The 144,179-nt window shown below is 41.3% G+C and overlaps 4 protein-coding genes across 4 annotated transcripts; 1 reads left to right on the top strand and 3 right to left on the bottom strand.

Annotated features, from left to right (window-relative positions):
* Window positions 1-31,070: 31,070 nt before the first annotated feature.
* SEC23IP (SEC23 interacting protein) lies at window positions 31,071-51,490 on the bottom strand. The gene is made up of 19 exons (XM_056494287.1): window positions 51,307-51,490; window positions 47,908-48,431; window positions 46,326-46,515; window positions 45,682-45,875; window positions 45,304-45,393; window positions 44,040-44,160; window positions 43,617-43,706; window positions 42,844-42,985; window positions 41,391-41,599; window positions 40,681-40,799; window positions 39,947-40,117; window positions 39,474-39,569; window positions 39,091-39,297; window positions 38,782-38,937; window positions 38,142-38,244; window positions 37,043-37,228; window positions 36,445-36,607; window positions 34,421-34,521; window positions 31,071-32,232 (listed from the first exon to the last, which is right to left on the bottom strand). The coding sequence occupies exons 1-18, from the start codon at window positions 51,440-51,442 to the stop codon at window positions 34,440-34,442; spliced, it is 2,979 nt and encodes a 992-aa protein (XP_056350262.1). The 5' UTR covers window positions 51,443-51,490; the 3' UTR covers window positions 31,071-32,232; window positions 34,421-34,439.
* An 83-nt stretch (window positions 51,491-51,573) lies between these two features.
* MCMBP (minichromosome maintenance complex binding protein) lies at window positions 51,574-65,816 on the top strand. The gene is made up of 16 exons (XM_056494288.1): window positions 51,574-51,717; window positions 52,255-52,340; window positions 53,910-54,050; window positions 54,340-54,381; window positions 54,842-54,943; window positions 55,418-55,547; window positions 56,123-56,274; window positions 56,981-57,081; window positions 58,886-59,055; window positions 59,850-59,973; window positions 61,084-61,201; window positions 61,880-62,045; window positions 63,777-63,910; window positions 64,456-64,620; window positions 65,024-65,112; window positions 65,439-65,816. The coding sequence occupies exons 1-16, from the start codon at window positions 51,660-51,662 to the stop codon at window positions 65,563-65,565; spliced, it is 1,905 nt and encodes a 634-aa protein (XP_056350263.1). The 5' UTR covers window positions 51,574-51,659; the 3' UTR covers window positions 65,566-65,816.
* A 1,491-nt stretch (window positions 65,817-67,307) lies between these two features.
* INPP5F (inositol polyphosphate-5-phosphatase F) lies at window positions 67,308-104,972 on the bottom strand. The gene is made up of 20 exons (XM_056494285.1): window positions 104,635-104,972; window positions 92,201-92,281; window positions 85,874-86,010; window positions 85,076-85,204; window positions 84,311-84,478; window positions 83,966-84,022; window positions 82,546-82,744; window positions 80,631-80,810; window positions 80,187-80,254; window positions 79,643-79,767; window positions 78,591-78,668; window positions 77,758-77,878; window positions 75,742-75,870; window positions 74,158-74,275; window positions 73,469-73,667; window positions 72,522-72,593; window positions 72,357-72,430; window positions 71,035-71,163; window positions 70,226-70,313; window positions 67,308-69,772 (listed from the first exon to the last, which is right to left on the bottom strand). Exons 1-20 carry the CDS (start codon window positions 104,729-104,731, stop codon window positions 68,674-68,676), a joined length of 3,348 nt encoding a protein of 1,115 aa, XP_056350260.1. The 5' UTR covers window positions 104,732-104,972; the 3' UTR covers window positions 67,308-68,673.
* Window positions 104,973-123,481: 18,509 nt separating this feature from the next.
* On the bottom strand, window positions 123,482-139,969 carry BAG3 (BAG cochaperone 3). Its single transcript, XM_056494633.1, has 4 exons — window positions 139,419-139,969; window positions 128,328-128,669; window positions 126,380-126,760; window positions 123,482-124,787 (listed from the first exon to the last, which is right to left on the bottom strand). Exons 1-4 carry the CDS (start codon window positions 139,584-139,586, stop codon window positions 124,014-124,016), a joined length of 1,665 nt encoding a protein of 554 aa, XP_056350608.1. The 5' UTR covers window positions 139,587-139,969; the 3' UTR covers window positions 123,482-124,013.
* Window positions 139,970-144,179: the final 4,210 nt, after the last annotated feature.

Raw genomic sequence — 144,179 nt, 5'->3', positions numbered from 1 at the left:
TGAATTTATTCTCCTCTGAGCCCAGGGGTGGCTGCAGATCCCAGGAAGCACAGCCTGTGCTCCACTCCAGTCAATCCATGCACAACTGCTTCTGTTTCAGACATAAATTGTGTATTCAGCCTTTTTCCACACTGACAAAGGTATCCCAGTGGCAACCATGACTTTCCTTGGGTGCCCAAGCCAAGGCAATCAAATCAGAGGATCACATTTCATCACCAAAACCCAACAGCAGGCACAGCTAATTGATCACTACAAACACATTTTCTTTGTCTGGCTGCTGAATTCTCTCATCCAACCTCAATGCCCATGCACAGCCCTTCCAAGACTGATTGCCTTCCAGCTCTTGTGACATATGAGGTGTCCTTCCTTCAGCAGGAACTCTCCACTGCCCCAAGACTGGCATTAAAAAACTGATAAATGGCTTTTCACCAGGTGGGAAAGAATAATGAGGGCTCATGGGGAAAAAAATTAAAGCATTAAAAAAAAAAAAAAAATTAAAAATTGTTTTAAAATTTTAATTTAGATTATCCAAAAAATTAAAGCTCACAGAAGCCCTAGATCCCCCTGCTTCCTGGAGAAGACATTGAACTGCAGTACACACTTTTCTATATCTGTGACTTACCTAGAGTACACTGCTAACATTGAGTTATCAGCAAGTAACTACTCTGCATGTCTCTGCATGGGGGTGCCTTAAATAATTCTGGAAACTAGCTTGTGCCAAACCCCCCTCATTTTAAATATACAGGTGAGCCCTTTGCAGCCAGGCTGTAACTTGGCTTTAAGTCAGCTTTGAAGTCTTGAAGGTCACATTGACACTGCCTGCTGGATTTTCCTCAGCAAGAGAAGGACAAAAGAAGGAGAAAAATAGTGTGAACAAAACCATGCTACAGTGATCCCTGGAGATCAGAATCAGGTTTTTGGGGGATTCCCTTCTCTTTTACAGGTGTTTCTGGGTCAGAGTCCTGAATTACAGCTTGCTTTGCTCCCAGATGAGAGCAGCATTTCAGAACAGCCCCAAGGAGAAACTGGACCACTCTGTTCTCTTGCTGCCTCCCAAAAGGAGAGAGGGATGTGCTGGAGCACAGAATTTAAACCTCTGCCATTAGTTGGTTATTCAGGACCTGGCTGTGCAATGCAGGGTCTCTCACCAGAGCTGCACTCAAAGAGAACCTTTGGAAAAACCCTACTGCCAGCCAAACACCTGTGCAGACAAAGGGAGCTTGGAGTCACTGGAGGGAAATTGTACATAAATGCCATGGAGATGGGAGCAATATGTTTCTATTTGCATGTGTGTATCTCTATTTTTTGAAACAAGAATCTACAGGGCAGAACAAATGTATTGTGCACCAAAGCCAGCTCAAAAACTATCCACAATTAGTTTCCTTCAATAGACATTTTGCTTTTTCTGTGACAACAAAGCCCTGTGACTACTCTGCCTCCCAGCAGATCACAGTACAGCTCATCTGTAAATTCCCCAAAGCAGCAGGATGCATGGCTGTGCGTGGTATTGCAATTAGGATGTGGAATGTTCTGAATGCCTGAACCTACCTTCAGCCATCTGGAGTCCCTCCTTTATTAAATTATTTCTAGTTTTAATGCAGTGTCCTGCTAATTAATTTAAGAGATAAAGCAAATTTTTCCCACGTTCTTCAATTTAGTGGCAACTTGAAAGACCACAAAGTAATAATTATATTGAGTATATTGATATAAAAATGCAAGGCTGTTAACTTAAACACCAAACAGACACCACCCACTGGGCAAGAGCTTAAATTTGCTGTGGAGAAAGGAGATGACAGAGCTTTGTCCACATTAGGAGGGAGCTCTAATGCAGAGCTGAGCACAAAGCAGGGTCCAGAAAAGAGCAAAACTGCCACCCCATCATCCCTTCTCACACAGGGTCTGCAGACACAGAGGACACAGAGCCCTGGAGGAGGCATGAACCAGCTGCTCCCATTTCCAGATTGGGATCACAAAGCTGCAGAGGCCTTGAAACCCATGGAATACCTGAGGGTTTGATGCTGCAGTTACCAGTACCCCAAATAAAACATGGAGATATTGGATATTTGGGGCTGCTGTTTGCCCCAGAGGTCTGTAGGATTGTGGTTGGAGCAGTTGATAAACCAGAAACAGGTGTAGGGGTTTTAGGGAGTTTTGCAATTGTCCTATGATTTTTTTTTTCTTTATTTCTTTTTAACAGAAGCTTGAATTGCATTTAATCAGAGAAAGGGTGAAGCACATAATTATACCACAGCATGGATGTGCCATTATGGGCTTGGTTTTTTTTTTTTTCCTTTTAATTTCAGGCAGTGATTTGAAGCATTAATAACCTTCCTAATTTTTTCTAACTAGTGTAAGCACAGATGCTAATCTCACTTACATAAGCAGCTCCTCACATTGCTGTTTTCCAGGGACTAAATCAAGTTCAGCAAATTCATCAGGCTCTGCAAGAGAATTTATGACTCTGTCTGGGGACATTGGATCATTTCAGACTGCACCCCAGCTTCTACAGCTAAGCCCTGCCTGCACCAGTGTCCAAACTGGACTGTTGGCTCCTTCTTGGACAGCTGGCACTCCCATGGAGGATGATATTCCTCTGAAGAGTTTAGTTTCAAACCTCCAGAAATCTGTTTACCACGAACTATCCAATCCTAAACTACAATTAATTGTGGACAAATAATTATCCATCAGTTGCCGTAAAACCTAGGACTAGCTGGACTAGATCTGGTCAAGTTGCCTGCACAGAAGTGCATCACTACACTCTCAAGAATTTAGGTCATGGATTCTGCCATTAAATTTTTATTTCCTCTTAATGAAGCCAAACTTGTTTATTACAGCAAACACCCCAAGACTAGTCTCTTATTAAATTCTTTTCATATTGATACAGCTTGAGAAGAACAGAATTTTATTGGGAACTGCCTCATATTCTTTCCTGGTAAGCCATAAGAATTTAGATAACATTACTAAAAGGATTTCAAAAGCATTTAATAAAAAGTAATTTAATGGTGGATAGCTGTGAGAATTAAAACAATCTACTAATTGCACAATTTATCTTGCAGTACCTCCCATAAGGAGGAAGAACATCTGTAAGTAAAAATAATTAGATCTGGTTTTCAATATAAGAGACCACAGTGAGATGTTTGGATACTCTCCTAGAGAGCTCCAGGCTTAATTCTCCCCAAAACCACAAGCTCATTACCTTGCAAAGGCAGAAAAGCCATTTGGATGGCAAAAAGGATCCTTGCAGGCTATTGTTTGTTTTTCCAGATTGAATTAAATGAAAAAAAAACCTCCAACCCTTTATAGAGCTACCTAAAAAAATTACTTCTAATCTAAAATATTTCTGTCCTCAAGTCTAATTTATAGTTTGAACTTACTCATGGATTTTTATGGGCTTTTTGGAGGAAATACACTGAGACCTAAATATTAGTTTTATTTTAACTTAACACTATGAAATACACCTAAATACACACAGGTGATTGGAACAGAAAAAATAAAAACATGGCTCACTATTCAGGCTTTTGTACAAAACCAGAGCAACCTAAAGAACAGCCCTGAAAGCCACAGTCTTAAGGAAGGCAATATTTCCAGGAATTCCAGAAGAACAAGATTAAACCTGTGGTGATTCTAATAAATTAATTTTACCTTTTACTTCCTACAGATACAATCTCACAACGTTATAGTCACAGACACTTAAACATGGTGATTACAGAGAAATCACTCTTCACCATCCATTCATAAGCAATTTAGGTTCCAGAAATCACAAATGTAGTCTTTGTTGGGGTTGGTTGGGGGTCTGTTGGGATATTTTTTAGGCAAAACTAAGGAAAGGTAAGCAGAGATGGAAGAAATTCTTCAGAAACAGAAAAAAAAAAAATCAATTCAGAAGTGCCATGTGTTGTATTTTGGTACAATTCCAGTTGTACCAGACCAGGCAGATTTGTCTTGCAGTGCTCCAGGGTGCAGAGCTGCCAATTTTTGTTAAAGCTGCCACTGCAGAGCACAGAATCCTTCCCAGTTCCCTCAGAGCCACCCCATTCCCACCACAGACATGGAATAGATCAGGGAGCCACAGCCAAAGCACACCCAGCAACACTGCTTGCATTATATTGACTGATCTCATCAGCATTAGAGATCCTTTTCCTCTTCACTCGTTTTTTTATCCTTATTCATGGTGTCAAATGTCAGACCTCATTCACTCATTTCCAAGCTTGTCTCAGCCACCCTCTGCATCCCCAGGAGCCCCAAGAGCTCTGATCTCACTTTGATCTGTGCTGTGAGCACAGCCAGGGCTGAGCCAGCTGCACTCGTGAGCACACAGGCTGCAGAGATTGGTATTGATCCCACTGCCCCTGGAGCAGCACCTCTCACTGTGCCACACAGGAAACACTGCAAAAACACAGCAAACAGCTTCTCAGAAGCTCAAACAGAAGTGCACCCAAGGTATATTAGCTTCATCTTCTCACCCACTACCATGATGTGTTATACAATTATCTTATTTCTATGCACAATGTAAAAATCACAGGGAAATTTTCTCCTGGCTTGCTGGTGCTGAGTACTGTGGAAAGCTGCACTGGCATGAGCAATATGCTTCAAACCATGAGCACACCAAATTTAAAAAGTGCAATCTAAGGATGAACAGCTCATTGAAAGACCATTGCCACACCCAAAAATAAGGGCTTAGGATGAGATTTTTCTTATCAACCACATGGCACCGAGCCAGAACTACGTGATCTTTAAGGTCCCTTCCAACACAAACCATTCTGTGATTCTGTGATGGGCAGGAATGGCAGCAATGGGAGGGAAGAGATGGTTTCTAAACCAGTTTTGTGACAGTGGCTGCACAGCCCCAGTGCCACCCACATGTGACATCACCTTGCCCTTACACATCTGTGCATTATTTTCATTTGAACAAGGCATAGCCAGATAAGACACAATCATGGTGTTCTCTTGAGGGCTGAGACACATAAAGGATGTTGTAAAGCACCAGCAGAGCTTCAGATGAGAGGTTTCATTGTCAGGAGAAGTGCTGGTGGCAGGAATCTGGAGGAGATGTGCTCCAAAGCAGCCCTGGTGTGTGTGACAGCCCCTCAGGGAAACCATTAGAGAGCCCCACAATTAAAGAAATTCATCTCCCTCCCATCTCATGCCACCTTTGCACCTCAATGCAATGCATAAGGGAGACCAGGGAAAGTAGAGAACACCAGGAATCACTCTGACAAAGGTTTTCTTTCCAGCCCTGTCAGCCTGGGGGTGCAGGTGGTATTTCTCCTGCCTGTGCAGCTTGCCAAACACCCAACATTGAACTGCAGGCTCTGCCCAGGTGCAGAGAGAGCAGCTGCTGGGGATGCCTGTGCTGGGAGCAGAGACTGGAGCAGCTGGAATCCACCAGCCCTTCACAGGAGCCCAGCCAGGGCAGCACAAACACCTGGTAAAGAACAGGACAAAGGGCACAAAAACCAGGGGCTCAGAGGTTTCTACAAAGCCAAACATCTCCTGCAGGGCAGTTCTCTCCCTCCCAGTCCTGGGGCTGGACTGGGACCCAGTCACTCCACCTGCTTTGTTGCCCTGGCCACAAACACAGAATCAGCTTTGTACTTCAGTTTTTAATTCGTTTATTGCTTCTCAAAACCCTCACAAAGGGAAGCAAGCTGTGAACCCATGGTGAGAGGAAAGCAGAGAAATAGCACAGCAAAATCCATGGAAATCTAAACTACACCTGAACTTCAGCTGCAGACCCATCCCTGCCTGCTCTCACCATCAAGAAAGAGCCCAGGGTTTGTAACTGCAGAGTCATTCCCATTTTCCTAAGACAGCAGAAAAGTCAAGTGTAAAATATTTACACACAATTCATTGTGCAGAGCCACAAGCCCAAGTGCAGCCCTGGGGTAGCCAGGCCACCACCCTGCACACAGCCTGGCCCAGGGGCTGGCCAGCAGCAGCCCAACAAATCTCTGACAACACAAACAAAGCAGAATATTCCCCACCAACTTCCTCAAAGCACTTCAAAGCTAATTATTTTTTATAAAATTGAAAAGATTAACAGGCAAGATCAACACTGACCTCTTCTGAGCTGAGCCATTCAACCTTCTCCTCCTTCCAAGCATGCAGCCAGCCCTCTGCTTGCCTAAAAGACTTAAAAAAGTCTAAAAGACTTTTATATCAGCTGTGAGGGTCAGGGTAGCTACTGATTTCTAATTTTCACCTGGCCAGCAGATCAGGCACACCAGAGAAGCACCAGCTGGGATGGGGAGTGTCTTCTGTCTCAGAGTTTGCATGTTTTTTGTATTACTGTGATTTGGCTTCTGTTTTCAGGGTTGGAAGGTCCTCTTGTGTCACATGCCTCAGTTCTTATAATTACAGGTTCTGTATGCTTGAATCAAGTTTATTAAATTTACTGTGCCCTCTCCTCTCAGAAATGCTGGCCTTTACTGTGGAAAAGAAACTCCTAAACTCTGATGCCACAAACTAAAGGGTGACTGCACTGCACTGATGCAGCAGCATCACTTTTTCACTTCATCAGATTCTAATGTTTTTCTCTATTTTGACCAATAAATAGGAGAACTATTGCTTAAAATAATAACTATTCACACAGTTGTTGCTAACACACATCACTGCATTCTAAAACAGCCATTTCCTAAAAAAGAAAAGAATAGCATCATTACTGGAAAAGCAAGTTTTGAAAGAATTACTGTGTTTGGCATGGCAGACACACTGTGCCTTTAATTTGGTCTTGACAACCACACAAACGAGTTGAAAAATGAAGTAGGGATAAAATGGATGGTGCTCTCTTGAATCAAAACTTGTAACAAAGGTGGCATTTAGGTTTCAATTTCTTCTGTCACACTATCAGCTGTGAGCCTTTCCAAGAGTCAATCGCTGGGAACTGGAACCATTGGAAACAATTTCACTGCAAGCCCAGAACACACTCAGCAAGTGCAGGAGAGGGCAGAGCCTGTCCCGAAGCAAACAGCACTTTGGTGAAATTATTTAGAGTTAAAAGGTTCATTATGGCTTTTGAAGCACTTCTGCAGTAATGGAGAAAACAATAAAAAGCTGAAGTCTTCCAGTAGGCTCTGCCTTTTTATTCAGAGAATCAAAGTGGATTCAATTTCCTGATTCTTGGTACAGAAAATTACTTCTTGAGCTGAACTTTTTGGCCCTAAACAGCTTTATAATTTTTTTTCTTGTTTAGAAATAACTTTTAGCAATTTTGTTGAACAATAGGAGAAAAATAATTAAAATTACTTTATGTGAGATAAGCATTGAAAATAATTTTTCTGTATAAAATTCATTAGAATAACACATTAAAAAAATATAATCCACAAAACTGTCAGCCTTGCCATCCAGAAAGTTTGTATGAATTTTTTTTCACTTTTTTGGGTTTGAAGTCCAAGCTTACAAGACCATCACTGTAACCCTGTAACACTGTGACCCTGTTCATATAATGTAAGGCACACAAGGGCTTTTTCTAGAATTTACATGTAACAATTACTTAATTTCTTGACATTACTGAAAAGAAAATTCAGTCAGTTTTGTGTTTCAATTATTTGGTGATACATTTGGCACACACATTTCCCTGTGTAAAACTATGACACTTTCAGACAAGGATATGTTGAGTGTTTTCTTGGCTGGGCACAGTGCCTGGCAAAATCCAAGTAAGTATTAAAGACAAGTTTCCCAACTCATTTTGAATGCTTATATTTGTCATTGAGATCCCTTTGCTTCAAGTATTGGAATTAAAATATCAAAAAGTGCAAGGTGCAAAAGTGTCCAAGAATCTCCTACAACAATTCCTGTATCCTGTGCTGTAATAAATAAATAAAAGAAAACCAAATAAACATTGTGAAAAAAAATTCCTAAAAGTGATTCATATCTCATTTTGCATGTGAACAAATGGATGATGATGGAAAGCACAGCTTGCTTTGTGCTTGAATACTGATGGTTATAGCTGAAGTTCTTTTTCTGAATAAAATATTTTTTGTCTATTTTAAGCAAGCAGTTCCATTTATGTTAGATATTTTAAGTGATTACCTTAAAAGACCATATACCTTATTCCAACGTTTGCCTTGATTGCATAAATCAGCAGTTATTTTAATTTAAGTGGAAAATATTCCAACTTGAGACACAAACAGGGCAAAATTTCTGTCTGCTGAAGCATCTATGTAACTTCTAAAGCTGCATGTTATTCAGCCTGTCATTTCTGTTTCCTTCAGTGGGGAAAGCTGTCTTTAATCCCATTATCCCTGCTGACAGAGCAGCCTGGAGCCTGCCCAGTGAGGATCCAGGCAGAGCCAAGGGAGCAGCTCCTCTGGTGATGCTCAGCTGGGCTGGACCAGTTTCATCTCTGACACACAAAGTGGCTCCCAGGGCCTCTCCCCCATCTGAACACCCTGCTCTCAGGAGCAGCAGCTGAAATAAAAATGTTTTCCCAGCATGTGTTGGTCACCAGCACCTGGAAGCAGCAGGAGTGCTGGGAATGGTGCCCTGGGGAGGGGGGCAGGAAGGATTTGGGGCTTTGAAAATAATTTTTTCTTGCTGTTGCCTATTTTTTCTTCCAAGCTACAAATGAATCTTCCAAACTGGTGCTGAAAAAGAAGCAGGAGCATGGAGGAAGGGCTGGTGCTATGTCCAGAGTCTGCATTTGGCTTTTCCTCTGCCCAGTGCATGAGGAACCTTCCCAGAGCTGTGATATGGATATTCAAATGTTACATTCAATGCCATGACCCAACACTCTCCAGTTTTCCCATTCCAATGCAGCAGGTTCCTCACCCTGTCAGGGTGATTTAGGTTTCCAACTGCTTTACTTTTTTTCCAACCAGCTTGAATTAGCCACCAAACCTGATATGGTACCCAGCAATATTAATTAGTCTGTCTAGTAAGCCTAATAACGAGTAAAGATTTTTATTTCTTTATTCAATTTCCTAATTAATTCACTGTATGCACTTCACAAAGTGTTTTATAAGGAAACAAGTACAGGCTGCCAAGTCTTCCCCTGTAAAATCCAGGCTCTGCTGCTTGTATTAGAAATAATTTTAGCATACTGAAAAAAACCAGAGTAAGGCATGGGATAGAAATAAGCATTCAGGTTGAGAGATTAAATATATTCCAGTTCAGCCTGAACATTTCATTTCCATCAGTGTCTCATTTTATGAGCATGTAGGTAATTTTGCCATGGCATGTGACAGAATTGATTTCATTGCTGCATTGTCTCAGAACCACCTAAATTCCCAAGTAAGGAAAAGTGAACTGTGGACAAGGGGATTTCCCTTCCCCCTTTCCTGTCCCATCCACAATCCCCAAGAAGTCCCTGCTTTGCTGTCAGCCACCATCATATGCTGGAACAATTTTTAGAAGTGAGGAAAAACATTGAAGTTGTTTGGTTTTGACACCCCTGAGGGAATGGGTGATGCTCTACTGACATTCCCTTGGGGATGGGTGGAAGGATTTATTTCAGTTTTCCATGGTTTAATTTTGCTTCCCTGAACTTATGTATGACATTTTTCCTCAGCAGATATCAACCTTAATGCTAATAAAAGGTTAATGTAAATGTGATCTAGTTTGGGGAATTTATCCCTTTTTGGGTGAGGGGCTAAACATTTTAGGTGTGTTTTAGTGGTTTTGGGGGTTTTTTTAAAAGCTTTTATTTCAAGTAAGGCATTTGATGTGAACAACAAAACAGAAGCAAGGGAATTCTCTCTTTTCAAGCAGTAAGATTATTTTTATTTAGCACAAATGATTCTTAAATATATATATTTTTTTATTGGTTGACTCCACACCTCCTGTCCAGACTCCAGATTTTATCCCATAACTTCAGTCAGTCTGCCTTAAATAAGCTTTCACAGAGTAAAGAAAGAGTTGGGCAAAAAGTAAATTTGAAGCAATTTTGATCTATGTGATTACACATTGCTGACAAAAGAGACAATGGCACAAAACTAATAAAAGGGGGGGAAAAGCTGGAGAATGGGAGAGGAAACAAAGGTAAAAATGGGTTTAATGCACTAAGATCTATCATGCAGAGTTGAAAAGCCAGACTGTGAAAAGCCAATTAGTGCACCAAATATGAAAAGCACCCGAATTAAGCAGAGAGAACATCATCAAAGAGAGCTGGGATAGGGATGTTCCCAGCATGCAGGCATTAAGACATTTCAGATGAGTATATAAGAAAATGTTTTTAAAAAGAAATGAAATGCAGTGGGAATTCACTAAAAACAAGCCTGTAATGGGCAAATGATGGGCTGTGAAATAAAGTATAAAAGCAAAATCTTTGTAGTGTCTAACACTGACAAAACACTTTAAGGCTGAGTTTATGAGGTTCTGTGCCATAAACATCAAAATTTAGAGAGCACATTTGTTGCTTGATGCATGTTTTTATTTACTCTCTTGGAGTGTTAATGAGCAGAAAGATGGATTCTAGTATAATACTCATGTTACCAGAATAAAAAATGAGGACCAACATTAGCATTGATGTTTTAAATGATTAAAAAATGTCTTGAAAATTGTATCTCCTATCAAGCAACTTGGATGCTCCTTGTGGTCTGAACACACTGAGAATTGCTTTGATATAAAAAACAAATTTGTAAGTAATTTTTCTGCATTTGGAGTGGTCACCTGCTGGCTTTTATTCAAAAGAGATCAAAGAGAAATGTTTTTTCTGATCCTCTTTCATTTGGATAAAGAAAACTCTTTAGACAATATAATAACAAATAAATAAAAATAAAAATAAAAATAAAAATAAAAATAAAAATAAAAATAAAAATTTCCTTGAGTTTCTAGCAATTACTGACAAAAATGGATTTAAAACCCCAAATACAATGAGAAAATAATTTGGCAAAGTATTTCCACTGAGATATGGGAACTCTGAATTAAGGAATGTGGGTGCTTCCTGCAGGCTAAATGAATCCTGTCTCTGCATCCTTGAGTATTTTATATTTCTGGAGCAGTCAGTACCTCAAGCTATCATCAAGTCAACACCCAGGATTCTCATTGAGCTCAAGTTAATATTTTAGCTCAGTCACCACACCAAGATGATTTGCAGTGCATGTGGAAATTGTGCTATGTCTGCTCTTCACGTGAGGAGTTTTTCTTCCAAATAATAAATTCCCTGCAGTCAGAGGTTAGCTTTGCAATCAGGACAGTAAATACTGAATTGCTATGAAACCTGAGCACTGCCTTCATCTTTGGGACGGGGTTGTTTGGTTTTTTTTGGTTTGTTTTTTTTTTTAAATGCTTCACCTTGGTAGATGTGACTGCTGCCAGAGGTTTTGCTGAAGCTTTGAGGATCAGACTGACCTGTGTCCAGTGTCCACAGCAGGGGCTGGGAATGAGAGGATCCTTAAGGTCCTTTCCAACTCAAATCATCCCACAATTATGAATGAACTGTCTCACTGATCTATCCCCACTCTGCACACCAGAATCTGTTTCTCAGTCCTGGCTCAAGGATTGCATCATGAAATACCAGAGAGCTGCAGGCCTTGGGTTGTCACCTTACACAACAAACCACAGGATCATATCATGCTGCATATTTCACTTCCCAGCAAAAGCAGCTCCATGAAGATTCCCTAAAGAAGTTAATTCTGGCTTTGAGCTGAAATGACACAGCTGCAGGTTAGTGGAGACCCCAACAAATAAGTATTGCTGAAGGAAGGAACCTCCTGCAGCTCAGATTTCAAAAAAACACGTCCCAAGTTGCAGATGAACCAACTTTGACTGCGTTAGAAATGCCAATTTTGTTACTTCACCATCTCTGAAACACTGAATGTTTGATTTCACAGCTCTTCAAGTGTTATTTTAAAGCTGTTGACTGAATACTGTGTTTAAGCTCCTGCTGATATCTTTCAATTTATTCGGTGTGTAAAATCCAAATTTTCCTATTTTTCTGTGACTATTTCTTTAACCCACTAGAACCCAACAACCTAACCAGGCATAATTTTCTGAAGAATTTACATATATATGTGTGTGTCCCTGTAAAAAAAGATACATATACATACATGCATGTATTTACAGAATCTCCATGCCAACAAATGTTTTTGGGCTGGGAGAAATTCTCTCTGTAAGTCTGTTTTGCTGACTGCATTTTCAGACAGCACAATTTTTTTTTCTAAACTGAGTATTAAATTCACACTCTTTTACAGAGCAGATAAAGCCCCTACCAGATGGCCAGCCAAGGCTATTGCAAGCTGTCATTGCTTCCCACACCCACTTGTCCCTTCAGATTAGGAAATATGGCTCAAGAGTTGCTTTTCCTCATGCACTTTTTCCTATTTCCTCTGCCAGTGAACAGATGATGCCTTGCAGATATCTCCAGCTCTTCCCCAAGCTGCCATTCCAAGGGCTTGCTTTGCTTTCCTGTCTCAGAGAAGGAAAATAGAAGTTTTAAATACACCTGCTCCCTGCAAAAGGGAGTGCAGCATTTACAAATAAAATCGGATGGGGACAGAGCTTGAAGAAAAATCTGATTTATGTCCAAAAAAAGGTGCCATCAGTATAACATGTCCAAATCCAACAGGAACACTTGTGCTGCAGAGTAATCATTCACAAAATAGACACACAGAAATTTCAGAAATTTCTCACAAACCAGGTGTTTGTTTCTTCATTTCCAGCTCCTTCCTTCTGCCCCCTTGCCTTACAGGACACAGGGGCACAGCAGCACTTCCAGCAAGGGACAGAAGCTCTAAGGCTGGGTGGGATGGATCTGACACTTCCAGAAGAGGGAAGTTCTGAGGCTGGGTGGCAATGGATGGGACATTTCCAGCAGTGGGGAGAAGCTCTGAGGCTGGATTGGAAGGGATGGGACATTTCCAGCAGTGGGGAGAAGCTCTGAGGCTGGGTAGGAAGGGATGGGACATTTCCAGCAGTGGGGAGAAGCTCTGAGGCTGGGTAGGAAGGGATGGGACATTTCCAGCAGACAAGGAAAGCTCTGAGGCTGGCTGGGAAGGGATGGGACATTTCCAGCAGTGGGGAGAAGCTCTGAGGCTGAGTGGGAAGGGATGGGACATTTCCAGCAGTGGGGAGAAGCTCTGAGGCTGAGTGGGAAGGGATGGGACATTTCCAGCAGACAAGGAAAGCTCTGAGGCTGGCTGGGAAGGGATGGGACACTCCAACCTTTGCATCCCAGTTTCCTCTCCCCACCTGAGCAGCAAACAGCTGCAGCCCCAGCTCTGGGGGCTGTGGCTGTGCCAGCTCAGTCAATCAGGGTTAAGTGGAGTGTGTGGTGCTGCCTGGAGGCAAAGAGCAGCTGATTTGAGTTTGGGTGTGTTTGTCATCAATCACAGAGATCGATTTCCAATCATGTCAGATATGCCAGGACTGCTCCCAGGTGCTGCAGATTATTTTTATAGGCCTGGCTTCACCTGGATTTTTGTCTTTAAGTGCACAGGTATTTACACACAGCATAATTCAGTCCCTCTTCTGCAAAGTGCCCCAAGTGCTGTTTGTTAATTTGGGCACACACAGCAGGGCTGTGGATCCAGGGGATGTTACAGCTGCTCCAACTCAAGCCTTGCCCCACAGAAAACACAAACATTGCTGTGTGCAAGCAAACATCAGCTGAGCAGGGGAGCTCCTGAGGATGAACCTGGAGGAACAGTGTGGATGTGAGTGGAAAAGGAATTTTTAACACCACAGTGGACAATTATCTATTCTTCTCATTATGAGGATGCACAAACCTCCTGCCACAGGTGGAGTGGGAGCTTCAGACAAAGGTTTTTAGAGTTTAAGTAGCATTGTCCCATGGGATTTAAAGATGGCAAATCAGATATGTTTATATAAAATTATTTATTATGAAAATGATTAGACAAAAGACCTTTATCAGAATTATTTACTACACAGTATAAAAGCTAAAACTACTCCTAGGGGAACACGATGGAGTCAGATCAATATGGGAATTAATCCCTGCTGCTCTGTTTGCTGCCTTGCCCCTGCACCACCCCTCAGTAATTCTGTATTTATTAGTAGGTAAAAGCTGCCAAACTGCCCTCAGGTTCTTTCTCCTCCTTGTATTTACCTTTTCTCATTCAGAAAGCCAGTTCTAAATTCCCAGGTACTGTGGCACTGATGGGTTGGTGGATGAGGGGATCTCTAAATTTTCTAAATGAATGTTTTTAGTGTTGTAATTCCAGCAGCCCTGCAGTGATCCTGAAAACTGTCATGGGGACATGGGGACAGTTTCACCTGGGGGAATGGCAGTGGCAGCTCTCAGCAAAAAAACTAAGCTCTAGAGGGCTCAGATGTGTGATGGATAATTAAAACAATTTTAATGTTTGTTATGTCTTTCTCTACATTGCAACCCTTTATGTGTCCTAAATGGATTAACTACCTTCAATTTGGCCTAAACCTTAGATGCATGCTCTAAAGAACTGTCTTTGATCCAAAGAAAGAAACAGTGCATTTAAGCACAACTCATTTCACAGTAAATAATCCATTTTTCACTCTTCACTGCCTCCCCAGTTTTGTTCTGTATCTGCAGGTTGCAGGAAAAGCACATCCTGAACACCCACACACTCCCTGCATTCTGGTACCCACTCTGGTTTAAATTCTCCATTAACAATTTAATTCCACCACTGCCACTGCTTTGGTCACTGTCCCAGCCACAGCAGAGGCTCTGTGTGGATCCCTAACCCTGCACAGCCCCTGCTGGCTTTGTTTTCATTTCTATTGATTAAAGACCTGCAGGACTCAATGCAAATGCATTTTGGTGACATGTCCTTGCTCCTGGTCGTGCTTTGTGACCTTTTTGTCAGATTTTATCATAATCTCTGAGGCTGAAGCTCAGACAGCCTCCAGGAGCTGGGCCTGAGACACACAAAATGTCAGAATAAAAAGAATTTTTTACAAATTTTATCTTTTCTTTCTTACTTCCCTCCCCCACAACATCAGTTCTACAGCTCAAGTTTACAGTCAGTGGAAAATAAAAAAGTTGGCATGATCAGACTAGAGGGGGCTTCCACTTGCTGACAGTGATTTTTTTTCAGCATGAGGATTAAGTAGATGTATAAACACTTTCAGAATTAGCTTCCAAACACCAGATGGAAAAGTAATTGGAGTCAATGTAGAAATCTGCATTCCAAATCACTGACGTATCCTTAATTCAGGGTTACAACAGGTATCTTCCATTTGCATTTTTTATCTCAGCTCTGATCTCTCTGGGCTTTATCATGCTCAGTGATGATGAATCATAAGCAGTGAAGGACATGGCTGAAACTCCCTTTCAAAATATCAGTTACAGGGCAAGCAAAAGGCAGAAGAAACACTTGGGTTTTTTGCTTATGAAATGAGCAAACTCACCTGGGACAACTAAAGTGTCAAACAAATGTGCCATTTCCCAGTGCCACTCCTAGAGTGACTTTCCAGAACAGAACCATCCTTTAACTTGAAAGTAAAAATTACCTCTGCCAAGTAATACATAGTAAACAATGTGATTTTAATTACATCTCATTAGTTTTTGTTTACTGTGTCAGAAAGTGCCTGGGAGACAACAGTCTGTCCTGATGTTCATCAAACCCTTTGGGTGGATTGCCATTAATTTTAATGGGCTAAAAGTGATCCCTTCAAAGGCCTGTGTTTTAAAAATTTTAAGTATGACTTTTAATTCCTTTAGCATCACAAAGATTTGTTACTTGCATGTTTTTGCAGACCCAAAAGGCTTGAGAACAATCCTAATGGGGCCACTGCTCACTGAGTTTAGGGACAGGTACTGCAGAAGCAAGTAAAACCTTGGAGTCTTGGGTAGCTGAAAGAAAATTCTGACTTTCTTTCTTCTGCAGAAGGTCACTAAAGTGAATTTGAAGCTGGTGTGATAGCACTGGATGGCTTCTAAAATCCTGACACAGAGTTTGAAAGGGTGTGTCAAATAATTTCTGTGGAGCTCAAAACACTCATTTCTGGATTATTTTGGAAGAAAAGTGACACAAGAATATGGAAGTGCTTTTTCAAAGTTAGATAGTGAAATAAACTTTAATAATTTAAGCTCATCCATGCCATAAATACCAAGCATCTTCCACTCTGGAATTTCCAACCCAGAAGAGAAGGCCAACACTAGCTCAGCAGAAGATAAAATGAGTTGAAGAAAATGTTTTTGATCATGGTAGTGGCCTCTAAAGCTCTGAGGATGCTCAAAAAGATAACATCAGCTTTTAGGAGCTGTTTGACTTCAAAGAAATTGCTGTCACAGAGAAGTGAAAATTGATGATCCCATTTCTCTATCTCAGCTGTATCATGCTGTAAAAGGAGCATCACTCCATAAAATCCTAAAGTAATATTCACAGACTCCCAGTAAGAGGAGGAAAAGTGAAATGTTACCATGGCAACAGAAAAAGCTGGAATCTAGAAGACAAATCACTTTTACACCGTCTGCCCCTAATTCTGGGTCACTCCCAGCCATGAAAAGCCAGTGATGCAGAGGCTGCAATGAGCAGGGTTTTTCCTCTCTCAGTCCTCTCCAGCTGACCATTCCTGGGCTCTACCACAGAGCTGGTGCTCCACCTGCCTTCAGGGCTTCTCATAAGTATTCTTGTTTTGCCAGGCTGTGAGTTTTTCCTTTCTTGTTCCTCTTAGCCCAGTAGCAAGGCAAAAGTTAAAGGTAGTGGTATAACCCATAATAGAGAGAAAAAAGGAAAAGAAAAGGAAAAGAAAAGGAAAAGGAAAGGAAAAGGAAAGGAAAAGGAAAGGAAAAGGAAAGGAAAGGAAAGGAAAGGAAAGGAAAGGAAAGGAAAGGAAAGGAAAGGAAAGGAAAGGAAAGGAAAGGAAAGGAAAGGAAAGGAAAGGAAAGGAAAGGAAAGGAAAGGAAAGGAAAGGAAAGGAAAGGAAAGGAAAGGAAAGGAAAGGAAAGGAAAGGAAAGGAAAGGAAAGGAAAGGAAAGGAAAGGAAAGGAAAGGGGTTTCCATTCCAGAAAGAAAATAAAAGAAAAGGGTGGTTTCCATTCCAGAAAGAATTTGTTGAAATTTTACTTTTTGTTATTTATTCAGGGCTGCACTGTTTCTATGATTCGTGCTATATTTAGTATAAATTAGTTCTATGTTTTATCCAGCTAGTGAACTAAAAATTATTTGTATTGCAAGCTGCCAATACAAAAAGGTACAGCATAAAACAGTCAGTGATTAGATTGGAAGGAACTTGATTCTTTTTTCCCCCCTCATTTAGCAGTGCTAAGAGTTTTTTTCACTCAGAAGTATAAAAGATTATCTTACCATTTTCAAAATAACCACTTTAATCAGTGTCTTGAAGGATGTAAGCAAACAGGAAGGGATCAAAAAACAGGAATTACAAAAGCCCAGGCTATTAAAGGGCTTTTTTAAAGGAAACAAAGCCTCTGTGAGCATCACTCTCTTTCAGAACTTTAATTAGGTCTCTGTTTAAAGTCTATCAAAGAACAGATGGTTTTCACAGTTAATAGGCAGCTTGGAACCAATCAATACCAGTTGTTCAGTTCTAACCAGGTCTCCCCAGGGACCTCAAGAGGACACAGTTTAAGGCCAGACCATCCTTCCCAAATGGAAAAGCTGTGTGCTTGTTTCTAACCTGAGGAAAGGGAAGCACCAAGAGCCAAAGCAGTGTTTTTCTGTAATGGGGACTTTCAGCTTTTTCCATGCAAAGGTCATACATGTCCTCCTGTCCCAGTGGTCAAACATTTATAGAGGCCAGTATCAATCAGAAGGACAGAATTCACTCTTGTTTTGAAAGTCAGTGTCAGGTGACTTTGAAGCAAACTCCATCTGAAGCAAAAATCCTTAATTCCAGGATCTTTTATTGAGCCCTGAATCTCATCCATGTGATAGAAGAAATCCCAGAAGAAACAACCAGGTTCAGAAAAAGGAGTTGCAGTTTGATTCTGCTTTTCCTTAATAAATACAAGTTATATTGCTGATATACTAATGATCCTCTGGGTTTAATCCCTGTACTATGTATTCACTTAGCATGAAAGTTCTGCTTAAGTTTAATCACTGTCTGTGCTCCCTCAGGTGAATTTTTACTCTTGAATTCTGTATTGGGCTCTGAATTAAGTGCTATATAATAAAAACTTCTCTCTTCCCTTCAAAATCCTGTAGACCTTAATGAAGCTCTCAATACCAAACAACTTTTCCCAGCACTGACAAGAACTGGATGTGGCCAGAAAGTGAAAAGGTTCAAGTCAAAGAAACAAAGAGAAGGGACCCTAAAGATTATCCAGTGTCACCCCAGCCATGGCAGGGACACCTTCCACTGCTCCAACCCCAATGTCCAGCCTGGCCTTGGGCACTGCCAGGGATCCAGGCGCAGCCACAGCTGCTCTGTGTGTGCCCACCCTCCCAGGGAACAATGCCTTCCCAATATCCCATCTAAACCTACTCTAAAAGCAAATTATTTATTCATTTTCTTTCATTGTCTTGATAGGGAGCAGGTTTTGAAGGAATACTTGGACTTACAGAAAAATGACTGCACTGTGATCAGATCCAGACAGGATGTGGAGCCTCCCAGCTCCTACAGCAACTCTCATATTACAATATGCTCATTTTCTGGCCTTAAAACAGTCTCATATCATAGCAGTGACAGGCAGCAATAATAAAGCTGCAGTTCTTCATGTGCAATTTGAAAATAACAAAAGAAATTGGATTTTTGACTGATTTCCCTAAAAGAAAAAAGTCTTGATTGCTTGGAAACATAACAGTGTACAGCTTTGGAACTCTGTATTTATATAACTGTACAAAATCAGGCTTTTTATCCTTTGGAGGGAAACAGAAAATACTGTGTTTTTCAAGGTGAACTCATTAAAGGCAGTACTTAGGATTTGATCTAACCTTTCTTGTTATATTGATGCCACAGTGATATACATCAATGATTCAAATTGTTCCACTTACTACTGCTGCTTTTGTTTTGGTTTTTTTTTTTTTTTTCCTGTAAGCTATGTGGACCCAGTCTTAGAGACTGGATATTTTATGTATTGATACAGGAAAGTGATTTATACATATTTATATTTTTTGGCCCTTAATCATCTATCCTAGAAAAGCAATGATCAGGAATTCCTATAAACAAAAAGCAACTTCCATTTAAAAATAAACCAAACTGTAGTAGCTGGCTTCAGGTAATAACAATTCCTCCTTTTAATAGCTAAACACTCCAAATGGGCATTTTCCATTGTGAGAACATTATTCCTGGGTAAAGCCCAGCTCCAGCTGGTGAACTCTGATGCTTTGCTGAAGGGGATTCTCTGCTTTTCTGGAGGCTTGCAGGGCAATGCTGATGTTTGGGATGAAAAGCTGCCATCAGACAGCTGAGTGCTGTCCCACATACCTGCTCTGCCTGGAAATGTTCAACTAAAGCTGCATTTGAAGGTCAGTTCTTGCCTGGATAGCCTGTGTGTGTGGTTGGATGAGGGGAGAGCTCCCTGGGGCTCCTGCACTCCTCGGTTCTGCTCTCAGTGCACACAGCCAGCCTTGCTTCCCCCTCTCCTCCCCTCAGCTGCTTGCTGTAGCTCTGTGGATCTGCTCCTGCTGGTGGTGGGAGGGTTTGAGAAATGAAGCTCAACAGGTGGTGGGATTGCTACTGGCAGCCCGTTTGTTATCATTAGTGGGTGCAAGGAAAACAGTGCTCAAGCAAAACTTTTTTTTTTTAAACAAAGCCAGTGATGGGGCTCTGATCCCTGTATTTGGCATTATTTTTAATTTCAACAGAGCCTCACAGGAACGATTCATCGAGTTCTTTTCCTGGAGGAATTTTTCCTCTGTGTACATTCAGAAGACAGAAGTTGCAAAAATTGTACTGATATGGTATCTATTTAGGAAAAAAAAAGGGGAGAGTGATCCTTTTGCTTCATTCCAAAATACATCAAGAGGAAGGCAATCATTCCCACCGAGTTACATCAGACTGAGACCAAAGACACAACAAACACACCAGAATTTAGCACACTGGAGTTCTGCTGATGTTAGCAAAAGACACTGAACCCTGGGAAATATTACATAACAGATTGAGCACTAGATTTTTAAAAAATGTATTAAACCAGTCTTCTAGAATGTATTTTTATCTGAGTCATGCTAAGACTAATTAGACAGATTTTTTGAGTTCATTTTCCTTCTTTTAAGGAAGAGGGGCTCACCTGGTCCCAGCTCCTTGCTCAGGCAGGGCCATCCCAGAGCACAGGGACAGGATTGTGCCCAGAAGGTTCTGGAACATCTCCAGTGAGGGAGACTCCACACATCTCTGGTCTCTATTCCAGTGCTCAGCCACTGCATAGGGAAAATGTTCTTCCTCACATTCAGGTGGAACTTCCTGGGCATCATTTTCTGCCCATTGCCTCTTTGTGGTGACAATAGCAAAGAAAATAATTTTAAAAGATAAAAGGCTGCTGGTAGCAAAGTCATAGTTAATGATTTTGCAAAGACCACCCACAGCAATTTTATTTACTGTCTTCTTTGGCTACTGAGCTCGCAGAAAATTGATCCTATTCTGCACTAGAACAGCTCCAGTTCTAGCAGAGTAATGTCAAGAAAGGGGATGGTGGTTGTTGCCAAATTCCATCCCATTTTGTACAGACACAGGAACTTTTACAGAAAACTCCCTGATCACATCACCAGGAGTAACTGGGTTCATCCTGCCCTTGGCTGGAAGTGCCATGTTGCTGTTTGAAAGCAGAGCTGCTGCTCCTGTAGAACCAGAGAAACTCAAAAATAAGTTTTGGCTGAACTGCTTTTCAGAGCTTTATTTATGAAGGGCCCTGAAGGTGCTGTAAAACAACCTTATTCTTTCTTATGTACAAAGATTGCCTTCAACAGTTTAGGTTGTCAGTTCTGACACACGTATAGATGAGTTTATAGTTTTATGATTCAGCTGGACTGGAGACAAAACATCATCCTGTGCTGACTGGTAACAGAAGCTGTACTTGTCTCATCAGTGTAAATGTATTGGGGCAATATTTTTTTTTCTAAACAGTTTAGGATTTTATTCTGATTATTTTGTTATATTTTAATGAGGCATTTTCAATGAAGTTCAATTTTAATGTATGTTGAGTTTGCTCCGTTAATTAGATCACTTCCATCTATTTTATATAAATATTTTGGATGTAGTTTTATACTTTCTGCAAGAACACATTGCAACCATTACTTCTTATGAGATAATAGAAATGTCATAATTTCATGTTCTGTATTAGATATAAATGGAGCTGCCATGCAATATTCCATTTCTGACAAGAAACCAATAAATCAAGAGAAGAAAGAAGGTAAAAACATTAAGAAAAAAAACCCCAAACGAAGCTGTGATTGATGGGCATACAACCAAGCTAGGATCCCCATGAATAATGTTAGTTACACAACATGCCAAAAGGCAGAGTTTCCAAAGGGAGTGATTTTGTGATTAGCTGTAAATTGTAATCAGGACCAGAATAGTTCCGGGAATTAAATGCTGCTAAGCAAAGAAATGAAGAAAATGGAAAACCATTCTGATGTTAAACAGGGCTTTGTTTTTCTTGGCATCATATTTTGTGGCAGCTGTCCTGCCTATATAGTATTGATTTGGGGGATTTTTTAAATTGACAGCTGAAAAATCTTATTAAAACAAAGCCCAACCTGTGCTGCTGATGGTATTCCATGCTATTAAATCTGAAAGAACTTTTTAAAATCTGATTTTCTCTTCTGTAATTTACCACTCACACATTAGATGTCTTGGGCAATAAAAACATCTGTCATTTTGCTTTCTGGAATGTCATGTTTTAATAGGGGTTTGTAACATATGAAGTGCTCAGAGAGGTTTGTAGGTAAAACCATTCCTTTCATTTCAACAAAATGAAAATAATTTAATCAATATTTCATCCTACAGAATGAATTTTGCCTTCTCACAAAACATAAGTTACCTGACAACATTAATAGATACAGCTGAAGTGCCTGAAAGAAAAAACTTCTGAAATTTGTTATTCAAGTCCAGCATGATTAACAAAGGCCATCCAGATTGGTAGAATTTCAGCCTGTAATTCTTTCCTTACTGCTTAGAGTTCAAACTAAAGGAAGAAAAAAATCATCAGCATTTGGTTTCATGTCTTGCACACAAATTCTCTTACACAAGGTCAACATTGCTTGTATTGTTCTCCCATGGATTGTCTGCACTTGCTGATAATTCACCCATTTTCTGGCTCATCAACTCTTCCTTCCAAGAGATTAAATGGCCCTTGTGTCACCTCAAGAAATATGAGAGAGTTTGATTGCACAGGAATGACAAGAAGGATGAATGGACTGAATTTCAACATGGCTCCTTCCTTTGCTTACCTTATTTCTCTGCTTCTTGGCAAAGAAACAATCTGCTGCCCAGTGAAAAGCAGGATAGATCCATTGGGAAGTTCTGCTTCCCAAAAAACAACTTAGGCCAGGTGAAATTTCCCTGTGAAGGAATCTTTCTGGGCAGGAGGTTGCTGCTAGCTGTGGGGGACTGGCACAAAAAGGAGTCTCTCACACCTCTGGAAAATTCTTTCTGTTCTATTCTATTTCTATTCTATTCTATTCTATTCTATTCTATTCTATTCTATTCTATTCTATTCTATTCTATTCTATTAATTTTCATCTGGAAAAATTTCTGCTACTGGTCTTTTCTTCCCATGTCAAAGAAATTTTTATTAATTTCCATGGCTCAGTTTCCCTGTTCCAGAATAAAAATATGAATGAAGACCTTCCTGTGAAACCTTCTCAGGAAATGTGGAGCATAATCAATTTATGCTACAAATTATTGTCTCAGAGCAAGATAAAGGTATTAACATTTTATTTGACATCCTTTAGTCCTGTATCTGACTATTTAATGCAAATAAACACTTATATTCCCCTTTACATCTTGGATCTTAAAAGGAAAGATCAATCATGGGTATTTTTACATTCAAATAGGACTTTTGCTTTTGCTGCACATTTTTGTAAACTGCCTTTGCAGGGCTGTGGACTGGACAGGCCATGGAGAGAAGGGCAGCAGGTTGTCAGTAGGGCTTGCCCTCCAAAAATATGCCAAGCCAGATCTAAATCTCACTGAAGCACTAACAAACTCCCATTCTCTTTCAACTGATATGATTCTCTTCCATTCCTGATATAATTAATCCTCATTGTATATGGTACTTCCCACATTCAGTACTGGGCATGAAAAACAGCTAATTAATTTCTGCTCAAGCACCCTCAAAAAGATAAAATTAAAATAAGTTCTGCAGGATATAGATATAGATATAGATAGATATAGATATAGATATAGATATAGATATAGATATAGATATAGATAGATATAGATATAGATATAGATATAGATATAGATATAGATATAGATATAGATGATATAGATATAGATATAGATATAGATAGATATAGATATATATAGATATAGATAGATATAGATAGATATAGATAGATAGATTATATAGATAGATATAGATATATAATGGCCAATATTAACAGAGCTCCTAAAAGCCATAATTCTCCTGCAGAGGGAAGTATCAGGCCTTCTCTGCCACAGTGCAGGGCAGAACCTGGTCTGTGTTTGAGCAGAATACACATCAGGCTGTGTTATAACCAGCTGCTATTTCTGTAGGACATGAACACACCATGGACACAGAGTGCCAAGGTTTTGCAGCACAGGTTATCTCATGGGCACCATCCCTGCCTGAGTAAAGGCACTGTCATTATCTCTAAAAAAAGTACTTAGAGTCACTCTCTAGTGTATGTTAATAATGATACACTAATTGAGTCCTGAAGCTCATTGCTCAGAAGCAATGGATTCAGGGCTGATAGTAGTATTTTATAGTTTTGGACAGAATACAAGTGAGAGTGTTGCCAAGATAAACTCAAGGTTTGCTTTTATTGCTGGCAGGCATTGCAGGAGCTCCTTTGTTAGAGCTGGAGTTCTGTAAAATATATCAGCACAAAGCTCAGCCCCAAGTCCCTAAATCACTCTGCTGAAGGTGAAGTCCTCAATAATCTGTGCTGAAATTCCCCTACAAAAGAAAATTTAAGAAATTCCTTTCCCTCCTGAGGGAATTCTTTCTTGAAACTCAGCATGGAAAGATAAAGATTGTGGAGTTCATTGTTATTTTAAACAGCCCTCAAGAGAGCATGAAATGAGACATTTATTACCTTTGCATTGCAGGTTGCCACTGGCACACGTTTACCACTGGATAACGGGCAAGGTTGGACAAGAACACTTTTTATCCATAGCAAGCCCTTGTTAAAATATTGGCAGCATATTTTGGAGCCAGACATGGTCAGACACAGCACCAAAAAGCTGCAGGGGACACAAAAGGAATTGCACTGCTCTTGTTTGTCCTCAGACGTGCTGTGCATGACTTCTGTGGTTTATCAGGCACCTAGAACAGATTCTTTCCCCTCTGAATTCTACTGGAATTTTCTGATCACTCTCTTAGGTACCTAAAAAGACAATTCATCTAGGGAGCTGTGCTCTTCACAGAGACCTTTCCTGTGCAGCTCTGGAATCAAGGGATCGTGGAGCTCTGTAACAAATCTTGGCAAGTGGCACATACTCACTGTATTTGAAAGTTGGTACATTCCTAAGGGAACTGCTTACAAAGATGCAAGCCATCTGTCCCTACTTCTGGTGTTTTCTCTGCTTCCACATCCACAAGTTAAGGTAGAAATAATGTTTTCAACTCAAAAGCCTAATTTGGGCTGTAAATTGTAGGTTTGTAATGATCAAATCTGGTTTAAGCCAGGCAGTGAATATTTTTGCATTGCCCTTTGCTGGTAGAGATTTCTTCTAGCACTGACTTTCTTGCAGGTTACTGCCCTGTTATCTGCATTTAATATGGGATATTACCACATCCCCAAATCCATATTCTGGACTTGTTTCACCCAGATCCAGGATTATTTGCAGTCACCATTCTGCTGCACTGGCTGCTCTCTCTCCATGGATATTCCATTATAATAAATGTGGGCAGTGTAAAAAACAATGTTGCAGAATATTGCTTTGATTAGCAAGGTGCTGCAAGGGTTCCTTGGAGAGTTCCATGCACTGACACCTGGAATGAAGAGCAGTAAAAGGAAAATACCATTTCATTTCTCTGCAGACACATTGTGTGGGCAGAGCTGAGCCCTCCTGCAGCTCTGAGCCCCCACAGCTGACTCTGTGACCAGAAGAAATGAGCTTGGACTCGATGCACCAGGCAAGGAAGGGTTTTTGGAATGAGGCATTTTCCTTGGGCAGGATAAGGAGATATGTAGCCCAGCAGGGCCCAGTCTTGCTCCCATCAGGGCATCCCAGGCACTGTGCCAGGTAAAGAACAGGAGCTGCTCAGCCACAGGAGGGTCCAGCTGCCAGCACAGACAAGTTCTCTGCAAAAGGTTTTTCTACTTTGCTCCCAAAACCATCCTTCACACAGTTTTTCTTAACAATTTCCAGCAATGAATGTTGTACAAACTGCTCCTTTTCTTCCCTGTCCTACCATTAGTTTCAATTTTGAATAAATTTGGTGAACTTCAAAATCCTGACCCCTGGTTGTGAAAGCACAGGATGCCTCAAGCTTCCCTTAGGGCTGTGGCTGATAAAGCACCAGGGTTAAACTCATTGAATTTATGCCTGTTTTGAAAGAGTTTGTCCTTCCTACAAATTTCCAAAGTCTCACTGCTGGCCAAGCCCAAACCCACAATGTTTTTAGCCTTATATTAACTTCTACTGAACTAATCCCTAATTGCTTTACCCTCAGTGCTTTCAGTACAACATCTGATATGATTAGCTAGGCCATTAATTATCTTGTACTTTAACTATGAACCTCCTGCTGAAATTCAAGAAAAGGTCAATGCATATCTGGAGAAAATGATACCTAACAAGGTACATTTATCAGCAAATTAGGCACACTGTGAGTTCAGCACACACAGACTGTCCAAAGGGTTTTTACTCCTGTGCTAATGGTACTTGAGATTTTTTGCTAAGGGTATTTGCTTGTAGTCAACAGGAGACTGCCTGGCTAAAAACCTCCCATGGACATTAGTGAACAAAAATCCTTTATACATTATAAAATTACTCAGATTAAAGAATGCAGAAGAGATTTGTTAAGTGGTCCAGTCTGTACATATACCAAGTAACACCTGAGGAGCTGCTGTTGCAGACAAGTCTGTTATGTTTTCAACTCAAATAAAAAAAATAGTTGTTGCCACATAAACCTCCCAAAGAACAGCTTACAAGAATTTGTTTCCAGCAGTGTTGCTGGCCTAAATTCCACAGCCCCAAGCTGCTGCCTCTGCTGTGGCTGAGAAGTTGTTTGGTTCACCTGAACCAGGAGCTCATCCAGAGGAAAAAGCCTTTTTTTATTTCTGAACTACTTTTAACCTGAGTCTAGGTCCCCAGGCAGCCTCACAGCTGCACAGACACATCCAAGCAGGCAGCTGAGTGGTCAAAAACAGGGAAAGAGGCTTGTAGGGTGATGTTACTACTCCAAGTATGTCAAAACACCACCTGAGTGATTGCAGAATTAATTAGTAAGTTCCCATTAGGGTAAAAGGAGCCTGGCACAAGCCCTTTGAACACAGATGCATTTCCACCCATGCCTTGAATCTGCTGTGCCTGTGGTCTCCTGCAGCTGGCATTTTGAACTTAATGCTATTTAAAAGAAAGGCAACAAGTCAAGGTTATATTAAAAAATATATTGGGGACATGTTTAAATAAATCAAGTGTATTTCAGTTCAATACATCTTTGAGGGTTTACAACTTGTATAATTTCTCTGGTGGAAGGGCTAGGCTTGGGATCTATTATCAAAACAAAGGACAAAAGGCTGAAGAAGCTGCCCTCAGTCTGCACAAGCATTTGGCACTTCTTTATTTCCTCTTCCAGTTTATGAGTAATAAAACACCTGGGTGCACATGGCAGTTTTGCACAGATGGCTGAGCTCAGGAGGGCTTGGGAGCCAAACCCAGTTTATTGCAGCTCCTGCTCAGGCAGCTCTCTGTGCCCAGGCTCTGAGGCTGCAGTGAGCTCCTGCTTCAAGGTTCTCAGCTCCTTTGCAAATCAAGCACTGATGTCATAGGAGAAATCCCTCTTCTGTCCTCAGGACTTTTCAAACAGGTGCCTCATTACATAAACATATAATACATACATATGCATTTATACCTATTGTTAATTCTGTCTCAGTTTGCAGTTTCTGTTAATAGCTTTTTTGATGCTGTTGTCAGGCACCACTGTTTTCTAAATGTGCTATCTCCTGAGAGGATTTCACAAATCATTCAATATGAGATGTCACCACATCTCAATCAATAAACTTGTATCACGACCCTACTAACAAAGGGGTTTCCAGTGGCTGAAACCACAGATATTTGTACAAAGGATTGGGCTGAAAAGCAAAACTAATCTTGTTTATTGACAGAGCTCAGCTCTGAGAAAGAATGGTCCCTTAACAAATCATTTAGCCAAGATATTTTGCAGAAATGCTGACCCCTTCATGAAGGACTTTTGGAGGTGATTTATTTTTGCTCTCCAGCTACAACTCCTGTTTTTCACTGTCCGTATTTTCTCCACATGGAGCTTCCAGCGAGAAGCCAAGGGTAAAAACCAGAAGAAATATTTGCCATGGCAAAGCTGAGCTCCCTTTTGCCTGGCCACTTAACATGGGCAGAAACCTGAAACCTGATTCTGCCTCAGATCCCTTCTCCAGCTCACTTCACACAACTTCAGACCCTCCCTGGTGGCTGCTAGAGCTGGAGCTGATTATTTAGATACTCAGAGCTGTATTTTCTTAGTTCTTTGTGCAGACAGAAAAGTGGGGGCAGAACAATCATACCTGAACATCCTGCAATGCAGAGAACACCATGAATGTGTTCTAAGCTACCAAGAGATGAATAGCCAAATTGGCTTCTTGCTGTACTCAAGTGAGCTCCTGGTTCCTGAATAAACCCTGTCCTACTCATGCACTCAGAGCAGTCTCAAGCATAAACATTGCTTTGGTTGTACTCATGAGGCAATTTTAACAAGATTCCATTAAAAGTTATTTGAACTGTTTTTTGGCAGAAAGTAAGCTACAAGGTCAACTGCTTGATTTGTTCTCCTTTTAGGCTTAGATGCTCTCTATAACCATCTTTTAAATAGACACACTTCACTTTTGATTGTCTGGATTTATATGGATCTGGAGCTGGTTTATAGACTTATAAAAGATGTTTCTTTTACAGCCTCCATATGTAAAGGGAGCCTGAGAGTCCTGTGTTTTAAGAGCCATCAAGCTGAAAGCACCACTCCTCCTGCACTTTGGGGAGCTGCATTTTACCTTTAAGGGGGTGCATTAGGTGGGTTCTCTGCTTTCCAAACTGCTCAGCTGAGCACCAGGAGCAAACCCCTGTACTTGTGGCCACCTCTGCTCAGGTCACTGAAAATTTCCACTGTGGAAAAAAAAGACAAATACTTTGGTCTTTGGGATCTGCAACAGAGGGCAGAGCAGTTTATGTTTTTCTGTCCATAGGTCACTTTGCAGTTAGGAATAAACCCTAAAAGAAGTGCTGGGTGATGGCTGTGCTGGTCAGGCTGGAAAAATGGGGGCTGCTGCAGGAAAGCAGCTCTGCAGGGACAGCCCTGGGTCCTGGTCATTGCAGGCAACACCTACATTCCTCCTTTTCTTCAGCTGTTTGATCACACAGCCAAAGAACACAAGGTTCACATGTTCCCATGTTTGCTGGTCAAACCCCACTTGCAGGGCCCAGGATGCTCCAAGGACCCTGTTTGGATGCACCAGACCCCAGCTCACAGCTCAGCCCCCTCCTGAGACACCCAGGGGCTGTGTGGGACCCAGAGCCCATCCCTTCACCCCATTCCTGTCACCACAGCAAAATGGCAACTCTGTAGAGGACATCCCTGGTGAATCTGCACCTGAAGCAAATAAACACCCCCTCAGTGGCTCTACAAAAATGCCCTGCAGCCTGCCTGGAATCATATTTACACTGCACTGGTTCCATCAGCCTTTGGGAAGTTAATCCTGATTCACAGTTAGGAAAATCAAGTCTAGAGCCAAGCTCAGAGTTCAAGAGTTGCTGTTAGAACAGTGTGAAAAAAACCCTCAGACTGCTCCTATTAAATGTAAGTAGCTGCCAGTGATCCCACCATTTGGATTAAGCCCAGGTTTGCCAAGAGCATTGAAATAGAACAGACATGTGAAATAATATTTCCCATTATTAAACAGAAATTAATGGGATTTACTATTTCAACTCTGGGGAACACACCCCAATTCAAAGGGATGATTAAAAATAATAGTCCATTAATACAGCTCTTACTCCTTGCTCCTGTTTTAAGATCCAGTCTCCACCAGCAGCACCTTGGCACTAATAATTTCGTAGGAAATATGAAATGCTAGATTTTATTATTCATCACATGTTTAAAAAAAAAAAATCACATGCAGGAAAAAATCAGGGAGAATATTATTATGGGAATAGCATTTTAGACAGAGTTTGTAAAAGGTTTGTCATATTGCAGGCACAAAGTTAGAAATCTTAATTTAACATTAATTGGGAAAGGACCAAGGACAACTCCAGCACAGTTACTGGAAATTTTCTGAGCTATGCAAGGCATCTCCCAGCACCAGGAGGAATTCTTTGACTATGCTATTTTTATGAAGAGCTGTGCAAGGAGGTGTTCCCAAAGGACAGGAACATTCCTACTGGCAGAAGCAGGAGTCCTGGAACAGAGGAAGAGAAGCAGGGGATAAAAAGTTTTCTACAAGAAAAAGTTTTCAATGAAAAATTCACTTCTGTCCAAATGAAAATTTTTTGAAAGGTACTGGATTTCTTAGGGAGGCTCTGATTTTTTTGCTTGGAATTAATTAATAAAAATTTCCACCTCCTTTCCTGTCCAACTACACCCTGTTCCATAGTTATTTTGATTTTTAAAAAAAATCTTCTGGACAATCTTTTTTTTTTTTTTTTTCTTTTTTTTTATGCTTACAGTCACTTCAGCACAGATTAAAATGTAGCAGGGAAAACTTTAAATTTATTAAAGTGTATTTAACCTTATCTGTTTAATTATGCATTATAATACATAAAAAATGAATCAAAATTTACTGGATATAGTGGAAGCTGTGCTGTGTATGATGTGTGTTAAAGATTTCTGCTGAGGAAGCAAAGTATTCATTTGTAGCAGATTTAAAATCACTCTATAAACTCTATTTTTCTTTTTTAACCATAGGTTACAGTCATTTTCCTTCCTTTATGTCTATACTTCCATTTGCTTTTAAGATGTAAGAATGGCTTGTTACTGTAGTTGCATCCCATTTTTTGTTTCTGTAACTAGGACTAATTTTTATGCCATATTCCCAAACCAATTCCTGCACTCCAGACGCTCCTCATTGCTGCAGAATCCTCCTGTTCCCTCTTCCATTGCAAAGGCAGCTCCTTGCCAGGGTCCTCTCACACACCCACCAAATCTGACTGTTCTTGGTGCTGCTGTCCCCTCCCAAGGGGATGTGTCAAAGCCCAGCACCTTCTTAAAATGCAATTTAAGCAAACTCATCAGACTGCTCAGTGTGGCACAGAGTTGATAAATACAAGTGTATATAACCCTCCACTCTGATAGTTAACATGAAAATGAGGCCAGTGGTCACGGGGTTTTGTTGTGTATATATTATTTTTAAAAAATCTGTATTCTAACTAACAAAGGACATTGTAAAACTTCAAAAAATTCTGTCTGAGAGGGTAATTTATAAAGATACAAAGACAGTTATCTGTTTAGGATAAAAAGTTTGCTTGGCAAACTTGCTCCCAGAGCAAGAAGGATTTTGGAAAGCCAGTTCAGTGGGAAGCCCCAAGACTCACTAGAGGGTCACAGCCCACAGCAGGCAAGGAGATGCCAAGGGAATTGCTGGGTCCTGAGAAGCCAAACAGGAAAATCTTGTCCTCAACATCAAATGTGAGTACTAGAGAAGACAGAGATGTTATTCTTGAAGATGCAGAGAAAGGACAAAAGGCCACAGATTCGAGCTCCACCTAAAAACTTTCAACTGTGTATTAGGAAAAAAATGGCAATCCTACTAGTCAAACATTACAACAAGGCCAGAGAGGAAAAGGATCTCCAGCCTTGAACAAGGCCCTAAGCAGGGAAGTTGGACGAAGCAACCCTCCAAGCTATTTTTTGTGATTAAATAAAAAACCTTGTTGTAAAGACCCACTGGAAGTAAGGTAATTTTAATTACAGCCATGAGTTTATATACACAATAATGTGTATTTTACATATATCAAGGAAAAAAAAAATCATACTGCATTTCAAAATCTGTTTACTGCAATAACAGAGGCAAATAGTCAGGAAAAAGGTTAAGCCACTAGTATTGAGGAAAGTCACAATGTGTGTGTAAATTGATGCCAGAGGAAAGCTACAACAGCTCAGTATTCAGACATGAATTCCAAGGGTTTCACAATACCTAACTCACCTCAACCTCACTACATGAAAATGGAGTCTGGATTGCAGGGCTGGATCTAGATTATTATCTAGCACCCATAAGCTTCAGGTTCCTATTTACAGTAACTGTTCTGAGATGTTAAACTGCAAGGTCAAGGTAAGTGTTTTAATTCTCACAACTGCAGCCTAATTTCACTAAAATTGCCTTAATTAACTTAGAATAGTCTGTGATTCTATAATTACCAGATCAAAATGTCATTTTAAATCGTTCCTCATTTCAGGATATGTGAACACTGAACTAGCTGTAACTGACTTCTAATATTTTCAAAGTCAAAGGTTCATTTTTACTTAAAAAAAAAGCCACAATAGAACTCTTAACAGAGGCTTAAAAAGGTCTTTATAAAATAATCTCCATCACACTTACAATAGTAAGAAAATTACTCTGGTTGCTAGTTTTTAGTAAATATGAACTTGTTTGTGTAATCTGTATTAAAGATGGTTATAACCACAGTTCATATTTAAAGGTGGACAAACAAATGTGTCAAGAAAAGTAGATTATTGCTGTTTCTCATCAAGTCCTTTCTACTAAGGACATGCTGCCTTGGTAGGCAAAGCATGTCTGGCAGCCAGCTGAGACAGGAGAGCTGAAGGAGAGAAGTTATGATTTGCATGCCAAAAAAACCTTCTTCAATCACCTTTTATTTGGCAATGGGAGAATTGAAGTGATTTAAGATTACAAGTGTGTCATTCCATCCATCTCCTGAATGACAGTGCTGATCATCTCATAACTTAAGTTTGCTTGAAGTGACACAAGAAGGTAGAATCCCAGCAAGTTCTGGACTGGCAGGAAAAAAAACTTCTGATGCTTATCCTGTCATATGCAACTATGAAAATACCAGATGTTCTTCAGAGGGTTTTTCACCAGGTCTGTATGGCTGTGCAGAGAGAACAGAACATGGACATATTGGAAATAGGAAATCTATCAGGTTTTCTATTCCTGCAGCAGTACTATCAAATCAAATATGCCATCACTCAATTCAAGAGGGCTCAAAAATATCTCAAAATCCATACACGTTTTTAATCAAACTTTTCATACAGTAAGCCTCTGAAATGTACTTTCTGTGGACACAAATTGCCAATTACAACTGCAAACAGAGAAAGCTCACAACTGCTAATAGGGTGTCATTCATTAAACATTTTAACCAGCTGTTAAGATTCTTTAGCTTGTGGTAATCAATTATCCTAGTGAGGATGGTGATAGTTTATATGCCCACGGTCTAATCTGCTGGTGCACTTTTTTCCATTGTTTACATGAAACCTTACACTACTGTTTCACAAAGAGCAGCTTCAAGATGGTCTAAAAGGGCTAAATCAAGTCACTCATACAAAATAAAATGGATGGTGCTGTCAGAGGCACTACTGGATAATTAACTTCACACTGCCGCCCTTCAAGTTTGAAGGTTTTAAAAGAATAGATAAAAAAGAGAAAAAAAACACAACTGCTAACAGTGGGGGAGAATTTTCCACTTTAGTACTTCCAGATTCCTTGTGATGTGATAATATTTTGCACAGCTCATGTAAAAGCTCATGTCCTGTAGAAAAGATCCTGGTCTCGTGGTGTGCAGCCTTCCCAAGACATCACTTCAGTGCACTCTGCCTTCCCATCTAAGCCTCTGGTATCTGAATCCCAGTCCCAAACATTGTCCAGTCAAGCCAGTGCTGAGGGACATTCTGAGGAATTCCTGATGGAATTACAGACTTCTCTGTGCTTTGCTGTGTGACATCCTGCTAAGCTGTTCCCCAACTGTGTAGTTCTCAATGAAAAAAAAACAATTATCCCAGTGTCTGCTGCAGCTGAGCAACAAGCTCCTCTGAGCTCTGCACTGATAAATCATCACATCCCATTCCCCCCTGTAATGAGGCTAAAGGCATTTCCTTTGCAATGAGATTCATATGATTTCAACCAGAGCCATCATAAAGACATAGAAGTAGGGAAAAAATTCTGCAACTGTGACTTGAGACTCTGCATAAGCCATTGTGATGACTGATACAGCACTGTCAGAGCTGTGCAGCCAGCTGGTGCCTTTTTCCTTTTACTTCTCCACGCTTTAAAGAAATGCATTTGATCAGCCTTGACATTTTATTTTAAAAAAGCTGCTATCAACTGACCATCAGAAGCATTCTGTTACAAAAGAGTACTCAAACTGTATGGTAGCAATGAAAGATACCTAAAATCTTCCTCTGAAATGTCAAGCATTTCTCTTCATGCTGGGTATTTATGTACCTTGACATTATCAGCTCTTCTGAAAATGGAGAAATACATCAGAAACTATCTTGTATGATTCCAAAAAGGCAAGGTGCATATTATTTCTTCCTTGCCTCTCAAAAGAAAGCACCTTGTTTTCTGTAACATCCAGTCATGCAAATTGGTACAATACAGATCCTCAGTTTGGAAACCTACATCTTAAAATAAGAATACCTGCAAGAATATTTCAGCTCTAAGATACTCAATTATCATGTGTATTTAATTTTGTTTCAAAGCAAACTTGCATGCTGTGTCATTTCACTTGTTCTACTGAAACTCTTAATCTATACAAAGATAATAAAATACTGACCTATGCAAGGGTCTCATTAATTTATCAATAGCAATGTTTAACACCTTCTTAGGAGACAAACAGCTTTTGCTGGTAAATGTGCACCATTGGTCAACCAATCCAAAATGGACATTACAGCAGTGAAACACTGTTGGGGTTCTTTAATCTACTGCACTGCAAATAAGGTTTCATCATATAATTTCACCAAATTTTCCTATTCTTGAACATTCACTGAACAAAAGAACTGAGAGAAGAAGAAAAAGAATAGAGAGATCATACTTTGTTGTATTTGTGGTTGCAATTATTATCCAGTACCAAAAGCACTAACAGCAGATATCTTCAGGGAATGAAATTAAGAATTCAAAGGCTTCCCCTGCATTCAAGTTTAGAAATTGTTTTTGCAATCAAAATGACATTTTATGGCTGTTTGCTCTGTAATTTAAACTTCAGGGGAGAAAGGGAAAATAAAGACATCTAAGGTGCAGCTGAACTTGATATGAGCACACTAGTTACATTAGAGCAAACTTACAAATTCATGTTTTTATACATCAATGCTGTGGCTGCTCAGGATTGATATTCATGGTCCTGTATATCTCTTTGAGAAACAGCAAGGCAGTGTCTTCAGATCCCCTACGAAGCATGAAATTAATTAAACAAAAGGAAAAAAGAGAAGGATAAAAAAAGAAAGAAGTTAGTTCAGTATGGTCCATCTTCTATTTCTCCTAAGTCACATTCCATCCTATTTCAGCTCTCTAAAAACTTTGCACAACCTTTGGCCTAGTATTTATTTTTCATGAAGATGGCCTTACCTCTACCAAGTTCCTTCAAGCTGTAATTCTACACAAGTTTTGAATTAGTTCTGCTATCAACCCTATCCTATGTATTTAGCTTTTTTCCTGTCCTCCCTAACTTCCTATGCTGCAACTCCAAATCCCCTCCTCTATCCACTTCTTTGATGTTACTTCTTTGTCTTAATCTCCTCAAATAACTTATTACTGTCCTGAATACATTCCATGACTCATTCTACTCATTCTGTCCCACTCCATTAATTAGACCAGTTCTAGCAGCAATATTTTAATTCCTCTCTAACTGGCAGGCCCTTAATTGTAAACAGACTATGTTAAATACCCATAGTCTTCCTCCCTTCCTTACTACTAAAATGTTAGATAGCTCTCAAATAATTTATAGATTAATTTCACTCAAGTGCCATGTTCAGAGTGGCTGTTTTTCCTCCTCTTTTCAAAAATCAAAGCTTTGGGCTATCTAAATTTAAAGTTAACATGAACAGACTTAATTTTCTTCTTCATCTATAAAATGCTATTTAAACACACATAAACAATACCAACATAAAAAATAATTACGTTAAACAGGCAAATTTTCACAAAGTTCCAGAGATGAAGGAGTTATTAGATGGGTGCAGTTTCCTGTGGTTTTTAAAATAAACTATATATGGAACCAGTAAAGGAGATTTAGATGGTCAGAACTGTGATCCTCCAAATGTGAGGAACATAACATGCAAGCTAAGGGACTACATATATTTTCCACAATTCAGCACAGACATTACTTGATGGTCTCTGCATTAAATAAGCAGCAAACAAGCAAGAAGAAGGTCCAACACAGAAGCTCTAATCTCTCCAACACTCAGAGCATTTCATTTAAAGCTTTTCCCACTATTCCTTAGGAAAAAAATGCTCTCCTATTTGGGCCATTAATCACTGTGCTTATCTTCCTTACTCGAATGACAAAACCAGCTCAAAGTACCAAGTTTTTAAAGTCCTGGCAGTGATGGGCTGCCACCCTGTGGAAGGAATTGCCATGGCTTCAGCCCTGCCTGTGGATCGGCACTGCCACCAGCGGGTGATACTGACAGAGCTCAGGGCTCACAGTACCAGTAACCCCTCCTCTGGCAGGGGCTGAGCTTCCCCGGGGAAGTGATGATGGCTCTAATGAGACCCTTCAGGAAATGCCTTCAGAGCTATCTGAACCTCTGAAAAAAATGCCTGCTGAAAATTACATACTGAAAATCAAAACCTTCAGAAAGAATGTAGAGCACTCTTTGTCCAGCACCTGCTGAACTCAAAATGAGAGACCAGTCACTCCTCCCTCACCAACATCACTTTGCACAGCTCACAGCTGACACCCAAGGTTGGCTGTTACACAGGTGTGGTGTTAAATATACTTCACACATCCTTTGCTCTGCCAGAAGAAGCAATAAATTTTACCACTTATTGTAATCTAATAAAAATCTAATAAAATTTGAGAACAGTTTTATTTGAAAAACTACAGTAGTGAAAATGCTTTCAGAGCTCTCCTTGTTTTGAAAATGACAGTAGCTGAAAATGTGTTTGGAGTGTCCAAGGTCGAGAGAACAGTGTGGAATGTCTTTATTGTAAACAGATTTGTTCACTGTGCACTAACGCAGGATTTTACTTTGAAACTGGATTATCAACTACTGACATCAAAGCACAACACCCTGAGCCTGACAGTCCTGGACAATCACGTATACAGTGTACTTTAGGCAGTATTTCTGGAACCACAGATGTTTGCCCTTACCAGTAGCACAGGTGGCTCTGCAAAGCAAACAGGTACTCATTGAAGCTTTCTATTGGTTTCTCTTGTAGAACATAATCAATGCGACGCCCTCCATTTAGCATCCCAACCTTCACTGAAACATCTTCATCTTTTGGAGGGTCTGGACTTTCAGTGATCTTCTCAGCTAAAATCAAAGAGTTTCAGATTTAAATTATTTTCAAGCACAGCCTGCTTGACTATATTTAAGAAATATCACCCATTTTTCCTGCTGTAATTTCCACATGTTTGTGATAAGACAATAGTAACAACCCAGCATGGTTCAGAAAGGTTACTGAACTATAGGCTTCCTTCTTTCCTAAAAGTTTAAACAGTTTTCTTAAGAAGGAACTGCTGAGTGATCTCTCCCTGAACTCACTCCAACCCACAAAGCTTTCATTGTAATTCCTCTCCCAAACCCAGCTGAGAAGGAGAGTGACAGAGCAGCTTTGGTGGGAACCTGGCATTTAGGAGAGACCTCCTTAACAGTCAGGAAAAACAAAAGCAAGCAGTCACTGGGATACTCATGTCAATTTATTTGAGACATGTAAGTTACAGAAAAGCCAATAATGTGTCCACATACCTTCCACCACCTGCTTTTCTTCCTCCTCTTTAATTTGGTTAGCTACTTTCTCCAGTTCTGCTTGCAGCTGGGTTGAAGATGTATGAGCACGTGCAAATTCATTAAGGGTCTGCCATGCACTCTTCAAAGAGCTAATAAAGCCCTGCTTCAGATCAGATCCCATACGAGACAGAGAGTCTTTCAGCTCTGAGAAAGAAAAAAAAAACTAATTAAAAATTTAATTCAGGAGGATTTCAAATTACCAACTAAAACCAGAATGATGAAGTTCTATTCAATAAACATCCCAATTACCAGGGGAAACAGGCTTGCTATGTCAAAATTTGTGCTTCTTGCTTCTCTGTTTAATTTTAGAAGATTAGGTGAAATACAATTAATACACAATTGACTTCTTACTGAATGGGTCAATGAATCCACCTACATCAAAGTAAACACAGTAAGGAGCAACAGACCATATTTTCCTCCTATACCATACACACTTTTGGAGCTGTAACCTGAAACAAGTATCGTGTAGTCTAGCAAAGCAGACTCACTCTAATGGACAATCCAAAGGACAGGTGGTGCAGAATTCCTACAAGTGCCTGAAAAAAGGCTTTCAGGAGGGCTCTGTGAATTTGCACAACAGCAAAACTGACTTTCCTTATTAGATGTGCAAAACCTAAATAGAGCACCTTGGTCTGATGTGCACCCATGAGTAACAAAATCAGTCTGCCCTCCAATGGCTACAGAACCTCCTTTTCTCTCAGGGTTTCCAACACTGAACACACTCTGGTTAAACACATCATGGTGGACATTAGGGACACCAATAAATTTAGTTTCTGCTCCACAGCTTCTTAGAAATGAAGGTGATCAAGCAAGGTACAGCAATTTTTTTAACTGAACTTTGGGAATGAGAAGGTTAAAGCTGGAGGAAATATGATTACTATTTTTGAATGAAATTGTGAATGCCCAGCTTAGGGGCTGTGTGGAATCACATCTGATTTAGGAAAAATATGGAGTCAGATATCCAGGGATATTCATTAGTCTCTTAAAATCTTACAACATTCTAATGCATCAGATGAGCAAATGAATAGGATCCATATGAAGTAAGTTTTCTTTTTACCCAGATGAAGTCTTTTTCTGCCTTTATGATGTGGAATGAGAACTGGTTTTAAATCCATGTCTTCAATGATCATTGGTTCTAACCTGTAGGCTACTGGATCAAGCTGTTAAGAGATAACACATTAACATTTAGTTACCTTTAAAATTATTCTAATTATCATATTTCAGTAAAAAAATCCCTATAGACAACCATTTTTGAATTCTGCACTATTTGAATTTACAGAAATTGAGCTCATGACGTATTAAGCAGGTTCATTAACTACTTTGGTCTTTCTCCTACAGAAGGAGATTCTGAGGAAACACAACAGCAAGATTTCCTTGCACTCAATTTCTATCAGCGTTGAACTTTTAAACAAAATGAGACAGCAAACACTGCATGTAAAAATACAAATATTCCACAAAAATCTAAAAGAGTGGCCTCATACTAATGAAAACACTCAAACAACTCCCCCCCAAAAAAACTTCTTTAATTTAGAAAAGAAACAAGGCAAATATTATCAAAACAACCCATGCCTGGAAGTGTTTTGGGAAATGTACATACAGGAACAAGAGGTGTAATGCTCTGAAGGTAAAACTTAATATTCTGCCTTTTTTGTCATCTACATCAACTAAAATCAAATCTCAAAAGCACGGCTACTCACTGGGTGATAGATATTGAAGAACCCCTTGCAGGTAGGGAGCCTGTAGTTTTCATCAATCTTCTCCACACCCCTCACAGTAAGGAACACACCAATAGGGGAACCAAGAGCAAAGAAAATATCTGGTTCAAAGTCCAGTGCGCTGTAAACCACAGAAACCTACCAGACAGAAATCAGACACTTCATCTCTCAGAACTGTCAGCTTCAAAGGAAGTAGCAAAAGGTCATCAGCATAAAAGAAAATATAATGAAAATAGAGGATTGATCAAATCCCTTAAACTGTTCAAATCATTGAGATCTACGTAGTCTCACCTGGCCAGTTCCAACTTCAAAGTACTCATAGTCAATGTTCACAGAAGACACAGATGCACCAACTGGGAGCTTCCTCTTTGAGTTCATCTGACCAGACTCTGAAGGTGAGACAGAAGAAACTGCCTCTTTTGATTTCTGGGTCTCTTCTTGAGTCTGGAGTGTGGCAGCCAGCACAGCTTTCTTTTCTGCTACTGCCTTCTTCTGTTCCTTTTGAGAAAAGTTTTAAAGTTAAGGAGAAAAAAAAGTTAATTTCACAGTTGTCAAAATTCCTTCAATATATCCAGATGTTAACAAGACTGTTCAAGAACAGAAGCTACTCCACAGCAAGGAAGTCGGTTACATTTGCTGAACAACTTTTTATTTCAATCCTGAAGTGTATTTACCTGCTTGGCAGCTCTGTCTTTTACAAAATTAGCTATTTTCTTTCTTGGTCCAAGAGGGATTCCCATCTCCTTCAGGTCATCAACTGTACACATGAGCTAAAGAAACAAACACCAAACACACACATCAAAACATATCTTTCTAGTAGAAAAAGTTCTTACAATTTTTCTAGTAAAATGGGTAATTTCTTACTGGCAATGACTTCTGAATTTGTTAAGTCAACTCATAAAGCTACAGAAAATACAAATTAAAAAGATATGACACGAAGTGCCTTAATATAACTGAGAGGATGCACCACACCAAGAAAAAACAAGAGTTGTAGAACATTCAGTCTTCAAGTCATGCATTGATGATCTTATCGTTGCAACTGCTCTCACGGCCACAGAACTGAAAGGACAAACAAAGCAACAAGAAAACCCAAACATAAACCTCCACACCCTGGCAACCCCGACAAGTCAAGTGCACATTTTTGTACCAGAGACTCCATGTCGATGCGCTCCTTCTCAAAGGTGCTCATGTACTCTGACAAACTGAGCGTTTCCAGAGTCTTCTGCAGAGTGGGAACGTCTTCCTCTGCTTCTGGCTCACAGAGGTCATCAGCAGAAGTAGCAATGGAGGAGCCCAAGGAACTGGTATCTTCAGTCATCTCAACAAAACAGCACAGAAATAGAATCACATCCTCTAACAGTGGAAAACCAGTAAGCAGCAAGCAAAACCACATTTAACTACTTTCTCTTAAAAACATTATTAATATGTATCCATTTTCAGTGAAGCAGGATACAGATTTTCAACTAAAGTAGATCTGCAAAATAAATATTTAACAATTACTATGAGACAAAACACTCAAAAATGGTTCATTTTATTCCTCAAACAACTGGTCAACATTTCTAGTCTAAACACAGATTCTTCTCGTTTTATACATCTCCCCCACCACTTAGATATTGTTAGACCAATTTACATGTTCACAAGGGTCAAAGCTGATGCTCACCATCAAATCTCATTACTGGCCTATTTGGAACTTAAGAGAGATCTAATTAATTTGTCCTGAGAAATGACAATATTTACAAAACAGCACCTATCCATTAACATGTCTAAATGTACTATCAAAACCCACAAACTTTGTTCAGATAATAAATTCTGAAAAGTTAAGAAAAAAAATGACTGAAAATGTCAGATCTATTGGCCTGGAAAGACCAGCATGCAAATTACCTGCTTATCATGAACAGCCACATCCTTCACATTCCCATTAACACCAGAGAATGGTCCAGAATTTACTGATGAAGCCAAGTCTTTCTGGTTAGACAATATGTCAAATAGAATTAAGGAACCTGCAAAGAGAAATTAGAGTTGATTTGGGAAAAATATCAGGTTTTCCTGTCCCTAAATCTTGAGCAAGATTCCTATGTAATAGTAACGTCACAGTATAGTTTGATCAAAAGAGATGGCTGAATTAAAATACCTATATATTAACTTGAACATAATCACTCTTAGCTAAAAGCAACCCCTTTTCTTCCCTGTTCATGCTTTATGTAGTTGCCATGACTAAACTGTTTTTCCTTAAACACCTGAGACTGCTTGATGAACTGGAGGAAAAGTTCCAGTCCAAACTAGCACTCCATCTTCCAAAAAATGACTGTACTTTTACTAGGTGGGGGTTCTCATACAGAGGCATCACCCATCTAACAAGACACCAGATAACCTGTGAACTTACAAGCACAGATTAGAAACTAAGTTTTCATGAAGGGAAGTCCTAACTTTCTCTCAAAGCCTGATAAACTCAGCTGTTGAGAGGAGCTTGTCAGCTCTTTTCTGAAAAACAGCCATGCCCCAGCAGCTAATTTGAGTTCTGTGCATAACAAAGGGGCCATCTCCCTTTAAGGAGGAACTGATTTGGGATAAAAGCAGCATTCCTGAATCACCTAAGCTGTGCCCAGCCACAGAGACGCCCCCTCTGAAGTCGGGGTTGCGGCTCATGAAGAGCGCGTACAGGCGGTTCATTTCCATGCCCACTTTATCCACGATGGTCTGGCAGTAGGTGGGGCTGTTGTAGAACAGGATGTCGAGCAGCGTCTCGTTGGTGAAGTGCCTCAGGCGGCCGATGCTCGGCAAAGTGATTTTCTTTATGTTCCTGGTAACACAGGATCGTTAAAAGCATTAAAGGCTTTATAGAAACACTCGTGAGGACTTTGTCAGCTTTTGAAATGAATGCAATGTAAATGCTACAGAAAGGGTCTCTAAAGGGATTTTAAAAACCCACACAGCCTTCTGGCCTCGTTGCATATTCACACATTAATGTTACCTGCTGATTGTAATATCTGAGAAACATATAGCTCCTTTTTTTTCTCTCCAGGCTGAAAGGATGCCTGAAATAGCCTCTTCTCTATTCCAACACTGCTCTCATAAAGTACCAGGGAAGTCTGGTGAGCAGATTGAAGTGGAAGAGAAAAAGGAACTCACATATAAAATTAGAATCACAGAATGGTAATACTCTCTTTTTGAAGAAAAAGCCTGGCATCACCATCTGCCTGCCTGGAGTCAAGACAGCTGCACTGGAATTGCTATAGACTTGAGGCTGCCTGGTTTGATTAACAGAATAAGGATTCCTCTTCCTGCAGTGGTCAAATGAAACACCAAGGCTGGAGGAAAGCAGTGTGATTTGACTGAGCTAGAACAGTCTGGAGAACATCAGCATCACTTCAAGTGGCATAAGTTGCCATCCTCACAATTTTTACTTCCCCAGCTTTGAGCAAGGGAAACAGTTTGAAATGTGAAGTCACAGCACAGGGGTAGGCACAGGGAAAGGATTTTAAAACAGATTTTTAAGTGCTGTAACACACCTACACAAATATATATTTTGCTTCAAAAAAAAGAACTCCTTAGCTCAAGCACCTAATCAAAATTCAGGCACTCCTCTAGGACTGGACAGAGGGCTCAATGCCTTCCTCAGAAATAACTCCCAGGGTCAAACTCGATCAGACTGCAGGAAAAAAAAGAATAGAAAACTCTCCGCTCTAAATTGTCCACACCTCAGGGACAAAACATCTCCAGGCTCTCCAGCTCATACTTGTGATCACAAGCTCTACACACACTCATCAGCAAGTATCATGCATTGGCTACTCTCATGCAAATCCAGTACTGAAAAGTTGTGTACATGAAAATAAACAAGATAAATATTCCTCACACCTTTCCAGTTTCCAAATACTCCTCATCAAAATGTTAATTAAAAAAACCCTGCAATTCTCTAATCCAGTCATACATTTACTCATCTGGCCTGCAGAGCATAGAACATATGAACTACTTTTTTTCTTCACTTCCCATAACCTGTTAAAAAGCAGCTTTTAAGATGTTTTCAACATTAAACAACACCCTCACCTGTCTACACCTGTTGCATCTCCATGCAGAGAACTGTGCCAATGAACTGGAAGGAATTCCACCCTGCTCACTTTGCCTTCCTCCAAACACTTCTTAAAGTGAGTCTGCAACAACTTCAGAGAAACAGTCCTAAAATCATCAACTGTGAAGAAAAACAATAATGAAAATCTGATAGCTGCAATACTCAAGTAACACATAAACAGTCCCTCCTTCCCCTTAATTTCCCAGTCAGTCAGAATACAAATGATGAAAACTGCAAAAATCTTTTCAAGTATTACTATTTTAACAATAAGAAAGTACAAATTTTTGTTAGAGTGGATTTTCTAGCAAGCTTCTCTTTATCTCACAATGGCTGCCTGTTTACTCCATAACCAGACAGAGCTTTCTTGATTTACTCAGTTGTACCAGAGTGTATTTAAGAAACAAAAAAAAGCAAACACAAAATCACGCCATACAGAGCAAGGACAAGCACATCCACCCACACCACAAGAACAAAAAGAAAAAAAAAAAAATCAACAAAGAAACCCCTTAGCACACATCCTAAAACCCAAATCACCTTGCAAGTGTGATATTGAGTACTAGTAATAACTAAACCTTCAAGAAAGAACACAGATTCTGCCTTTGGAAAATAATAATGAAAAAATTGAACTTAACATTAGAGACTTTTCTTTAAAATCAAATTATAAAGACATACTTATCTGAATATGAGCTAGAGAGAGTAGCTCATTTATACAGCAAGAATACAACTGCTCATTATACAAGCCCAAACTTACCACATTCAACAATGCTTCTGAACCTCAAGTCACATACAGGACCTATGCCATGAACCATAAATACCAGATGGTCAATTTGGGACATTTCTCCTGTAGAAAGAAAAAAAGGAAAACATTCAGAGCACCAATATGTATTGCAGGAGTGAAGTTCAGAGTCTAGCAAGTATAATACACATTTGTTTTATAAAGTCTATTACATAACATGGTTCAGGACATCATAGAGCTCACAGGACTCCTTTGATTAAAACTCCCCAAAACCAGATAACCTCATCAAGCAGCTGAGCTGAAGGAATAACTTTAATCTTTAGACTCCAGGTACAAACAGCACACAGCCACTCCACCCACTATTGTCCAGGCTCTTCACAGATCCAAACTGACTGCTCCCAGTGCAGACCCGAGTGCACCAGGAATCTCATCACCTACCATCAGGAATCTCATCATGGTCGTCATCAATCCCACGTTTCACTACCCTAGGCCTTGCCTGCCCATCTTGAGTGGTGCCCCATTCATCTGGTGTGGCAGAAGGCTGGAACTGAACTATGACCTGCAACAAATACAGCTGTATTTGTATTTCCAACCACAGAAACCCTCATGAATCATACTGTTAGTCTGAAGGCACCACATGGTTGAACATATCTAACATATCTTTGATTGCTTTACCTTGCATCTGAAAATCAAATGTTTTCTTCTACAAAATCCTCATTAGTGTGAAAAGCAAACAGATGACTCAAAGTAACCACTAGGTGAAGCAGCTGAGCCTGCTCGGTGGTTCTGAGCTATTTTAGCTCTTCAGCCAAGCATTATTCAAGCTCCTCCTTCCTAGACTCCAGTATCCACTCTTCCTTAGCAGATTACTGCTAAGTGAGGAAATTAAACGCTACCTGATATACAATAACTCTATCACAAGGAGAAAATGGGAAAAAAAAGGGCAGTGCTTTACTGGACAATAACATCTGAAGTAGTCCAGAAACGCTAAAAAGTGAGGAATTCAGTGATTCAGCTGTTTTATAGGACGAGTCTGAACTTGTATTTATGATGGCAAGTGGTTTAAATGTTCCTTCTCTAGATTTTTACTGGACAGAATTCCCTAACCAGGATTATTAAACACTTAAGTAGGAGCAACCATGATCCTTTCTGGCCCTTAGATAGTTCTATGTATTAATTACTGCATCTGTGATAAGTGAACAGTTAACAGCATTGATCAGTAAGGCTGAAGTCCAAGTTTTAATCACGAGACTGTTCACAGAGTATTTAAAGTAACTTTTAAAGCTTGTCCTGCTCTACTTTCTTACAGTCTGAACACAAGCAGAAACCTTCTCACACCTTAAAGAAACTATTTAGCTAGATTAATGCTCTTCTCCACATGAAAGTCCTTTGTTTTAATGAACTTTCATTTGGTACAGACTGAGGTTAAACTAATTCAAATTTCTTACCATATGCTGCCAGTTATACATAGCCAAAATATTTACTATGCAAACCCTTATTCTCTTTAGGTTTTAGAAAGCATTGTCTTTCAACCACATGACAGAACATTGAAGCAAGTTTAGTGTTCATCTTTCAAGCACACACACCCAGGACAACCAACTGGTAAGACTGCAAGACTAAGACACATTCAATTCATGCTTCCATCCATTTGCTCACTCCCCCTTAATGAATCCTGTGAGATACAATTGCCAAAATCTATTACCTTGGGATTATGCATAACAATTGTCTCCCCATTTGGAAATTCAAGACGCCGATGCCACTGATTTGTAGTTACAGCTCTTTTATATTCTGCCTGAAACAGCAAACAAGTTACACAAAATCAGCATGGCAACCTTCTCATGTAAAAGAGTTAAAATTTACATAACTTTCTTTATATAAAAATGTCACGTGTAGAGCTACACAAGCAGATTTGAGGTCCCAGCAGTGCAGGACTGATGCAGGAGCAATGTGGCAATGTGACACTCCTCTTTCCAGGATTTGCTTACGTTCCAGAAAATCTGAAAATCATCTTCATGAAACAGAAAGAACGAGTCTAAGGTGACTAACACAACCACTGACAAGGTCCCTGTGCCTTACTGACCTCCAGCTTGTCACTGAAGTCCTCGGTGTAGGGGACGAAGCGGCTGTCCTTGTCGCCCTTGTAGAACCAGAGGCAGCGCCTCACCTCCGAGGGCTCCTCGTCCCAGTACACAGCTCTGCGCAGCCGCTCGTACAGGAACACGTCGTAGCGCCCGCCGTCCGTGCTCAGCACCACGCTCTCGGGGTCGGGCTGGACTGGGACACACAGCCACGCCTGCTTACACACTGACACAGCTCTGCGCCCCCAGCCAGCCCCAGCCACTCCTGTCATCTGCATCAGGCCATCAGGAGTGACAGGCAACCATGGCAGAGAAGCTTTGTAACACTCTGATGATTTCTACATGCTCTGCATACAACAAAAAGCTTGGAAAACCTCCTAAATACAAATACTCATTCCATAACTGCAGTTTAACAAAAAGGCAATCCAAGACACAAATAACAAGCTCCATATGAAAATCTGATACCTATTTGGGATGGTACATTTCAACACTTACAGCATCAAGCAGTGATGACATCAGTGGAGTAAATTAAGTGGCACAAAAAACATCTTCAAAACCTTACTTATTACTGCCACATACACGAGTGGCATTACCCCCATATTTTCCTTTAGTCCTTCTGCTCACCTCTGGACAGGACAGGACTTACCAGAATTATAGACCTCCTCTAGTTTTGCAGAATCCAGAATGCTGAATGGCATCCATATTTGCTTGTCCTCCACCTCCTTACAGTAGAACCAGTGGGGCTGAACTGGCTCGTATTGGTTCTGCAGCAGCATAGGAGGGGCTGGGACCAGGGGCCCTGCAGGCCTGGCAGGCTGGAGCTGGGACTGTGGAAACTGAAAAGAGATGGGCTCAGCACCTCAGTCTCACAGGGCTTTTACAGCATTCTTCTATACATTGCTATAGGGAATACTCTGAACCTTTATTTCTGTCATGTTTTCCTCCTCAAGAACTTACACCTTCCATTCTAAAAATATTGTCCACTTTTGTGTTTGAGAACTTACACCTTCTCAAACTGAAAAAGAATGTGAATTTCATTACCACAAACACTGTTAAAAACTGCCATGGTTTAGCATCATGATTACCTAAAATCAGTGAGATTTCAAATATTCTCTTAAATTTTCAAAACTTGAGCTGAACTTGTTTCTTACAACCACAAAATTTGACGTGAAAATAAAAACACATTCTTCTCATTGTTCATTTACACATAATTATGCTTTTGCATAAAGACTCCCAATTTAAATGAGTGACCACTTCAGCAATAGCTCTCTTCCTGCAAAGTGACCAGAACAGGCAGATTTCAAACTCAAATGTAGCATTAGTGGTACAAGAATAGTACTGATTTTGAAAGGTTCTGCAGCCTCCATAAAGCTCATGTCATATAAAGTATAAAAAACTCCTGGTCAGTACAACGAAAAGCAACTGATGTCAACAGTTCCAACTGCCTTGGTTAATGATACATTTAAAGGGGAAAAACAGGGCATCAAAATATTGTACAATATATAAAATCCAACAAACATAAGTTCTGAAATTACATAATCTAAAACTTCAGACTGTTTAGGTTCTACTGCCTTTGCTGTGTTTTGTCATAATATAACCTTCACATTCTTTATTCATGATAACAGAAATATAGCAATAGCTCAGGCAAAAAGAAAAACAGTTTTTGTTGTTTTCAAGGCAAATGTGCCAGGTTTTATTAACCCATTGGCATTACTTTAATAATGCTTTTGTGCAGGTAGGAAAGAATGAAGATTATTGCTTTATATGACACAAAATCCTCAACCAATTTGTTTCAAAGAGTTTGCTGACAATTTTAAGCAACTTAGTTTTAAAAAGTTCTGGTTTCACCAACAAAACCAGCTTGAAAAGAGATTTTTAGCCCATATCTTTGAAATGGCTAAATGACCTGATTTAAAGCTGAGGCACAAAAAATTCAGCAGCACAGCTCAGCAAACTCAGAAACCCACAGAAAAGAGCAACTGGCTTTGTTTCTGATGCCCAGAGGCTCACAGAGCTACAGCCTCAGGGTACACTCACTTCAAAGATCAGGAAGTTTTCCTGGAACAACAGTTCCAAGCTACTTCTACTGAAAAGCTTTTGCTGCTATAAATGCTGCAAGACTTCTTCTGGGGTTTTTTGCAGAGAAGAAAAATCTTCAAAAGATAAAATATGCAGTTGAAAGAGGACAGTGAGTTGTTTTGCTGTGGTAGCCAAAAAGAGTCACATACCTGTGTCAGTGGCCCTGGGGGTGTCTGGTACATCTGCACAGGTGGCACAGGGGACGCTGTGGCAGGGGGGTGGCTCTGCTGCAGCTGGGGTGGGGTGAGGTAGGGGTTGGCCCTGCTGCTCAGGGTGGTGTGCCTGTAGGGGTTGTAGCCTGGCTGCTGTGGGGTCCCCGTGGGCAGGGCAGTGCTGGCAGGTGGGGGACAGCTCTGTTGAGGGGGCTGGTAAGGTGCCATTCCCACCTGGGAAGTGGGTGGTGCACTGTAAGACTGGGATTTGGGAATGTGTGGTGAAAAGGCATTTTGCCCATCCTGGGAGCCAGACACGAGTGGAAGTGAGGTGGGAGTTCTGGAGAAGGCTGGTGGTCCAACAGGTGTAGAAACAGTTGTTAAAGGTGGCTGCCCAATACTCCCAAAGGGATCACTGCTGCTGGGAACTTGAGAGAAGTAGCTGAAAGTCTGTGGTGGGTTGGGGCTGGCTGATGTCTGACCCAAGAAGCTGTCCTCTTCCCCAACATCTGCAGAATCATCTGCAAAAACAAAAGGATCACCAGAGATCTTGTGAGAGCTTCAAATCACTGTATGGGGGAGAGGATTTAAAAACATGCAAGGCCATGAATGCCCTGTTGCATGGAGAAAATAAATAAAAAAGGTCCTGATCAATCACAGTTTTCTACTTTGCAGTGATCTAGGAACAAGTGGGAATAAAGAAGGTTTGTCATGATTTGAGGTCTCACAGTAAGCTCACTTAAGGCTGTGATGGCCTGAGCAGTGCTGCCTCCTGAGGGAACAGCACCTTGCAAGGAGTCAGTGCCACTGCAGAAACCAGCAGTGTTTCACCTGCCTGGCAATAAAACAGTCCCAGGCTGTGGGGAGACAGCACAGAGCACTTCTCCTGCTCAGTCCCCAAGAGTCTCTGCAGCAGTGAGCAGCCAACACAAATGCCTTTATCCACAGCCAACACAGCTGTAATAGGGAGCATCAAGGGAGTACAGGGGAATCCATGGAGTAGTCTCCCTAGGGAAGCTGCTGTTCTAATTAATTAATCATAAATAACAGCTGCCAAGATTAAAAAGAACTATTTTAATCATCTTTTATTTAGTCTATGCAGATGGTGTCAATTTGAGGCATTGCCTGCATTTATCAATTCCTCTTGCTTTCACTTCCAGCACTGATCCCACTTTGAGGAACAAACCCAAAATCTCTGTGTGTGAGCCACTGTGTGGGGAGTGCTGAAACCACTTAGGCTCAAAACCACTGTGAAGTCAGGCCTGGGGATCATCTCCCACCTGCAAGCAGTAGCCATTTATACTAAATAAAAGGTCTCAGTTTCTAAACAATAAAATCCACCTTCCTTTCACATTTCATAAACAGTGTGGGGCAGAGAGCAGCACACTGCAAGCCTCACCGTCAGCTCTCAGCTTTGCCAAACTGGCAGCAGAGCAGGCACTTCACCTCACCATGTCAGGCCATCATACACATGCAGCAGTGTGCTCAAGAGTTCTCAGGGCTTTCAGCAAACAAATGTTCACTAAACACCTACTGTTCTCCTGTTTTAAACAGGTTTTGGAGACTTAGCCTAAGTGCAGCTTTCCTTGCAAAATGAAGTTGCCAAAAAAAACCATTATAGGTATATATGTATGCACATATAGTTTTCCAACACAAAATATTACTGTTCACCTTTACTTTTTCTAGTTTTGCAAGAACTGTGTTGTAAAAACAAGCAGGTCATACAAATGTAAAAAAAGGCGTGTACAGCTCTGACGTGTCCTCTCTCAAATCACAGAACAGTCTTTCTTCACCTGTGCCTGTGTCAACCTCCTGTACATCCCTCCCTACACTCACTGTCACCAGAAAACCACAACTGCCATTAGTCCACATCCTCACTGGGAACACTCCTCCCATCCTACAGTAAATATATTGGTTACATCACCCACACCTGAGCCAGAGAATGCATCTTACTGCAGAGCTCAAACCACTAACTACTCACTCCTGAGTACAGATAAACAAATGAATGACTGCACACAGCTCCCTGATGTTGGCTGTCAGGCATCAAATCCCTGGATTGACTCTTACTACATTTTACACAATTTCAAATTATTATTCCAAATACAAAATATTCTAATCAGCAAGAAGATCCCAACAACAGCTGGCTGGACAGATGGTGAGTAGACCTGAGTATGGAAACAGAACATTTAACAGGACATGGGCCTTTCTTGGACTGACACAGAATGGGGCACAACCTCTGACACTGAAATTCACTCCAGCTGCAAATCCATGAATCCTCACCTGACCAAATTTTAAGTCACATGAGAGTATAAGATCCACCACATTAATCAAATCCCATCAGATTTTATCCCCAGCTGTCTTCAAAATGTTCGGGAAATTGCCAGGACAGTCATTTGTGTAAAGCTACCAACCAGATCAGCATTTAAAATGGTTTTCTTTTCTTAATGAAAAATTAATGTATATTTGCATGAAAGAAAAACTATGAGAATTGCACAATAGAATTAGTAAATAGATACCACAGTAATATTTTATTACTTTTATCCTTCCTATCCAAAAAATGTAGTTGATCTAAAAATTGTTTCAAAGCCATATTTGGCAAACATTTTATTAAATCTACAGAGAAGTAGATTTCCAGCTATATCAATACTTATTTTAGCTAAGATACAACAGTTTTGAAACGAAGTCTTGAAGACTCAGCATAGAATAGTGTGGGTTAAAAGATACATTCAAAGGTCATTAGTCCAATCCCAACATGTACAATACAGTAAAATTTGAAATATCTGGTTCCTAGATGCATTTCTAATGTTTTGAGCTTTAATCCCAGAAAAATCCATTCCTTTATCTGAAACGGCCTGAGCATCAGATTTTAAATTGCACAAGCGTGTGTTGAGAACACCATTAAAGCTTTAGGAGAAAAGGATATTAGAACAAGGATTAAATTAGCAAAGGTATTTAAGGTGGCTGCTTAATGTGCTATTTTCAAACAGGGAAAACAGAAGATAACATGAGAGAGAGGCTTAAAAACACGAGAACATTAAGTACACACTGAATGGAAGCACTGACTTGTCGGTGAGCTGGAAGCAGGACGATCAGCGTTAGACACAGCGTTAAAACCACACTCAGAAGCACTAAGCAGGGGGAAGTAAAAGAAATGAAGTGCCGGAAAGCGGAAAATGTAATCCCGAGCAGTGTCTCTGCTGAGGAACCGTCAGGGACACCGGGCTCGGGGAGCCCCAGCGCCGGGCCGAGCCCACACCCACCGGCCCCCCCAACACCCGCAGCCCCCCTCGGAGCCCCGGCTCGGCTCTGAGGGCTCTGAGGGCTCCCCCGGCCCCGCCGCCCCTTCCCGGTGTGACAGAGCCCCGCACGTCCCTCCCTGCCTCCCTCTGTGCGTACCCGCGGGCAGCAGCGCGGGGCCGGGCGGCGCGGGGATGAAGGGCACGTTGAAGCTGAACTCGGTGGCGGAGGAGGAGAAGAGCAGGTTGGTGCCGCTGCCGCTGCCGGTGCCTCCCCCGGCCTTCCCCGCCGCCATCGCCGCGCCCCGGCCACGTCCCAGCGCCGGCCCCTTCCGCCCTCACCCAAGATGGCGGCGGCGGGCGCGCGCAGCCGTGAGGGGCGGGAGGCGGGCCCGGCCGCCATTCCCGCAGGAAGAGGAGGAGGAGGGCGAGCAGCGGGAGGAGGAGGAGGAGGAAGCGGTGGAGGTCCCCGCGCTGGGCTGGCGAGCGGGACTCGGTTCCGGCAGCCCCGCCATGCCGTGCGTGGGTGACTGGCTGAACAGCCCGCTGAGCATCGTGCAGGGCATCTTCGGTGAGGCGGGCCCGCGTCCCGGAGCCGGACGGCGCTTTCCCTCGCGGGGTGGTGGCGGGAGAGCGGCGAGGCCGGCTCTGGGTCTTATATATCTGCCTTATATCGCATATATCTTGTGTAGAGCGTGTGTTTCGTGTATCTCGCGTATCTCCTGGTTCCTGCATGCTCTGCCGAGCGGCGCTGGTGTTGCCTGTGCCGTCAGCCGCGGCTGTTTCCGTGCTGGGCTCGATCTTAACTAAAAGAATACCGAAATAACCATTTCCTCAGCCGGCACAGCGCGGGAAGCGGTGCCTCGGCTCCTTCCCATTTCCCACTGGGGTGTTGTGGAGCTTTCCCTCCCTTCTGAGAATGGCTCTGTGCTTCTCGGTTGGCCTGCAAGGGTTTGGAATGGGAAGTCAATGAATTGCAAGGGGAATAAATTAATCTAAGATGCACTTATTTCCCCAAGATAGAGGTGAAAGTTGGGTTTGTTTGTTACGCTGGGATAAAAGTCTCTTGTGTGGTGCTAAAAGGCGAATAAATTTGTTGGTTTTTTAGCCCAAAATGTTTCAAACTCCGATTGGGAGAAGAAGGTAACCGAATTCTTCAAGGAGAAATTAAAAGAAAATAATGCTACTAACTGGGTAAGAGTGTTTTATTCTTTTAGAGTTAAGCTTTTTCTTATGCTTCATTGTTTTTTACATTTGTTTGCAGTGGCTTGCTTTTGATAAGTCGTGCCTTTTCATAAGTGTGCAGCTGAATTTCAGGCCCAGGTTTTGGGATGTGAATTTACACCTCGGCTGCTTTAACCTGAGTGCAAAGCCAGGATGAGAAATCCCAGCCCATCCATCCCCTGGCCTTCAGCACCCTCCTTCTCCCAGGCCATCACTGCTGGTGCTGCCACTCTGTAGCACAGTCAGTAGATGGCAGGAGATGACAAATATTCTCATTTTTGGGGAAGTGTGAGTCCTCAGTGTGCACCACGAGATTCTCACCTGCTGGTTATAAACCTCCTTTCTCAGGAGCTTTTATTATGGTGCTGCAAACCTGTGTGAGTTGAATAAACAGTTGCCTGGACCTTCAGGTTTTAGGGGGAAAATGCTTTTCCTACTAAAGCTATGCTTCATTGGGCTGAGTCAGGCCTAGTTTGTTCTGTTTAGTAGGGAAGCTCTGCTTCAGATTTTAAAAATAAAATATACACAGTTGAGTTCGAAAGCTGTTACTTTTCTGAAAGGCTGTAGCAGAAATGGCATAATGGGACTGATAAGGGGATTAGAAATTTTCATATCAAATGTGTTTTATTTATGACTAAAAGTAGGTGAAAATTATTTTTTTCTCTGTCAGTGAAAGTATTCTGTACTTAGTACTAAATGGTAGCTTAAATCCAAGCATAAATGGCAAAATTGAGTAAAATTTACAACATCAGAAGGAATTGAAATCATATTTTCTTACTCAAAAAACCCATGAGGGAGTAGACTTCTGTAAAAATGCCACTTCCTATAGGGCTACTTATGGTTTTTGTTGCATTTTAATGTGGGATGTGGGCTTTTTCAACAAAGACTTTATCTTCAAATTTAGAAAACTATTCATATTGCAAGACTCATTCTTTGAGTCTTATACCACGTGCTTAGGCATTGATTTTTTTCTTTCTATTTTTCCATTGTCATGTAAAACTGTGTGAAAAAGACTTCCCCAATGTGGACTTGGAAATTAACGTACAGGTTTTCCAAGACCTTTTGTTATAAGAAATTGTGCATGCAAATTGCTCTAGTACTGCTGTTACATAGCACATGGTGGAAGTGCTGTTAAGTAAAAATAAGATAAAGGATAAATTCTGTTTAATCCTGAAGCTGCAGTAATTCCAAATTTAAAAGTTGTTTCAGATGTTGTACAATTTTCATACAGTTCCAATGACCTATAACCACTTATTTTACTGTCCAGTATTGGGTCTGGTGATTTTGGGACTGGAAGAATTTGGGAACTGTTAAGTGGCCGATAATTGTAACAATTATCTGTAACAGCTATTGCAGAAAGGTGTTGGGATAGATACACTTTGTTACTGCTTAGATTAGGATGGGAGATGCACTCAGAAAATAATACCTGTGCTACATATATAGGATGGTCCAAGAATTAAGTTTTTGTGCTGGTTTTGGCTTACTTCAGAGCACTGCTCAATATATTCCAGTTGTATAGAACAATCTCTTTTTCCACAGGTTCCATCACTCAATGATGTTCCTGTACATTACCTAAAACCCAACAGCTTGGTGAAATTTCGCTGCATGGTTCAAGATATGTTTGATCCTGAGTTTTACATGGGAGTGTATGAAACAGTTGACTCAAACACAAATGCACGTGTAAGTGTAATACTGATTTATTATTTTAGCAAATGTTTGTCCTTTTCCTCATTCTGGTCCTTGTGTTCCTCTAGTTTATGAGTTAAACCTATGGACACTGATAACAACTCCAGTGGCATCAGTAAAAGATAATCTGTTACATTTCTGTTGAGGAACAGAAAATGCTAAAAGGATGGAAGCTTTGGCAGGATGTCTGTGAGGGACTTCGGCCTGCAGTGAGTTTGGTGTGATTCATGTATAGGATGCTGTCAGGAGCAGAATGATTGCATTGTCTTTTCCCTCTTGACAGGTTTTGCATTTTGGTAAATACAGAGATGTGGCAGAATGTGGGGTAAGTTATATAAATTATATTAACTTAGAGAAGAAATATTGGATGGAAAGTTGCAATTTTATAAGTGTGACAGAGCTTCTTTTGTACTTGGCAATGGATTCCTGAAGATATTGCTCTAAATGCACAATTAATCTTTGGTTTGCAAAGCAGAGTATTCATAACTGCTCACTGGCATTCTGATTTCAGCAGGCTTCCAGCTGTTTCTGTTGTATTTAAAATTTGTTTTGGTTGAGTGGAGTGGGGAGTTTCATGACCTTGAAACTGTCTGCTATGGAAAATAGTTACTTTTGGAAGTGCAGTGCAATTTGAATCAAAACATTTTATATTCTCTTTTTCCTGAGTTATGTAGTCATGCATATTAATTGTAACTTCTGGCTGAGTAACTGAATCTGTGGGATTAATTTAAAAAACGAAAGCAAACTGTAACAGATTTTTAACAAAACTTCTCTTGGGATTCCAGCCTCAGCAGGAAATTGATTTGAACTCTTCACAAACAGTCACCTTAGAGAGACAGACTTTCTACTGTGTTCCAGTGCCTGGTGAATCAGCATGGGTGAAAGAAATATCTTTTTTGACTGAGCCAGTGTTTTGTTATACAATCAGTGGTCACCAACTAATTAATTAGATTTAAGGAGATAAGTTTATTTAAAATTTCTTCCTTTTTTAATTTAGTGAATCAGGAGAGGTAATAGGTGTAGAAAGAGGAAAAACAAGAAAGGTGATGGTGTGTAATAAGCACAAAGATTATGCAAATGAATCTAGCAGCATTTGTTTTGATTTAGAAGACATTTTTGCTTGGGAGAGTCTTGAAAATTTCTGTTAATTTCCAGTTGCAAATGCTTAGGAAAAGAGAAACTTCAGTTGAGCCATTGGCATATTCTGCAGCAGGACACTTACACAGTGAGAGTCTCCTATAAAACACCTGCAGCTGAGCATGTTAAGATCAGGATTTTTTTTTTTAAAAAAGAGACAGCTAAACCTTAGTGTGGCTGAGTTTTCCCTGCTCAGCTGTGGCTTCCTTAACCCACAATCCCAAGCCTACATCAGTGCCAGCCAAGCCCGAGTGAGCCCTTCAACCTCCTACACCCCCAGCCGCCACAAGAGGAGCTACGAGGAGGATGAGGACATGGATCTGCATCCCTCCAAGCAGAAGGAGCAACACATGGGTAAGAGTTGCTGTTCATGAACAGTAGGTACCTTTCCAGATTTTGTCAAAAATTCATTGCTAAAACTGTAATATTTACAGCTGGTTTAGTTATTAGTGTTGTTGCAGCCTTTATGATTTGGAGGCTTGGTTGAAGTCAGTGGTTTGATTTGAAAGAGTGTGGGAGAACCTACTTGAATGACTTGCTGACAATCTAGAGAGATTTTTAATACAAGCTTATGCATATTCTGACCTGTTTTTTAAAATATGAAGTGCAGAAAAATATTACCTTTGCAGTCCTATGGACTGTAGGAAAAAAAATCATTCCCCTGGTTTAAACATTGCTTTTTGAAAATCAGATTTCTAGCCATGTACAACTCTTTGCCAGTACTCTCTCTCACACTTAACTTGATTACATAAAATATGTACCTGTGAGACTTCTCATATTAAGAGTATATTCTGTCAAGTATATTGCATTATTAAATATTCTTGTCTCAGATGTTTTGTTAAATTAGTTTTATTCTGTGTTCTTTCCTGAAGGAATTTGTTCAGTTCTGTATTTCTATTTAAAAAGCCTGCAAATTATGTGTTTTTCAGGCAGTGGAGGTAATATCCATGGATGTGTGGAGCCAAAGAGATTAGAAACAGAAGCTTCTGCAGGTCATCATGTCATTTCTCCCAACTGCTCTCCTCCACTTGACCTAAATTTTCCCTTGCCAGGAGAGAAGGGGCCAGCATGCCTTGTAAAGGTGAGAGAAGTGATGAGCAGGGCTGTGCTCTCAGTGAGGCAGACAGAATCTGCCTTGCAGTGGTTTGTAGGCACAGAAATTGTGATTCAAGTCCACAATTTTGTTTCTAGAGATAGATTCATTAACACAGTGCTTCTCTTCTTGAGTGCTGCATTTGAATTGCTGGAGTCCTTCAGCAGCATTTATTGAAGCTTGCATCTTCTCACCACACTTAATTTGAAAGAAAAGATTCCAGTATTAGATGCAGTTGGTATTGAGCCCTGGTATTTTTCTTTTAGGATATCTTCTCTAATTGAAAAACAGCTGTGAAAAACCAAGCTGTAAAACTAATAAGCCACACATTTGTGCTTTGAATTTGAAATAGTCCTTGATTCACTGCTATGCTGTATTACTATGAAACTTTATCACAAAATTTCTCTGCTGTTGGTGTATTGACTTCTCATTCAGCAAATCTTGATGAATCAGAGCAGAATACAATTGTTTACATTTGTATGGCTAAGAATGCCAGTAGAAAAAGCATGGAATGATAAAACTCCCTTTTCCAGTGTAAGCTTACTGACACTGAGGGTGAGGGGAGACCTCTTCACTCAGACTTTTCTCAGTCCACAGTTGAGAATCCTGACTTTTCCTTTGTGTTTTTTTGCTGTCCTGCATCTGACCCATTTGCCTCTGCCTGTTTTTTTTTTTTCCTTTCTGTTTGGGGCAGGTCTATGAGAACTGGGAGAGCTTCAAAGTCAATGATGTGCTGGAGGTGTTTGGTGTTTTGTCTGTGGACCCAGTGCTGAGCATAGTGAACAGTGAAGAGAGGTAAGGCTGCCCTGACATGCAGGTTTTTACTGCAGTGAGCAGACAAGGAAATTTGTAAGTGCATGATAATTATACTTAAGGAGTGAATTTTGTTGCTTAAAAATAGCTTGATGAGGAAAGTGTTACATCCAGCATCCTGGAAACTGAAGTCCAATGTGCTCTGGTACATCCATATCCTTGGATACCCAGTGCATCTTTTTTTAGATTGTTGTACAGTCTGTAAAGCAGAAAATGCTTCCATAGCTAAATGTTTTGTATTTTTCATGTCAACTAAAGTTTCAGTGAATAAGTGAATAGTGAACAAAGCTTTTAAAGAAGTATTAAAATTATAAAATGTCCTTTTGAACTAATTTCTAAGTACATGAAGGTTGTTACCAGAAACGTAAACATTTCTGAAGAATATTTTTTAAAAAAGTTTGCATGTCTGCATGAAGAGTGATAGTGGTGAAAAGGAGTAAAAAAGGGTTGATTTTTTTATTAATTAAGGTATCTCATCTTGTTAATCCACTGATAGAAACTTTCCATTTCACCTGCTGTTCTGCAATTCCTTGCCTGACAAAATACAAACTGATCCAAGATGTGAGAAATCAATTTTAAAGATAAAACTCTTGACCAAAATCTAACATAAATACTGCTGATGTCTTGGGCTGTTGCACTCTGAAACATTTCTGTTGGTGAGTTTTTTTATCTGTCTGGCAAGTACAATACCCAGAGTGCAATGTGAATCCTTTATAGTGCCAACTTCTTAAAAATTAACTCAGCCTGGTCAGCTGCTTTTTGTTATCATCTGTGTGACAGCTAATCCCAGACTGACAGCTCAATTGCTCTGTCACAGGTGCTTGTGGGTTTTTTCCTGTGTCATTCTGTAACAAGAAGACAAAATGGTGGCATTTGGCAACATTTTGAATGCAAACAAAAGAAATCTCTTTTAATGGAAAGAGTGGATGAACTGCTGAAGTGGCTTTGAAGTTATAAAGCCTGACAGCTTTTAAAACCAGTACAAGAAATTTGTGCTAAACTTTACTGTCATCTGATAGAGTCACTTTAGGGATTTTACTTTCTAAAAATGAAAATGAAAAATTAAAAACTACCTGGAAGAAATTTTGTAAAACATCTTCTGGGAGAGCGAAACTTGTGTATCTGAACTCTTAAATTAAGAGGCAATACCTCCAGGTTCCAGCAGAGGTATTAGGATTTATTTATTCATAGTTCTTTTACTCAGTGATAGAGCTGTGATGTTTGTCTAGAGCTGATATGTGTCTAGAAGATTTTGTCAGGCTCCAGAACCTGGTGGGATATGAAAATCCCATATGTGCATACAGAGACAAATTAAATTTATTACTTTATTTTTTTTTAAAGCATTTGTTTAGACCTCATTCAGTACAGGCTGGACAGAACAGTGTGTAATATTTTACTTGAAGATACAGCCTATGGAATGGTGCAACAGATAATAAATGTGGTTTTGTTTGGTTCTCAGGGTTTGGTTTTATGGGATTTATTGTTTGGTTGTTTGGTTTTCTCTTCAGAAAAATATGACTTGATTATTTTCTGAAAATGATGGAATCCAGATATTTTGGGTCAAGCCTGCTGTGGTGTTAATATGTCATTATACAATTGTGGCTCAGTATTTCTGGTGTTTATAAAGTTCCTAAAGAAGGTAGTTTGGATGTGGGAGGAGTCAGCAGGAGCTGGGAGTGGATGCTGTTTGTGGCTCTGCTCTTGGCCTGGTTCCAGCTGCTCGGGCCAGAGGGAGAGAAATTCCCCTGGAGTGTTTCTAAGTCCAGCTGCTGTGCCCTCTCCCCAGGGACAGCTCAACCCTTGATCCCATGGAGTGCATGGACACGGCCGAGGAGCAGAGAGTGCACAGCCCCCCGGCCTCCTTAGTGCCCAGGATCCACGTCATCTTGGCACAGAAGTTGCAACACATTAACCCCTTGCTGCCCGCCTGCCTGAACGAAGAGGAGAGTAAAACCTGTGAGTGTCTGAACTCTGGGCACTTCCCAGGACATCTGAACAAACACTGCTTTGCTCAGAGGCAAATACCTCAACAGCAGGGTTTGGATTTAAATCTTATTAAATGCAAGAGCCATGCAATACTGCACATGATGCAGATGCTTGTGTTTATGTGATGTTTACATTTTTATCTGGCTGAAATAAATGTGATTTATGTAGAATTTGGTTTGGCATTCTAGTGCCCAAGGATTTTACCAAGTTGTTCAGCCATGAGATTTGATGTGTTTTCGAACCGACTTGGGAATTGCTGGAAAATTAGATTTCCAATTTAGTGTGATACTGGAAATAAGAAACATACTGATAATATAGAGACTCATAATACTGTGCACAAAACAAGGCAATTCTGCTTTCTGCCTTGTTTAACTGTTATGTTTTTCATTGAATTATTGCTTGCAGACCTCTTCCTTGAGTGCCTTGTGTTGCTTGTTCTGAGCAATGTGTAAGAGGTTTTTTTCTGCCTTTTATATTAAAGGGAGCTGCTATGGATTTTAGAAATTTGGCTCTACACTTTATAGCCTGCTGAAAATGCATTTTACAATATCTATTTTTTTAAAAAAATAATTTCCAAGGAAGTGATTGAGTGATGCAGGTTATCCAAAGCCCGTTGGAAAAACCAAGGAATGTTTATTTATTTTTCCTAGACTGCTTTGGAATAAACATTTTTCTTCAAACTGACAGAAAGTCAGGTTTATATAGAGGAAAGAGGGTGAGAAAAAAGAACATTTTCTGACATTTGTCTTCTGCTCTTTTTCCAGTTGTTTCTAATTTCATGTCTGAGCTGTCACCAGTGAGAGCAGAGTTGCTGGGGTTCCTCACCCATGCCCTCTTGGGAGACAGCTTGGCTGCTGAATACCTGATACTGCATCTCATCTCTACAGTGTAAGTATTTACATGTGTGCTGAGAATTTATGTATTAATCATTTAAAAGTAATCTCTTATGGGATTCTTCACCAGTCTCCAAACAAATGACAGAAGTAACTTAAATAATACTTATTTCAGTAGTACTTTGTCCAGGTAGAGTTGTCCTGTCACAATACACAGAAAGGCAGATTTCAGTGTCTGAAATAACAGTAAATATTGACAAAAGACCAGCTTTATGGCAGTGTAGCTGTTCAGTGCTGGTTTAGGAGCTGACAAAACGTTCAAGACACTTTCAAACAGAGGTATGAAAGCATCTCTCCACCTCTGGCTTTTTCTAATGAGTAGGTCATGTCACTGACTTCCCAAAAACAGCATTTCCTGAATGCAGGAATTATTGCTTAGGTAATACAAGGTACTGAAAGGTACATTCTGAGAATTTGGTTAATTAAATGTAAACTTGCTTAATGGTAAGTTCAAGTGACCTGTTTAGCATGTGATAGGAATTTATTCTTATGTTGATTTAAACTGTCTCTGGGTAAAAGACCAGCATCCTTCAACTCATTAAAATTTTAAGTGTGAAACTTGAGATATTATAGTTGTCAGGCCCAAATATAATGTTAGTTATTTTAGTCATCAAAATGAGTAGTTTTCATTCTTTTTAGTGGGACTGTGAATATTCCAACACTTAGACTAGACTGTATTTTCTCTCTTAGTTGATATCACAGAAAGGTTGAGAGTTGTCAAGAATGGGGAGAAGATACACAGTGAGAAGAGGGAGAGGAAAGCTGAGGGCAGGTAAAGGAGATGAACAAGTGTGATAAGGAGGGAAGTTGACATTGGGTGCCAGAAAGGAAAAGAATGAAGTGTGTTCACTGAGTAACAACAGAGTACAAGGAGAACAGAATGTCTGGAAAGCCATTGCAGGATGCCAAGCACTGTAAATTACTGCTTTTGTGTGGTGCTGCACAGCCTTGAGTGGCAGCTTCAGCCTGGCCCAGCTCCTTGGGCACTGTTCCTTCAGAACACTGTGTGCTGGCTGTCAGAGACACCACACAATGCTCAAGCTGAATGACACCTGTATCCAGTGTTAGCCAGCTGTTTGCCTAACCTGTGCTGGTTTTGGTGCAGTTATGCCAGACGGGATGTGCTTCCTCTGGGAAAATTCACCGTCAACCTGAGCGGCTGTCCCCGGAGCAGCGCCTTCACCGAGCACCTGTACCGCCTCATCCAGCAGCTGGTGCCAGCAGTAAGCATTGCTCTGGGGAAAGGGTTCTCACTGCTTCCACCAGCTCAGGGCAGGCTGGGGAAATGCTCTCCTGCAGCAGCAGAGGCAGGCTCTGGGAGAAAGTGTTCTCACTGCTTCTACCAGGTCAAGGCACACTGGTGAAATGCTCTCCTGCTCCCATTTAGAGAGCAGGTAACAATAGAGATGTGGCTGGCCTGTGTGTGAAGTCTGCGTACCTCATCATCTAGGAATGCATTCATTACATGCAATGAAATCCTCTCCTCAGAGGTATTGAACTGACAGGCAGATGCTGCATGCTTTATTTGGTCTTTCTGGCTTGATGTGTTTAGACATTTGGGTTATTTAATTATGGTGTCATTAGGGTTTACTCAAGTTTGTGGATACTGCTCTGCAGAAAAGCCACAGTAACTCAATTTGGGTTTACACTAACAGTATTGCTGCAATAAATCATTATTATTGAGCTCATCCTAGATGTGAAGAACAGCTGATAGGAATTCCTAACAGCAATATTTTCCTTTGGGAATTTTTTAAGTACACAGCATTTGTATATTTGGGACAAAGAGTTGCAGTGAAGGTTATATTTTACTGTGCAGGTGCCCAGCCCAGCTGCAGGAAGCAGCATTCCCTGGAAGCTGGAGCACAGCACAGTGCTGATGGTTTGTTCGTTTGTCCTTGCAGTCCTACCACCTCCGGATGAGCATCGAGAGCATGAACCAGTCACGCCTCATCCCTCGCAAGGACTACACGGCCAATCGCCTGGTCAGTGGGCTGCTGCAGCTGGCCAGCAACACCTCCCTGGTCATAGATGAGACCCAGCTCGAGCAGGGACAGCTGGACACAGCAGGTACACAGCTCTTGCTGTCTGCAATCTCATTGGGAGGTTAAAAGCTGCTGTGTTTTAACACTGTGGTGATAATCGTGTCCCGCTCATAAGAGGGGTCTATTGCAAAACTGTTTGTGGTTTCTACATCCTATTTCATTGCTTTGAAGCAGCTTCCTGCAGCCTTCTCAGCCAACTTAAGAAAAATTGGGAGAACTCTTTCATACCAAAATAACTCTGATTCATTTAGAGTGGCCTTTCAGTTTCCTGTGAGAGTGCATGAAGTGGGCAAAGCATATGCTGGTGCCTTATGCTCTATACTTGTAAATCTGGAAACCATCCCTGAGAACACAGCTGAAAACTGGAGAAAAAAGTGTTATTACTGTGTTAAAAATAGTGGGGATTCTGTCTTACCAGCTGAGGTAGCACTGTAGCATGCTTTCAGCAGAGCTTTAGAAATTCATTTAATTGTAACTCACATAAAAGAGCTGAGTTGCATTTACAAGCTCAGTACCTGGAGAATGCACAGTAGACGTGTCTTTGAGTCCTGGGGCTGTCCTGTGCAGGGCCAGGAGCTGGAGCCCAATGATCCTTGTGGGTCCCTTCCAACTCAGGAGATTCTATGAAACAACAACAGGAGATCACTGCAACTAACTTAATTTTAAAAGAAAAATGCTGTCTTGAGACAGCTGCTTTGATTTTTTTAATTACCACTTTTAAAAGTTGCTAATTGAAATTATTCAATTGCTTTTGAGTTTTCAGTATTTTTTGTTACTTGGCTTTAGTAAAGCAACAAAATTTTGTAAAGAAAATAGTAAAACTAGTAACAAGCTCTGCATTGTCTGTTTCCAAAAAAATATTTAAAATATTACAAACTCCCATTTAGAGAGAACTCTTGTTGTGCTGGTTTATGGGTGTTCTAAAATGTTTGTCTGTAATGTCTAAAATCAACAGCATTTAGTGAAAAAATAATATTTTAGGTATTAAAAGTTGCAGATAAAAAAGGCTTGTTAATTGTTTCATTTTTGCTGATGTGATATTATTTTCTACAAAATTTGGAGTGAAGAAGTAAAAATTTTTCATTTGTTACAGCAACATTGGGAACAAAATTTAATCCTAGAGAAGAGTGTCTTCAGATGTAGTAGTTGGTTTAATTTTATATTAAATTTGCCTTTATTTGCTAACTTCGCCTTAACAATATACAGAATTATTACTAATTATTTAAAGGTAAAACCATAAGTAGTTTTGTCATTTAATGCAGATAACTGCTGAAGAGAAATTCAGTTTATCAGGTACATGTTGGTATTTCAAAGAGAGAATTCCAAGAGTCAACCAGTTAATTTGTCACTTTTAACATTTTCTATTTTAAATAACCTAATTCCCGGTAGGGTGAGTGAGTACTATAAAAAAATTGGTAAAATGAAATTGGTAGTGTTTTTCTGCTTTTGAGGAAAGATTTCTTTTTTGTTTTTTTCTATATAAATAGATACTTGGCTTTGTAGGGCCAATGAAAACATGAGCTATAAACTCATGTACTAAGCCAGACAAAGTTTAGGCCTGAAATCAAGAATTCTTAGTTTTAATTCACATGAAGAAGTGTTGTCTCTGTCTGGAAGACACCTCAGACACAAGAAGGAACAGGATGATTGCAGGAATCCTTCTGCTGGCTGCTCTTTAAAGACAGATGGGAAACAAAAATCAGGGCTGACATTTGTTTCAGTGCAGTGGTCAGGGAGTTTGTTCTTGCTCTTGCAGGTGTCCATAATGTGACAGCACTGGGTAACCTGATCACTTGGCAGAAGGTGGAGTATGACTTCAATTACCACCGGATGGAATTCCCATGCAACATTAATGTTCTGATCACTTCCGAGGGCCGCTCGCTGCTGCCGGTATGGGAGGGGCTTCTCCTGGGCAGCTGTCACTGCAGCTGCTGCTCACAGCAGGCCTGCCAGGACAAGTGGGGACAGGAAATGTGTCTTGTCACCAGGGAGGGTGTGACACTGGCAGTAGCTGCTGCCTCCTCCCTCGTGGCTGGAAACCCGTTCATGGGACAACACAGAGATGGAGCTTCTCTCCTCCTTTCTGAACAGGGATGGTGAAGGACCCAGGGATGGGTAAAGCTGCAGAGATGGGCCACTCTCAAAGCCTCCCTCTGGCATGGTGGGTTCTGAGGGGATGGGTACAGATGTGGCATTGCCCCTGCAGTAGCTTGAGTTTGCAAACATCTCCTCTGATATTCCAGCTTTGTCCTCTGAGCCTTTGCTCTCCTGCTTGAATTGGGATCTGCTCAAAATGTGAGCTGGGGAATGTCTCAAGAACTGTCTTAGCTTAGTTCTGGGAAATAGTGACTTCTGCTGCTTTTGAGAGTAAGTTAGTTTTGGAATAGAAAACAGTGAGAATGTGGAAAGAAATGAAATGTAATTTTCTCTTTCAGTCAGATTGCCAAGTCCACTTACAACCACAGATAATTCCCCCAAACATGGAAGAGTACATGAGCAGCCTCCTCACTGCAGTGCTGCCCTCTGTGCTGAACAAATTCCGAATTTACCTGAGTTTATTGAGGCTGCTGGACTACAGCATATCTGAGGAGGTGACCAAGGTATGGACGCTTCCCTAATTACATTTTCAACAGTGTATTTGGATAGAAAGCACCTTAGCAGATAGTTACTGTACTTTCCCTGTCTGTGATTCTCCTTCAAGTTTTACAAAACCCAAACAGCAGGAGTGTTTTCACATCCTGGCTGTGCCTTCAAGTATTTGTGAAGTGTATATTGAATTTATTACATATAGAAAGCAGGTTATACATGCTGTTTCTTAACACTCATTTGGAAAATGGGCTCTTTTCAAAGATGAGAAGTAGCCTGGTTTTGCTCAGGCTCACTTCTGGACAGCAGTGGGTTGAAACATTGAAATCTGAAGGTTGTTGCAGTGTTCAGCTCCTCAAAAGCTTCTCTCATGGTGCAGATCTGTTTTGCTCCAAATTCCCCGCTGTGTTGTTCCAGGCAGTAGAAGAAGACTTTGTGGAAATGCGCAAGAACAACCCCGAGAGCGTCACGGCCGATGACCTGCACAGGATGCTGCTGGTGGCCAGGTGGGTGTGCTGCTCCTGTCACCACTCAGGGCTCCCAGCAAGCTGCAGATGGAGCCAGCACTTGGTCTGCAGCTGAACTGAGTTGTGCCAGCCTAGCCAGATGGAATCTCCTCTGCCTTGTTCCTCTTAGCTAGGCAAAGGATTCCCTCCCTCCTTTCATCCCTTGCTTTCTAATTCCTGGGACACTGGAAGACAGCAGGGTTTGGGCTGTGCTGGGTCAGCAGCAGCTGAAGGAGCTGTTAATTCCCAAGACAGTGGAAGACAGCAGGGTTTGGGCTGTGCTGGGTAAGCAGCAGCTGAAGGAGCTGTTCTGATGTCTCCCTCAGGTTCCTGTCTCTCAGCGCGGGGCAGACGACGCTGTCCAGGGAGAGGTGGCTGAGAGCCAAGCAGCTGGAGGCACTGCGGAAGGCCAGGCTGCAGCAGCAGAAATGTGTCAATGGCAATGAACTTTAACACCTGCTGGATGTCATCCTGAAAATGTCTCTAATCCTAGGTGCAACCCATACCAAGATTGGAATATTGTTTATACCAGTTTTTGTAGATAATTTATACCAAAAAGTTATGGATATTTACCCTTGAGGTCTGAACACACTTAACTCTGTTCAGCCACCTAAACATATTTTATGGAATTTTTTTGGACCCTGTTTTGTAATTGAAAATTGGTAACATTGAGCAAATTGTTTGATATTAAACTTTAATACTGAGGTTGTATAAACTTATTTTCTTTAATAATAAGGACATTTAAGCTAGAGCCCTTTATATGTAGCAGTAGTAGACTCTGTTCTGGAGTAGATTTGTGCTCTAATTTCTGCTTGGCTGAACTGTGAGGATCAGAGCTCTCAGCTGGCCAGCAGCTGCAGCTGGAGGAGGTGCTGACTTCACTCTTTGCTGTTCTGTGAGCTGAGGCACATCACACTTAGAGCAGCAGCAGCATCATTGTGATGATATCAGTGTTGTACCAAGCAGTGATTTGATCTTACCCGTGACCAGCTCAGGTATGAAATACAGTTGCTTTGCACTTAGAGCAGACCATGATTCTCAAATTTCTCCAATGAGCTTTATCCTGGTACAGCTTCCTAAAAGACCCCACATTGAGTGGACAGTGGGTGATATATACAAAACATATCTTTAGTTTCTACCTTGGCAGTACTGCAGGGTGGTTAAATGGTTTGGATAATGTCATTGAAGTACTAAGAATGGTCTCTCCATCCTTGATTTCTGCTGTGAAGTTTGAGCTGGTTCCTCAGAGGGGATTTGCAGAACTTGTTTACCAAGAGCGGGTTAAACAGTGAAATGCTGGGAGTAATCCAGGGAGGCTGGCAGTGTGGAAACAGCCTGCAGGAACCTGTGGTGGAGCCACTTCCACATTTTGCTTTAATTAATCCTGTTCAGAACAAGGAAAAAGGCTCCTGCCAAGTTTTCATTAAGCTCAGACCCCCTTTACTTAGTTACTTAGTGTTTTCTGATGATTGAAATCACAGGGACAGGAACCCCTTTTTTATGGCATTTTCCTGCTCCAAAGATGAGGGGTGTTGCTGTACAGCCAATCTGGATATTTTGTCTCTTCACACTAATAATGACTACTTATTATGAGAAACATTTTTTGTGTATCCTAAACTTGAGCCAAGTTTGGTGCCATTTCAAATCACTTATTGTTTTTGGTTTTTTTTTTCAACTAAAAATGAATATTCATGGTTTCATCTGACTTGTGCTGCATTACTGTGAAGCAAAGCAACTGAACAAAGAGGGGAAGAAAATTAAGTCTCTTCAAAAGGCAGCTGAGCTGGATTCAAAGACTGCCTCAGGGAATGGTTTTGTGCACATTGCCATCTCCAGTATTTCATAGCCAGGGATGGGACAGTTCCCAAGCTGGAAGGACACTGAGCTGGAGAGGGACAGGGACAGGACAAGGGGTACAGAAGTTGCCCAGAAGAGCAGAACTGCTCTAAGAGGATAAAGAACTGAAGTCATGGCTGTGGGCCCTTTACTACCAGGGGTCATGTCTGTAACTTTGAAAGAAACCCCATGAGACCTGCAGTCCCATATCCCTTAACATCACATACCAAACCCATCTTTTGATTCCATTTTTTTTATTAAAATATCTCATGTATATTGCTCACATTAAAATACAGCAGTAGTTTAATTTTAAATATAGCCACAAGTGTAGACACTCAAAGAAAAAAAAAACACATCACTTTAATAAAATAAATAAACCAAATTTATTTATCAAAGTTTCAGGTGATAAATGATTTCAGACACAGTACAAGTCCTAAGACACAGAGCTACCCTAGCCCAGGACACAATGTTGTGGGGACACCACGTGCAGCCTATCTACAGTACAGGGACGAGGACAGAGGCACTGGGTCTGTCAGGGTGGTTACAGTCACAAACCACAGCACAGGAAGGTCCTGCTTCACAGCAGCTTCTGGACAATGTCCTAGACTAGAATGGCATGGCAAGGCATTCCTGGGAAGGAGTATTGAATAGATGTCACCCTTTGACACACACACACACACACAGAGAAGGGGATTTTTTATCCATTTCCCAGCACAAGGGGAAGCTTTACCCTGCGAGGTGCAAAGCTGGAGTTGGTCACGAATTTGGTCTTGAGTAGATGCTGACAGCTATGCTCTAATGCAACCCTGATCTTACAAAGCAGTGCACTGGCCTTCTGCTTCAGATGGCAGTTGGGCTTTTGCATCATTTTTCACACTTAAAGAGAATCTTAGCACAGAGGGACACAGTGCCTGATGGGCAGGTATCTGTCTTGTTCTATAGAGACAAAAAATTAGAGCAAATTGGCAGAGTTTGGAATTTAAAACAAAAAGGAATTGCTTCAACATGGGCAAGACAATTCAAAGACATTTGCTTCATTTCCCCTCACCTCAAAACAAGTGAGGGAAAAAAAAACAATCTACAGAAGAAATTTGCACTGCAGGATTGTGATTATTTCAGATTGGCTCTTTATCTATAATGCAAGTGTCCCAGGATGTCTGGAAAGAAAAGGATAGCAAAGAAATCTTACTTTCTGGTTAACATACTTAAATTCAACAAAAACACATCGGTTCCCATTGTAGAGGCACAATTCATAGAGAGCTGCATCCAGAACTTCAATGAAAACAAGTAAAAATACTAGTCCAAAAATAAATAAAAAGTAATTTACCGGTACTTTATTTTGCTGGTGTAGTGCAAGGTAAGTAAGGTCAGAGAAGTGCAGTATCATCTTTTGAGTATAAATACTTTCTACATAATTCAGAAGAGCTACAAAATTAGTCTCAAAAAAATAACTGTGCAACACATCTAAGATAGACAGCATGCTTATTGAATCCCAGTGTCTAAGCTACCTGTTTAAATATGGTTTATACAGGTTCTGTCTCACCTGCCTGAGGGAAAATTCTGAAGCTTGGTCAGAACCAAATTTATTTGCATCTCTCACTGCTTGTAAACATTTACCTGTGATCAATCCCAGTATCCAGCAGCAGTTCACGCCATAGTAGTCCTGATGTCATTGTGTTATTTTATTAGAAGCCACAGCTAGAAGAACACTTCCCAAATGAGTAACTAGATCTGAATTATTCGTGTCTGGCATTGCGTAAACATTTCCCTCAGTTCTTTTTGTTTGATTTCATTTAAAGCTTCTGGTTCTGCAGGGCTCTTTTGGACCTTTGCCACAGCAAAATTAATCCCTTGAGTCAATCCTGCCTGGGTGATGTTGGCAACCTGGACCATGGAGCTGCGGATTTTAGCGAAGGGAGACACGGCCCTGCTGCTGCTGCCGTCAGCAGGGGAGGGAGTGCTGTGGAGTCCTGGCTCGTGGTTCCCAGACACTGAGCCCGGGCTTCTGTGGGATTTACTGGAGTCAGGCCCACCGACAGCCAAGAGCTGAGGGTTTGGCTCAGAAGACTGAACATCCAGCTTGGACGGCCTGGAAGGAATGTCTGCAACAGCTTCAGCCTTGGGTTCTGCCTTCCTGGCCGCGCTCCTGGTTTGGGTCAGCGTGTGATGGGGCTCCTGAGAACCAGCCTCGGGCTCCACAGCATCGCAGCCCTTGCTCTGGGCATCCTGCACGAACCTCTGGCAGTACACATCCACGGGCTTAGCAAAGTGCAGCTCTGCACTGTCAGCAGGAGGCGGGGCAGCCTCCTGGCACTCGGGCACGGGGATGCTGATGCTCATGTCCGTGCTGCTGAGGGACTGCGAGCGGCTGCCCAGGCGTGGGGCCGAGGCCAGGATGCCACAGCTGGGCAGCACGTAGTCCGAGGGGCCCAGGTTCTCCAGGGAGCCCGCCAGCTGCGAGTCCTCATCCGACTTGGAATTGCTCAGGAAGTCATCCGAGTGGAACGAGTCATTGTCTGAGGCTTCTGTGTCAGACTCGCTGGGGGCTTTGGGATCTACCCCCGGGTTCTCCAGAGTTTCGAGGCTGCTGTCCGACTTCCAAAGGTTCACTTTCAAATTTGGCTTTAAAAAATTGACTTTCACTTCAGGTTTGGCAAAGCTGCCCAGCTTCCGAAGGTTGCTGATGTTCACGTTGGACTTGGTTTGTTTCACCTTCTGATTGAGGGAGGAGAACTTGCTCAATAAATAATTCTTGCCTTGGGCCAGGGACCCTCTGTTCTGAGACCGAATGCCAATGATGTCTTCATGAGGTTTGCTGCTCCTCCTAGAAGAGGAAAAAGATCTTTAATGTGCAGCCACAGCACCAATATTCACTGTCCTCCAGTCTATTTTTGGGCATTTTAGTTCCTAAGTTACACTTTCCTTACATAAATAATAAATGTAATCCTTTTTTTACATAATAATATTGTATCCATATAAGCCAATCAAGCTCAAACCAACAAAGGAGGGCTGATACACAACAGTAGCCAAACAAGGGGAACAGGCAGTTCCTGCAGGCACTTTAGTTTTTGATGAAAAGGGATTTGAATTCTCCATTTTTTTTAACCCTGACTTTGTGTATGCTGTACTCAGTAGCCAGATTTAGCAAGTATTCAGTCTGCAATACCTGTAAAAAAGAACAAGGTTTTTTTTGCTACACCTTCTACTCAGCTGGGAGAAGAAGCTGAGTTGAGAGCAAAGGTGGGATACAGAAGGTTCACATCATGTAGGTACTCACCTCTCCAGCTTCTTCTCAATAATGGGCACATCCATTCCCATGGCTTGCTTTGTGATTCTCAGCATTTCTGCAATGCACTGAAGAGTGTCTGAAATCCAAGCAGCAGCCTGTCAGACACCTAAAATACCCTTAAAAGCCCAAATTCCACCATTTACAATGAAACAGGTCTAATTTTAACAATTTGTTTGGTTTTATTGCTTTTTTCTCACCCCACAGAGCAGTTGTGCCCTACAAGTTGTGATTCTGATTTAAAGGTTACAAAACAAACCTAAAGAATCAACTCTCCTTCAGCCCTAAATACTCAGCATTAAGTGAATCATTGCCTCATTTGGGGAAGGAAGAGAAGCAATTTCATTTATTCTAATCCTTGTTGACGAAACTCAGTGCTCCAGGTATGAAGTGATATTTTTTCCCTTGTTAGTGTTCATTTAATGCAGTTAAACAACAAGCAAGAACACTTCCAGACACTGATTACACTAAAGAAATCAATTTCTTTACCTCTTTAGGAGCTAATTTTAACTTCATTTTCTAAGTTTTTGGAACAGTAAAGACATGGACAGGGAAATTACTCTAGTTCTAGAGAGATGTTTTGCTTTAAAGCTGTATCAGAAACTTATTTTTCTGTCTATTAAAACAGTAACATCTGAGTGGTTTTTTAAAATTGCTTTCCCACTTCACACAACTGGATTTTATTGGAGTGATTTCTGAAGAAGGATAAATTTTAAGAGAAATGGAACAGGTGTTTTTTAGAGCAACACTGATACACTGAATACATTTTTATGTCTAAAACTTTTACATAGGATACAAACCTTTTCCATCTTCTTCTGGGCTGCGAACCACAGCCCTGAGAGTGTGAAAATATCCACTCATTTCTTTGTACTTGTAATGCAGCCTCATGCAAGAGAACTTGGGCTTGCCAAAGAGAGTAGGCTCAGGCCCTGAGAGAGAAACCAGGAGAAATCTTTAGAAATCTTTAACCAAACACTGAAAGAGATACTGCAGAGGCTGCACCTAAGGGTATGTAAGTGCTGACCGTCTTTTTCAGCCTTAAAGGCTTCATGTTTTCTTTAGAGCAGGACAGACCCTTTAAATGAAAGATTTTCACATTAACTAAACAATCAATAACTTACAAAAAGCAATTCGACTCTCTGTATGTCTATTACAATCCAGACTGATTGTTTATTGCAGATCACCCTTTCAAATAGAAGGGAAAAAAAGTTTTACACTTTTTACATCCTGTGGGATTTTTAGGGAATGCTCCTTCAAGGATTAAAGGGAAAGCTAATATTTTATCAAGAGGATGTAATTGAAATTTCAAGATTTAGACCAAGTACTTCAGCTCCTCAGTGCACTGCATAACCTATAGCATTAAATGAGGTTGGATGTAGATATTTCACTCTGCTCTGTAACTTAGGGTACAAATCTCCACGATATATAAGTGAGGGAGACCTTTCCCCTGAACTCTTAGAAATTGCACAGGAACAGTGAAAGTTACAGTCAGGAGATTATGAAATCACTGTGTGTTGTGTAATGGAGGATTCAGCTCCATCAGGAGGCCACACACTCCCTTCTCTCCAACTGATCACCTTTGTCATGGTTCAAAGACATCATATCTTTAATGCTTCCAGCAGAAAATGCTGGATTTAGCCTGCAGATGTTACATTCTATAGCAAATAAGTTAAATCAGCATAACAAGATGTTTCTGTAATAGCATGTTTGTTATCAGCCCTTGAGGAAGAAGTTTTACAAAGCTATGAAACAGATCTAAACTACAATTCCAAGCCAGTTGCTGTGTTTGGATCAAAGGAAGAGAGCACTGAATGCACAAACCCATGACTCATTACAGAAGCTGGCAAAGTTGTTACTGCCACTTGATAAATAATGAAATCTGCTTGGATGACTCCATGGTTCTTTTAGGAGTTTGAAAGAGGGACAATTTTAGAACCCCTTCAGTGATCAAAGCTCCCATTTCCAGCAGTAGGAAGAGCCTGGCATCTGCTATCAGCCTGAAGGGCCATTTCTAGGTGGGCTCAAGGACTGCTGCTTCAATACCTTTGTAGGATGCTTTGATAAGTGCTCAAGCCATTTTTAAGAGCATTCAAAAAAAGACACAGAGTGACTGTTTTCTTACCTATTTCTATTTTTTCAAGAGCTTCAAGACTTAACCTTTGGTACTGATTCACTTTGTCGATTTCATCATCATAACTAGAAAAAAAAGAAACAGAATTTAGTGTTTCTTACTAAACTAAAGCAAAGGTACTAAAACTACACATAGTAAGGGAAAGTGGTAACTTACTAGGCCACATAGTAGGCAGAATTTGAAAGTAAAAGCAGCACATCCACATCCCTGTGAGTGGCATCGATGAGACTGAAGGGAAGAAGAATAAATACAGAGTAAGTTTTATTTATTTATTTATTTGCTGAGCTGTAACCCATGCCCACTGTGTTCTGAGGACACTCTTTTAAGAGCTGAACACAAGTTACAAGAAGTTTCAATCACAGTTTGTTATCAAATGGATCCATGCAAGCAACACTCTCTCTCAAACTTGAAGTTACTTAATAGCTCAAATACGTCAGCAGGCGGTCAAAAAAAAAAAAAAAAAAGAATAGAAAGCCCACAAGCTATTAAAAATGCTACCAGAGAAATGGAAAAATACCTCAGACTCAGAGTCTGTGCCCTGAATAGCTGTCATAACAACCTGCTCTGCTATTTTTAGATGCTGAAGTTTAACCTGCAGGAGATCTAACCACTGTTTTTCTCTTACATCTCCTGAACTCTGAACTTGATAAGGAGTGAAGTTCAGAGTTTACATCCATTACTTTCCATGAACAGAAATCCAGACTGTCCAACTGCATTTCCCAGGGATTCCATCTTATCAGTCAAGTTACACTTTCCCTATAATGCAATAAGGAACAACAGCTCCTCAAGCTTTAACCACCCTTAGTTCTACAAGTTCTCTTCATGGCACCTGCCACATTTTGGCAATATTAATAAAATGCATCCATTTCCAGACAATGTCTCAAAGCTGATTCCAGCATTTTCATGGCACTTTGGGAAAAGCACATGTTTAGAGGACTTTTCCCTTTACAAGTATTCAAACCCTTCAAGCACTCCTGTCCTTCTACAGAACTACCCATTTGATTTCTGTTCACACATCAGCTACCAAAACCAGTCCAAAATCAGTAGTAATTAACAGAGGTGTCAGAGTAGCAGCTGATCAATTTTAACTTGGTTCAACAAACCTTGGATCACAGTCAATGAGTGCCCAGCCTCCATGGAACTTTTCATCATCTGGCAAGAGCAGTTTCATGTAGCTCTGCAGCAGCTGGCTGATCAGCTCCTGGTGGCTCCTCAGGTTCTCCTTGTGCAGGGCTTCATGCTCCTTCTCTTTTGTAAATATGGAGTACAGGTCCTCTGTCACAGGGATACCCTGCATCAAATCTAAATAAACACCAGAAAATTGCAAGCAAGAAACAGTTAAAAGAGATACATGGCAAGAGTTTGTAAATTCCTTCCAAATGCTGCATTTTAATGATGCTCTTGGTAATCTCTCTGAAGAGAATGTTGCCTGTAACTGAAAACTCAGAAGGCGTAACTCTGCTTTCAGTGAAAAACAAGAGTTTCTCATGATTTTAAGAGATACTTGATACATAAATTTAACTTTGTCTTAAAATAGAGACTACAAGATATTTAACGCTAAAATTAAGTCGGGGCAGACTCCAATGAGTCACACTGCATGCAATCCCTCTGAATTGAGTGTTGATTAAATTCCAAAGTGAGTGAGTTGTTCCTTATAATGTCCAGTTCAGACATGTACCCACTCATGGTGCTTTTAAGCAACAGGAGGAAAAAATCAGAAAGATGAAACCAACAAGATTTAATAATCTGTTCTAAATACCACAGCTCAGCTGGGTTGAAACTGTGCTCTTACCTATGACTGCTTGCCTGTAAGCATCCCTGAAACGGTTCAGGTAGTATCTGTTTGCAGAGTTCACTCCATCCTTCATCACCCCTGCCAGCTTCCTTTCACCAGTCCTTGTGAAGTCACCCTGTCACACACAACATGCAAGTCATGCACACATCAAACTCTGCAGCAGCAGGCTCAGCTCAAAGGATTTGGCACTCTGAAACTCAGAACTGAATAGATGGCAACTCAGGAATTATCTTCAACTCACTACTTTATAAAGAAGTTGAAAATATTGGGTTTTTTTTCAAAGAGGATCTTCTGGCATTGAATCTGCAGAGAATCCTGTGTTTTTGACATTACAATTCCAGTAGGAAATTCCAACAGAAAACAAATCTGGACATATAAGCCAGCTAACACTGAAGCAGGACTTTCAATACATCCATCACTGTGATGCTTCAATACCTCCAAAAGAAAAAAATCCCTTTATTTTCTGGCCTTTCATTTAAAAGGAACTATTGCAACAATAGAGAAGACTGAAGTTTACTGAAAAATGGTTTTCATCTCACTGCTTTTGCTACCAAAACAAGACAAATATAACATACTGGGGGGAAAGCAGCACATACCCTCACAACCTCAGAAACAAAAGAAAGTTTCTAGGCCATGGAAGGTTTAGAATTTGAATAAAAAGCTGGTTTGGTAGTTACACTTCATTAGAGGATTCTATTTTCAGAGACACTCTGAACACTGGCACAGAGCATTTCTAAAAGCCACATCAACTCCTATAAAGAATATTTCAATGTGGCTCACTTTCAAATTAAAAGAAATGCCACAATTAAAATTAATTCATTTAATCCATGAACCTCAACAGTGAGTGGAGCAATCTTCCAGTGGAAGGCCTGAAAATTCAGATCTATAAACTGAGGTCTGCACTTCAGATTTAAAGTTTAATATACTCAATGAAAACAAGCATGTCAGGCAGTTTTTAATATTTTTTAAAATAGCAGTGCAATCAACTAATCAAAGCTCAGCAGAGATATTTAAAGAGAGATTTAAGAGTTAAGCATTTCCACCATAATGATTTTTCTTATGCCAAATACAAATACTACTAAAATTTGTTCCACCAGTTACACACAGCAAACACCTCAAATTCCATGACTTTTCAAAGCAGAAGAATTACAGAGCAAGGAGTTTCATGTTTGATCTTGGACAGAGTGCATTACAGCTAATTAAGAAGAGTCTTTGGAAAAGATAGATAATTAATATCATGCTACTACCTACATAGCCCAATCTGCAGAACTTTAGAGTATTTTTAACTATTTAGAAGTACTGGAACCATGGTAAAACATACATCAATGTATCTCTCAGACTCTCCTCTCTGCTGTGCTTTGTCCCCAGCCATGCAAGGAACAGAAGGCGGGTGAAGTGCAGGCAGCACTCAGCTCTTCAACTCACGCCAAACACGACAAAACACTCTCCCACTGCAAAGCCCCATCACTCCAGGACAAAAGCACACAGAATGCCTGGTGAGCCCTGAACCAGCCCAGGGTTTTCCAGGGCACACAGGGGCTGTGAGGCAGGAGATGGCTGGGGCAGGGAGGCTCTCCCCACCTTGAGGGCGGCCGTGCCCGCGTACTGCCGGCTGATGGCATCGCCGTTGTTGGCCCACATGATCTGGTAGATCCTGTTGCATTTCACTGGCAGAGGCTGCTCTGGTGGCATCACACCCAGTTTCTTCAGCTGGAATTTGATGCATTAATGTATTAATTCAGTGCTCAAAGTAATTCTCAATATCAGAGCTTGGTAAAGCAAATGGAAACGGTTGCCAAGCGTTTGATTGTTGGATTTCGTATGGTGGGGGAAAGGAAGCTATTGTGCTGATTTGTCAGATTAAATTAATGAATTAGTTAATTGCTAAACATCATATCACTGGAGGCAGCAGTAACATTAATTATGGATGTTAAGTCAATCATCAAAAAAATCAGCAGAATGAAAACAAGTTACTGTAGATTCTCAAGATACAAGAAATTTTTCAATAGAGAACCATCAAACAGACATCACAATTTTAAAATAAATAAGTTTATATGTGTTCTATTGCAAATGCATTCATGACCTCAAAGGTCTGAAAACAAATATAAATAACTTCTTATGTTGGTTTATTATTAGTGCTTGCACATTTTGGACAGTTACTGTTTGTCACTGATACTACAGTAAGATATCTCCCTCTTGGAACACCCAGTCCTTCAGTTTTCCCCAGATAAGCCTTGGGTACAATACCAACATCAGGCTTTGTACACACACTGAGTGGGTAGAGCAGCACATACAGAACTGCAGTGCAGTCACTAAATGATAGGGATAACTTGGAATAAATCATAGAAAAACTTCAATTTACAACTGAAACCAAATGCTCATGCACTCTGTGCAAGTTGGATGAAAATTAACACAAAGCTGCTCATTAACTTTGAATGCCCTATCAAGTTTCCAGATGAGAGAAAGCAGGTCCAGGGGTTCCAAGGAAGTGTGAGGTGCATGCAACCCTCAGTCCTTCACTCCATGCCACTGACCCTGCAATGCTCAGGGCATTTCTCAGGCATGGACTGATTCCCAAGCACAGGATGAGAATGATGCAGCACATCACAAGCTCACACTTCAGCAATGATCAGTGAAGCCTCTTCACAACAATCTGTGACACTCTTGTTTTTGAAAGAATTGCCTTGGAACTCAAGAGTTACCCTGGACAGAAACCCTATTCTGAAATAATGACTGTGGGATTGCTGATCCTTCCCCTTGTCCTCAGCACTCACAATAGCAGATCACAAAGAGGAACTGCCAGGTAGAATGGCCAGATCCATTCACTTTTCACCCTAATGAAGGACCCACTTCATCCTTTCTCCTTCACTTCAACCATACTCAGGTTTGCTCATTTTGGGCTGTGACTGGGGCTTTGATGTTTCAGTTACAGGACATTAAGTCTGCATTAGGTCTGCAGCAGTGCTGTGTCAGTGAAGTCTTCACAAGGGAAGAGAGTCACCACTGAGCTTCTAAAAATCAAGGGAGGGCCAGAGCAAAGAGGAAAGCTACAGAAAGTACTCTCAGCCTGCTTGGAAATCCCTTCTCTGTACAGAGAAAGCTATTCCACAGCACAACGGTCACAGGGCTATTTACATCATGAATTAATTATTCCTCTACACACAGAAGGGACAACTCATCTCCCTACTTGCTGCACCACAGTATTTCACTTCAAAGCACCTAAAATAGCATCCAACTTGTTAGATTTTAGCCCTTTAACAATTTCAGTGAAGCACTTGGGGGGAACGTGTCTTGTTTCTGAACTCTGTATTTCTACATAACTTAAACTGAAATTACTAAATCCAACAAAACAATAATCCTCTCCAAGTTTTGGACAGTCAGTCCTTTCTGAAGGAGGACAGAAGGCAGCATCACTATTCTAGAATGATTTCAAGTTTTGCATTTGTGCATATTATTCCTCTCAGCTTTGTGGCTCTTCAAGTATTTGCAAAGACTTTTTCCTAGAGTTTAGCATTTTTCCAACGCAGAGATTTCTCTGTGGACAGCAATGAAGGTGTGAGGCACTCAGTGCTTGACAGAGCCCTCAGCTGTACGTGCCTGCTGCTCCATGACCACTCTGGCAATAGCAGCCTGCACAACATTGGTCCGATCCAGGCAGTCCATGCAGTTCACCCGGAAAATTCCCTCCTGCTTGCAGATCACTCCAGCCTGGTCAACCCTTGCAACAGGGAGAGAGCAAAGGCACACTGAGACACTTCAAACCCAGTGCAATTCATCAGCTTCTATAAACAGTAGAGCATTTATACATGGAGCACACTATTTATGGTTGTACTCACACCCCAGCCACACCCCACACTGAATTAACTTCTCTCTAATCTAGGCTGGATATCAGACATAAATCCTGCTGAGGCCAAAAACTTGAGATGCAATCAGATGCTGAATTCAACTCATGCATACATAATACAAGCTTTCAAGAGTAAAAGCATTTAATTTCAACAACAGAGAAGCCAATGATAATGACAGCAATACAGAACAATATAGAGCAATTGACTGAGGCTGCAGCCACACTTGTTACCCAAATGTATGAACTTTAATCAGCTCAAACTAAAGGTCAAACAAGTCTGCTTGCTGTCAACAGTAAGGCTGCCATTCTAGGGCTTGTGGGTCAAATACAGAGTGTTTCACATTAAATGTGAGTGATCCTAAAAATGAGAAATGCAGTAAACCTCAGCACCTGAGAATTTCTGCTGTTATATGGGTAGAACACCAACACTTCAGAAGACAAAAACTCTGACAAACAATCTGGACACCAAAAGAGAAATATAAAACATACTGGTTTGGAGAAAATTAAGGCCCCTGAGTATCTACTCTTTGTTGGTGTTTTCCTCTACAAATGTTCCCTACTAGTCTAAAAACAGTTAAGTACCTACCAGCACCACTTCATGTCAAGAATAATATCATGAATGGCATCAGTCAGTGTTTGAACATTTTCAAACTTCATTCCTCGGCTGAAACACAATTTCACAAAAGTTAGTTTGAACTAGAGCAGTGACTTGCCTTTCCTTAACAACTTTATCTTATTTGTAATGCTAACAAAGATAGTGTTTTGGCTAAATGAAAGAGACAAGCATTCCCTTCTGCAATGAGCTTTAAACAGGAGCCAATATTCAGAACTATTTTGCAGTACAGTTCAACATCCAAACCCAAGGCAAGAGGTTAAAAGATCATTAAATTCCCAAGACTTTGCATTTCTTAATGCTGCTTCCATTGGGAAGAATAAGTGTGCAGCTATTCAGGCATGTGCAACATTCTGTTCTCATTTCAGTCTCAAGAGAAGTAACTACTGCAGATTTAGAACTGCAGCTGCAACCCCTAGATTAAGTTTGGAAGTGAAGATTAAACCAGTTTAGACCCCACACAAATGCAGCCTCCTTGAGGGGAGCAGGAGAAATACATGCCTGTGACAGATGACATGCTTGGGAATGTGAGCACTGCTCTAGAGCATGGCAGCATCAGAGGGGAGACATGAAAACAGAAACTACTCACACTGGATTAAGATAAAATCTGTGTATTTTATATTGAAATAACATCAGGGTCCTGAAAGAACTCATCATGCTTTTATAGAAACAAGCAAGAGAAACAGAAATAGAGAATTAAAAGCAAAATGCTACATAGATTGAAAAAGCAGGTCAACAACAGCTTTACATTCATGGCATGTTTAAAGAAACTCTTAAAATGTGTTACAATTAAGCTTTGCCCAATAAGTAGCTGCATATTTAACAGGTCAGGGACAACATCACAAACAGCAGTGCTTGGTTACCCAAGCTTTAAGTTTTATAGTGCTTTAGTTTAAAAACTGTATTCTTGTTTAAAGGAGTGTTTCATGCAGAAGTAGAAATAAAATGAGTTTTCTCCTCCTTTATACTTGCCTTTTCATGCCAATAAAATAGATGCAAAGTGACATTTTTAAAAGGTTTCTTACCAGTGCTCATGGAAGTCAAATGAAACATAAGTCAGATTTGCATTGTTGTAGAGAAGAACTTGTTTAAGGTAAGCATCTCCAATGATCTTCTCTCTGCCTGTCTGATCCACCAAGTTAATAATAACCTGTCCAAAAGTTTAATAATTTAACACTCATCATCTGCTACACAATCTTCTTAGATTTACACCACGCAACAACAAACAGCTCAAGAGTTAAAGATTCATAGAAATCTTGATGAAGTTACAGTTTTTGATAGATTGCACCCAAGACAAACCCCAACAGTTCCCTGCCTACACAAATTTAAATACAGAGAAGCTCTGAGTGCTTAGGACAGGTACACAGAAATAGAGTTTACACATTTCCATAAATTATTCCTGGGTTTTATGGTTATTTATAATGATATCTGAAAAACCTAAAGTAAAATTCTATTTATGTACCAACCTTACAATTGTCAACAACACATCACCAAGGAAAACAACCTAAAAACATTAAACCTCAGCCCCTGCATTTTCATGGGATTACTATTCTGCCATGTAGCCCTCACCTGCTTTTTGTAATTTTTCAGCTGTTCTTCAAAGTGTGCACGAAAACAGGACACGGTTTCATTTTCACCTACAAGGCAGAGTTAGACAGAAACAGCCTGTTCAGCAATAAGTTCTGTTTGATGTATTAAATCATGCCCAAATTTGTATTCTAAAATACCAAGATACTTGAGCTTAAATATGACAGCACATTGTACAAAATTACTTTTAAAGGTCTTTCTTTCATTTGCTCAGCTTCAACACTGCTGTTATAGTCTGGTGTACAGCAAACACATTCTTGAATTTTTCTGCATTTTGCTTTTTGTGCAGAGGAGATGGGACAAAAATTTAACTTTCAATAAGTCTGCTTCCACCTTCTACATATGCACCACACCCACATAAACATCTGTTCCAAAAGCAGAGCTCCAGAGGACCCTGATTTTCAGGTTTTCCACCTAAATACTTACTTTTGTCCAGCCGGGGCCGTGGGTTGTATCTGTATCCAACTTGGCTCCAGAAAACAGGCACAGAGCCTCGTGTTTGGATATAGGAAAGGGTGTGATTATGGACATGGATCAGTTGCTCTGTCTCAACATAATTTGCCACATTTCCATTTTTATCAACACCTCTCCTCTTATACCGCATTCCTGGGGGGATTGAGAATGGAGAAGTCATATTCAAGTATTTGCCTTAAACATTAATTTATGTTGCTGTTTTTGACAATGCTAACCCAAGATAACAGTTCTAGCCCAAATCCATGATCAATGGTAAAAGTGACTCCTATCCTAGTTTATTTCTCAAAAGTTATTCTGACTATATAGATAAAGTTTATTTAGTGATACACCATGAGCAGCAGAACATAAACTGACAGGACATGGAGCTTAAAGTGACAAATACCTCTGGTCCATCTTAAAAGACACACTTCTATCACACTAGACACAAAGTTTTACTTCAGTGCTCTGTATTTTCCATGAGCCTTAAGGCCACTTTCACTGACAGAGGCTCCACTTCTCACACTGATCCCACAAGCAGTCAAAGAGGATTTGCATGTTCCACAAAACAGAAGGCTTCCCCTCCTTGTTTTAACTTGTGTAACTAATTCTGCTCATTAAGAAGAGATAAAGCTCCTCTGACTACAGTTTTATGCCTACCCAGCTCTGAACTGCTCATTAAACAGAAATGTGTTTGCATATCCTTGACTCAAAGGAGAGTACATCATTATTCCAGAAAGGATGCAGGTGGTAGCAAAGGACAGGGAAGGAGTAAGAGTTCAAAAAATATTCAAGGTCATGGAAATTCAGTTCCAAGTCCTGAAGTAGCACTGAACCAAACTTTTGAGCTGAACCTTGACAGCATAAAAGGGAAGAGGCTGAAAGTAGGGAAAAGACTGTAAAATATCTGTAATAGTGACCTTCATAGAGAAATTGTCAGAGTATCATTAAAGCCCTTAATCAGACAGGGAGAAAATTCTAGAGAGTTTATGCTCTGGACAAGAAATCATATGAGAAAAATGATATTAACAGTAAGAAGGAATTTTCCCTCTAGAATTCAGTATCTGTAACAATTCAGTATGAAAAAGGCAGACTGCCAACTAGGTACTACTCTGAAACCCTCAAGCATTTACTCCAAGTTGTTTTGACAAACATTTTCTTTGGAACTGAAATAAATGCATCCAAGTGAGTACAAAGTGGTACAAAGGCACATTCCTATAGTAGGATAAGCTCAACAGGCTTTTTTCTGGGTTTTTTGATGTGTTAAAAACTCAGCTGTGTAAGAAAGGAGTTAGAGACATTGGAGAGTGTCCTCATAAAAATCAGATAGACTGAAAATCCTGGAGTTGAAGAGGATTTATGAAGCTGTAAAGTGATTCAATCTTTCTGAGATCCTAAGAGCAGAGAATGATTTCTGTTTGCCTTGCTACTCTAAGTCAAATGAGGTTCAGAACCAAAGCATGGTCACATTTCACACCTTGCCCCTAATAAGCCTCTCCTGGGACACAGGCATGCACACACATGGCTTTTCAAGCCTCTGCAGCTGCTGCCAAAGCCCTCAAAGACCTCTGAAAATTTAACTCCCATCCAAGCCTACTGAAATATATCAGCAGAGTTATAAGCAAGGTCCTAACCAGGGGGATCTCTGCACAAATGGAACTCTGCCTCAGGAATGTGACCTCCAAGGATGCACCCAGAGCTCCTGAGCAGGGCAGTGATGCTCTCTCAGCTTCACCCCAGTGACAGCAGCTCCCTGCTGCAGGCACTGCAGCCTCTCCAGCCTCTGACAGGGGCTGCCCCTCCCCTGAGCAGCTCAGCCCTGCAGCTTTACCCCCTGCATCCCCCTGCAGTGCTCAGAAACCCCCCAGCAGCTCAGACTGGCTCTGCCTACCAGCTCGGTGCCGGCTCCGGCGGGAGATGAGCGCCACCAGGAAGGTTGGGTGAATGTCATCCACACACGAGGACTCCTGGGGAGGGGTTTCAGGACTGCTCTTATCATCATCAGAAGATTCACTATAGTTTACTACAAGTTCTTCAATTTGCACAAATCCTTGAATGATGGGGATAATCCAGAAGTCCACTTCAGCATTCTGAAGGTTACAAAATACATTTATTTTCCTTTTGGCCCAACATTACCTACAATTATTTCTGCCATTTCTCATATTTATAAAACAGCTGCTTCACGTGCTTTTCAGGCTTTAATGTTAGCCATATCCTTATTTCTCTAAGAGATACCAACATTTTTCCTCCATTAGGCACAGGGCTTTTAAATTAGGAGGAGGAAAGAAAGCAACTTTTTAACCTAGTTTCTGCATTAAGGCAGTTTTAAAACCTCTGTGTGGACACATACTGTACCACAGTTATACAGGAAGGTAGATGCTAGCTTGTTTTCAGCAACACATAACAATTGCTATAAATGGGCTAATTTAGTCCTCAAGACAACTGGTTCATGGCTCTGCACCCTAAACATTGATTTCTTAGACAGAATTGAGATCTGAATTCCTCACTAACTCAAGGTTATCCATTTATATCTTATAAATGAAAAATACAACCCATTAAACTTTTCACAGAGGACATAGGTTTACCCTGCTGTGATTCCATAACCATTTGTTTATGCATAATTATCAATGAAAGAGGAGCAGGGCATAAGGCAAGATGTCTGCTGTCAGCCCTAAAGAAAATCAGACTTGGCCTAAACTTGCATACAGAAGTTAGCAACTTAGTCCTTGATCTACAAGGTTAATTTAAAATGAAAGAAGGTCATACACAGAAGAAAGAGTGGTGGTTTGCTGCTTCTTTATGTGCTCATTAGCCAGGAAAATGTTTTATTTACTCTGAACAGATGTTCAGAACAACTTGTTCTGCACTGATCAGTTACTGTGCTTAAGGAGACAAAACACTATCCTCCACTATGGAGGACCAAAATCTTATCTCAGGGAAACTTTGGAATTCAGAGGTTATTTCTTTCCTGGCTCCTCCATATTACCAAGTTCAGCTCTGTTCAGGGATAATCCATTTCACATAAAAACACAACTCAAATTTACTTTCAGAAGTCTGCACAAACATATCACAGCAAGTTATTCTACATTATTGCAACCAATTTTCTGATTCAGCTGAAGCTCAGCCCTTAGCAATGACCACAGGCTGGCTGGGGGAAGAAGGCAGTGCCAGCTGCTCAGCCACAGATTGCACAGCCCTGATCCTGACCTGTCTGCCAAGCAGGTTCCTAATCAATGCCACAAGGCCTTAAACATTTGAACTAAAATGAGCTAAAGAATGGTTCTCATAATACACCTTAGAAATAGACTCACATCAATGCTGATGAGATCTTCAATCATGTGCTTGTTCCAAAAGAATCTGTCATCCACCTGTTAAGAAGACAAAAGGGAAGATTTTGCAGTATTACCAGTCAGGTTTGGCAATGTCTGTGGGAAGGACACAGGTCCATCAGTTTATTCACTACACTGCACAGACAAGTCAGTGCTTTTAATAAAACACTCCAGCTCCTGCTGCTGCTGATTTTTGTTTCCTTGCACCTGAGCTGGTTACAGGACAAGGTGTTCAGCTGCTGAAAGATGTGACCAGCCAGGTTTGGACCAGGATCATGACTGGAGAGCTCATCCCCCAGGTGGAACAAACACACACACACCACTCACTTTTCTCCACAGGGGCAGGTTGGTTTTCTCACAGGCACTCTGCCTCTGCACAGAATTTGTCAGGTCATAGCTCAGGCTGTAGTAAAAGGAGTCTGAATCCATGAACATCTTGAACAACTCCTCCAATAATCTCTTCTCCAGTCTCTCTTTCTCCTTGCTTTCTCTAATCTGAAAGAAAAAAATGGCTCTCATGTCTCTTCTCTGTGAGTGAAGAAGACTCCAGTCATATTTTCCATTTCTAAACTTGGAGGACAAACACTTTCCCAGTGATGAGCAGGACCTTAAAATTCCCAGCAGAGATAAACACAAGAGACAGCAGCTACAGAAACAGAATTCTAATTTTTACAACTATTGTTTTGACTTCCTAATCCAAGCCATTAATGTGTTAAAAGCAGTTAGATGAGATTTTATGATGTTCTCTGAGGAATCAGGCATCAAATTTTGTGTCCAATTCTATATTACAAGAGATACTTGTGTAAAGCAATTTTCAAGTTTAGAACCTCCCTAGAATCGTGGTAAAAAAAAACCCAAAAAAACAAAAACCACTGTATTAGCAATTCTGCCAAAATTATGTAATTACAAAATGAAAAAAAATCACAAGAGCTGCAGATAAATAATCAAAAAAATTAAACTGGGCATCAAGACAGTAGTTCCACATTCTGCAGTTTTTTAAGGACTTGGTATTCCATTTGATCATCCATCAAAACCTTTGAATAATAAACTCAATATTTTGGAACAAAAAAAGGAAGCAGTAGAAAACTTTACCTTCTTTTTATTTGGAGCAGACACATTAGATTTAATTTGAGTAAGAGTCTTCAGCAGGAATTTTGTGTCATCTGGGGACTGTGTTATCTTCTCTGGCTTGTTTATCCCAAAATGGTGCTTTTTACAGAGCTAAAATAATGACATTGAATTAAAGCCAACATTTAAATACTCTTTTAAAAAAAGTTCAAAGAAAACTGGAAGTCTACAAAAGTAAGATTTTGATGTCCACAAACCTGGGGGAGACACTGAAATGGAGGGGGGACATGCAGGTTTCCATCTACAGCCTAATTCTCACTCTATGAAAGGCATTTTCTCCTGTGATTGTCAGAATCTCTGCCTCAATTTGACATGACCTGAGCCCCCAGATCCACCCCAACCTCCCACCCAGATTAAATCAGCACTACTCATTTTTCTTTTTGTTCTTTTATCCATTCTCTTTCGGGAAAAAAAAAATTGCAACATTTTAAGCTTCAAGCCAAGTTATAGAATTAAGATTTCAAAATGGGACAAATGTAAAAGAATCCATTAAAAATATATTTTCTACTTGTTCAGTAAATCTTATTCTTGTGTGGTATTCCCAATGATCTTTATGAAATTTAGGTATTATTTTGTTGCAATTTCCCTCACCAACAGAATTAGTGATTTCTTTTTAAAAAAAAAATACTTTTTATCACAAAACAATATTTAAAGAAGCACAAAATATTCAAGATCTTTGCTTTTACCAGGACAAAGAGCTAAGAGGCATTTGACTTGTATTTCAGGTGGGGGACAGTCAGAGCTCTTTGAGGATGGCCATACCTCCAATTCCAGATCCTGAGGTTCTGTCTCACAAAGTGGAATCACTGCAATCTTTGTTATTTTGCAAACCTCATGATCTCCTGGAAGTTTGCCAATCAATGCTTTCTGACGAATTAAAAGCAGCCACCATGGTAAATCTGTGAAAATAGAGATCAGTAGATGCTTTTATTTATGGTTTTATTCTTGTCAGGAATTTATTTTGATTAGTGTGCCAGAAACCATTTGACTAGAAGAATCCAATGAATGATGATTTGCTATTGTTGTATTTTGTTATTATGCATTGAAATAAAACTAAGAAAAAAAAACTTTTAAAAATTTATTAAGTCTCTAATATAATGAAATTAACTGTTTCACAGGCTTGTATTAAAATTAGCCCTGCCTCACCTATAGCAATTAACAATCTCTAGGATGATGCACATTCCCACTAATGGCAGCACAATTTGGGAGCAGCTGGAGCTGAGACAGCAAGTTATGAATTTCCCTTTGTGCCTCCTGTCATGTATCAAACAGCAAACCAGATAGACACCTGATCACAAGATTCATGAGTGAAGAAATCTGATGAGCAAACATGGATGCACCATGAAGCAGTTTAAAGGCTCATGACATCATTCCTGAAGAGCACAAAGTGGTGGAGAGATTTGTGAGATAAAAATTAATGAAGATATTGGTGGCAGGTGCATTCCATGCACACATCCAGCCTACAGCACTTGCAGCTATAGCAGCCACACTTTAGTGAGACAAGGAAACAAAACAAGCATTCCCAGTGACTGCTGAAGAGTGCCTGGACATTCCCAGCTTTCAATCCCTTGGCTAGAGCAGGAGTTGTATGCTGGGCTTTTAGGAGTCAAAGGCAAAAGTTCTGTTAAGGGAAATGGAAAAGGCAGAGAAAAGTCCTAGAGACAAACATACACACTCACTTCTTCTCCCAGCTGAGAAGCAGCCAACTGAGTTCAACTGAAAAGGTGACAAAGACATAAAAAGCCTGCTGTGATAGACTTAAAAATGCTCCCACACTTGTGATGGCAGGATGTGTCATGTATCATGCCTCTGAATATGATACACAAACTTTGAAAAGTCTATTTAGCAGCTCTATAGCAAATACAAACTCCTAGCTCAGTAAATTCTAAACAGTATTTCATCCTCTGAATGCTTAAGAAAAACACCAGCAGTTTCTTTCATCTAAAGAACAGGAATAGTCATTGCCAAGAGACAACTGGGTGCTGTGACACTCCACTGCTCCCTTTGATTCTGCATTACTGCCTTTAAAAAAGAGATATGTTTATGTTAGATATTAAGAAGCCTTTAAAAATTTTAGATCCTCATAACTACAAGCTTGTTGTGAGAGCCAGAGGGTTCCTCCCAAAAAGGCAGGAGGGGAAGGGGAATGAAGATATGCACAACTTCTTTAAAATACATGGTCCAGTAAAGAGAGTGCTGTGCTGCTCCTGAGCAGACAGATTTTATGCAACAGCAAGAAGATCAAGGAACAGATTTAAAAAAAAATCCTTTTGCAAAGGAGAAATTGAAATGCTGCCAAACCCACCAGCAGCACATAAAGATCCTATCAGTTCATCTGAAAAGGTCTACCCTTCCTATGCTGATATTTAGAATGCAAACCCAGCAGTCTCTGAAAAGCAAGGACAATCCAAGCACTTACAACAGGGCATATCCAGGCAGATATTCCTATAACCTCATCTATTTCCACCTGCAGAAGGCTGCCCACAGAATTTACTCCTAGGAGATCACCAATGTATGTAAAAACAAAACAGACACTCTTCTAAAACAGGCAACCATCTAGAGCTCCAGTGGAATTATCAGGAGGGTTCTACTGGAGATTAGAATAAGGTAAAGGCATTTCTGGGCAAATATGCCATAGTAAAAAACGGGAAAAGGAAAAATCTCTGCCCAGTGTTCCCCCTACCTATATTAAACCCTGGTAGCTGTAAACAAGAACTTAAGAGCTTAATACAGGCAAGTGAGTTGAATATCCTTTTGTCATTTTTAAAAATGCACTGAAATGTCATCTTGGTGTACATTGCAAAACTCTTTGTATTATAGCCAGAGCCACAGAACATTGAAAGAAAACAGGAATTTCCCAGCAGATCAAAAGTAAACAGTCAGGAAGTAATTATGCAGATAAAGTATGCCCTGAAGTAGAAGTTTCAGCAATAGACATAAAAGCAACATATTATAACAGCCAGCAATATCTAAATAACTGAATCCCTAAATATAGAGAACGTGCCTCTGCAGTCAGAAGGAAAAAAGCAATTTCACTGATTAGTTATTCCTGCTGAATGTGTGAGCTATGGTGTGCACTGCAGAACAGGACAGCTGTGTGCCACTCCAGAAAAGCTCACCTTTCAAGTCATCCCTCAAAACATAATGTTCATTTTTAGTGTTTTATGAACTGTGGCAGAGCAGATGGCAACAACTAGTTTGAAGTATTGCATCCAAAGGAAGCTATTACCTCTCCTTCCTCACTAAAATGGAAATTTACTCCTCTGTTGTTTCAACACTGCCAGCACAACACTGCTGTTTTTCTCTAACACTTCCCCAACAATCTAGCATTTGCTTTCTCTCAAATGCTTTTGCAGCAACTTTTCATAAACTGTACATGAGTGTATTACAAATGCTGCTTTCTGCAAGTATTTTGATTTTAGCCAAGAAATTCTATGCTACCAATTTCATACTTTTAGTTACTTGAACTATTTAAAAATTGGCTGCATGCAAAAAGAATGCTTTGGATTGTTTACTGTATGAAATTCAGTTGTATCTCAGTGAAGAGATTTCAGATGCTGAACAGCCTGTGGTTTCTATCAAGATTCAGAGGCATGCTAACACAAGAAAACTGGGGATAAGGAAGGAAGAACTCCATTTCCCCCTTGTTTCCAGAGTCTGTGGACTCTTGCCAGCAGCATTTAACCTGGGTCTTAATTAACCAGCACTGGAAGAACACTCCAAATGAATAAAAATACTTGTTTTGACCAAGATGATACTTGTACTTTGACCAAGAAATAGAAGAACCTGTGGCAGAAATTGTGTTAAGTGGCAGTTGCTGGAACTGTTTAAGAAATCTAGCTTTGGTTACAGTCAGATTTACTGGACAACAAAATTAAATTCCATAAAGGAAATATTTTATGCAAGAGATGTGTTTGCCTCTATATGGGAAGATTATGCAAAGACAATTTTAATTGTGCATCTTACCAAGAAAATGTGCAATGATCTGTTGCAGTAACAACTCCACCACAGATCCTAAAACCCTTTTACTTTTATTCCCATTGTTACTCTGCATTTTCTTACAAGCTGTTTCAGGATGAGCCAGAAAATGGTGAGCAATTATATTCTTAGATTCTGATATTCAACCAACGTTTTATTGTTTGGGTTTGAGCTCCACACACACACAAAAAAAATAAAGTATCAGAATGTTTACTGAATTCACTTTGGGGAAGAACAAAATATTGCTTTAAATAGATTTGAATCTCAGATGTGAGTGTGTGATTATGTTCAGAGGTACAATTGGCCTGCTCATGTCAAAAATTCTTTGAAGAATTAAAAATTAAACCATGTAATACTGGCTGGCTGATTTCTATGAGGTGGCTTCCCTGTCACAGCAGCTTTCCTACAAATTCTCCTGCATGAGGCAAGCAATAAAACCAGCAAGATTAAGAGTAAATTAAAACCCATCCCTAGTTACAGCTCATTGGCTAGGGTATTCCAATGCTAAATTACAGACAGCCCATGACTGATTACAGGAACATTTCAAGGTCATTTTAGACAATTCCAGCATTCTTGCAATAAGCAATCTTTCAAGAACATATGAGGATCTCTGTCCAAGTGCATACAGGCTTTGTGACAGCTCTGGAGCACACTAGTAGGAGCCCTAATACTTAAAAAGGCATTTGAAGTTTCCAGCACTTTGTTTGCCAAGGAGCTTTAAAACCTCTTTTCAACAATAGCTGGTAACTAAGACTCTGAGCAGGACAAGCCCAAATTCACCAAATGAGCTTCAAACTAAGTTTTCTGATCCTGATAACCCAGGGGCAGGGGAGAATAAATCAGAGCAGCAATCCCTCCTGTTGCAGGTCAGGCATTTCAGCTCCTGCAGCACAGTTCTCCTGCTGAGCCTGGACACAAAGGTCCAGCCATGTTAAATATTTATACAACTTCTGCTGATAAAGTTTCCAGGGGACAAAGATTGATACAAGAATAAGTAATGAAGACAGGTTACTGTTACAGACTGCTGGATGATTCAGCCCCAGGATAACATCAAGCTACACTTGAATATGATCAAGTGGGAGTTAATTTTAAACTGCAGGTTTGAGGAGACCTTTGTAAGACACCTCAGTCAGCCCTCTCCTTGTGACTGCAGCCTGAGGGATGACACTCAAATGGCAGCAAATTCAAGGAGTTCTCAAAAGAAAAACAAGGATAAATAGCTGGAGACTACCTTCCTTCAGACATTTTAATAATAGAAAACAAAACACAATTTATAGGACAGTTGTATCACTAAATACCAGAATATCTACAACAAAAAGAAAGGATGAACAGTTTGTGATGGTGCCATCTGAACAAGGCAGAGACAAAAGGAAACACTTCCACTGACCTAAGAACAACTGAGTGCAATGCCTGGAGGGGCTTAATGGATTCAGTAGCCCTATAGGACACATGGAAAGAAGAGATATCAGTCTTATTGCCTGATAATCTTAATTTACCTGACAACAGCAAGCTGACACCTGTTGAAGTGTCACACTCTGGGGAAAGTTTCAACTCAGATTTCATAAGCAGAGGAAGCAGCTCACAATAAACACACATGCAAAGATCTTCAGTTGCCACAACATACTAAAAAACCTTCCAGAAAGCATTTGAAGTCTACCCTTTCAAAGGCTTTTTTTAATAACTAGACTCCCTAGAGAGAAAGGGGGAAGGTTTTTGTGTACCCAAGGGCCTGGTTTTAAAACAAAAGACCACACCCCACACAAACACAAAAAACATGTGTCAAAACCAATCACTGAGCATTTTCCCAGGGCAGAAAAAGGTCATTACTGGAGTTTGGCCATCATTCAGCATGGACAGCACATTCAGCTGACCAGCACAGAGTGAAGAGAAGAGAAACTGAGATGGCAAAGTCTGAACCAACCACTTCACATCACCAGATCTGAAAAAGGGTGGCTGAATAAATCTGGAGAATGAGCACAGACAAAAATATCAGGTGAATTCAAAGAAGATGAAGTGAAGGAACTAGAAGGAGGACATGATCATGAACTTGATGGAGAGGTGGGCTCTGAACTATTACACCCAGAAACAGGCTCAGGGGTCACAGAACCTATGGAGCCACAATAATCCCCAGGACTTACCCGCCCTACACTCATGTCAGGGTGTCCCAGTCCCTGTTCTCCATCCCATTATTGCCACCCTGAGCAATCTGTTTCTATTCAAGGCACCACAAACATCTGATCCATTTCAGCACTTAATCCATCCTGCCCTCCTGGAACAGACTTGAAACTTTACCTGTATTGATCATATTGCCAGGCACTACTTTAAATACAGGGTGTAGGCACTCACAAAAAGAATGGGACTCAGCAAAGGTTTATGGATACCTTTCCTATCTGCCAGTGAACAGACAGCCAGAGCTGTCTATTGGCAGAGGTGTCCTCCTGGACAAAGCTGGAATATATCAAAATAAATACTTATTATGGCTACAGGAATTTGCAGCTGATAAAGCAAAAGGACTACTGAGTTTGTTTTACAGGAAAACATTACTACTATCAGCTAGAGACAAGCTTATCATTAAAATAACAATGAATTCTACACCTGCTTTAATTTTATAGCTCTGTCATTTAACTGCAAACAAGTTTAAGTGTTCCTTTTGTTTTCAAACGTTCCTCTACCAAGGAAGCAATTATTCTTCAGTTTTTCATATTTCAATTGAGAATTCAATTATACTTTGATGAAAGCTTCCTTTATTAGTTTTTGCACTGTACCACAAGAGAACAACAGGAATCTCCTTGAAAGTATTATTTCAAAAGGTTTAAGAGTTTTACAAATCTCAAATGGAGAGTCAGATAGAACTCTGAATACAAGTTTCTACTATTTGTGAATGCAGTTTTCTATTTTTACAAGACAGTGCCAATCACAAGACACACACTGGAGAGCAGAGTGAATTTGCATGTGCATCTATAATATGATCACCTTGGCAAGTCCATTTGGGGAGTTCTCCTCCACAGCAAAGGAGTTGTTCCATTGGAGCTATGCAGTATTATTTGTAATACCGCAGAACTTCAGCAGGAAGCAAATAAAAAACCCATCAGAAGAGAACAAAGCACATACCTGTATGAAGCTGGACTTTACCAATCACTCCCTCTACCAGTCCCAGACAAATGGGATTCCAAGCCAGAAGAAGATCAGTGGCTGCAAGAAAGAACAAAGCTCCTGTTTGTAAAGTGTAAAAAACCAGGACAATCAATCCAGTGATAGTCACCCTCCCCACTTTCCCCACCTTAGAGGGTAGAAAATGTACAATAATTCCAGCAATAATCAGATGATGAACACATCCATTTTTGCTTGCTACCAAGTAGCTATGAAAAAATCACTAAGTTTCCAACATAAAGCCCAGATATTTTCCAGATTTTTGAGGGGGGAAAGTAGCTGTAGGAAGCAGTAATTGAATTTAAGGGAGGCTGGCTTAATTTTTAACAAGCAAAATTTTACATGGCTGTAGTGAAATTGAATAGAAGTCACTGAGTTAACAACACAGCTTCAAAACCCAGCAGATGTTGACTTTCACCCCCAGCTCCCTCCATTTGTATCCAATAACAATTACTTTCACATCCCCTTTCTATAAACATGCACACACAGACACTTCCTCTTTTTTAAAACACTCTCCACAAGTACATGGAATATCACAGCACATAAGGTTTAGGTTTCTAGTTCTCCTGCTCTTAACAAATTCCAGTGAACCACATAGGAAGTGGAAGAGAAAGCAGGAAGAAAATGAGTTGCTGTGGTGCAGTACCTGTTCAAGGATTCGAGAGGGGGGGAAGGATGAAATCCTTAATTTAAATCTTTAAAGTGAAAACAAATATTTTAAAAGCAAATATCTGTGTAGGAAAGAAAAAATTCTCAAAGCAGAAGAGGTTTTGCTACACCATGAAGGACAAGCTTGTTATCATTTACCAAAACACACTTGTTCCAAGGTAAAAGTTTCTCCAGTTTTGACATGCAGACAAAATTAATATCTTGAACAGCTATTGGTGTAAGCAGATGAACATTTGAAAGAACAAACTCACAAAAGAATACAAATCATCTACATAAACACTTTATCCACAATATCTTCACTTGTAAATCTGAGATCTGCAGATGACAATTGATAGTATGATTTTTTTTTTTACACACTTGTATTTAAGAGGAAATTAGCTGAATCTAGTACTGTTAAATGTTATGCTGGAAGCTGGGAAAACAGTGTGTGTTCTTGGAATATCAAGGCCTCAATTACAAATGTTTCAAGGACAATTTAAAACAAGTATTTCCATGAGCTTCAACAGAAACAGTTGCAGTCAGGGTAGATCTGGAATGAACTCATTAAATGGGATGGATCACAGATGCCTGGACACAGACAAGCAAGAACTAGAAGCCCACTGCAGCAAAATTTAAAGGAACGTTTGCAGCAGCATGCAGGGCTGTAATATGGCTGTACCAGGGCTGTGTAACCATGCTGGACCAAATTCCTGTTCCTTCCTTCCTCTGGGCAGTGACTTGAGCTGCACAGAACCTTGTGTGAATCATGCCAGATGAAAATGAACTTCTCAATGAGACAAACACAGCTGAGCATCAGTGATGGTGGGTACAACAGACTGAATGGTTTCATGTGCCCTCAATATCTGCTGAAGTACTGAGCACATCTTGCATCCTCCTGACAGATTTCTGCTCACACAAAAGTTTTGTCTAAACCCTGGGACTCTTCTAGAGCTGCATTGTCTCACACTTCATCTATTTATTGCTATCTTTGTGATTAGCTTTAAATTCGCATTTCCACCATGATAGCTAAAAGCCAGCCAGAGATATCAAGCAGCAAACAAAGCCAGGCACAGCAGGAATTTAAAGAAACAAATCAGTGAAGGTTTACCATGGCTACCATAAGCCTACTAGTCTAAAAGACATGCTATGTCTTTGTAAAACTCTGATTACCTGCTGTGACAAGGCATTAGCAAAAAAAAAAAAAAAACTCACTTGCTATCCAGAGCTTTCCTCTAGGAGTTTACAAAAGATTAAAAAATGAAGAAATTAGATTTTGTTTTAATTAGAGGAATAAGGAAACAACATTTTAGACCTCCCTGTAAAAGGACACAAGAAAACTGGTGTTAGGGACTGCACAGACAAGTGGATGTTCCATTACTCTGGTGGGTTCTTCTGACAGAGGCAGCACCAGATAATCCACTAATTCTTCTCCCATCCAGGAATCTTCTATAGGAATCCTTCTACCCCAGCAGCAGAGACACAATGAGAAATGGCTCTAAACTTTAAGTACAGACAAGCTTTGGAAAAGAAGAGAATGTATTTGGAAAGAAATGCATATTCCACTTCCAGAGTTTAAAGGCAGCAAGTATGGATCCACCAGCTGGGCAGCACTGGCTCTTAGATAAGTGTGATTATCAAGCTACTAACGGTAAAGGCTGACTGCTTGAAGAAAATGTTCCATGGAGAAGGCAGGACATAGGGGAAAAAAAAAAATACTATTTAGCAATATATAAGGAATTCCGTGTTTTTTTCGATGCAAAGAAGCCTTGCCTTACAGGAGAAATGCTTGTAGGCTGTGAAAAAACACCAACTGGAATCACACTGACTTCCTTTTGGTGACAGCATCACAAAATTGGTTTTTCTTATACTATTTCTAGAGAACTTTCTATAGGAAAGTATGTGTGACAGCACAGAAGCAAGCCAGGTTTTTTAACTAAATAAAACATCTGGTTCCAACCTGATTAGAACTTCATTATTGGTTAGAATTCAGTTTCCTGTGTGACAACCATATCTCAGCTCAGAGCCAACACCCAATCAAGCTAAATATCACTACAGTAAATACCAATATGAACCTCTTGGTCCTGCTGAATGCACTCTGGAAATAAGAGATGCATGAACTAAACAAAATAAAGGTTTAAATATAATTTTTCCCACCTATCTCCAAAGATATGCTGAGTGCACTCTTGTTTACTCTGTATAGGAAGAAGCTGTCTCCAACTTCTGTCTAACACTAAAATTGATCAAGAGTGTTCCCTTGCAGCCATTTGGTAAAACTGGCAGCAGCAATCTCCAGTCACTGCCTTGTATCTCTGAAAATTATAACCAGTCTATATTTAAAATCCTTACATAAGCTAAGATTCTGAGATCCAGGAATGTTAACTGCAAGCCTGCAGGAGATAAGTATTTAACTGGAATATATTTTACAGAATTTAAGAGGCAGCCTGAGATAGTAGACAGTGATAGATGCTACAGAAGGTATCCACATCAATTTGAAGTCATAAAAAGAAAATAACCCTACAGAACAAAACTGAAAATCCTCAGTTAATAGTTTTCATGAGAAATAGCAGAGTTAATAGCATACATGAGACCTGGCCACATTTCTGACTGCTGAATGCTGAAAGAACTCATGACAAGCTTGATTCTTTTCTTCTTTTTTAAAGAAATGCCTATCAGTAAGAATTTACTACCACAAGGCTCTATCAAAGGAAACACTGAACTTTCCTTACACACAAAACAGACAATGTCTTGAGGTATAATGTGAAATACAATTTATTTTATTAGTTACTTTTGTTTCCCCACACAAATTTATCTTCCTCTAAATGTCATACTAGTCCTCTTTTGAACCTCTCAGAGCCAGGAATAAAGACCTGTCAACCTTAAAGTGCAACAGAGTGATGTTGAAACAGACTTCTTACAGTGTTGTGTTGATGATAAAAGAGCAGTGTCAAAACAGCCACTGCAGAAAGTCAGAAGCTGTGTCCAGAAAGAATCAGTGTGAGCAGTGAGATGAGTCCCATGGAAGATCTTCCCTGACTTGAGGCATTCTCTGCTGTCTTCAATGTGTTTAAATTTGAGAGAACTGCCAGTGTTTGACAGGCCTTAACACTCTGATGTATACACTTGCTCACCAAGTTTCCATCCTGAAGTACAAAATCACTCATTCCTTCCCTTATCCTACTGAATAAATTCACACCACTGAAACAAACTTTGGAGTTTTTTGTGATTCCTGTCAGAGATTAATGACCACTGCAATGCATTTAACATTCTCAGTGATTGTATCAGCATTCATTGCAGCACAACAGAACTTCTGTCATAAATCCAGAACAAAACCAGCTTTGATGTGATTGACTTCCACCACCACCCCCAGAGCTCACCAGCAGTCTCTTTAATTCTTTGTGTTTACACAAACACAACCCTGATAAAGGTGATACAAAAGCAGCTTGGAAGAGCATCAAAACCCAAAACTGCTTTCTGGCTCTTTCTGCAGTCCACCACCAGCTGAGTTGATCCAAGGTCAGACACAAACTCTGATAAGAAAACAAACCTCTGCTTTGGGATAAACCACTCGCTCAACACAGAATGGCTGGAGGCAAGTCTGGAGAGCCTGGGGAGGCAGGCTGGCAGCTTCCTCTGGAGAAGGCAAGAAGGAAAATAAAAACTCATTTTTTATCATTTAAATCCAGCCCATACAACTGCCTGGTTCAATCCATTGAGCAGCTGTAATTATTCCTCTTCCAATCTTGCTGTAGTTCAGGGGGCAAACACACACCTCTTATCTCCCTCATTGTTGGATTTGGGAATGAACCTCAGCTAGAAAGTGTTTCCTGCCAGTGTACTCAATATAAAACATCATCACTCAATTTCCTTCAGGTTACACCTAAGTGTATAAGCATGGACATTAACATGTCAATTCTCAAAAAGTCTTCCTGGAGTCTGACAGAGCACTAATTCTCCATCATTTTCACCACTCAACACAAGCCATAGATATTTATATAGAAAAAATATAAGCAGAATGACTCACTATGCTTAGCCAAAATAAATCATGCAGCTCTGTTAATGTAAATTTTAACACCAGGAGTGTTAATTTGCAGGAAGAAGATTCAATACCATTTTAAAATAGATTTCAGGGAGGGTTTTTTCTTTAAATTGTGCCTGCTTTAGATCAAAAACAACTGCAAGACTTTATTATTAGTATTATTTGACCTTTATGACCTCCTGTGGCTTTTCAAAAGAAAGTCTGCTCCCAAGTTCCAGTTCGTCTTTGAACAGTGTTCTGGAATTTTAGCCAGGATCAAGAGATGATAAATTAACTGGGAAGACTTAGGAATATAAAATGGAACTTCTTTCTCTTGGAGGACACAAAGCACTACTTATGCAAATAAAACTTAGGCTTATTGAGTTTTCCTTTCAACACAGATTTCTAAAACTGTATTTAAGCTATTTGCAGAAAGATGGAGCATTAAGACATCCAGTATTACAAGCCCTTAATTGTTGTGAAGTGTTAACTTTATTTCCTTGCATGTTCTCCTCCAAACTTTAAACAAGTTATCCCTTCAGCTAATCACCTGCTTTATTGGGACAGTTCCCTCCAATATCTCAGCATTAAAAGAGATGAACACAAACAGCTCAAGCTCAACTTAGTGACAGATTTAAAGCAGTGGGGATGGGAGCATACAATAATAGACATTTGTACTGCTGCTGCCAAGGCAGGATGCAAGTGCCAGAGAAAGCATCTAACAAAAATGAATCCCTACTACTTATCTTGATAAAGAAATACTTCTTTGTATTCTGGTGCAGTCAGAAACTCCCTTGAGTCACCAGGCATTGCTTGGGAAACTGGAAAACATACGGAAAATGTTCAGTTGCCTGGAGAGTGTCCAATGTTACATGGACTTGCACAAGGAACCCCTGTACTGGAAGTGGAAACAAACTGCTGTTACCAGTGTTTGCTCCAAACAGAGTCTGACCCTGTGCATCAGTGGCCTCCAAACTTTTTTATCAAATGCCACACCAAGAAAAACAAAATTAGCACATATGTATATCTATTTATTAGTCCAGCAGAATGTGTGAATAATTCATATTGCATATATTATAAAACATACAAAAGATAAGAGGTTTTTAATGGGTGAAATAAACACTATTTAAAAACAGTGTTTATTTTTATTAATGGTGCAAAATATTTTCTTCCCACAACCCCAGTGAACTGCCTTGAGCACCAACAAGGTGTGTGCATCCCACTTTAGAGATGCAGGTGGCTAAATATATGTAACAACCTTTTATGAGCATCTCAGCCCTTTGAAACAAGAATCAGCTCCTCACATCCCTTCCACAAACCCTAAATACCATTCAGAAAACCACCCAGCAGGGACTCTTAAAATGCAAATAAAGTGCCAAACCACTGGAGCTCAGGGTGTTGGTTTTTTGCTTGGCTGGTTTGGCTTTTCTATTTTAACCTTTGAGCTTCTACTTATTCTTCAGGTTGCTGAACTCTGTTAGCAAATATATTTTCTCAGAAGTAAAACAGAAAAGGAAAAAATATCTTTTATTCTTCCAAAAGCAACAACTCTGCACTAATTAATGTTATTCCACACCAACACACATTCATTCCCATTTTTAGCTGGTATTTCAACAAAGCCCAAATTGTTTGAGGATATACCCTTAAAACTAAAAAAGCAGTAGATTGTCTGCATTTTTTAAAATCCTATTTACTATGCAAGAGGGAAACTATCAATCAGGCAGGAGAAAGATTTTATTCAAACCTACTTACAGAACTGACAGCTTAAACACTATGTTCACTCATTCTGAAGATTGTCTATTAAAAGTTTGCTCAGCTACTCCTATACTGAAAGAAGAACACAAGAAAGCAATTTTATGCTCAAAAATTTAAAACATAAACATTTCCTGAGCAGTAGGAATTGACAATTATGGAAATTAGTTTGTTTTACTAATCAGTGAGCTGACTTATGCTAATGCTTCTTAAGAGCCATGAGAGAATTACAGTGTGAGTCAAGTCTAAGCAAGGTAAAGATTTCCCTCACTGTCACCTGTTTTTCTGATGCCATAATTAACTTTCCTCTCTGATTGTCCAATTAATCAGAATCAAAGCACAAGAAGAGTTATGGATTGGAAACAACCATTTCTAACACTAAATAAGAGAGTTATACTCAAAAATTTGGCAAGTGTTTCAGGAACAGACAGGATTTCAAGCCACTCCCCCCTCCCAATATGCCTCCCTTGATTTTTATTTTTTAATTTAACTTTTGGGGACAATTTGACTACTCAGATAACAAGCAGCAATATATTATTTAAATGCTACTGGAAGGCATGCAAATATAAGGAAAAACTTAACCATCACCCATATGTGCAAAAGTTGCTGGTTTTCCTTAACTGAGAAAGAGACAAGGAAAAAACTGAAAGATGTTAATGACAGGCCAGCATATTTGCCATTTACATCTTGCAATTACCTCTTGGGCAAGGTGATTTAAATTTGGCTCAGAATTCTGTTTTTCTGTTCAAAGCATGTCCAAGGGCCTTGTTTTCAGTTTTTCAGAGACTCAGCAAACATTGCTCCAGGGCTCTATTCAAATAAGATTTCTGCCTTAAAAGAAAAACCTCAGTGTTCAAGTGCTATTCCATTTATTTGGGTTCAGCTTTTCAGGAAAAAAAGTCCTCTCCCAGTTTTTATTGGGGAAGATATTTGGAGTAAGAAAATACAACTGATGGTTAAGTACTAATATTCGTGTTTATTAAATTCAAGCTTTAATAAAAAACAGTTTCTGCACTATTTCCAAATTTATCCTCTAGATATACAACCAGTATTTTCTCCTCTTCTCAATACTCCTCTCCTGTTACTTTATTTTCTATCCCATCCCAATCTACAACAGTTGTTTTGAAAGAACACAAGCAGTGTATCAAACAAGTAGCTGCCTTACCCTGCAGTTCAGTTTAAAACTCAAAGTCACAAAAGTTTTAATGTTTCTTTACACATACAGCTGAAATATCACCCACACCATTAAACTGTGAAACAACCTAACAAGAACAACAGTGTTCTCAGATGAAAAAACCACAAGCCCTAGTTACAGATGCAGACCTTTCTTTATTGAAATCAGTGTCCCCTGTTCTAAATATTTTAGCTGCAGTTAGTCTGCAATTTCCTCTTCAATATTTAGTTAATTCTAACTCATGAGATCAAAGATGAGTCACCTCTGCCAACAAAATACAAGCCACAGAAATCCACTTGAATTAGATTAATTTTAATTCCAGGGGAAGGAAAAAAAAAAAAAAAAAAAAAAAAGAACCAGCAACACCAGAATATCAAGATATGAAGGTATCAGGAGTTTTTCATGTATATAAAACCTCAGGTCACTTCAGCATGGGCAGGAAGTCCAAGACATCTACACATTTGAGTTGGGACAAGTTGGGCATTTTCAGAACTCTTCACAGAAAAAAAAGGAGGGAAAAAAAGAGGAACACCCTTGTCATATTCAACTCATCACCTGCTAAGACTCAACAGGAAAGTAAAGAAACACCTCACCTCAAGATTTATTTAATTCCCACCAGGCTAGGCTTCAACACACTATCAACCCACCTAAGTCTCAGTTGTAGGTTTACTATGCTCTATAAAAAGAATCATGGTTAGAATTACAAAGTAGATCTTACTTATAAAAAGCAGAAGATAATTTCTCTCTGACAAATATATAGGAAGATCTTGTCTCAGAGTCAGAAGCTCCAACAGTGACTAATGTATGCAATATCTAATCTGAGGCAGGATATAGAGCAGCCCAGCCCACTCCCCTGGTCCCCTCTGCTCTCTTTCACAAGAAGGAAAAGGCAGCAACAGGGACCCAAGTGCTGAAGATTTTTCCAGCCTACATTCTCTCTGGGCTGCAGCTCAGGCAGATCAGCTCTGACATCTGTTTGTCACATACGCCACAAGTACGTGATGCTGACAACCAAGGAAGGGCAGGGAAAAGAGGGAACAGAATGAGCAAGCAAGGGTGATAAAGTGTGATACCCACTGCAGCTAAAAAGGTGTCAAAAAACAGCTTGAGGTTCCTCATGAAGTAACTTGAAATACAGAGATAATTCTTCCAAAGCTCCAGCCTCCTGTGGAATTCATTTCCCAGAATAGATAGGCAGTTTCCAAGACATACTACTGAAATTCAGGAAGGCAATTCTGTATGAAATAACTCAGCAGCATGACTTCACACTCAGGCTGCTACCCTCAGAGCCATGTCTAGGACTGCTCTGTAGACTTAAACATGTTTTGGTAGCAGTGGCATCACTGCCTACACCATTCATTAGCTCAAGACCTTCACCTGAGCACTTCCTGACTTCCCACAAATACCTGCTCCTCCTCCTGCAGCCCACAGCCATGAAGAACAGCTCAGGAATTCGGACAAGTCATTTCTACATGACTCCTGCAATGCCTTGGAGGAGTAAAGCAAGCACACAGCTGGGATATTAGATGGCCTTATGATTTGTGATTCAGAAATTATTTCACATGATCACACTAAGACACCTAACCTGAAATCTGTCCACTACTACTCTGAAAGTACTGTTTGGTAACATATCACTCACTAGAAGTATTTAAAGTGCATTGCTTCAGTTGCTGACTCACAACTATTTTCAACAGATGAAAATGAATACTGAAACAATAAATTCCTAAAGTGTTTGAAATAAACAAATGCTCATCTGCCTCTAGTTTACAGTTCCAGAGGTAAAACACAGATTAACTGTTTCAAGGAGAGGCAATGGAGTCTTTGAGCATGACCTCCCCAAAAGCTGTGTTAGACTAATTCCAATCTTGTATCCCTCAAAATATTTGGTAGGCTTCTTTCTCCAGAGCAGTGGGAGTCAGCACAATTACAAGAAACAGTTCTAGTAGCAACTGTTCCCAATCTTATTTGACATTACTGCCTGGAGTATTATCAAGGCCAGCACAATGATAATAGAAGGTTTCACACCATAACAGCCTCATTGCTTCTTCCACTGCTAAAAAATGGTGAGAAGAATTCAGTGTCTTCAACATTTTTTATCCTTTAAACACACATGCATATATGTGTGTGTGTGTGCACATATGCAAATATAAACACATAATTTATACAAACATCATCAACAAAAAGGTATTTGTAATCTGTGTAGAACTACCGTCAGGAGCAGCCACACAGAGCATAAACAGAGTAATCCAAGAGTGAAATCCTGACCAAGACCTGATGTAAGGCATTTAAGGCATGGTTGAACAGCATATGTTTTTTCACTACACTGAAAAAAAGACGCTCTCAACAGCCAAATTCTTTTTTAAAAAAATTAAAAATCTATGATGCCAAAGTGATTCATGGATTTCCTGCAGGTGACTCATTAGTGCTTTCACTTTAGAGAATAAAAAAAAAGCCCAGAAACATCTTGTAAACACAGGCTGACATCCTTCAAACGAGGGCCAACCTCAGACTTTGCTTATGGCAAATATTTACCAAGATTATTTGCCTTTTTTTAAATTCAAGCTGTTATCTCCATGATTCAAAGAGGTCAGAAATACAGCTCTCAACATTAGCAAATTTCTGAACATGGCTTTATAGTTGAGGAAGGAGAGTACTTTAAAGCTTAGCATCAGCTCTTTAGATTCAGACCTATCCCCTCAAGTAATGATTTGCAAGGTTTACCAGAATTATCTACTTCAACCCATGAATGTGCAAAGATTAATTCAGAGCAGCCTGTGTGAGACAGAACTTTTAAGACCAAGGCCTCCAAAACCAAGCAGAGACACAGAGCTAGATCACAGCCTTTTGACAGATTATTAAACATGTCAATGAACACAAGTTATGACTTTGTTGTTTTTTTTAACACGGCAGTGACTCATCACGCAGAAATTCATTTACGCATTTCCAGGCAGTGGCCTCAGTAATAAATGGTCAAATGTAATAAAATTGCAAACTTGAGGATATGCAGTTTTGTCTTAATACAAGAAAGAGCTATTGATCCAAGAAACATTTCCTGTGAGAGAACTGTTTATTTCTTGGGCTCACTTTCAACCTGCTAAGGTATTTCATTTCACAGACCTGGAGTCTGCTGTCAAGATGACCCACAGACAGGGCTGGGAAAACAAAGCTGCGAACACACAGAAATGGGAAAGCATTGCTAACAATTGAGAGTTTCAAGCTGGCCAGGGGACTTCAATATCACATTACCTTTCGTTAATCTGCAGCTCACACACAATGGGGATCACATGGAAACTGCCTGAAAATGCAGAGGCAGGCGAAGGACAAAAATGCTGCTGGAACAGCAGCAGACAAACTGCTGGGCACTGAAGCCTCCAGCAGCTTAAGGGACACCAAGAAAAAATAAAACACAGGCTGAATGAAAGCAAGGCATTAATGATTTTAAAAGTTAAAGTTACCAACACCAACAGATCACTAGTTGGTATTTTAACTGTTGTGGGTCAAGGAAGAGCTTTTAGCCCATGCAGATGGCTGTAGCCATCACAAACCTAAACCTGAGGGGTTCCCCCCTGTGAAAGCACACATTTCACTGACCAGCAGCACTGGCTGCTAGCTTAACACCAATTATTTTGTAAGATCACTTGCAAATCAAAGTATTGCTGGATTAGTGAAGGTAATGAACAGGAATTAGTCATGCTAACTTGACACAGATTGCAAATTTATCTAAGAGACACAAACTAATTGCACTGAGAAGACACAACTCATGGATGAAAATATAACACAAGAAAGCGCAGTATGAAAAACAGTTCTTTGGAAAAACACAGATAACAACGGTATTTGATGTTTTTGTTTAAAGTTTGTCCAGCCTTTCATAGAAACTCATAGAGTCAGATAGCCAGCCTGGTAATACACATGTTTAGCCATCTTTTTTGGCATAACACAGATCCCAGTTTTAGAAAGCTGTATATAACATCTGCTCAGCCTGCCACATGTTTGGTCAAACAGCTGTTTACAGTTTCTTTCTCATACAAGCAGGCTCAGCATGGTCCTTTCCATCAAAGCTACATATTAGAATTACAGAAAATGACAAAAACTCATAGAATGGTTTGGCTTGGAAGGGACCTTAAAGACCCTCTCGTTCCACCCTCCTGCCATGGGCAGAGGGCACACATTATGCAAAGCAGGACAATTCCCAGGGGTGGCATTTTATTTTACAGACATCTTTACTGAGTAACCTCCTAGGTAGGACAGGATAATTATCATTGTTTCAAAATTCCCTTTTACACAACCTCAGCTCAATTTTTGTTCGCGCTGCCTTCCCTTCAGTCTTACATTAACACACAGTGGGGTTCTGTGTAATTGTCACTCGCACAGCCTGTAATCACTGAAAAATTCAGCAGCACTTCGGAAGGCACAGAATCACAGAACGTCAAAGGGTCGGAATGGACACTCCAGGTCAGCCAGTCCCTACCCAGCGAAGCCACCTGTTCAATTTCTCCGGGAAGAGGCGGCCGGGGGACACATCTGCCCGAAGACGCAATGCCCGTGCATGGGGAGCATCCCTTATGTAAGGGTGACACCAGAACCAGCGATGGTCCCCGGGGACGGGCACGGACACCGGGGACGGGCACGGGAAACACCCGGGAGCGACAGCGCAGCCGGGACACCGGGACCTGCGGCGGCCCGGGAGAGCCGGGGCTGCTCCGGGCAGCGGTACCGAGCCGAACCCCCGCGGTACCGCCGGGCACACCGCGCCGCCCCCGCCCGGTCCCAGCCCGCCCTTCCCCGGGCGCGGCCGCGGGGTCTCACCGGCTCGCAGCTGCAGGCTGCCGTCCCTCCGGCTGCACCACAGCGCCCGCTCCCCGCTCTGCAGGATGTAGTGGTCCTTGGCTTGGAACAGCTCCATGCTCGCACGCCGGGAGAGGGGCACGGAGGGCGGCAGGCAGGGGAAGCGGAGGAAGGGGCGCTCCCGCTGCTCCCGCCGCCGCGCGCGGCCCCGGGGCGGAAGGAGGAATGGCCGGCACGGCGCGGGGGGGAGGCGCGCTCCCGAGCAGCCGCGCGCGGGGGCGCGCACGCGGGCGCTGCCCCGGAGCCGGAGCGCGAGCGCGCGGAGCGGGCGCGAGCTCGGGTTCCGCTCCCGCCGCCGCACGTGACAGCGCCCGGCCCCGCCCCGCGAGCGCTTAAAGGGGCAGCGCGGGGAGGCGGGGCCAGGGGCGGGGCCTGAGGGGGACGGGGCTGCGTTCCCGACCCTGCCCGGGTGTCCTTTCCCTCAGCCTCTTCTCTTCAGCCCGGCTCCCCTCAGCCCGGCTTCCCTTAGATCGGCTCCCCTCAGCCTCTTCCCTTAGATCGGCTCCCCTCAGCCTCTTCTCTTCAGCCCGGCTCCCCCCAGCCCGGCTTCCCTTAGATCAGCTCCCCTCAGCCCGGCTCCCCTCAGCCCCTTCTCTTCAGCCCGGCTCCCCTCAGATCAGTTCTCCTCAGCCCGCTCCCCTCAGCCCCTTTCCCTTCATTCCTCGTTCCCTAATCTCTGCTCCCCTCAGAAAGGATCTTCTCATCCCCTCTCCCTTCATCTCCTCTCTCCTCAGCCCCCTCCCCTCATCTCCGCTCCCCTCAGTCCGGATCTTCTCCCCTCTCCCCCTCAGTTCCACTCCCCTCAGCCCTCAGAAGGTGATACACGATATAACTCGTGGTGAAAGGAAGTCTCAGGACCACAGCACAGGGCTCATCGTTATTTTAAATGTTTATGCACAAGGCGGCACCTCCTAATGAAGGGGCAAATGATTCCCTCTGTCTCTTCTGCAGGCAACCCTGGAAAATGCACCTGCAAACCTGTCACTGCTACAGACCCTTCCCAGCCTTACTGAGGGCTGTCCACAGGCTTCCAGAGCTTTTGTTTGATTACAGAAGCTGGAGTCCCATTCCCTGTGAAGCTGAGGAAGAGATGGACACACAAACAGCATCCTGTCCTGCACGCAGGTAGGGGAGAGATGGAGCAGCTCTGGTGAGCACCTGCCATCCCAGTGAAGGGCTGCTGGCTGCTTCAATTCACAAATTAAAATATTTACCAATTATTGTTAAACCACCTACAGTAGGAGAAAAAACCACTACTTTCAAACCACTCTTTGAAAAAATTGATTTCTCCCATCCTATTTTTCTCCACTGATATATATTAGTGATGCTACAAAACACTAAATGACTAAATGACATTAAGAAATGAGAAATCTCATTATTAAATGTGAACATTCAAAAGCCAGGGAAGAGCTTGATTTTGGGAGGTACTGAGCAGCCAGTCTAGAGAAGCATTTAAGTACAGGCATGACTTTATATGTACAATTTAAATAGGTTTAATTGAACATTAACATCTTTTAAGATAAACATGTACTTCAGAACTTTTCAGGTTTGGGACTAGGAACTGAACTTCTCAGTGGGTCAAAGCATTATTTTTGTTCCCATGCCTTTAGCCTGCACTATCATTCAGTAAATATTTCTCACTTGCAACATCATCTCTATTCTGCTTGCATTTCCCAAATAGTTCAGTGTTGTAGCACAGTGCAGAGGGTCACCATTAAAATGCTTGCAGGGATTTCAAGGACAAAGTTTTGTTCTGCCCTTTTTCATGCTTTGATCAGAGCTTTTTTTTTTCCCCCCCCATGGGTAGTTTTCTGCTTGCATTCAGTGTGTTTCCCAGAGATTCACAGCTGGGTGTTGTTTTTATGAGCCTGTCAGCTTTAGTTAGCATAGGGAGAAAAAAACTGAAAGATTAGTTTTGCATTTTTGCCATTCATTGTCACTAGCTAATGGTAAAGAAATGAGTAGGCTGACAATTAGTCATGCACTCTCTCAGTATTACCTGATTGCCAGCAGCTTGGTTTCAAGTTTAAATGTTGATTAATAGAAAGGGATGTGATGTTGATTAACAGAAAGGGATGTGATTTAGTAGCACTCCACACTTGGAAGTACAATTGGCTGGACAGATTGGACAATTACACCACTCTGCCTGAGGTGAAGGGTACCAGATTTGGAAATGGCATTGTAGACAGTGTGAGGAACTTTATTTCTAAATATTGGTCATTAAAAAGTCGTGAAACTTGGCTTCAATGCTCCTAGCAGTTTCCAGAGAAACATTAGAAAAATCTTGGGTCATCTTTTTTGATGCCAAAGCAACTACAGAAGCCTTTCTTGTTACCCTTCATACTCCTTGGCAGTTTTTAATCCAACTATGCTTTGTCCTTTCTATTTTCATCCCTGTGTGTCCAAGGCAACATCTCTGTACTCTTCCTTGGCATTCCCTACCCACCTCCATGTGCTTCTGTTTTCCTTTGGAGCTTAGGGGGGTCCTATAAGTAAAGTTACTTTCCTCTTCTGAAATATGTTTTTGAGAAGGCTTTTGTGTGCTTTTTAGAGAGGGTCTGTTATGCATTAAATAGAGACTGAAGAGTCTGCTTTGGGAAGGAACCTCCTCAGAGCAAGAATACCACAAGAGGGTCTCCTGACAGGCAATATAGCAGATGAAAGACATTTCTTTGGGACTAGAACATTTTCTGAAGTGCCTGTAAATGTATTACTGAAAAATAGCTGTGTGTTTTGTTTTATAACAGAAAAATACAAAACTATTGGCATGAACATTAGCTTTTTGGCAAGAAAATGAAGACTCAAAACCCAGGGAAAGCAGTTCTGCATAAGAATTTTTGCCTGAATTTATTTTTATATTTCTTTTCATTGAAATTACTTTTTGTGGCAGCTGTAGTTATCTCTAAAGGAAGAGGAACTCTGGTATTTCCTTCTTCCCCATGAATATGTCTTACTGGCAATGGGAATATTTCCATTTCAGTGAGCACTAGGAAAAGAACAACCTCCTCCCTTCAAAGCAATGTGTATGTGGCTAATATCTGCAAGATAAGCTATGGCTTATGGACAGTGTATTGATTTCCCTCTGTTGCACTGGCTGTTAAGAGCAAATCAATGGGACCATTTTCAAAAATAAATGAGAATGTTTTGATTGCCTACGATTATTTTATTCTGAAATTGCAAAGTGCACTTTGCAGACTACCAAGCTGATGCACATAAAAAGATTCCTTACTGTGTTGTTGGGCTGCCTTCCTCAGTTAAAATATGGTTTATACCATACCACGGCCACATTTAATTCATAATTTCTCCAAAGTAAACAGCAGGCTGTTCTTCATGGCCATTGTAATAAAATTTGCATCTCATTTAAAACAGATTCTCCTTGATTTTCATCAGTCTGAAAAAGTAATGCTTTTATTACCCTTTGGAAGAACTTATCTCCCTTTCTTTACTTTTAATTTGGGCTGGGTTTCTCTAAAGAGCAAAATAGCTCCCATTGCAAAAAGAAAAATTCTGTCTTTAGAGAGGATAAAAAGTATAATTTCAGGATCACTGGAATTTAATATGTCTTTTAGAAAAAGAAAAGTTTTAAGAGGTATTTTTTTCTGGGACCATTTAGCCAATTTGAATTAGTTTTGCAATTCGCTTTCTTGGAAGTTGCTTTAATTTCCCTAGAGCTTTTTTTCTATTTTAATATTATAGAAACAAAAAACATCATCATTTTTGTAACACTAGTGGTGTCCACTGCATCTAGCTTTTTCCTCAAAATACATCAGTAGATTAGGCAGTAAAACAGCAAAAGTAACAAAATATATCTATTCCATTTTTGCATAACTAGCTTTATGTGCTGTGAATACTGTGGAGGCCAAGCACCAAATGACACTTGAAGAACAGCAGTAGTTGCCAAGTGCTGAAGTGTTGTACACGTCTTTTTGTCACTTTTCCCTGGGTTTGGCTGCCCTAGGAAAAGGAAATGTATTAGCTATTCAGTGCAAAAATCTGTCAGTCATATGTGATGGAAATAAATGCAGGAAAAGTGGGTGAGGGGGGGGTTGAATCACATTCCTCTTGCTCCCTGCTCTCCTGGCACTCCTAATTTATGCAATATTTATGAATTTTTATGCACTGCTTACATTCGTGTCATGCCCAGGAGCTCCAGTTCTGAATAAGGATCCCCACTGTGTGAGGTGCTGTGCAGAGCCAGCAATGTCTGCTCAGATTCCAGGGATTTAGAACAATTACAAAAGGCAAGGTCAATAACAGAATGAGATGTTTAAGGGATGAACATAAGATGATGAGGCATTTTTCATCATGCAGTGGTCTCAGCATTCCAGGATTTAAACATTACCGAGTTGTGATGGAAAACATACTTTAGTACTCAATTCAATTAATAAAGTTTTAACTCTAAATATTTATATTACATCACTCTAGTGGACTCTATTCTCTGCATTAAGAATAACATGCTTTCAAAATAGCACATATACAGCTGCAGCAAAAGTCTATGCAACAAATTAAGTTGGGGTCAAATTCTCCTTCCCTCACCCCAGAAGTTGTTCCAGAGGGAACTTTGCAGAGTAAGGTCTGACACGCTATGACATTCAGCAACAATACTGAATGCTGCTAAAGCCAGCTTAAATAATCCTTTCCTCCTTCCCAGCTGCGTGTTTCTATTCCTGTCCCATGCCTGCACTGGATAGCCACAAGCATTTGTACAGCATATTGTTAACTGGATTTGCAGATGCACAGTAACCTATTAAATACTATTTATGAAGCTGGACTCCAAATCACAGTAACTGAAGGTAGAACAAACTAACCTGGCCTTACTAAGCAGAAGGAGCCTAATTTTGTGGGGTCAGGACTTACCTTAGTGTCACTCAGTGCCAGTGTCACACTGAGCACAGTCAGATCATGTCTATGGTATGGATACCCCAATGCCAGCCATGCCTGCATTAAGAAACAGTGCCATAGAATTGGAAAGGATTTGGAGAACTAAACAACTGGTGCTGAGGGTCCAGCTGCTGAACTATGCACACTCCAGGGGTTAGTTTTAAGATTAGGTCTAGTTTTGTCCTACAGGCCCCTTAGCAGCTGGAGCCTGTCAGAGGCAGCTCTGAAGTAGATCTCCTGTTTTCTGTTGCAATTCTTAAGGAACCCAGTTCATGTGCTCACATATAGAACAGCAGAGCCCTGGGCTGAGCCTCAGACAGTGTCATCCAAAGGAGCTTTTCCAGGCACCATCATCTTTCCCAAATGTCATGAGGTGGAACAGTAGGAGTGATCTTCTGGGAGCCTTGCTGTATCTCAGACAGATTCACCAACACACAGATGAGGTGATTGTTTTTAACACTGTGAGTGAAATTACTCTGGCAGAAATTGGGAGCCATAAAAAACTTCACTGACACACACACCCACAGGTCTCCATGAGAACTCATGTTTACAGAACCTCTACCTAATGCTGCATTTACACTGCAGATACACCTCAGTGTTTAAGAGGAGTAGAGATGTGTGATGTTCTCCTCCCAAGAGCAGAATCTCTAGCTGCCAGGCAACAATTTAGGTCAAAAAACACTTATCAGCTTTTCCTTCATCTGTGGCATATGGACAAAAAAGTCCCATGTAGATCTGCAATCCTCAAGCTCTTGATGCTCAGTTAAGTACTGTGCCGGTAATTAGAATTCTTATGACTCTCAAAGGGCTAAACCAGAAGATTAAAAGAACTTTATTTTCCTCTGAGATTATATGTTCTATACTTGAGTGACTGGGAGAGATGATCATTGCTATATACAGGCTAAAAGTGTTTATTGCTGGCTTTGCTTTTCTTGTGCAATGCTATGTAGGTCATTGTCAAACCTAGGGAAAGAAGATAGACATGAGGCTGAAAAAGAGGACTGAAAATCAGAAAGCATGAGTCCTTGTCCTTGAGCACACAGCGGGTTCTTTGCACCACACTTTTAGATTCATGACTTAAGGTAACATTTTTTCCCTACTATGCAAAAGTGTTATAACCTGACTATATTGATGTGTGTACAATGTTTTAAACTGCCATGGTAACAGTTTACATTCGTATTTATATGCACATAAATGAAAGTAAGGTCTATCTTTTATAGTAATAATAATAAAATAGAATTTATGTATGGTCATACCTCAGACAAATCAGGGAAGTTCTGTATTTTTGTTGGAGTCAATCAGGTTCTGCATTTGCAGGGGGGACTGCCAGTGAGAATCAACATTGGAGTGGAGCAAGACGGAACAAGAGCCACGTGAAACACTTGGCAAAGTGCTTTTCATTTTGATATTTTAATTATATTACAATATCTATATATCTAAACAATTTGTCTACTGCATTTCTGTACAAGATTTTTACCCTGGCTCTATGGCCATGTGTGATAAATCAGAGGGCTATAACACTGTGACAGGTATGGAGCTCAGCTTTACCTGATGTTTCTGAGATAAGGTCAAAGACATTCCTAAACAAAATTTTAAAATATCCTAGAAACTGCATATAAATGGCTAATTGCCTCTTTGGGGGAAGAGACACAAGAAGAATTGCAAGGCATCCTTTCATTTATTCAGGCCATATACACTATTGCACCATATAGGATGTAGGAGGAAAGAGAACCATCCCTGAGTAATTACTGAAGGAAAATTACATGCATGAGTTGTTGTTGCAGGAGTTACACTAGGTCATCAGTCTGGTAGGGCCAGGTGGAGACATGATCAGCTTGGAGAAGTAAGTGCTGGTCTTTGAAAACTGACAGAGAATGAGGCCCCAGAAAATAGGAAAAGTATTCAGATTTCTAATTTCTTATTGATTTCCAATGTCTGTGAAACCACTGGGCGGTTATAATTTCCTATATATTGAGGAATCTATGCCACCATCCTGACCTTAACAAAGGGAAAGTAGGAAGAGTCACAGAATTTTAGAACAGTCAGGCTCTTTTCTTAAATGAAAAGAAAGAACAGAAAAAAATTTATCAAAGCATGTACTTTCAAATACCTGCAGGACAATGAAGTGTGTGAACAGTTAAGACAATAAACATGAGATTGAATCAAATCCTTTCCTCTTATGACAGGCTAGCAGTCCTGGGCAGTAGTTGTGTCTGCACTTAAAGTGACCTTTGATCCTGTTCCTTGGAATTTCCCTGTAACTACCTAATGAAATATGGTCCATTTCTGGCACCTCCACAGTCCTAACTTTTGGGAATTTTCGCCTGGACACTGGTTACTAATGGTTCACACTCTAGTTTGGTGCCACCCTGTACCTTTACCAATGGCCCAAATAATGGAATAACAAGGGTACTTAGTAAACTCACCAGGCTAGGAGGGTCAGAAAGCCTGCTGTGTATCAGGATTCCATTAGAGGTTATTATGGCAAGCTGAATAAATTACCTGATATTAATGAAATGCCTGGCAAAAGGAAAAATTTTCAAGAGTAATAATCATCTGTATAAATACAAGCTCAGGAACAGTTGGTTACTTAGAAGTTCTGGGGTAGTCCTGGATCATAAATTGATAAAGGAACCAGTAACAAAAAAAGTGAAATAAAAATCCATTTACACTACAATGAATACATAGGAGATTATGCATAAGACCTACCCAGTAATCCTTTTACTCTACTCTTGAGTCAGACCTCAGTGGGAATTGTATACTCAGTTTGATACAACCATTTTAAGAATTATCTATCGAAAGCAGGCCAAAGGAAATGAAGGGTAATCCGAACTTTAAAAACTGTCATTTATTATTTGAAGAACGGGGATTTTTTTGCCTAGTTTCTCATTGGAAACAGGAAAACAGTCTTGAAACACACGAGAATTGCTTGAAAGAGGACAAGAATAACTGTTTTCTTTGCCCAGTGTTGCTGAGCCATAGAATGATGGAGGCTGAAAGGTACCTGTGGTTCAAGCCCTCTGCTCACAGCAGGATCAGCTAGGGAAGGTTATCCAGGTTCATGTCCAGCAGGGTTTGGGTATCTCCAAAAACAGTGACTCCACTCCCACTTTGGGCAATCTGTTCCACTGTTTGACCACCTTCACAGAAAAATAAAAATTCTTAACTCTAAGTGTAATTTTTTGTATTTCAGTTTGCAGCCATTTCCTCCTGTCGCTTCACAGGATATCCATGAGAAGAGTCTAGCCCCATCTTTTCTTCCTCCCATCAGGCATTGAACACACATTGAAAATGTTCCCCCCTGAATCTTTTCATTTTGAGGCTAAACAATCCCAAGTCTTATTCCAGAAAATGCAAGTGCTGAGTATAATCACAGGAAGAATGAGTTAGACAAACAAATGAGTTAGAAACAAAGCATTTGGCTAAACAGGCCTGGGAATAGACTGCTCAGTTACATTATGTGGGCACTATCCACTGCTGGGGTTGTTTAAGAACAGGTTAGGCAAGGCAGGAACGAGGTAATGTGATCTCTTCCTATTCACAGCCTATGAGGATTTGCTGCACCCTAATTTTTATGAATCACAGTCTCTTTGCCCATTTCCACATTTCTTTAACCTTCTTTTCACCCATTCATTCCCTGTCTTTCTTGTCTCATCTGTCAAGCAGCAGGAGAAGTTTCTGCCAAGGTGTAGCAACCCCACAGAAATGCAAATACTTGCCAGCTGCAAGAAATTGCAACATTCATCCTACTCAGCCCTCTTTGCTTTCTGTGCCTCTTCTGGCTGGGTTCTGAGCCTTCTTCTTCTTATTCTTCTTCTGAGCCACGGTCTTCATGTCATGTCCTGTGTGCTGCTCTTGTGAGGTCACTGCCTCGTTATAGATATTGTGCAAGTTGAACTCAGGCATTCAGAGCCACCTGAGAGAGGGTAGGATTGTCACACTTCAGGCCAGTGGATTCCAGCACTTCCCTAAGGCTGTAAACATTTCCCCAGAAGGTTTGGGCCACAGCTTCTCATTTTATTGTTTTAATTAAGAAAAGAAAGTCTTCTTCATAAGAGTTTTGTTTCTTTCTGTGACATATATCAGTTTTTCAGTGCTGCTTTTTTTTTTCCCTAGGCTGCTGTTGTAAGTTGTGGAAGGAAAAAGGGAAAAAAAAAAAAAGAAAAAGAAAAAAGCCTGACATCCCATTTGTGCCCCCCTAGACATATTTACCTCTTTAGAGAAAAAGCAGCCCTGAATGTGCCAAAAAACCCACTCCAAAAAGTGAGAAAGCAAACATGAGCAAGTCCCCAAATAACTTTCCAGTTTGAAATGAAGTTTCTGAGACCAGCTGGTGCATCACACAAGCGATTGTTCTATTTGGCTGATTTGATTTGCCTTGAGCTGCAATGTTAATTACAGTGAAAAAAATAAACACAAACTCCAGTTAAATTTGCTAACAATCTTAAAAACAGGAGCTCCTGCCCTACTCTTAATCAAACACAGAGTCCAAAAGCAAACACTGTTTAATACTAACAAAACCAGCCGTGGTCATAAGTTGGATCCTCAGTTAGAATATGTAATTTTAAATATCAGTTTTGTTTAATAAAAGATAAAATTCCTGCCAGTGTTTCATAATGCCTATGGGGAAAGGATTTGAGGAGTACTGAGAATCAACACCACTGGATTATATAACTGACACTGCAAATAATTCACTGTGCTTCTTGTAAACTGGAATAATGGGAACATGACCTATGCCCATGGAGTATTTAATGACTAACAAGCACTTTGGAATCAGGTAATTAAAAGACTATTTAAGTACACACAAGAGCATGCAAAGTTCTCTGAGATGGAAATCAGGTGAAAAATAATCCCCAACAATTGTGATAATAGGATTAATTTATGTGTATTTAATTTACTACTCCATCACACAAAGACCAGTTTTTGCTCTGTGCTTTACATATCCTCTTCTTACAGTCCAGTTTGTTCAAGGGAAGGCTGTGTCAGCTATCAAACCATAAAGATTGGAGCAATCCTTAGAGTCAGACGTTTGTGGCTCCTTGGCAGCTTTTATTGGTGACGTAAGTCACTGAAGGGATATGCAATCACTTCCTCTCAGGGAAAAAGTGGCTTATATAAATTCTGACCTAGCCTGGCTTTCACCTAGAGCACCCTCAACAAAACAAGTATTTACTGAATATATTGATGGTGATTTTAATATTTTGCCCTTTCAAAATGAGTTTTTCAGAAATCAAAGTGTAGCTGTACCAGTGCTGGTCAGAAGGGACCTCTGGAGATTGCTAGCCTAACCTTTCACTTGAGGCAGCACTGTATTTAAAAGCAAGGCTGAGATATTATATTTTATTTTTACCTCCTCACACTGCATCTTCCCAGTCTGTATAAGTAAAAAGAACTGCTACAAAGCGCTAGAACTACTTAAATCCCGCTCTTATTTTGTAGTTTTGAGGTTTTGAAGTGTTCAGGCACCTCTAAGAGCAATACCTGAGCCAAAGATGCTGCGTATGTGCCATAAGAGCGATACAAGCATTACAAGCATTGTCTGGGCAGACGTGCGGAGCTCAGTGCCATCCCCGTCCCTTTCGGGGTCTCAGGTGAGGCTCTCCCGTCACTTCTCCGCTTTTCTGTGGAATCACCGGGCCCGGTTTGGCTGCCATCCGCGGGGCGCTGCTGCCCCCTGCCGGCCGGCGTCAGAGCCCCCTACGTCACGGGCTCTGACGTCATAGCGGGGGAACGGCCGCGATGTCTGTCACTGGCACAGCGGACAGACTGCCCCGGCTGGCCCTGAGGAACGAGATTTTGTTACGCTGTTCTGCGTTTAATGCTAGTGCTCTAATGGACCCTTTTCGTGGTCACAGAATCACAGAATTGTCAAGGTTGGAGGAGACCGTCGATTATCCACCCCTAAACCACAAACCATATCATCCGGCTCCTCGTGAACACTTCCAGGGATGGTGACTCCACCACCTCCATGGACAACCAATTCCCAGTGCCTGAGAAGCTAGAGAGTGAAAAAAAATTCTTCTAATACCTAATCTGAATCTCCTCATCTCAAAATCTGTATGATGAATGCTAAATTACCATTCACTGGTACTGTTAGGTTCTTCCATTGGGTGAATTTTGCCTTTATCAGAGCATCATGTAGCAAAACCCATTAGTTAGAAACAAATTCCTGAGCTTAAGCCCAAGGAACTTCAGGAGTTTATATTTTAAATTTGACAGACTCTTGGGGTTTGTTTTGCCTAGGTGCACCTTCTGCAAAAAACCTGCTTGAGTCACACTGGAAATGTCCATTTGAGCTAATACAAAAATTGAGTCTCTTCTTGCTCAGTCATTTACATAAATATATTCAGGCTCTGTTCCAACTTCTGGAATCAAAGGAAGCTTTGGCTGTCCAGTCTTTGAGGCAGAAAATCCACCAGGGAGGACAGGGGAAATTGTAAGCACAAAAAGCTCCTTAAATCTCCTGCCCCTGAAAGGAGAGTTACAGGAAAAGAAGCAGCAGGAAGGGATTGCTCCAATGGATCAGGCTTCATCAACAACTGCTGGAGACTCATGCAGAGCTCCCAATGGAAAACAGAGGGACAAAAAGTAAAAATATCACCAATGTGACACAGAGAATTTCACCGTCTTGGTGATATGGCTTGGATGGTACAAAATGTGAATCAATTATGAAGATGAATGCTTTAAGCCTCTCTGTAAAAATCTGAGAACATATGTTTAATTTTAATGTAATGAAACCAAGAAAGCATAATTTATGGTAAAGGAGTAACTTTTATCAGATTTATCAGAGGAAAGTACAATACACACTCACAAATAATAAATATATGTCTCAATTCTACGTTCCTCACTTGATAAAAACCACAAATTCAAGTGAGTGAGTAAAATTTGCAAACTTTTCCTGGGTGAACATTGATACAGGGCCTGGTTTTGTAGCTGGCTGATTCATTCTCTCCTCTAGAAATGCCAGGCCCATCCCACCAACACTGACCTGCTCACTAATCTCAAAAGTAGGTGCCACTGACAGCAAGGTATTTGAAATCACACCTTCCCCCCTGTTTTTTCCACTTCAATTTACCATGCTTTCCCTCAGTTAGCTTGTGCTCAGTTTCTGCCCTGCAGGAAATTAAGAGCTGCTGCTTGTGTTCACTCCAAAAGAGCTGCTGAAGAAGTTCTGGGTTTGCTTTTTTTTTAATTTGCAGGCCTGTACTTCTTTTGAGATTGATGGAGTAAGACCATTGGTGATTTTGAGATTTGGAATGAGGATTAGAGTTGTGGTTATGGAATAAAAAGGTACAGAAATGAGCCAATGGATTTCTTTTGGGTTTATAAACTGAAACAAACTCTAATGCCTAAGTTTGAGATAATTATCTTTGTGTTGATCCCAGACTGGAAATGTTTATTGGCTTTATGTGAAGATCAAGAGTGTCGTGTGCAATAAAGCTTCTACAAAACCCATCTTGGAAGCCAAATCTGTTAAAACGCTGGATATGTCAGTGTTGCTTGTTATAACTGGAACTGCAGGAACCCAAGGCCTCCAATGCAAACCTGATACCTTTTATAAGCTTTGAAAAGAAAACCTAGGAATGGGGACATTCCCCAGAGCCTGCCCACACTGCTGGGGAGCATCCTGCCAACACGGTGGGCACATGCAAGATGAGAAACTTCTCTTTGCTATTACAGTAAACCATTTTCCATGGCGGTCCTCCTGCTTCGCCAGCACGGCAGGAGGAAATTCTGGTGCTCGGCAGGGGCTGCAGGGAGGCGGCGGTGCCGCGCCGGGAGCCCTGGCGGGTGACATCAGCAGCGCCCTGCCCCGGCTCTCTGCCGAAGGACATCCTGTAAGGTGCCTCAGGTTCCACAGCTGCCTCTGACTGCAATCCCAAAACAGGGACGTGCGCACGGAGGGGCTGGTGGGGTCGCGCCGTAAATCCGAGGCACGGCAGGAGCCAGAACCCAGCCATGCACTTTCTCAGCTCTGGCAAATCCACGTCCTCTAATTTCACAACCATGTCTGCTTCTTAGCGGAGTCAAGCACAAACTATTTAAGGCAGGGATTCCCTACGCAGGTAATTGTATGTTATATAATAAAAGTTTTGTGATTAATTGTTACTGAGGAGAAAAAAAAAAGGTATAAAAATAATAATTGCTCTGATTCCCACCTTCTCCAGTAGTGCCTATTTTCCTTGAAGTAATCAGGGACTTGTTGCTAGGTAGTTAATATTAAAGGTACCTTAAATATTTTAATGTGTCTATGCCTGCTGTTTCTAGGCAGCAATATTTGTTTATGATATTGTTATCCAACCCTACCTTATATACTTTATTCAGTGTAATCTAATATATCCAAACGGCTAAACTTCAGTTCTTATACTTTTATTTGTCACAGAGTAGCATATTGGAGCAACTACTCTTTAGAATGAAAAGATACCTCTCATGTGCAAGATTTAATCTTTGTCAGGGTGCTAGTTAACAATTTTAGGAACTCAATTAAATAAATAAGGCCATTTAAAATTTGGTAGTGCTTTGGTGCACTTTCAGCACCAGCAGATGCTTATATCTGCCATAGTGCAAATTTCTAGAGTTTTCAAGTAAATTTTATGTTTTCACTCTTTTGGGTGGAGAGAAGACAATTTGGATTGATTTACAGTTACCTTGATCCTTGTTTTCATGCTTCCAGGCATGTTCCATCTTAAGAGCTGGCTTTATACTGGGCATGCAGTCATGCAGAAACTTTGATCAATGTTTGAGTTTATTGGCTCAGGGTCAAGATTATTACCTTTAATTGATGAGGGAGGTTAGAGTTGAACTCCCAGGACTTTTTTTTTGACCAAGCTCTCCAATTTTTAAAGAGAAATCTTCACATGCAAAACTGCTCTACCTTGCTCTTTTTTTCTAAGTGGTAATAGGCCAAGGGAAAGAAACATTTCATGATTGTTGGAAAGGCAGTTGGGGAGAGCAAAAATGAAGATGAGACAGGAGCTCATCATCAGTTGTGACACAATGGAAGATCCTGGGGACCAAGTACTCACCAACACCTACTGAAATGCCCAACTAGAGATGTGTGTAATCATTTCATCAATGCTTTGGAAGTAAAAATTGCTGTATGTGTGGCTGTTGGGCAAAACTGCTTTAGGTTTTCCTTCCTTTCATCTCAATTTAAATAAAATAAGAAAGCTTGCACTGGGTTTATGGCTCTTACTAACAGATTTTACAATCTGAGCTGTGCACTTGGAGTGGCAAGACAGAGTGCTGACAACTTCCATTCTTTGCCACGAATCAGTATGGGCTGCAGAAAAAAAACACATTATCTGCCTGCCAACCCTGTGGGAAACGCACAAGGGAATTATTCCAGACACTGCTCATTTCTGCAAATGGAAGGAGCAGAGCTTTCCTGACAAGACAGAAATGGATGAGAGCAAAAAGTTCATGAATTGATGAAAAGCAATAAATCAGGGCTTCAAGTAACTCATGTGGATGGTTTTGCAAATCTCATCTGTTCACTGTCAGGGGCTGCAGAAATGAAGTAAAAAACAGGCTAAGTTCCAAAATCTCTTTGTTGCTAAATTGAGTGTATTCCTTTTACTGTTTTAAAACTCAGGTAACCTCCCATTTTTAAAAATTATTTTATATTTGAGAAGTCAGATGACAAGCAGACAGATCATCTATCCACTGAGTAGATATAAGTAGCAATATTTTGAAGTTTGTTACATTTTCTTCCCCGCTCACCTCATTCCTAACAGAGGCACCATATTTCATTAGAAGGAGTTAATTATTTTCATCTCTGTTCTATCTCCAGCCTTTTTACCAAGACTTCCAACAATGCTATGCTTTAGTGCAAACCCTATCAGTGATCTGTTTGTTGTGGAACACGTCAGAGAACATTGCACAGTCCTTGAATAGATGTCAAATGCAAAGAACCAGGGATGAAGAACTCCAGATTACATTTTTAATTCTAAGACATGAAGTGTGTCCTTACAGATCAACATCCTTTGGAATTATTTTATGAAATATATGTGGCAAATGTGCTTTTCTTTTAACACACTGAAATTTAATGTAAGATCCTCCACTTCTGCTTGCCCTGCAATTTGGTGTTGCAGGAACATATGGAAGCTAAAGGCTACTGGGAACTGTTCTTTCCTTTCATGCAGATTTCCAGCTTCTAGAGTGGGAATTCCAGCAGGAACAACTGAACTAGCCTCTTTATTCTTTTTATGTTGCTTATCCTGGAAAGGTGTTTGACTGAGAATTGGTGTGTTTCCCTGCTTTGTAACCAGCCTCCTTCCCATCTTAAAATAACTCTTGCTCTGGATTACAGGGGCTGGCATTCAGTTACATTGGTCTCTAGTGTTACAGACCATCCACACTCCCCTAGTGGATGGGCACAGGGACTGATCCCATGCACAATCCTGTGGATGTGTTCCCTGGGCACAGCTCAGGAACCCAAATTATCCAGTCTTAAAGGCTGTTTCTTTGTGCAACCAGGCCAATGTATCTCAGTGTCACTCATTTATCTTTAAGCAAGTTATTTATCTTAAGAAAAAATAGTTTAAACACACTTGCTCATTTGGCTCTCCTATCCCATTGCACATAAATAGGTGAAAGTGACAATAAAATCACTGCTTGCTAAATGCTAAAATGACTGTGTTCATATTTCATTAATGGCAGTACTATATCTACCCAGAGAAGTTTGGCTTTGGAGTTTTAGTATTTACATTAAGGCTCCAGGAAATGGTATTTTGTATGGTTAACTTCTGGCTTCGATCTGTATTCCACAGCTGAGCTCAGATTAGTTTTTTTCCTGAAGGCCTCCTTTACCCAAGGGGCCCAGAACGGCTGGATTGGTTTCTGTCAGAAAAACTGTTTTACTGCTGGCTTTTGTAATAAATCCAAAATTTTACAATATTCAACTTTTACAGCACTTAGATTTGTTTCTAGGACAACTGCATTTTATTTCTTGGACACAATAGGACCAAGAGCACAGAAATTATTGCCCATAACTAGACCTTTGTTCTAAGCTAATTTTTCCCCATGTTTGTGTATGTCTTATTTACATTCATGATATAGTGCCTTCTATTTGGTCACCTGAGTATTTAAAAAGATCAATACATGCACTTTTAAGGAGGGACATTGAAAATATTGCAAATTAAAAACTTCTCATAATCATACCTTGACTTTGTCCTCTTCAGCAGCTGTGTGCCAGCCACCAGAAGGTATTTTTTATTATAATTATGTTTAAAAGAGATCCCCTCACTGAGGACACTGGATCAGGGCTTTCCTTCACTCACCTTGACCTGAGGTGCAGGGGCAGAACCTGCCTCTACAAACTGCTGTGCTGCTTTCCTGCCTCCTGGGTGGAGTATGATTTGTACCCCTTTCCTTCCCCACCTTGCCTGCAAACACAGCTCAGCCAACATAAAGCTGAAAGCAAAACATATCCCAGATAAAGGGTTTGTCCCTCCCTCTGGAGAGGAATCAGACACCAGGCCTGTCTTAGTATGCTCCTGGGGGCAATGTAACTGCTGCCCCTTCCTCGGGGCACACCATGGTTTGGCAGTCTGTAAATAAATAGTCAAAATGCTATATTTACAGGAAACACAATGCCTTGCTGCTGTGAGGGTTTAAAAATAGAGAACAGGCCACTACTGGCATTTAAAATAGCACTAGCTGGACAAGATAGTGCAATCAGAAAATAGCCTAAGCTTTTACTGTGGTTCTGTGTACAGGCTTTTCATATCCCTCCTGCTACTTTCCAATGAGCTGAAGCAGTGCCTTTCACTGACAGGGGATTGTTTGCTTTTGAATAAATTGCATTGCTTAACATTTATTCAATTTTTTGAAATGGCTACTGCAAATGCACTGTGTATTTGAAAACCTTGCATTCAACAGCACAGTTGCTGTTTGTTGTGCACAGCTGTATTTAGAAAGTAATGTAACATAATTCTTACAGTTTTAAACTCCTAATTACTTTCTACCTGAGTTTCAAAGCCAAGTTCCCAGCTGTCACCCAGGGTCAAAGCACAGAGCAGGTACAACCATCCTGCAGAAAAGCAAGTGAAGGAGGAATCCCCTTCCTCTGCCAGCTGCACACATCAGTGGTACTCAAGGCAGCAAACAGGCTCTGCAGAGAGTAGGTCAGGAGCTCACAGGGAATGGGTGGGAATCGTCAGCTGCTTCCTCCTTGGCCACTCCCTCCTCCCAGCCCTTATGCAGGATTTGTAGCTATGCTGATGTGTCAAGACATATAAGCTGGACTGGGCGCAGTTTAGTCTTGAGCAACAGAGGAAACAAAGAGAGACTATGAGTCAGAGCACCAGTCTCCAGCTAGGCAGCTCCAGGGCAACCAAATGCACTTTCCCTTATTAGGCCACATCATGAAACCTCACTTTGTTTTGAGTTGTACCTAGTTCTGCAGTAGTAGCGCCGACTTTAAGAATCAACTTCTAAAGCAGCACTTGGTAGAGTGCAGCTCTACCTCCAGCCTTGCTTCTTAAAAGAACCCCATCAGTTGTAATTGAATTTGACTCCACCCACTCTGACCAAGACTGAATAGTGTAACATGAATCAGGCTCCATTAGCAGCAAATGACATGTATTAAAAATCTAGCACCTGTTTAACTTCCTATAAATACTACATTTTTAAGACTATAATCCTAATTTATACTGTGCCACCTCAGTTAATGAGGTGGTTTTGATCTGGATTGTTTTACTAGTCTAAGAGAAATCATTAAGAGATAGAGCCTTATGTCTCCCACAAACTTTGCTTAGAGAGCTCAGTTCTAAAAATCCACAGCTGATTTTCCTCAATTTAAGTATTTTTGTTATATGATGTCAGATACATGTCCTCAGCTGAAATGTAACCCTGCATGAGCAATGTGCCACTGAAGTGAGTTCATGCAGGAATTATGCAGGCAGCTGAACTTTCACACCTCTTCTTCTAGAATGCCACAAATGCTGCTCCCAAAGCTGGAGCAGCCAAAAAGGTTACAAGACACTGTGTATTCTCACACAGAGCAATTGACTATGAAAATGAAACTGGAAGGCACATCAACCTTCTACCTACAACTAAGCAGACAGTTCACAGCCCAGATGCTACACATATTGCAGTACAATTTACATGCTATGTTGTTACTTTAAAATAAAGAGTGACAGTTCTCAATGACCAATCTCAACCTGTCTCTTAAAAAGAGACATTTTCAGATGGGTTTAAACCTTATTTCAAATCCACTCTTCTCATGATTCTAAGTGTAGCTCAGTAAGTGATCAATTGCCTTGAGCTGATCTGTTTTGGTATTCATAAATTTGGGCTTCTATGCCACAAACATGCTATCAGGTAAGAGAAAATTTGCATTTGTAAAACTAACTAGTCAAACGTAACTTCTGGTTTTAGTTAGGACCCCTTCCTCCCCTGCACTGACCTTGCTGCTTTCATTTTGCATGCAAAATTGTTTATCTCCCTTGCTTAAGTACAAATTTCTAGTCTCTTTGAACAAAGCATTACTTAAAACAAAGTGAGAGGAATCCTACTGACTCTGAATACAAAATGTATTTCTAAATACAAGAAAAGTATACTTCTGCATACAAAATTCCATAGTTATTAATACAATAATAATGACTTTGCAGAAGAAGTTAAGATCTGGAAATTTCTGTAAGACAGCCACAGATCTCAATGTTACAAACATTTCTGTTAAATGGTGACTTCCAGGATGAGGGGGCAGAAATTCTCAGCCAAATTCCTTTCTCAATCCATAGATGTGACAGCAACAACATCAGAAGGGAGGACATGAATAGAGAAAGGCATGTTTTGGCCTTGATGAGAAAACAGCTGTCAGACTTCAACTATAATGCTGCACTAACAAATCTGTGTTCAAAAGAGTGTATTTAAAGCCAATTACTGCCTTCACAGTTCCAGCTTATAAAATCACAAGACTAAATTAGGCTTCCATATTATTTTATTTCCCTCTTAAAATATAGCATTGAAGTCCTGCACACATATAAATACCCCTACAGTTTCTTACACACTTTCTATCCATCATTAAAGTGCCCAACTGTGAACATTAAAAGTAAAAACATTACTGTTAAGAGTGGCTATACTTGTAGGAGGACTGGTATTCTGACAATGCAGGCCACTGATTTTACAAAAATCACCTGCAAAAGAATACACGTTAAACAACACGCATCAATATTAACCCTGAAGTAATTTTTCTTTTCCATTCAGCTGATCTGAAAGCAATTAATGTACAGGGTTTATTTTTGAAACATGTCTTTTACATAGTGTAAGAATAAAGGATAAATGCATCACTTTCTTTCTAGCTCCCTCCTTTCCCCACAAAGTGTTTACTGTGTCCCAAGCTGCTATGTTGATTAAAACCAGCTGAAAAGAGCTCCGGAAATGCATGCAACTTAAAATTCACTTAAACACACTTTAAGTTATAAAGTCTGAGAGATTTTGACTCCAGCACGTGGCTATGGTTCAGTTGGGTTATTGGATGTGTTTGTTGTGGTGGCGAGATTGGTAAACACTTCTTCCTTAGTTTCAGGCTGATGTCTTTCCATTTTGGTTTCCTCTTTAGCATTTTTATTACTGCTATCTCCCTTGCTCTTGACTACCACAGGTTCAATCTCCATGATTTCCTGTGGTGGCTTAGGCTCTGGCAAATTTGGCTGAAGTCCATCAACTTGAACAGGTTCTGGGACATCTTCTGCTTTCTGTTCAAGTTTTTCCAAAATGGTCTGGACCTTCCTCACACCATCTCTCCTGGCCTGGCGCACATCCGCACGACCCTCAGGGTCCACTGAGTCTAGGGCTAGCAACTCTTTGGTCAAATACTCTTCAATCATCAAGTACTTTTTGTCAGTTTTCTTGCCTTCAAAGGAGTTGACTGCTTGCTCAAGCATTTGTACTTTCTCCAGAATTGCTTCCACTTTCAAAACACCAGGATGCTTTTGAGGTTCTCCTGTTTCCATCGTCTTCGGCGGTGCCGCTTCTTCGGGAGGAGGCTTTTCCTGGGGGGGAGCAGCCTTAGCTGGGGAAGGAGCCTTTTTATCAGCTTTCTCTGCCATGGCTGGAGGCTTCTGGGGTGCTGGTTTAGGATCTGGTTCTTGGTGGGTGACCTGGATTGGGATATACGTGGAGGGTGCCTCTGGTTCAGGCGGTGGGGCTGCCTTGTTTTCAGGCTTGATTTCAGGAGGAGGGGCTGGTCTTGGTGGCTCCTGAGCTGGGACTTGTTGCTGAGAAACCTGGTGAGCAAGGCAAGGTTTGTGTTGAGACACAGCACTCCTGATTTCCCTCTAAAGAACAAGTAATCTAACATCTAATTTTCTGTAGTCCTAACAGTGCAATTTCACAGACACAAGATGATTAATCTTCACTGAGTGTTGCTGAATTTTATTGTTTTAAACTGAAAAATTGCACTGTGCTGAGCAGCTATGCTTGTCACCAATCAACTCTCTCAAACATGAAATTTCAACCCACCAAATCCTGCCCATGCTCAATAAAATCATCCCCATATGCAGGTTTAAAAAACAGGACTTTTGAGCAAAGCCTTCACCTAATTTAAGTCAGTGAGATTACTTACAGCTGACTAACACAGCCAAGATTTCAGCCCCTGTTTCACTAATTAAGGGCTCATCTTTCTTGAAAAGCCAACTACTTTGAGTTTTAATCACATTTTGGGCTATTCACATCCAATCCCTGTTTTCAGGGCATACCTTTTTTTGTAAGTGCTTATTTTTAATCTTTAACCTATTTCCATGGAGAGGTTACTGTGTCAATCTTATTACACTGTAGTGATTAGAGACTATCCTTGGGATTACTCCAGTTTTAAATCATCCAATCAGAAATCTCTTGAAATTTAGATTAGTTTTGAAATCCTAGCAGAAAACTGAAATTTATGAGATCTGCATCTTCCTCCTCCTGACACCCCCTATACTCACTTGGGCACATGATTTTGAAAAATAATAAATCCAGCTCTTATGGATTTAAATGGCTGGAGTAAAGTACCTGTATTTTATTTAAAACAAATAGGTAAATGGCCTGAACTGAAAATCTGTTACTGCTTTAACTGTTAAACAAAATTTGATTAGGGAGTGCAAACTCTCACCCACAAAAATACATTAGCACTGACCTAGAATATGCCATTAAATCTTGAGTCTTCCTTGAGTCTTGTTTTGTCCTAGCCTAGGTTGTCAAAACTATTAACCTAATTCTGCTCCTGTCATTTTTAATGTGAAAAATCTCCGGAGAGGAAAAGAAGGCTTGTTTCTGTACATACCCCCTTCCACACACTCAGTTTGTCTAATTCCCAGTAGCCTTTCAATTGTAGTTTTAGTAAGAACTCTAACATGGAAAAAATATTCACTCAGCAGCAGGTTCTGTGACCAAAAACATGTTTCAAGTCAGAAGCATAAAAAGCTCTGGATTCTGCTTATCCTCTTTCTTCATAGCAAAAATTACTTTGTGCATCTGATGCTATCCCCTAAATGGTTCTGAGACATCACTGAAGTATATTTACATGGATGTCCCAAATCTCACAGACCTGGTTTTCTTCTCATAAACATAATGCAACATGAGTGACCTCAGTGTAATTACACCAAATTATACTCTGACAAGAGAAGATTAAATCATGTGTTAAATCATATTTCAGTGATCCACCACAGTCCTGACAGGTGGAAAGGCAACTTGCTGCTTATCTCAGGATCTTCCAGTCTGTTTAAATCCAGCAGTGGAGATTGCCATATGTGCTTTCATGTATGTGTTAGTACAAGCTCTTTTTCCAGCTCTAGCCACCCTCAGGTCCCTGGCAGGCAACTCACTTCCCCATTCTACATACCTGGGGTCTGTCTACTACTGTCTGCACTCGGATGGGAGCTGGGGGCTGCACCTGGGTGCTGACTCTGGCCGGGGAGCTCTCCCGACTAGAGGAGCCTCTCTGAGCCACTCTGAACGGGGACTGCGCTCGCGCCGCCTTGGGCTCCCTCTCCTCCGGCTGGATTTTGTGGAACACCGGCTGGTGGGCTTGGAACTCGCTCTGCTGGGCAGGGTAGTGGGTCTTCTGTGCCTGGTGGTAGGCTTGTGCTGGCTGGCGTGGCATGTTCTCATGGATCACAGGGATGGGGATATAACCCCGAGGAAGCGGGTGGCTCCCCGCGTTGGGTCTGCCAGAGGTCTGAGGGGAAGCTGTTGGAGGGTCAGATGCTCCAGGAGGTTGAGGCTGCCATGAAAACAAAAATCCATTATTAAATGTTAACTACTGTAGCCTCACAGTGCTTTTCATTTCTAAAGAGAAAAGGGGGCAATCATGATAGAAACTGAACTCGTGTTTCCGGCATGCAAAGACTCCATTTCCCTGGATTTTTGGCCAAGAGCCTCATTAGACAAACCACATAAGTTGTGAGAGCATCATTATAACAAGTAGGAACCTGAGCTACAGCATTCCCAGCCCTGAAATGAGCAGGGAGTGGATGCTCAGTCAGAATGTTTGCTGCTTTTGCATGGCTATTCCTGTCTAAACCTGCTAAATTTGAGGTAAACTAAAGCTAAGCAAACAAATTATGGACTGGAGACAAACCCAAATCCCTAAGAACACACAACAATGACTTCTGATCCTGGCAACACAAACAGATTTTGTATGTTTTGTTGGGTTTTTTCAGAGCATGTCATTAATTTGGTAATGCAGACATGGCTAATTCCCCTTTGCCCCCTCTCCTGTGAGAGGCCAGACTGGAGCTGCGAGAGGGCAGGCAAGGCAGGAGAGAAGGGGAACAAGACCTCTCTTTTGGAGCTGATAAACTGCTCAGCTGTCCACAGAACAGCAGGAATCTTGAATAAATAAATGATGGTTTGCATTACAACACCCATCAGTGGCACTGCTGATGTGCAGTTTAGAGTCACCAACATTCTGCAGACAAGACAAAGCTGTCCAGAGTTGGGAGAAGAAAAAACTGACCCTCTTGTCCAGGTAGTGCATGGACAGGCATGGTTAGTCAAGACAGCTGAGAAACCTGCCACAGGATCTTAATTACATTCTTCAAACTCCAAATGGCTTCCAGAGAAGATGCCACCACTGTTGAATTACAGACCTGATATGTTTTCACCTTGGTGAAGGCTGAATTTCCTGCTCATCTTACTTTGAATAAAAATGAGGCTTATATTTCCATATATTACAAGAATATAAATTTGCTAATTCTCTACAGAGAGCAGGCCAAAAATCCCACCTTCTGAAACACAAAACAAGCAGGGTGACTTTTTTTTCAAAGAAGCTCATAGTCTGAAAATATTTTCACATGCCACTGAAGGACAAAAATACTTTACAAATTACTTTTAAATCTGCATGTATTTAAATCCATTTCACACAACTGACATTTGCAATTAGGAAGCAAAGATCTTCTGAAGTGGCCGGGGTTGTTAGCTGACTGGACACTTGTCTCTCTCACTTTGTTCACCCAGTTTGACTCATGGCACAGAACACAAGAGGCTTGTCTGCATCCTCCAGTTGTGGGGGAACCCTTACAAACCCTAAAACAACCCTCCCCTGCCACAGGGCCTGCTCAGCTCTGCATTTCTCTCTGCAGAATCATTCCAGAACAGAAGTGGGTGACGCTAGAAAAATCCCATCCATATTTATACTGCCATGACTGTGCACTGTCAGTACCCGGGAAGTGTTGGGAAAACACAATCCTGTGGTGAGCTGGGCTTTCCAAAGGCTAAGCTGCCCGTGTGACATTCAGGCCATAAATGCTGCAGCCCCACTGCAGGCAGAGCCCAGCAGCGCCGCTCACCTCGGGTCCGTGCGTGGCCGGCGCCGCCGCAGCTGCCGGTGTCTGTCCACATTGTTTATCGGCCTCCGCCGCGCCCCGCGCCGGCGACTCGGGGCCACCATAGGCACCCCTGAGGGGCGGCTGAGCCTGGCCCGGGCTGGGCACGGCCTCTGCCTTGTACCTCTGCAGCCCCGGCTGCGGGGAGGAGAAGCAGGGGTGCTGCTGCCGGCCGTCCGCGCCCTCGTGGATGACGGGAATGGGGATGTAGCCCGCCCGCAGCTTGGGGTAGCCCACGTGTCCTTCTCGGGCCGCCGGCTGCTTGGGGCTCTCTCGAGAGGGGCCATTTGCTGAGGACTGGCCTTCCTGCAAGGGAAAACAGCACAGAGCACACGTTGGTAAGAGAAAGCTGCCCTAAAGGTCTGTCCTAAAAGCAGCATCAGCTGTGTGTGAGGAGCTCAGAGCCTCTCTGTGCAGGGCAGCCAACAGCATGTGACAGCACTGCAGGCAAGGAGAGGAAGCTAAACAATCTGCTTATGTGTGGGGCTTTCACCCCCACTTCTCATAAGTATTCACTTGTGCTTTGAAAGACCTGCCTAATTCCACCTGGATGTCTTATTTATCATGCATCACTAGCACTTAGCCACCAGCCCACATTCTTCAGAGGGAGCTCATCCAATTCAAACTAGTACCAATGGGACCAAAGACATTTCCTCTCACAACACATCTCTGCTACATATTGAAAGACACTTGCAAGGAAGACTAATCCAAACAGAAGCACAAATTTTGTTGTTATCATTCTTCCCACTGGCTATTTGAAGAGATACTGACACTGCACACTGAAAATGTATTCACTTCCAGCTAAGAGGGATCTGGTTCAGTAAATACTGATAGAGAGGGAACAGGAAGACAGGATAACTTAACAAAGAGGAAAACACTGAAAAGCAAGATTTAAAAACCCCTGTGCTGTCTGAGTACACTCACTGGACAATGTCAAAGCTCTGGCAAGGGTGGAAGTGGCTTGTACTAAGAGCCCTCACAAGTCCTCTAGTAAGTTCTTCCTGCATCGGTCATTCTATTTTGAGACCCCGCAAGGGCCAAGTTCCAGATGTATCTCTAAGTCAGATCATATAACAAGCACCTCTGTCATTCAGAGGGTAATGTCATTATTCAGTAAGAGGAGAATTTAATAAGGGGACATATGGTGCAAGTGTTGGAAACCCTATTTTTAAAGAGGTGTTTAAGCTGCAAAAATATTTCATGTTGCTCCTGTACCCATTAACATACTAATTCATCAGGAATTCACTATTTTACCAACCAGATTATCAGTGTTTTTCCTATATGATAGTATCACCTCAAATAGTGATTTCTGAGAATTCTTCTTAGCAATAAAACTGCAGAGAAGACAGGCTGTAATGAAGACAAAAAACACAGGAACAAGTTCAAAGGCTGAGCCTCACTGTTACATTTCCTTTTACTCATTTACAAATAAAAAAAACCTCCACAAAGGAAGAACTCTAGAAGAGGCACAGAGGAGAGCCAGGCCTAGAAAGTTCGCAGAGAGAAGCAATCTGAAGTTGGCTTTCCCAGCTGCAGAACAAGGATGATCTCATGCCAACGTCTGCACCGGGATCTAGGGATGAGTCATTTTAAATTCACCCTACCAGGAAATCACATTGCTCTGCTCCACACCGACTGCCCGGGGGCTTTCAGAACCCCCACACCAGCAGCACCTCTCTTTCACCTTCCACCAGCACCAGCCTGGCCCCACAGCTCTGCCAGATTCAGGGAACACGCTGTTATGTCAGCAAACTGCATTTGCTGGAAAATCAATCAGAGGTGTGCTCAGCTGACAGCAACGCGCGGCCGTGCCGGAGCCGTTGGTTCCAGCGGGAAGCAGCACCTTGGTGCTGGCTGACCGCGCGTTCTGCACGCCAGCTGCTCCGCGCTGCCCGCAGCAACCCCAGCGGCCACACCTACAGCCGCTAGAAAAGGGAGATTCCCTCCCTTCCAGCGGCTCTGAGGGAAGGCTTTAGGAGCTGGGTGGGCCTGCAGCACCTACAGGTGCTCCAGCATGAGAAGGCTGCCAGCCAAAGCTCCACCTGGGTGTACAGCCCAGAAGGGAGTACGTGTTTTGGGGTCTGCATTGTCTTTAATGGCTCCATTTGGGGATAATACCTCCAGTCAATGATAAATCATTCAACATGGACAGTGTTCCCACTTTCCCCACTCTCCACAAACCTCCCCCCCAAAGAGTCCAGCCATGGGCTTCCCCTCCCTTGTTTTCACGTCCAGACCTGCAAGGCTGCCCTTGTTTTGAACCTTCTTAGCAATCTGAGAAATCTGCCACTGCAACTTAAGCCCTGCTAGCAGATACAAAAGAGGCAGCCCAAACCCAAAGCAAAAATCAGGTTGGACTACTTTTTCAAAGCATCCAGTTTATAAATTAAGTTAAAGCTTCTGTCAATACTTGGGGTTTTTTTGTTTTGTTGCTTTATTTTTTTAATAGACTATACTCCCATGATTTCTCACGTATTCTTAAGGCTTCAGACAACCTGTGCTGGTTTTGTGGAAAGTTAGTATTTCAAACTGGTCCTTTGTTGCAGGCTTTTTTCCCCTGTAGTCTAACCACAGAGGCCTCGACTGTGCAGTCATACTGGAACAGCCCTCAGTAAAAGAACAAACACAGCGTCCTTGTTTTTCCCACCATCAGTGGCCCCGAGGCACAGATCAGGTTCAGGAAAGGTGCTCTCATCACAATTGCACTTCCTGATCTACATTGTCCCCTTCAACATTTAATTAATACTTAACTCTACAAACTGTTGCCTACATTAGCCACTTTGTATCACCACATCTTTAACATTCTTTCTTCCCTGTTTCTTTTCTTCCTACTGTCCAACAATCACAAACATGGACAATCCAGGTATTCTGAAACTCCCGTGGCAGGGGAATGACACCACTGAGGCCTTGGGTTCAAAGAGATGCTGCCAGGGGTTCAGGTCTGTATTTAGTGAGAATCTGACAGCAGCGAGTGCGTGCAGATCCCAGTGTCCCTGTCCCCAAACTTCTGGCCAAAGCAGTTCTGTTTTGTGCAGAGGAGCCTGTGTTTCCAGCCTGGGCAAACAGGTTCTGGAAGAGACTTCAGGAGAAGCTCAGGTGTGCCTGAGGACACTGTGGCAATGGGGAAGAATGGAATCAAGCTCTGGAAAATTCATCTTAACACTACATTAAAGAAATTCACAGATTCCCCCCACAGCACAGTCAGCAAAACAAAAAGTAGCTGTATTTTTATTTTATTTGCCTTCAAGAGCATACAGTTGTTGCTTGTTACATTAACAAGCTTGTTACCCAGAAAAAGTCCAGAGCTCACATTTAATTCCAATCTGCACGAAGAGAAATGACCAACAAATGAATGACAAGCCTTAATCAATCATCCTTCCCAGTTTAAGTATGAAAAAAAGGAATCTAACTGAGGTTTCTGCTTTAAAACAAATTGAAGCAAATTTCTCCCACTCTCATCTAAGAAAACAAGTTCCTTAAAAACGAGAGTAGCTACAAGCAGCAGAATATCAACTAATTTTCAGTAAGTACCAGGACTGACCATCAGCAATTCCAGCTGTGATCACGCACTTAATTCACCTTGAAGAGAGAATCCCTCAGAAGGAGGGAGAAAAAAATGCAAAAACTGCACAACAGCTCTAGTCAAGATTTCAGGAAGCCTGAAATGCCCTCAGGAACTCCAACCCAATGCAGCAGCTCAGGAGGTGCTGAGGTAAGAGATCACATCCCAGCAAATGAGGGGTTTGTCCCAGCGAGCTGTGCCTGCAGATCTGCCCGGGGCAGCGACAGCGCTCGCGCCTCTCCGGACCAGGACCAGCGTTTCTGTTGTGAGGCCATCACCAGGATAAATAAAGGTGCAGCCAGCACGGGTTGTGCAACTGGAAAAAACACTTCATACCCCCACATCCTACTGCTGGCTTCCCGTGGGAAGGGCACTGTCAGGACTGACACTGAAATCCTCCAGCTTGCTCCCATTTTAAGTGAGTTCTGAAGCCATGAGCCACTGGAATGAAAAAAAGCAACAGCAAGAACAAAAGCACAAACTTGCACCCGGATTGCCAGTACAGCTGTGCTATCTGGAGTGGATAATGGATGACTCCTAGTGTGCCCCAAGTCTGCTCAAGTGTTGTTCCAGACTCCAACACTGAAACTTGCAAACTCAGTCACTGCTGATGCCAGCAAATTGGCACTGGAGTTTTCCAGATGGCTCTACCATTCAAATTAAATTTGCCAAAATATTCTGTATTCACGTTAACTTACTTGAATAGTTCCATCAAATTCAGAATCTCCCTTTTGAGACTCTTTACATAATACAATTTTAATTCCTCTAATACTAAAATAGTTTACAGAATAAAGTCTAAAAGCCTCCTTTGCTGCCATCACATTCTTGCATTTTTCTTTACCTGTACTAATGTTATTTGCAGTACAGTCAATTAAGTCTGTAAAGCACATTATTCACACATGTAGCTCCCCTGTAGCTCTTGCAGTGCAGCAGTGCAAGTATTTAAATTGTACTTGCTTTGTAAATATTATCTAGCAAGAGAAAAACAAAATTTACCAACACTGTCAAGAGATTAAACAACTTTTCTATATGCCAACAGATGGTCCACTGACTCCAGCATCATTTTGAACTTGTAAGCAAGCTGCTGCTATTGAGTATCAGGCAAACAATTCTTCTGGTTGCTCAAATGACTGAGAAAATACCAGTACAAAACCTTACAAACAAAAATCTTACTTGAGAACACACCTTTCATAACTTTAAGACCAAATCCTATATATTTAGGGAGAAAGGAATAGCATGATTCTGTTCTTTCACAATCAAATATAGCAATATAACCCAAATGAGTGACATAACAAGCAAGTTTTGTGCACACACTTGCTCAAACCTGTATTTTATCAGAAATTGCCATAAATAACAAAAAAGTGGTACCCAGTATTCAAATTGAATGAAATAGAAAAAGAATGAAATAACTGTTCTATTTATTAGAGAAAAAAGCACTTTTGTCATAGAAAGGCAAAATTTTAACCACTGGAATTAGATTCCTTGTGCTTTACTTCTGGCCAGACCTTCTTTCCTTGTCTGTTGCATAAACTACAAAAGCACTACACTACCTTTGCTACCAATAGAAATCAACATATCCCAAGTATTTCTAAGAAATTCCTCACCAGTGCTGTGTTTGAATGTATTAATAGCACAACATCAGCATGAGCTGGGTTTTACCAACACTTCCCAGAGAACTACACCAGCTGGAAGGTACCCAGTGATTTACTCTCAGTGCTGACTCCAAACTTCTTACAGCCTGGCCTCAGCTGCTGCAGACATTTGCATTCTCACCCTTTTACTCACAATTTGTGCTTAAATATATAGACTGAGCACATAGGCATCTGAGCAAGATATCATTAGCTAATGACTGAAGGAAACCATGAATAAGCTGAGTTGCATGAGCTGTCTCAGACCTTCGTGTCAGTCGCATCATGTAACCCAATTACAGGCCAAGCTGCTTTTGATGTTCTACTTGCTGAATGCTGAGTTTTATTTCCCAACATACACATGTGTAGGCAAACAGGCCTTTTGTTCTCTCTTGTAATTACCAAGTTGTATTATACAAGTATTACATTAGCATTCACTCTAATCCATGCCATTAGAAATAAATAAACACTAGTAAAAACTGAAGGAGAAAACTAATCCTAAGCTTTTCACAACAGAGAACCTTACTGGAGAAAATATGTTGGCTATCTTGCAGATCAATCTTGGTGCAGGAACAAAACCTGTCCTCTTTTAATCACTAGGAGGATTCTTTCTTAAGCTAAAATGCCTTGGCAAAACATGACAACACCTGCCCTGTGTGCCCATGAGTGGAAGTTGGCACTGAAAGCACCCAATGGGCCAAACTGAACATGTCTGAGAAAGAAACAATGACTGCCCCGAGGAGCAGAGTGCTCTTAGAGAGCTGGGATCACCACCCACCCTGCCAGCTTTAGTGGATGGAGTTAGAGAAAAGCCCTTTAGAGCACTAACACAAATATCCTTGTCAAGGGTGATGAGAATGACACTTCATTCAGTTATTTCTGTTCATTGCCTCATTACCTAAGAAGCAGGTGGTCAAACTGCTGCTTTTCTATTAGTTATGACCCAGGAATCTGAAATACATCAGAAAGCACAAGTCTCAAAAATTAGCAAAACAATGCCTCATTCAAAAAAAAAAAAAAAACCAAAAAAAAAAAAAAACAAAAAAAAAAACCAAGCAGATAATGGATGAAGACTGGGCTATGAATTTTGTTTTATAGTCAGGCTCCACATTTTCATCTAAAATTTCATTTTGAACACAGCAGTTTTCTGACTTCACTTCCTTAAAGAGCAATTTTCCAACACTATAAAAGCACTTGCTACATTGCACCCCATTTATTAATTATAAGGCTTTGCCATCAGCCATAAAAATACCCACACTTTTGTGCTACCTGGTCCACTGGGTGATACCAGACAAGTCTCTTCCCCACCCCATGCCTGATTTTCCTGTCAATAAAACCAAGAAGGAAAAATAGAAATAATCAAACCAACAGCTCCTGCAACATATTTAAGATACAGCATTTTTCCTTTTGCCTATAATTAAGTAATGTGATCAGTGTGAACAAGCCATTTCTTTTAACTTACATTTTACCTTTACCTTGGCACAGCTTACCTACAGAGTGATACTGCCCAAAGCATACTGGATTGTTACCTGCCTTATCATGGCTCAAGTGGGAACAATTCTATTTTTGCCACATAGTCATGGAAAAGTTCTGCCTGTGCACACAAGTGTTAAAAATACAGTTCCTAGGTAAGAATGCTGCCACCTGGCACAAGTATTCTTCCTTTGTCCTTTAGAAAAGAGGCACTCAGTGCCAGGAGTTACACAGAACCCTGCAACACCTTCCCTGCTTTTCCTCTTGCATTATCTCCAGTATCACTTTGTGTTCCTGTCTCTTATTTCCGATTAGACCCACCCCTTGTTTTCAGGTTAATTGATATGTCCATAAGTTAACTCCCTGCTCGCCATGTTCTGTCAGGGGGAGCTTTAAATAACTACACCAAGCAGCTGCAGGGAATCTGGGCAAAGCCAGGACACAACCCTCCAAAAAAATCCCCTACTGATGATTTGACCATTCCTACCTATTAAGCCTTTCTGTGCAGTACCTTTTTAATCCAGTAACTAACTTATTAGCCTGCCAGAATGCACAGCAGCATTAGGAATGTGAAAACACTGCAGGAGGAAGAGACTTTAATCGTAACTGAGCTGACCTCACATTCCCTTCCCCTGAGGAAAACCACTGTGAGAGGGACAGTTTCAGAGAGGCTGTTCTGACCTCTCAATGCAATTTCTAATTTGGTCTACCAAGGATTTTTCAGTCAACTTGACCATGAGAAGTCAGTGCTCCAAAATAAGCCCACTGCTAAAGAGATGCGAATTGCGTGACTTCAGATTTATTTGGGGAAGCAGAGAAGAAAGATGCAATGAAGGGAGAGGATGGAAACTTAGGTGTAGTCAGTTGTTCCCCAATGAAGCATCAGCAGCAGGGTGAGATGGCTTCTTCTGCCTTTGTTTAGGCCTGTGCAGTCATTGCTGCAGCCAATACTGATCATAGATCACTTTTATGGCTGCTCCCTGACTCGTGCCTGGCTGCTGCAGCTTTTATCTCAAACCCAAGGCACCAGTGAGCTATTGATCACTTCAGTATCCGTCAGTGAAGCTCAGCACAGTCAATTCCTTTATTTTTAGCTGCATTATTTCCCAGGGAATAATGTGGAAATAGTACATAGAAGGGTCATCGATAAATACCTATACAAACTTTTTTTGTTTTCTTCTTTATATGCAATCTATTTTTATCAACACTTTGGGGAACACCAAGTTACCAATTTAATGTCATGAGACAATCCTGCAGGAAGTAGGCAGAGCTGTGATACCCTAAGTTAGCACAGAAAACAACTACAACAAATACGCATAGGAAATGAGTAATTATATTTTAAAAAAAAGGAAGAGTGACACTGCTAGTAAACACATTTTTTACTAGACATATATACATCTTTGCAGTACTGATTGTACCATACTCCATAAATGTCTTACTGTTAATTAATCAGATCCTTGAAAGAAAATCATTAGTCTACCAAGAAGCTTCATTAATAAATCTATTTCTGTCATTTGCAAAGTTATCCCTTATTTCTCACTGAAACATCATAAGATTTTTTTCCCTTTTTCTCATGAAGGGCTCCCCAATCCATCCTTATGCTGCAATGATTTCTCACATGTAACAAACAAACATGAAGAATGACACCCATCCTTTACGTGGGTAAAAATAAAAAAGGCCAGACTGAATGAAGAAATAGCAGAGAGCCATCTGAATTCAAAAACACACCTAAAATACAGATTTAAATGCAAAACCGAGGTCTGGTTTTGTTGCTTTAAAATGGCTTTGTCATGGGTTAAAATTTCAGAAGAGCCACTTCAACTTTTACCTGATTATGTATCTGGCACAGATTACTGCAGCCAGCATGGCTGCACTGATGTTAAGCCTAGGGTAAGTGAGAAGACCAAGATCAAGCACTTGGGAACAACAGGACTTTATTATGACACTGCCTCAGCTATATTCTTACTTCAGTAGAAAAGCTCAGCCCTAGATCTGTGCTCCAGCCATTGTCCACTAACAGTGCAATGCCTCATTTCATTGCCTAATCTCTTCAGAAAGGAGCAAACATCCACAGACAGAATATTGGTAGATATAGTGCAAGACCACCTCAAAGGTGGTAAAAAAGTTGCTAATTTCACTGTCAGATTTCAGCAAAAGCAATACAGTGATGGAGTCAGCACAAGTTTGATCTTTGTATCACCATCCTTGAAAAGGTGCATGAAGTCTGACAGATGCAGTCAACTTTTGTGATTCTCAGATCATTTCTAAAAGCCCTAAGTTCTCACTTCAGCTAGGCTGAGAATGAAGGAAATCAGAAAGCTCTCCCCATCAAATCTCTTTTTTTGCTTTTATTTGTGGTTATGTCCTTCCTACCTGTTTAAGTATCAACAGAAGTCTGATGTCTTCAGAAATCCTTGCAGGATTTGAAATTCAATGTCAGAGGGTAATTTGCCTTCCTTAGCATTGCCTAGCTAAGAGAATATTTAGGAAATATTTTCCTTGGGCCTGATTCTAAGATTCTTTTGCTAACTAGTACCTGTTCTTGAGAAATACTCTGGTACTCAAACTGATGATTTCAGCAGCTGTCCACAAATTCCAGCACATACATTTAACTCAAGGCTCTGATAAATGGCTCTGTAAGAGCACTTACACACAACGTCTCTGCCACCATAAACTGGAGGACTTTTTTTAGATAGGAACTCAAAAATCAACAGGTCATCTCTAGAGGCATCTTTGTCTCTCAGTGAAGAAACCCAAAGCACACATTCCTGCTTACAGCCAGGAATAACAGATTTTCCTGTTTGGAAAAGACTGTATCCAACAAAAGCTGATGCAGCTTTTTGTACCTGTGACAGCCCTTGCAGTTGGCAGAAGAGGCACAGAGGCATTTTTCATTACCACAGACTTCACAGGAGATAGGGGTGAAAATTTGTTTTGTTTCAGGCACCCGCTCAAGCAGAGGGCTGATCCATCAGACAGCTTCCAACTCTCCTCACACAATTACTGAAAGCAGCTTGAATCTGACTACTCTGCTAAATGAGTTAGTCTCAAGTGGTATTCCTGGAACAAAAGGCTTTGAGTAAACAGCACACTTTTCTTTTCAAGTACATTCTATGGTTAGAAAAACCACATTATTTTTATTTTTACTACCATAACAGCCAGTGCTAGCAGGTGCCTCCAAAAAGGAGAGAAAACGCTTTTTCCTGTGCTAGTCTCAATATTCTTACTATCAAGTTACATTTTTCTAAGAACTCTGTGTATTATTACTAGAATTTACTAGCACATAAGAGCTGCAAAGGGGGTTAATTCGTGCTAGAGAAGCACGTCCCTTCCTTTTCAGGGCCAGCTGCTCTCACACTGAGCTTTCAGTCACGGACTGCACTCGCAAACCGGGCAATTACTATTTTAAGAAACGGTAAGTTCGTAAAATAATTAACACTTCTTGAGCGCTTCGCTCCTCACGTTGTACGTAATGCAAGGGGAGAAAAAACTTCCAAGAGAGGTCGGGTGAGCCGCACCAGCCGCTTCCCTGCTGTTCCCCGGGGCTACCCCAGCCCCATCCCTGCTGTCCCCCCCAGCTCACCGGGGCTCCCCCGGCCCCATCCCTGCTGTCCCCCCCAGCTCACCGGGGCCTCCCCTGTCCCCGGCGGCCGCCGGTGCCGGGCTCCGGTCCAGCCCCGCAGAGCTCCGTGCCCGGGACATGCCCGAGCCCCCGGCCGGGAGGGACACCCCGGGAGCGCAGGGCAGCCCGGCGTGCCCGGGGTTACGCGATTTTCCGCGTAGAGACCCCGGGGAATCGCTTTCCCACCAGGCAAATCCTACTTTGCTCAAGTTTCCAGCACTTTCTGCCCACAGCCGCCGCGCTGTTGGGTCAGAGGGCTGCGTTCCCCCAAGGAACGGGCTGTATTCCCCAAAAGCCGGAGAGCCTGACCCGAAAGGGTCACTCTGCCAGAACCCCGGCCGCTCTCCCCTCCGCGCTCTCCTTCCATGGACATATTTGGACTGAGATGCGGCTTTTCCCCGAGCGTGCTTCGGAACAAACCCGGAGCGGCAGCTGCCGGCAGAGTTTGGGACCGGAGAAAAGAAAACGGGGAAAGAAAATACAAGTCGGAGTCCGAGCCGGATCTCTCCTTTTTTAAAGGCACCCAACGCTCGGGCAGTTCACAGCTGAAAAATAAATCAGGTTCACCTCTCCCCTGGCAGGCCGGGCGGACTTAACCAACTTTAAATAAACATTACAGGGCCGAGGTATCAAATGATTGAATGCACAAAAAAGGGACTGCAGTGCGTCAGAGACAAAAGGCAGCTCCTGGCCTCACCGCATCGCCACGCACGGGGGGAGCGCGGCCGCTCCGACCCCCCTCGCCCCGCCGGGCCCCCCGCCCGCCCTACCTGCGGCGCCGCCCGCAGCCGCGGGTCGCTCCAGGTGGTGGTGCGGCTGTTGTGATCCACGAAGAAGGGCCAGCCGGTCTGCGGGTCGATCTTGATCTCCCAGCCGGGGGGCAGCGGCTCGCTGCCCTCCATCTGCGGCGGCGGCGGGCTGTGCGCGGCGGCGCTCATGGCGGGGCTGGGCCGGGGGGGCCGCGCCCGCCGCTTTATCCGCCGGGCCGGGGGCGGGGGCGCGGGGCTGGAACTGTCTGGAAACGGCGGCGGCGGGGGAGGGACGAGGGGCGGGACGCGGAGGAGGGCGGGGGACGGCGGAGGAGCCGCTGGCTGGAAACTTCTGGCTGTGTCCGGCGCGGCTCGGCGGACCCCCGGGGAGGGCTCGCTGGGAACGCGCCGGGAGCCGCTCTGCGTGCGGGAGAGCAGGGCTGCTCACCGCGGGGTGAATGCAGAATGCAGCCGCCCTGCCCGCCCCGAGCCCCTCCTTGGGCTCCGCAGCCTCCGGCGCTCTCCGAGGCAGCTCCGACCCACTGCCCCGCGCAGAGCCAGAGATCAAAGCTCCTCCCCAAAACGCCCTCCCCGTGACTGATAATTCCAGGTTGTGGTTGATCAACAACAAAAATAATGCTTCTCAAGAGAGGGTGTGGGCAGGCGCTGTTGTTCACATTCAACACGCTCGAACTTTCTCAGCGCTTTGCGAATGCGTGTCTCGGTCCTCAGTTTCACTTCGAAATGCACCTGAAGGCAAAAAGTGTGTCTGCGAGGTTTAAAACTGTGGCTTTCTCATGGGTGCTCTCTCAGCACTCAGTGGGTTTGGTTTGAGGTAATTGTGCTCCACAATTACACCACTTGCAGTCATCTGACAGTCACAGGAGCAGCCACAGATGCCTGTTGATAGTTACTCTAAGAAGAAAAGTGAATGCACAGTGACACTCAAACGCAGAAGTTACCTTGTGCAAAACTAGTTGCTTAGAGGAATTCAAGGTACGAATCCCTCGGAAGTAGATGCTTATTACTGATGTATTTCAAAAAGACCCCTGCCTCTTCACACCCCTGAATCAGCCAGGATCTCCTCCTGCTCGAGGCAGGATCAAAGGTCTCCTGATACTGCTTGACACGGATGGTCATTCATCTTTTGGCAGGGGGGTTTGTTTATCACACTGAGAAACCAAATAATTGCTCACCGTTGCCCCTTCACTCCTGCAGCTCTTCCTCCTGTGTGTCCCTTGCTGTCAGAACCACGCTGCTCCATCACACAGCCATTTTTCTCTCCCCACTGTGGTGTGCCCTTGACCCCTAAGTATTATAAATGGATCTTTTTTTTTTTTTTCCTCAGAGCATTTACTTGCAGATGTCTGTGTTGCCATCACCTTTTCTGACTCATCTATTTTCTAAGCAACAAATCCCAAACTTTTCTCCCAGTCCTGGACTGTGGTGCCTGTCCCTGGCTGTGTTTCCTACCTCTGCTGCCTCTCATGCTCTCTGGTATAAAACCTCTGCTCAGCCTCACCAGTGTCAGCAGTAGCCTCAAAAGGCATAATATCAGCGATTTATTCTGCTTCCAATCTGCAGAGGAATTTCACTCTCAATTTTGCAACAGAAAGGCAAACTTAGACCATATGTTCCCTGTAGCATATGCCAGTCTCTTCCAAATCAACAAAAGCAGCTGATTCAGACACAGGGGACACAGATGTTTAAAAGGTCCTGCAGGAAAATGACTCTAGTAAGTTGAGGAAGTGATACAGATGGGGTTTGTAGCTGAGAGAATGTAAACAAAGGCATGAAGAGTGGGGGGTCTTTTATTTTACTGCAGCTGGCAACCAACCATATACTTAGCAGAGCTAATGAATAAGGTCAGCAAGTATGTGAAAAATTAATGAAAAGAAATTTCAAAGGGATATCTGACTTAAGTTAAACATTTTTGGGGGGGCATACCCTGCTAAGAAACAGAGGGGGCTGCATTTCACAGAAATTATCATGGGCTAGTGATTCAAGATTCATTTGAACTGCTGCAGGGTCGACAAGCATCCAGCTGGAAAGAGAACAGTCTGGGCTGACAAGGAAAAGCCTTTTAGTGATTGAATATAGTTGGCAAGACATCGTGTTTTTTCTGTTAATTAAATTGTCTTTCCTGACAGGTAGGATTTCTCCTGATTTCCTGTGCAGGTGAAAGCACTGCCAGCCAGGCAGGTTACACAGGATGTCTGTACAGGGATGAACTGTTTGCTCTCTGCTGCTCAGGTGTCGCTGGGCCAGAGCTGTGACCCTGAGGCAATGTGGCTTCTAGTTCATATTGTCATTAGCCATCTTCAGATCAGAATGATTTATGAAAATGTTCATGTAGGGAATACTGCCAAGCAAAAATCTTGGCTTCAGGAAAATCTTTTATTAAGATAAGTGAGTGTCTGTAGTGTCTGGCTAATCTCAGATGAGACTCCAGGCTCAAGGTCTATATGTTCTATTTCGGAAGGGAAATCACTCAAGGAGGATTTGCTACTTTTTGTGTTCTTCTTTTGTAAGTGCAAACACAGCATTCCTGACTTGTCCAGCTTCCTGTCTGCACAGTGCTTCACGCACCCAGGAGCACCAAACTATACATTTGTTCCAGGGTGTTCTGCTACAGCTAGAAACAGTGTAATTGTAGCTGCCCAGAGTTGATACAGGGTCTTCCATGTTTCCTTGTCTTGAACACGGGCGGCAGAGAGTTCCCTCCCAGCTGCTCAGCTGCTCTAGCTCAGGTTGTACAGCCCAGCACTTTTGTAATGGAATTGTTATTCACTGTATTAATCAAGCAGAAATCTCTGGTGTGTCAGGAAACAACACATCTTGTAGAGAGATCTAAATCAGCTTCCTACCTCCTGAGTACCTGCAGCACTTTCACAGGTCAGCTGGGCAGAAAAGGCTCTGTTCACCAGGACTGGGAGTTCACAAATGTTTGTTCTGGACTGGCTTTGCAGAGAGCTGTCATTGATCAGCCTGGGTGAGTGACGTGCCTGGCACGTGTCGAGTCTGTGTTCTGAAGCTCCAGTCCAAGCTCTCTGCTGGATGCATTTGAGTCATATGAACACTCTTAATAAATCCAACAAACACTTTCTCAATCCAAATCTCAAAATCAATCAATCTCAAATCCAGCAAAGACTTTCTCAATCTTCAGATTCAAGAGACATGATGAATTTGACCTGCATGATTTCCATTTGGCCTGCACGATTCCCATCACCTGATGTTTCATCCCCAGAATCACTGAACAGCCCAGGCCTTCACTGATTGTATTTTGAATATCCTACTCCAGGTGTGTGAACTATTTCAGCTAAAAGCAAAAAGGTCTCACCTATGAATTACTATAACCAGAGCTGTACAAATGTTTGTTTTTGTGGTTTGCTCAGAATCACAGAGCTGTTTGTTGGGCCACAGATAAAACTGGGACCTGCCTTTAAGAAAATTAAAGATGCAAAGTGATTGATAATCTCACATTAATCTGCCATTTATGCTACAGGCCACTTCAGGCTTGATTTCCAGTGTTTGGTACACAATTTAGTGTAACTGATGGTTAAGTGGAGAGCAGAAGTGGATGGATGAAGCCATCCACAAATGGTCTGACCTCACTCTGACTGCTACACGGTGCAGACATTGCTTGGCTCCTAGAGCTTGATCATTCCATCTGCTTATTGGAGCCACAGAACTGGCAAGTCATTTGACAGATAAACATATTTCCTATGAACTTTAACAGAAAATTCAAAATATTACTAAGAAATCAGAGAGCTAATTGTGCTGTTTAAATGGAGAAAAGCTTTTTAAATGTACATGTTGCAATCACACTGCAACTACACTGAAGCTGGGAATTTGCAAAGCACCTTCTCAGATTTCAGAATTTCAGACTTTTTTGAAAAAGATTCCAGGAGTTAATTTCAGCACAAATTTTTACTTTATTTTCCCTTTTTATTTCCACCTGGAAAAAAATTGTCATAAATCTGGGAGCAAATCTGGTTGTAAATGCAGCAAAACCAGCTTTAATTTCTGTGACACCTATGCAGCAAAAGCAAAATTTAATTCCAAATGTAGGCAGCAGAAGACAACTTGAATGTTTAGAGTTACTCACTCTCTTAATATGTCACAAGTGGCATATGCAAGGTAAATTAATATTTCCAAAATAGGTATTAAATAGGCTTTATTGGCTGCTCGTTCCCTGTTCTTCCAGTGTCAGTCAGACAGAAGCCTGTGGAGGCAGCTCTTTGGTTTAGGAGTGTCTGAGCCTACCCAGAGAGCAGAATTTTGTCTTCCTTAGAAATGAGGAGGATGAAGGAGAGTCAGTCTGGGACGGTGCTTTAAATGCCACAGTGGCCAGCACTCATCAGAATTGAGAGGCTCCCACCTAGTGGATAATCTGCCCTGCTGTACTCCGGGCTGCCGTGGTCCAAATGTGCTTTGGAACATCTAGGTTATTTTTCCAAAGTTTGCTGGCAAATCTTGGTCCAAAACAGAATCATTTCCAGACCTGAGGGTGCCCAATAGCAGGCACAGTACAGAGTTTGGAAAAAACAACAGAAAGGGGAGTTTTAAAACCTGCTTTCATGAGCAAATCGATCGTTTTATGAGCAGATGTGGCACATGGGGAGACAGAAGTATTTTTCCAGTGTCTGTGGGTACTGCAGCTGATTTAATTCTATTGGTACTCTGTCCCTAATCATCCTTTCCAAATATTTTTATTCCCTTGAATCGAAGAAGCAGATGCAGAGCTGATAGCATCTCTGGCTCTCTCCCTGGCACAGTGGA

This window comes from Oenanthe melanoleuca, chromosome 6 (assembly GCF_029582105.1).
Source record: "Oenanthe melanoleuca isolate GR-GAL-2019-014 chromosome 6, OMel1.0, whole genome shotgun sequence".
Classification (NCBI taxonomy): domain Eukaryota; kingdom Metazoa; phylum Chordata; class Aves; order Passeriformes; family Muscicapidae; genus Oenanthe; species Oenanthe melanoleuca.
This window is presented reverse-complemented; position numbering and strand designations above follow the sequence as displayed.

Excerpts from the sequence above, each read along its gene's own strand:
- SEC23IP (XM_056494287.1), bottom strand. The coding sequence starts at position 51,442 with ATGGCGGCGGGGAAGGCCGGGGGAGGCACCGGCAGCGGCAGCGGCACC. Across the intron at positions 45,876-46,325 it reads AGAGGAGGTCTATAATTCTG|TCCAGCCCGACCCCGAGAGC; the intron begins GTAAGTCCTGTC and ends TGTGTGTCCCAG. Across the intron at positions 44,161-45,303 it reads TTGTTATGCATAATCCCAAG|GTCATAGTTCAGTTCCAGCC; the intron begins GTAATAGATTTT and ends TATTTGTTGCAG.
- BAG3 (XM_056494633.1), bottom strand. The coding sequence starts at position 139,586 with ATGAGCGCCGCCGCGCACAGCCCGCCGCCGCCGCAGATGGAGGGCAGC. Across the intron at positions 128,670-139,418 it reads GGCTGCGGGCGGCGCCGCAG|GAAGGCCAGTCCTCAGCAAA; the intron begins GTAGGGCGGGCG and ends TTTCCCTTGCAG. Across the intron at positions 124,788-126,379 it reads CAGTAGTAGACAGACCCCAG|GTTTCTCAGCAACAAGTCCC; the intron begins GTATGTAGAATG and ends CTTGCTCACCAG.
- MCMBP (XM_056494288.1), top strand. The coding sequence starts at position 51,660 with ATGCCGTGCGTGGGTGACTGGCTGAACAGCCCGCTGAGCATCGTGCAG. Across the intron at positions 54,051-54,339 it reads ACTCAAACACAAATGCACGT|GTTTTGCATTTTGGTAAATA; the intron begins GTAAGTGTAATA and ends CCCTCTTGACAG. Across the intron at positions 54,382-54,841 it reads GAGATGTGGCAGAATGTGGG|CCTCAGCAGGAAATTGATTT; the intron begins GTAAGTTATATA and ends TTGGGATTCCAG.
- INPP5F (XM_056494285.1), bottom strand. The coding sequence starts at position 104,731 with ATGGAGCTGTTCCAAGCCAAGGACCACTACATCCTGCAGAGCGGGGAG. Across the intron at positions 84,023-84,310 it reads ACCTGCCCCTGTGGAGAAAA|GTGGATGACAGATTCTTTTG; the intron begins GTGAGTGGTGTG and ends TCTTCTTAACAG. Across the intron at positions 80,255-80,630 it reads ACGGCCCCGGCTGGACAAAA|GTGAAAATGAAACCGTGTCC; the intron begins GTAAGTATTTAG and ends TCTGCCTTGTAG.